Source organism: Calonectris borealis, chromosome 2, assembly GCF_964195595.1.
Source record: "Calonectris borealis chromosome 2, bCalBor7.hap1.2, whole genome shotgun sequence".
In the NCBI taxonomy this organism is placed as follows: Eukaryota; Metazoa; Chordata; class Aves; order Procellariiformes; family Procellariidae; genus Calonectris; species Calonectris borealis.
This window is the reverse complement of record NC_134313.1, coordinates 20,534,830-20,679,008: the sequence shown is the minus strand read 5'-3', so window position 1 is coordinate 20,679,008 and position 144,179 is coordinate 20,534,830. Positions and strand designations below refer to the sequence as shown.

At 40.5% G+C, this 144,179-nt stretch overlaps 3 protein-coding genes and 1 long non-coding RNA gene across 7 annotated transcripts; 2 read left to right on the top strand and 2 right to left on the bottom strand.

The window, feature by feature from the left end:
* Positions 1-13,095: 13,095 nt before the first annotated feature.
* On the top strand, positions 13,096-26,662 carry TRHR (thyrotropin releasing hormone receptor). The gene is made up of 2 exons (XM_075144576.1): positions 13,096-13,890; positions 26,255-26,662. Exons 1-2 carry the CDS (start codon positions 13,096-13,098, stop codon positions 26,660-26,662), a joined length of 1,203 nt encoding a protein of 400 aa, XP_075000677.1.
* Positions 26,663-54,124: 27,462 nt separating this feature from the next.
* LOC142079824 (uncharacterized) lies at positions 54,125-72,032 on the bottom strand. The gene is made up of 3 exons (XR_012672793.1): positions 72,007-72,032; positions 63,425-63,599; positions 54,125-54,357 (listed from the first exon to the last, which is right to left on the bottom strand). It is a non-coding gene; the product is annotated as an uncharacterized LOC142079824 (long non-coding RNA).
* Positions 72,033-79,643: 7,611 nt separating this feature from the next.
* Positions 79,644-137,326, bottom strand: NUDCD1 (NudC domain containing 1). 3 transcript variants are annotated; one of them, XR_012672274.1, is made up of 11 exons: positions 137,118-137,326; positions 128,052-128,206; positions 118,049-118,234; positions 114,901-115,084; positions 110,899-111,084; positions 108,106-108,313; positions 100,261-100,405; positions 97,892-98,017; positions 86,515-86,674; positions 85,579-86,077; positions 79,644-82,748 (listed from the first exon to the last, which is right to left on the bottom strand). XR_012672274.1 is itself a non-coding variant. In XM_075141262.1 (10 exons), exons 1-10 carry the CDS (start codon positions 137,233-137,235, stop codon positions 82,456-82,458), a joined length of 1,761 nt encoding a protein of 586 aa, XP_074997363.1. In that variant the 5' UTR covers positions 137,236-137,325; the 3' UTR covers positions 79,644-82,455. The 3 variants fall into 3 exon arrangements, 2 of the variants coding, with proteins under 2 accessions (XP_074997363.1, XP_074997364.1); XM_075141262.1 differs by lacking the exon at positions 85,579-86,077 and having other exon boundaries at positions 137,118-137,325; XM_075141263.1 differs by lacking the exons at positions 85,579-86,077; positions 137,118-137,326 and adding an exon at positions 134,692-134,713.
* A 136-nt stretch (positions 137,327-137,462) lies between these two features.
* ENY2 (ENY2 transcription and export complex 2 subunit) lies at positions 137,463-143,277 on the top strand. Of its 2 annotated transcripts, none has more exons than XM_075141268.1 (5): positions 137,463-137,566; positions 137,977-138,070; positions 139,933-140,003; positions 141,979-142,053; positions 143,017-143,277. In XM_075141268.1, exons 2-5 carry the CDS (start codon positions 138,003-138,005, stop codon positions 143,091-143,093), a joined length of 291 nt encoding a protein of 96 aa, XP_074997369.1. In that variant the 5' UTR covers positions 137,463-137,566; positions 137,977-138,002; the 3' UTR covers positions 143,094-143,277. The 2 variants fall into 2 exon arrangements, with proteins under 2 accessions (XP_074997369.1, XP_074997370.1); XM_075141269.1 differs by having other exon boundaries at positions 137,504-137,566; positions 137,936-138,070.
* The last annotated feature ends 902 nt before the right edge of the window (positions 143,278-144,179 follow it).

Here is a 144,179-nt window from a genome sequence, read left to right as displayed (position 1 = left end):
GTCTGTATCCCCTCATGACCTCCTTCATAGTACATACACACTACGCAAGTGCAAAGCAGCATCAGAGAGACAGAGTCTATGGTTCCCTGTTCAGATCTGTTGGTATTTATGGAGAGTTGATTTTAGCCTGCGGTGTTAACATAAAGTTTTCTGGTAAAAACTCATTACTAACACACAAGAATGGACTCTGGCAGTTCACCTGGAAGATAAAACCAAAAGATAACAAGAGACAAATGAAGAGCAGCTCCACAGTACTCTTAAATCTACATACACTATAAAATTACTGGAGTGGCTGCTGGGGACTGCAGTGCTGCTCATTCGTTTCAGTGACTGAGCTCTGGTTCATGCAGCCCTACTTCACTTTCTGTCCAATTTAAAATGTTTTATTGCCTTGTACTTATCTTCTCCGTTAATAGGTTAAGAGGAAGCTACATCTGAGCCAACAGCCCACTGTGCTACTGATCACTTTGGAAAAAAAAGGTAAACCTCCACAGGGGGTGATAGGCTGAAGCTAAACCTCCACAGGGGGTGATAGGCTGAAGACAACTCAGCAGGTATTTTTTGCCCACTGTTTTCACTGCCTTAAGCTTTGCAACTGAATGGGTAACAACCCCCTGTGCCTGTTAAGCTTCGACCATGTCACGTCGGGGGGGAAGATGACAGACCTCTCCCTTCCCCTCTCTGTCCTATTGTTCTGAGAGCAGCCGGCGCAGAGGAAGCAGGTTTCCGGCTTGATGCACACAGATGTGAACCCGTCTTCGACAATGAAGCCTATGATCCTCCCATGAGATGGTTATGAAAAATGTCCACAGAATGTCACAGGCCTTTAGAGCTAGGGGCAAGGGGGAAAACTGCAGGGAAAGGTGTGTGTTGTACCATACACAGTCATAGAGGGGTTTATGGAGGAAGGATGAGAGGAGGGAGCAGAGGGAAAGAACTGTGTATGCTAGAAAATTGTCTTTCAAACCATGCTATCCATTAACAAAAATATGTTTTTACAGTCTGGTAAAATAATGCTTCAGCTCTTAATTATTTGTTCCATAATAATGCATATAAATACATCTAATACATCTGAAAAATGTGGTCTTGCATATCTCCTAATGAAGATACTTACTTTGGTTAAAGGATATTAATATAGCTGTGGTGTTATACAGTGAATTAAAGCTACTTTCCGGTATTAGCTACATACTCACTGTTCATTCACAAATTATAATAGAAATGAATGAATCTCAAAAGGAGCAAACTTACCACTTTTTGCACCTCTGCATTCTAAGCAATAAAAGGATAAAGGAAAACAAAATCAAATCTCCAGGAAGGAAACAACATTTGTTCAGCTTTATCTCACAAGTTTACCACTTGAGTAGATTTTATTTGATTCAAACCTAGTCGCTCATGTCTAATTAATAACATAAGTGATTTGTTCCTCTGATTGTCTGTTATCACTGTGGGTTTTTTAATTAGCTGTTTCACATGCATAAGTCACTGCATTGTCCTTAAGATTGCATGTCTCATTGTATTTATGAAATCTACACTTACAAAATCAAGTGAGCCGTTCTCTGAACAGCAGAAATAAAGTAGCTGGTTCTTTGCAGAAATGCATCTTTTAGTTAAATTCTCTGGTGTCTAACAAGGTACAAATTCTGATCCAAGTTTCTCCCCTATGTTATGGTATGTATAATGATGCTCTCCTGCTTGGGTTTTCTGATACCCTTGTTCAAAACTTATTCTGTTCCAGACACTTCTGTTACCTCAGGTCTCTGTCCTTTATGTACCCACTTGTTTTAATATCTGTCAGTCTTAATGTATTTGAGCCTGCTAACCTTTCTATCAAAAGTATTTGAAGTTCATTAAATCTTGTAAGAATTACTTAGGTTGAACAAGCAAACAGATGAAGAGGCACAAGCTTCACTCCTTTCTCATACCAGAATGAAAATGAGTGGGCTAGATTCTGAACTGGTCTAATTTGGTACAAGCCCAAGAGAAGGCAAAATAAAGCATCATAGTGTCATTTCTTGCTGCTTTTGCAATGGACTTGCCCTAATTCTAGCAACAACCACTCTTCGGCTCTGCTCTACTGCATCTCCAAATCTACTGTTTGTTCTACTTATTAAATATAGATGAGTCAGTGATTTTGTGATTTACTGTTTGCGTTGAAGAGCAAACACGCTCAGAGAGATTAACCGAAGTGAAATCAAGACAGTTGTTTTCAAAACTTTTATGAAGCTCAGAAGTTATGAAAAAAATAGATTTCCATTTTCAACGATGGAACGTGACTTTTTTTGAATTATTAGAAATACTTTAACATTTTGAAATGACAAAATACAACTGCTAATTTTTTTCTTCCCAGCAAAGGAAGAAAACGGTCCTTACTTTACTAGGACCAAAACAAATTTGAAAGTTGTTTCAGTCATCCTGGCTGTATTTGTTTCTACACAAAACGTTTTTGGAGATCCCTTCACTCAGCTATAGCAGCAGCTCTGTGCCCTTCCAGCAATGCCTCCATCATTACCCAGTGTCATGTGCAAGAAGTCATGGTATAAACCAATTTTCCACTGCCTTTGCATAACAGAGCATACCACGTGAAACCAAGGACGTAGAACAGCGTATTGTTTTCATATGCTTATACTAACAGCTTTCGGTCTGCTCCATGTTGCAGCTGAACAGCCAGACATCCACAACCGACCATCTCAGGTGACTGCCAGAAGTCTCTTCAGCAGGTTTTTTGCCATGGTCTGGTAAAGACACCACTGGGATCACAAACTCCCATCTTTCACGTGGGTCTCTTCTACAGTGTTTACAGCGATCAATAGCAAATAGCAGAGCACGCCTCGTTAGTCAAACACCAGATGCTTAATTTTTTTTGGTATAACTCAGGTTTTCACTGCTAGTTAGGAAGAAGTTACCAAGCTTTACATCAATTAGACATCTGGCCCCATAAGCCTCAAAGCAATCTCATGTTCTGCCTCCATACTTGGGCAGCTGATGGACTGTGCTTCAGCCGGACCCAGGCTGCTGCCACACCGAGAGCTGCTCTCTCAGATGCTCTTTTTCTAGTGCCTTTTTCTAAGATTTTGTTGAGCTATTTATTTAGCAAGGAATAAAGTGCTTAGCTGCCAATTGCTTTGCAAGACCAAATGAGTCAACCTCCTTCCCAACTACTATATTAGCATTTTGATCCCACTGAGCATCTCATTACGGATGTGCCAAATTGCCTGATGGTAATCAAGATACTCAGGTGAGATGAGTAATTTCCACAGCAAGGAAGAATTTGCTTTAAATGTTATCAAAATATAGTATCTTAATGAGTGATTTAATAGCCTTGTGTTGCATTTCTTCTGAGCATAAGGAGCTGGTAGCATGCTGAATTATGACAAGTCATTCTACTATAAACAAAGTTAAATGAATATCCTGAAATTCTGTCTGATTATTCATTACTTTATCCTCTAGAATAATAGACTAGCAACTATAGTTTCTTTATGACAAAACTCTATGCAGAGTCATGGTAGAATTAGTATTTATTCTCCTCACTTGAGGTTCTCTGGATACACAAAGCAGATAGATAGAAAATTGTTTTTACATAGACACTAGGAAGTTCTGACCTTGAAGTAAAACCACAAGATTTCTGCTTTGATCTTTCAGGCAGTTATTGTATTTTTTTTTGTTTCAAATATTGGATTTCTTTTATAGGCAATTAATTTTAATGCCTATAACATACATGTGTGCTTATAGAATCTAAATGTTATACAATGAGATTCCAGCATAATTTAAAAATAATTTGATTTTTACTAAGAATTTGGGAGTATGGTCTACTTTTTGCCCAAAACCACAAAAGGCTTTCCATTGTGTTTTTCAAATATGGGCAACAATTTTAATCCAAAGTACATATGTGAAATAAAGCTGACTTTGACAGTATACATTTTCTTTGAAATTATGTATTATCAAACAGCATTGATGATAAATGTTTTTTAAAGGATGAAAAGACGTAATATAAGCCAGCAGAATGCCAAGCTTCTGCAGTGTTACTTTGAGATGAAAGCTCAAGAAAGCCTATGCACGACAAGTAGGGGCTTCTGTTGTTTTAAGTGATGCTGACAACTCCCTTAGCAGAGGAGAATGTCCGGCAGCTGACTCCAACCCTAGATGTTCCCATTCTTTATCCCCCACTGCTCCAGCATTTTCACAAGGTACCTTTTATTTCAGACATGGGGCAAAATTTTAAATACAACTTTACAAACTTTTTTACTCTTAAAAGTGAGGTGGCCTATATTCAGGGGGGAATTGAATTAACACTATTATAAAATCTCAGTACTTCAGGGAAGGAAGAACAGTGATTATTTTTAAAGGGTGAAACAAAAGCCAAAGTTTTCTCTATTACATATATACTACCTTCTAAAACAGTCAGCTTCTTCACCTTCCTACCTGCAAGAACTGATAAATAGTGTTGCAGAAAAACCTACACATAATGAGATGCTGTATACAAGGCATCTGCTTCCAGGGATACAATATAGGGAAAGACTTTCAAGAAAAAAATCTGCATCATTAGTAATCAATGTGATTGACCTTGGAGTGATTCAGCATAACTAAACTTTTAAAATTCAGGGGTTAGGTCATTCAGCTGGGGTACAGAAACAATGGTGCATGACTCCATTTGGTTAGTCACAAGGAGCACAAACTGTGTGCGTGGCTCGGCACGGCTGTCTATCATCTACAGCCTTTTCAATTCATGTCATCTTTTTGGTTCTTACATGATGAAGTTGTATTTGACAGAAGCTCAGAGTTGGGATTTCTCATAGGGCCATGTGGGTGCTAAGGAGAGGGAAATAACTTTGCCTTCACTTGGTATCTATGAGCTTGTTAGTACTCAGCTCAATGCTCAGTACCCCCATGTAGGGGAGCTTAGGGATAAAGTATTGCTCCCGTTTGTTTGCACCATTTCCGTGTGCAAGATTTATAAAGAAAATAGAGAAAAATCATAAAATAGACCAGAGTTTTCACACATGGTTTGCAAACTGTGCATAGATGTGCTGGACTGTTCCTTCCGATTCAGCTGTCAAAGGTACTGGGCCTCCGTCTTTAGGTATCTGTGTTTAGGACAAGAGGTTTGCCCAGAAATTCTGGACTCAGTTGCTGTGGATGAGGAATCTCCAATGCTTGACTTAACTTCGAGTAATGCTAGCCCAATTGCCTAGCTACTCTCTGTGCTCAAGTAGAATTTTAGTAAATTGACTCATCCTTTTCCTTTCAGCACTTGCCATAATGACTTGAAACATTTACCTAATCAGGTATAACAATGATTAGCTTGCAGCCAAGCCATGATTTCTGACTCGGTGCTTCCACCTGTACCACATCACTTGCATCCCTGGGCCAGTTATGTATCTGCTATATGCCCATCAGGCAGCTGGGATTGACCCAAGAATTTATTGCAGTGATGTGCATTTGGAATAAATCATCCCAAGAATCACTAGTATTCTCTCCTGGTTAATGCAGTGGTTTGGGGATCAGTAAATATCCTTCGTCCTAAGTCTGGATGTTCCCGCTGACTTCTACTGTGGGTTGAGTGTGGATACCTAATCTCCTTGTTTCTCTCCCCAGGGAGGTGTAAGGATGAGCTATCACTTGCATAACTTTCCAAAGATAAAATGCTCCATAAGGCATTTGCCACACCATTACACCTTACCGCTGCTGTGAGAAGTGCTGCTGGATCTTGAGCTCAGGCAGAACGTGGAGACAGGAGTGGTGTACTGGGGCAGCATCCTTTGAGCTTCTCTCCAAATCAGGAGCTTTGGTGTGATGCCTGGAAATGCCTCGCCAATGCTCTGCTGGCAAACACACAGAGAGAGAGGAAAGACAGATAAATACATAGATACTTAATTCTTGGTTGTTTCTTTCAATTCCCTTTCTGATATGCCTAACACAAGTCTTCCAGTTTCTCTCCCAATTGCTCTGTGTTTCTTTTTTAAAATTCATATTTGCAGCCTCTTGTTTTTCTTCAGTGATGTTCTTTCTGTCACCATCTTATCATTGGTTTTCTCCCTCAATTCCTTTGGTGTTTTTCTTCTACCATAAGTCTTTGTCATGCTCTGCTGAAAGCACAAAATAAAAAAGAACCCCTTTTTTTTTTTTTTCCTCTGTTTGCTTCAAAACTGACAAGTGTTCTTTTCTTTATTTTTCCTTCTGGGACTTTTTATTGCCAAATGCATATGTCTTTAGTTTCTATTTTTGACTTTTCTCACCCTTTTCTTGAAATGCGTGAGTTAAAATTTAAACCCACCCTGTAGTTATTCACTGTTGCTTTGTGAGAGGGGGGCAGGTACTGTCGGTTTTCCTGCTTTGTATCCTGATTCTCAGGTGCACATGAGTACATAGAAAGGAAAATGGAACTTAATTTTACAAGCAGATAAGGCATTATTCCAAACATAATCATTATGATATACCTGCTTGGGTCTTAAAACGATAATCCAACTACTCCACGTGAATACCAAGTTTACTGATTTCTGAAGGGACTATTAAAATAAGAAAAGCAGCTGCTTATCTATATAACAATAAGCTCTGAATGCATGTTCCGGTGAGTTTAAATTTCATTGATGGCTGCAAACCAAATCTCAGTTGTAATAAAAGAAATGAAACCCCAAAGAACATGATATTGCACAATTAGAGTGCTTTGTCTACAATATTTGACATGTGCACATTTTAGACATCGTAAGTCATGCCTTGTTCTTAGTGTGGCTCATTATCGTCCAATTAACCCCTTTAACAAATGCTCCAGACTGAAAATATTATTCTTGCTTAAAGATGCTTGTCTTGACAGCTGTGCAAAGGATTTGTTGAAATGTAGTATGAGACAATGATTCCAATGTAAAAATAGTAAAATCCAAACTAATAAGCAACTTTCATGTTCTCTTTATACATCATTAAAGTATGAAAGAGAATGATCATCTGTACATAAAATACTTGGGATCATATCTTACTTGCAGAAATATCCCTTTGTTTTAGTGGTCAATACTATTTTGTAGTGCTCAGGTCAACTGAATGCTAAAGCCAAAGGTACAGGTGTCATTTAGTAATGCCAGAACCCATTCAGTATGCTGAGCCTACATAGCTAATAGCTCCTTTAAGTGCACCTGGCAAATATGAGTATATTAGTGAAATTCTTGGCATCCTCTTTAGTCTAAAATAGTATTAAATGACCATTGGAGCTTGCAACATTTATTTCCATGCAAAGCACAACTGAATGAATTTATAGACATGTTATCCATCAGCTTTAATATTTTTCCTGGTGAAAAATGTTGATCTATACAGTACTCAGTATATTAAAGATATTAGAAGGAAATATTTTCTGTTACATCTTAAGGTATGGTCCTTTATATAATTAATGTCCCACGGCGGGTATTCTTTTTTTCCTTTTCACTCTCATAAAATGACAGTCTCTTTATGTTTCTAGTGCACTTGTTATTGGGAATCACAATATCATTTTGATACCTATTGTCTCTTTTTCTTTGCAGATAAGAAACACTTTATAAAATAGGAAAACAGGCAGGTTCAGATCTTTAGACTGTTCAAATGAACATAGCCCTATTAAAATTAAGTGGTGGATGATCTCTGCTCTAAGTTTTCTCCTAGAGCTGAGTGGCCAGTATTCAAGTAAGTGGCAGAAGTACTTTTGGTTGTTTTGGTGACTGCTTTCTTAGACAGCAAGTCTTTTAATGACCGTACCCAGACAAGAGGCTTGGGCTGGAAAAGGCAGGATAACAAATGTGATCTACAAAAAATCAATTATTCTTGATTATAAACTTTATTTGTAACTTGCATTCAACATCACTGGGCACAGAGCTTTGCATGAAAATCTGGAGAACACTAATCCCTTAAGTGTGGTGAATTTACCATACCGCGACTCTTTCCTCTGCTACTCTTCTGCACCTGCTCTGGTTTATATCTGTGCCACTGAAATGTAGATGCCCATCCCACCGCGCTGCGGCAGAGCAGAGAGCTCAGTAGAGGTCCTGTGGTCCTTGTCAGAGAGTTGTCCAACCTTCCATTTTTGGATGCCTTCCACTTACTGGGAAAGGGACTGAATTTCTCAAGACTGAAATTCCCAGCACAGGGAACCTCAGTTTTTAGAGTACATGCCCATAATTTGCCAAGGTTGGCAGAGTTTAGGCATTTCTCCTTGCTTTGAGCAGTGAGTTACAAATGTTATGACTGGACTTTTCACCAGATACCGGGGACCTTTTTCCATTACGGGAGTCTTGAGGGTAGTTCTGTCTTTCCCAGCATTCGCCCGAGGATCTTCCAAATCCCATTGAAAATCTGAGACTCTCTGTCTCGCTTTTCTTCTTTAGGAAGGCACGAGGCAAACAAACACAGGCATGCCCATGGATTACAGTCATGGAATCAGAGGGCACCCAGCCCATCCTACTGCTCCCAGGTAGATTCAGCCTATGACAGATGGCTTTTTATTTATCCCTAATGCTGAAGCCTCTAGCTTCCCCAGGCAGTCTATTCCAAAGCCTCTTTACTGGTAAATTACACAATCTTTATTGGTAAAATGTTTTTCTTACCTGAATCTTCCCTGTTACTGTTTCAGATGGTTGTGGAAAACAGATTATTCATTTTTATTTTGCAGCCTCAATCTTCTCTTCTGAAGGGCGGATGACCTAGATTTGTTCGTTATTTTCTCACAGGTCCTGCTGTCATAGATCTTTCCTCTAGCTCTTCTCTGAGTTTATCCGCATCGCAGAAGGTGCGTCCCAAAACTGGACACAGCCGAGTGAGGGATGAGTTCATATATCATGTTGAATATGCTCCTGCTGATATGCTCCAGATGAAAGTTTGATTTCGCTACAGCTTCTCGTTAGCCCTTTGTACTGATGGATGTATGGCTTGGGACCAAATGAGCTGCTTCTACAGAATTGTTCTCCTACCAGTTTTTCCACACTGAATTTGTGTACCTGCTTGTGTTTGTCCCTATGGAACTGTGCCCCCTCTTTCTTCAGATCACTTTTCTGTGATGATTTTGACTTAGCTGATTGATAGTGTCTTAAGAGGTAAAGTCCAAGTGAATGCAGATAATTCAGTAAATCAAAAAACTTCATGAAAGCAGTCTTCCCCACCTATTCTTTTGCGTGATCTCTACCCTTATTCTGGAAAAGTTTCTTCTGCTTCATCAGGTTCTTGTAACAGTTTCTCCCTGCCTGAGTTGATAGAAATTAGTGAAGAAAAGAGTAGACCTCCAGTCTCCTTTGCCACATGATCCCAGATCTGTCTCAACAGATCACAGTATCCAGTGACCTTGTTGACAGGCAATAGATAAACCAAATTTCCCATGTGAGCCAACTGATTGCTTAAATCCACTTTTCTTACTTTTTGTGACAATTGTTTTTTCAGAACAATTAAGTTAAAAATTCCTTATTACTTGCCTTGATCTAACAGCCAACACCAGTCCAACATGAAGATTAAGAGAAAAAAAAGGTGATACAAAAGAACTCACCTTTGAAACAGGATTTGCACTCTCATGCAGATTAAAATCCCCTAAATCAAATAGAATTTGTTAGATACACCTAAGAATCCCCAAGTCATCATAAGTCCTAAATCACTTAGGCACTTTTAGAAAACCCACCCAGGATTTTAGCAGTACTTCAGTGGAGGTATTCTTTGGTGACAGGCAGCAAAAAAATTAGTTAGAAAGAAAGATTATTGCCTTGGATAATGAGATTTATCTCACAGAAAAGGTGTTTGGTCCCCTCACGATCTTTACTCGTAAAAGGCTTTTCCAGGTGCAGATTTGTCCCACAAACCAAACGCTTTGCCACAGGCTCGCTACATTAGCACAAAAACACAGCTGTGTGGTGCAGCAGATGTAGGAGAATAAATTCTGGTTGACCGCAGTTACTATGATATTTAACCATGGCAGGTGTAAATCCAAACGCATTTGGAGCTGATCATGCCAGTAGCTAGTTACCAACTTCAAAAGCCAGCCTTTGGATGGTACTGAAGTTACATCACCGGTGGTGGCTTTTGTTCTCTACAGACTGCAGCCTTGGAGACATTTGTACAGCAGTAAGTGCTCGGCGCTCCCTCAGAGGTGCACACGGAGTGAAGAATCCAAGTTACTTATGATTTTTTACGAACCCTGAGTACAGACAAGTAATAGAGTATGAAATTGCCATTTTTGCAGAGCTGTTTTTCAGAAGAGAAAAGGCCAGCTGGGGAAGTGATTTGAGTTAGAGAAACAGAATTAAGAATAATTTATAGCTAGTGGGGTAAAGTGTTTCTAGTGATTCATTGTTCCATCTCAGCGTGTGCTTAACGTTATGAGACAGTTTGTTATGGGTTTATTGTGCCTCAGATGAGCAGAGATGCATTTTAATTGAGACAAATGGGAAAAAAATTGGACACGAATATTGTTGGCTAAGCGGTATACATCACAGGGTGTATCAACATGATGCCTCCCCATCTTCCTCCTACTCAAAGGTTTGTACCAACAGAAATATATTAGCAAAAGATAGCACATTTCAGGGTCTTGTTTCCCTACCCATTGTTGTGGACTTGCTAACTGCACCTGTACTCATTTGTTCATGTAATGTCAGTTGATGCCTGGACCAACAGGTATGTGTATAAAATGGACTAACAGACAGGCATTAAAAGTTTCACCGTGATCTCTGGCCCATCTGCTCTCAAAATTTCGCTGGCACAGCTGCTGGGTTTGCATGTATTAATGTTGAACTGTTTTTGAAACTAGCCAGCGTATTTTGCAGGTTGCATTAACACAGCATTAACTGGGAGAAAAAGCTGGTCTTTTACTGAGTCGCAGGTTCAGTATCTGATGTCTGACTGATGATCTTGTTAAAATGATAATTTAAATGTATCAGGCAATGTGCATCACATGATGTTTGTGCCAAACCCAGGACACCAGATACTTTAATTACTTAGAACATATATTTGAAATTCCTTCTGCAATTACTGGAGATTTTACAGAAATCTTGTGGGTTGGGGAAGAACTGTATGGAAAGAAAAGGGAAGTGCTCTATAGAGAATGTTGATCAATACTGTCAAAATCCTCTAGATATACTTCTCTATAGCCGTGCAGTGACAACTCTATACTTTTTTCTTTACCAGAAAGCAACACTTGGCAAAAATCCATAAAAAGTGAATGACTGGCTGAGACAAGATTGTCTATCCCATCTCCAGTATAGACTAGCAGCAGATGCAACAGAATAACCAGGCAAGCATCAGATAATACATTTCTTTCACATCTTCTAGACTTCCCATATTCACTTCAGAGTCATGTGGGCTTTTAAATATACTCCAGCTTCTCTGCATCCCATGTCCTCAGCTGTTACTTCTGGTACTACAAACAGTTATGTGCTCTCAGATGCACTAGTTCCTCAGCCCCATCTCAGACCATCCACGTCACCTACATAAGCTAGCAGAGTACTTGGAAACACGAGGAACAAGACTTCATGGTGGGACAGTGTGGCAGAAAGGCATCAGTCACCCCTGAAAGAGAAATCAGCCTATGGAGGTGCTGAAAACTTCCAATTCAGCTGAAGTCACTGAGGGTTAAGGGGTTTATCCAGGCTGTCAACTCAGTTTCCTGGTTTGAACTCTAGTTCAATGCCCTGCTGGGTTTGATCTCCCTGCTGGGTCCCTGATTACTGCCACCAAATCTGTGCGAGTTCACTCCTGGGCTCCCTCCTGGTGTGTTTTATGCTGTGGGGTTGAGTATCTGGGGCTACACCCACTATGGCCACATAACTTTAAAAGCATAGATTGCTAACAGGGAATCTGTCCAGTTTGAAGGATAAAATGTTGTGGAGTGTGAAGGGGGCTGGGAAGAATCCTTTTTCTGACACCCAGGCATCACACTAGCGCTGGCCTTCTTCCTCTTTCAGCTGTGTCCAGAATAACGGGATCTGCAGATCATACGGAACAGAATCTCAGTGAGACCCATGATGTGATTCTGTTGATGTACCGTTGTTCAAGTAACCATCAGCGCATCTCAAAGCGGTTGTTTCCACCAGTCTTTGATTTGTCTGTGGTTTTACACAACCTGACTGAACAAGGAGGAGTTTATTCAACCAGACAAGACTCTTCATTGAGGAAACGGTGGTGGATTGGTAACGCTCTGTGTGCCTGTGTGTGCACGCGTGTGTGACTGATTTCATTAAGAAGCAATTTGTGCTCTGATGATTTTATTGTTGCTGTGCTACAATCCGGAAAAGAGCTGAAAGGGCTCAGGAGTGATGACAGTAATAGCAATACAGGTTTTGAAGAGGATTGTCTGTAGAGTAAAGTAAAGTAAAGAAACCCATTTTTTCCTGCTCTTTTCAAAAGTTGGGGTACCTTTCTTTCTGTCAGCTCTGAAGGGACTCTTACAGCTCCCTGCAAAGCAGGAGGCAAGTGTAAATTACCATCACTTTCACAAGGACAGGGATTCAGGGAAGTCAGAATTTTAGAAATCGGTGTGTTTTTGTTGCCAGTCAATCTCCCCTTTGTTTGCCAGGGTCAATGAATATGATCGATATGCGAGAGAGCCGTCTGAGAGCAGAGAGGGAAAGCAGCGTGAAGCAGAAAACCTGTGGGGCTTTACAGATCACTCTCCTTTCACCTCCCGCTGCTGTCTCCACCCTCGGTGCGTTGTGACTCCTCCTGGAAGGTGGCGATGCTGGAGTCTGCCTGGACTGGATCAGCTCAGTCCCGTGCAGTGCTTTAGCCAGCTGGCAGTGCAGGAGGGCTCTGCTTTCCCTGCCACCACCTCCTGCTCCTCCTCTGCTGGGGGGAAAGCTCCCATCTCCACATGCTGTGTTTTCATGAATGCCTCGAACCAGCTATGAGAAAACAGCTTTTTAACCTGTGCGAATGATCTGGAATCTCAGAGGGATTAACCTGTCTGGTAAGTGCATTTACAAAGACTGGAAGTCCAGGAGCTTTTGGGTGAGTGGAGGACAGTACAGGAATGGGACTGTGACTATATGGAGAACGTGCTCTGGGGCTACGGCTCACACACGCTCTGCTCCACTCACCCTTTTGTAGGGGACCATGGAGAACATGTGCTGAGACCGAGTGCTGGGCAGAAGCAGCAGTGGGCTGGTGAAGATGGAGAATGGTACAGGAGATGACCAGAACCAAACTGGGCTGCCACTATCAAGCCAGGAGATCGTTACAGCTGAATACCAAGTGGTTACCATTGTCTTGGTCCTCCTGATCTGCGGACTGGGCATTGTGGGCAACATCATGGTGGTTTTGGTGGTCCTCAGAACCAAACACATGAGAACTCCCACTAACTGCTATCTGGTGAGTCTGGCTGTGGCAGATCTCATGGTGCTTGTGGCTGCCGGACTACCTAATATCACAGAAAGCCTGTATAGATCCTGGGTGTATGGCTACGTGGGGTGTCTCTGCATCACTTATCTCCAGTACCTAGGGATCAACGCTTCTTCTTTTTCCATCACTGCCTTCACCATTGAGAGATACATTGCCATTTGCCACCCAATCAAAGCTCAATTCCTATGCACTTTTTCAAGAGCCAAAAAGATCATTATTTTTGTCTGGGCTTTCACCTCCATATACTGTATGCTCTGGTTTTTCTTGCTAGACCTTAATACAGTAGTCTATAAAGACACTACTGCTGTGTCCTGTGGCTACAAGGTGTCCAGGAGCTATTACTCTCCTATCTACATGATGGACTTTGGTATATTTTATGTTGTGCCAATGGTATTGGCGACTGTCCTCTATGGCCTGATTGCTAGAATACTATTCCTGAACCCCATCCCTTCGGACCCAACAGGAAACTCTAAGACACAGAGGAATGACATGGATCACCAAAGCAAGCCTGTGAATTCCAAGATGACTAACAGGAATTTCAATAGCACTATTGCTTCTAGAAGGCAGGTAGGAACAGCAGTTTGAAATGGCTTTCTGAAACCTAAAATCTGCTTATTTTAGAGATCACTAGTCTAAGCCTGTGGAAGGGGGTAAAACATATTCTCCCTTTTTGCTAAGTAGTTAAGCTGAAATTCTGTGATACGTATACACGTATATATAAATATGTATTTTTTCTTGCCTATTCATTATTACCTACTGCTAGGACTGGAAAACAAACAGTATTTTATTTACTATATCAAAAAGCAAATAGGAAGTATCAATAAAGAATGAAACATTTTTAACTATAATTTCTTTATATTACAGCTTGTTAGTAATCCTGCCAAATATACAAAGTGACTCTTGAGCTATTTTTGAGATCTGAAGAGAAGGAAGTAACCTGGGAGTTTAGGAGACTTGAGGTTTTGTCCCAGCTAAGGCACTGTGTCACTCTGCAAACACAGTCAAGTTGTGACCTTTCCTGTCTCTAATTCTCCTGTGAAAAGCCTACGTAAGCAAGTCTGTATATAAAAGTGCTTTGTAAATGCTAAGTATCTTTGTAACTCTGTCTCTCATAAAATATTTTTATGTATTGATGGCTCAAAATTGAGGCATAGGTTTGACTACTTCTTTTTATACTGTTAAACATGTATGCTGCAATGTGTAATTATACAAGTAGAATATAGTTAGTAGATTAATTTATGGCTATTTTCAATAAACTGTACTGCCTCATACTCACACAGCATGAGCAGGTAGCACAGTGGGGTGCAGTGCTGAGAAATGCAGGGCGCATCACTTGGCAGCTGGCTCTCGGGAGCAGGCTCCGGCTGGGTCAGGCAGCTTGATGCGAGCGTGGGGAAGCGATGCTCCGTGCTGAGCGACTTGGCTCACAGCCCTCGGCAGCCGCTGCAAGGCACCTCAGAGGGTCGCTTTGCCAAGTGGGATCCTTCACCCTCCCTGCACTGAACAGTTCCCTCAGAAAACAAAGCTGAGCTGTGCACCTTTTCAAACAAGCTGAGTGCCCCCATTGGGTGATGGGTTGAACTTTATATTCTTCTTATTTTATGTAGATTGCTACTGTTTAATGAGAGGGACCATTTTCCCTTATTACAGAGATGGCACTCACCTCAAAAGTTAACTGAGCTGCCTGCTAGAGCACCGAGCGCTTGCAGAGCACTAGAGCCATGCTTCGAAATGCACAATGGAAACATGTGGATTAGGATATATTTAATTATGTGTCTCCAATTATAGTAAATAGTCAGATTAGAAGTGTTTGATTTTGTTTTTCATTGTCCATTAATTAGTAGAAGAAGAAGATAATATGCTTTTCAAGTTCTCAATATCCCTTTAGTATACATGCTTGATTATGTGTGCTTAGCATGACTTGAAAAATAGACAGATCTTTTACATTGAGCATTACTGAATGTGGATACTGCTTTATTATGAAACCAAAAAGTGAGGATTATAATGTGATGTCTTTTATGTCTTGTATAGACAGCAAAACTTTTTCTCAATGCCCAAATAACCTGATGGTTTGAAGTAGCATCGTTATGAGTAAAGCTAGCGTTTGTGTATAGTATAACGTAGGAAGTAAAGCAAGGATAGTGTGGCATCATTAGTAATATTTTTTATATAATAGTAGCATGCAAAATATAGCGAGTGGTGTAAAATGGGAAAATACAAGTCCACATTCAAAAAATCTGAAATCTCAACAGCTAGTGAGACACACAGGTGAAAATTTCCTGCTGCGCTGGCAAAGGCATGTATAGCTGACAGTACAGTTTGGCCTCATAATGAGTTCTGCTGTCATGTAAAACTGTCTATATGCCTTCTCAGAATTGTGCTTGCCCTACAGTGATGGAGTTGCGTATGATGTCCAGCATGTGATCTGTAGAAAAAGTGACTGAAAATATGATGCACGGTTCCTACTTCTGTAGCATTTCTCATGTTTATCCAAGAACACTTCTACAAAATGAAATCCGTGCATTTTCCTGTGGTGGGTTGGCTCTGGCTGGCAGCCAAACACCCACCCAGCTGCTTGCTTATTCCCTCCCACAGCAGGATAGGGAAGAAAAATGGGAAGAACAGGAACAAGAAAGCTCATGGGTCAAGATAAAGACAAGGAGATCACTTACCAGTTGCTGTCATGGGCAATGCAGACTTGACTTGGGGAAAATTAACTTCATTTACTGATGATTTGTTGCCCCTTTTTGTAGCCATAAGTTACACTCAGTCCCTTCCACGAGGCAATCGGCAGCGAGTTGCTGTCAGATTGCAGAGGTTTCTCCTCTGACACTCCTTCCTTCTCACTCTTTTCCTCTGTTTCAGTGTGGGTCCTCCATGGGCTGCAGTCCCTTCAGGGGGTGCCTGCTTTGCTAAGGAATGCCTCCTCCTCCTCTGACTTTGGTGTTCCCTCTGCTGTTTCTCACTCATTTGTTCCCTTCTCCTTTCTCTTTCTCTCTTTTCATTTTTTTTGCCATTTCTTAAATATGTTTTCACAGAGGCACCACCAGCTTGGTGGGCTGTGTAATGGGCTCAGCTGTGTCCTGTGGTGGGTCTGTTGGAGCTGGATGGAACTGTCTGTGCCCAGCACAGGGTAGCCCCAGGCTTCTTCTCAGAGAGGCCACCCCTGCAACCTCCTCACTGTCAGAGCCTGGACATGGACATACAGTACAGTTCTGTTGAGTGATTAAGTATTATTATTATTAACCTATTATGAGCTGACATTTATATAATATACCAGAATGAAACAGTAAGTTAGATGATAGGTTTCCTCAACCTTCATGAAGGTTTAACTCAGGAATTTCATAACCATTTTTGACCATGATTAATCCAACATGACAGCATGTGAATTGATTTACCCACTTAGTATGACCTAATTGCTTGACTAATCTGGATTTAGCTTGACCCAGACTGCCAGGTCATACCATTTTCTTTAATTTTCTTGAGACTTCCAATTACCTCATCTATGTTCTGAAAGCCTTCTTTTGTTAAAAATGGTCAAAACTTGTTTTTTACCTGATTAAGAAAGTTTTTTTGTCCTCTACCTTGTCATACAATGGCTGTGTTTTAGTTGAAGAGCACTATCTGAAGCTGTTTCCAACTAATGGATGAAATAGATTCCATCGTCCTGTTGTTTTTTAGACTTTTTTTTTTAACCTATATTATTGTGTTAGCATATAGCTATCTGTACTGTCAGCTTTGTGTTTCTATATCAGCTTCCAAGAATTAGTCTTCTATATACAGTCAATACTTTCTACTGGGAGTTATATAGTTACACAATTTCAATTGTCTTCTTCAAGAATGGAAGTACTTAGATTTCTGGTATGAGAGCTAGCCCAGAATTAGAAGCTGACAGACTGAAAATGTGAAAAGCAACTTGGAAACCATCCTGGATTCAACATCTAGGATGCTTCCTTGCACCTGGCACTGATGGAGAGAGCAGGGCAAGAGAGGAACAACCCTGATATGGCATCTAGAATAGCTCTATGCTCAGGGAGGAAGCAAATATAGTATAAAATAACAATTTCCTCACAACTGTGGAGGACAGCTACCTGAGCTGAGGCAAGGTGGTGTGAGAAGCTCAGTAGTGAGATAAACAGGAGGGATGGAGATTGTTACTGCCGAAGGAGAATAGATGGACCATGTTCAGTTTCATTAGAACAGACCTCTATTCTCTTCAGTCTCTGACATAAACAGATATAACGCCAGCACTGAAGGGGAAAAAAATGGTCAGGTTGCCAGAGAACTTTTGTTTTTGAAACATAATGGCAATTTAGAGCATTCTATGATTTAGAAAGAAGGCCTGGAATATATCTTAGAGTGGTGAGTCAAGCCTATTTTAACATATTTTTCATGTGAGATCCTAGGGATGAGCTCAGAATGAAGCTATAGTAGGTCTCCAATGAACGAAAATCAACTCTTCCAGGTGGAAAGTGGTCCTCTGTTTACTCGTTACATTCCCTGCCTTCACCCTCCCACCCACACGATTTAAAAATCACTGAACTATGTAGTTCTAGGAAATATTTATTTTGTTACAATGTTTGGAAAGCTAACAGGGACAAAATCTCTTTACCAAAGGATCAATACCCCCATATCAACAACCACCAACGGACAAAGTACTCTTCAGGGCCCCCTGAAGTTTTCATTCAAAGCACTGCAAGACAAAACTGAAAAGGGAAGACAAGCAAAAAAGTAACAGGTATAAAAAATCAGTCCTTTTTTTTAAATGTTGAAAGAGAGGCACAAAATAAGCTTTCTTTTCTCATAAAGTATCTCCATTTCCAACACATTTTTGTTTCACTGAACAACATCTGTTACCACTGATATTTGACAACTACTGAAATTATGAGTTAGTTGTTTGCACTGCAAACTAGAGTTCTATCACGGAAAGGAGCACCAATACATACCCATAGGATGTGTCAAACTCCGTTCTTACATCCGATTCTGAAGGGCTAAATCAATCCCACTTGTGCAATATTTATTCTGTTTTACAGAACTGTAGTGGATAGCAGGATTGATAGATGTATTTTAAAGGTTTTCAAAAAGAAAACTAGTTTTATTTGACAGTCAGGCAAATATGGGAATCCATTTTCAATTCACTTTGTGTTTTCCATCAGGCTCCCAGTGTCCCATTTCTCAAAAAACAAAGGGACTGAAGATGGTTTTGGTGTAGCTTTTTGTTTAACAGGCTTTAAAGTGCAGTGAATAGACTGTGACAAGAGGGTCAATCAGAAACACATGATGGTGGAAGAGCAGACAGGAGCTGGTTTCGAATACTTCATTTTTTACTTCAGAAAAGAGCATGATTGCAAAAGTGCTTTAGCAATAGAAACCCTCACTCCCCTGAAGACTTTTTTTCCAAGTTTGAAGAAAACTGGTCTAGATATGTCTCAGTTACATCTAACCATGCCTGGAATAGTTGAAGTATGTCTGACATCTCTTTCTTCGTTACTTTTTCCCTCCCAAGCTGTGGGAAAGGTGAAAAAGATTGTGAGACTATTAAGAAAAGTATCACATATGCTTGCCCTCCTTTCATTCTTGTCTAGGTGTCTCCATGTGGACACTGAGATAGGGGCTGATACTGGGCTTGACAGACTTTTGGCCTGACCTAGTATGGACACTTGTATGTTTTTGTGGGAAGTGATTAGCAGTTCCAGTATTGGCTGTTCCGTGGATCCAAAGGATCATGAGCCAACAAGGGACTTTGTCCCAGATCCCTCAGGACCTTAGATTAAAAAAAATTCCCTCCAATACTTTGTTATAATTTCACAAAGTTGCTGAGGCTGGCAGGCATCTCTGGAGATCACCCAGTCCAACTCCAGTGGTAGTACCACTTTCAGCAGTGCTGTGGTAGGCTGAAGACATCTGGCTTGTTAGCCTGCTAGGTAGCTGTTCTTCTGCCACTTTGTTTTAGTGTCTTTATTGCAGTTGCAAAGGCAGATGCAACAGTTAGATCTCTCATTTTTCGGGCATGCATATGATTGCATTAGCCTACCAATTTGTGTCTTTTCTATTCCAAAATGGCCTGTTATTGGTACTTGCAAACCATCCACATTGTTAAATCTTCCAGAAAACACATTCACTGACTGTATCCTAATCAAAATGAATAGCAATTGAGCAAACATTAACTGCAGTTACAGGCATTTATCGCACATAAATAGTAATGTGTTCATAAACTCAATCTGGAAAAAATACCAATGCCTGTACCAAAAGTTTGACCAGATTGTCCATTACCAAATTCAATATAATCAGCTCATTGCCTCTATCAAGCAGTTCATGTTCAACTTACATTCTCACACATTACAGCTTCAACAGCTTCAACATGCATGAAATTCAAGCTAATAATTCTTTAGTCTTTACTTATAGTCTTCCTTTCTGTATCTTTACACCATAAAGTACCATAAGTATCAAAATAAATCTCAAAACTTCTTTTTCTTTGCTTTTTCATCTACATCACCACCACAATTCCACTTGCTTCTAAACAGTTTTTGCTTGCAGAAATAAAAGAAATAATGGTTCCTATTTGAACTTTGGAAGGTTTAGCTACTTTATAGTCACTGTTTAGGACAATAAATTCAGAGCAGATGTGTAACCTGTGATGGTAAAAGTTGAAGGTTGATCACAGTTTCCCCTTTTGTCCATTTTAGGCATTCTATTCCCAAGTCTTTTATTAAAAAGACAAGAGGGAAAAAAAGGTTTCATTTCATGAGTAGAAAATGTGTTGTTCAAAGTATTCAGAGCAGATTTCACAATAAAACAAAGGTTCACCAACAAGTTACACCAACCAACATTAAATGTTTCTTTACACCATATGGTACAGGAGAGAAAAGATATTTCTGCCTTTTTTTTTCCTGTGGGTGCTTAATTTTGCTAACAGTGCTTCTTTTTTTCTAGTAGCACAGGTACTAGGATCTATCAGCATTTCTAAAACATTAATGCTTTTTCTTCTGAAGATTTGAATCATTTGTTCTGCTCAGAAGCAAGAAAATGTCCTGAAGACCCAGGCATTGCGGGAAGTAAGAAGAGAGTGAGAGAACTTAAAACTGAAGGACAGAAAAGGGATTTGCCTGTCACACAGGAAAACTTTGAAAATGTGGGGAAAATGAAATCCTTTTTTTCTAAGAGTACCTGTTCTGTGAGCTACCTTGGCAAGCAGCTCATTACCTTTTAAAAGAGAGAGAGGCCCGGGGATGCAGATGGGAAGACAAGGAGCCCACACATTGCCTGGCTGATGTGCTCATGGAATCACAACCAGAGCTGTGTGCTTCCTTTTCGTTTTCTCGTATGCTCCTCATTTGTCCGGTCCCTCAGATTACTCCTGGTTCTAGCTGTGTTGATCTCCCTCACACTTCCATTTTATGCCACCTAGCTCAGCCAACAGGCCTCAGATTTTTTTCTTGTCCATCTCTAGTATGAACACTGAATTACATATTTGCAGGTAGATTCATACTTCCCCCAAAGGAATGCCTAGTTTCCTCGGGTAACAAGGAGACAGTGAAAAATAAATACAGCCTTAGATAGCAAACGTGTTTTGTTTATACTTGGGATGGGATCCAACTCACTTAACGTTATGCGTCTCTCACAAAGTTAGTTGCTTAGTCCAATCAAATAATCTAAGGTCCCTCCACAGTCAATTAAAAAAGGTCAGTTACCTTCTAGAGAAAGTCCTCTTTTAGGCATTGATGCAGTGCATGATCACCTGCGTCCTAGAGAAACCCCTCTGTTCTCTCACAGCAGAGCAAGCACAGATTCAAGGGTTTGAGAGCAGCCCTGCTGAGAAGGACTTGGGGGTACTGGTGGAAGAAAAGCTGGACATGAGCCAGCAATGTGCGCTCGCAACCCAGGAGGCCAACCGTATCCTGGGCTGCATCAAAAGAAGCGTGGCCAGCAGGTGGAGGGAGGTGATTCTGCCCCTCCACTCTGCTCTGCTGAGACCCCACCTGCAGTACTGCGTCCAGTTCTGGAGCCCTCAGCACAAGACAGACATGGACCTGTTGGAGCGGGTCCAGAGGAGGGCCATGAACATGATCACGGGGATGGAACGCCTCTCCTGTGAAGAAAGGCTGACAGAGTTGGGATTGTTAGCCTGGAGAAGAGAAGGCTTTGGAAAGACCGTATTGCAGCCTTTCAGTACTTAAAGGGGGCTTATAAGAAAGATGGTGGCAAACTTTTTAGCAGGGCGTGTTGCGACAGGACAAAGGGGAATGGTTTTAAACTAAAAGAGGGTAGATTCAGACTAGATATAAGGAAGAAATGTTTTACGATGAGGGTGGTGAAACACTGGAACACGTTGCCCAGAGAGGTGGTAGATGCCCCTCCCTTGGAAACATCCACGGTCAGGTTGGACGTGGCTCTGAGCAACCTGATCTAGTTGAAGATGTCCCTGCTCATTGCAAGGGTGTTGGACTAGATGAGTTTTAAAGGTCCCTTCCAACCCAAACTATTCTATGATTCTATGATTCTATGATTCCAGTTTGCAATGCAAGATGAGTTTTGCATGGCTTACATGAAATCCTCAATCATATCGCTTAGTTTCACTTGCAGTCTTATCATATCAAGACCTTAATCCTTTTATTTGTTTAATCCTCCTTCTCATTGTACAACTTCTTTTGGATTATAAAATCATGGACTGTCATACACGATCTCTGTGCATTGCGATGAACACCACCAAACACAAGAGAGATACTATTACATGCCTTTAAAACACCAGAGTGACTCTATGGCACAGTAACTTAGTAAATATGACTATGACTTTTACCTATCAATGTAAGAAAGATTAATATTCAAAGGAGAAGGAAGCAACTACCAAACTGTTAGTACCATGGTAATGAAAATGTCTCATAAAAGCACTTTCTTAGAATGACAAGGTTTTGGAGCAGGAAAGAAAAGAAGAATACCAACTGAGAATTAAAATATTGGGAATCTATTTAGTAAAAATAATTTTAAATATTTTTCAGAACATTCTCAGAAACCAAAAGATAGGGCTTCAAGAGTGGTTGCATGCAGCCAGGAACAAATTCAATCTCAAGCACTTCGCTATTATTCAAAGTACACTTGAAATTTGGATTAAAATGGATTTGCTCAAAGCCTTTGAATCATGTTTTCAATCTCCTTAACTAGGAATAATTTGTACTCTGAGTATAGTGCACATCCACAAGAAAAGAGCAAGCATTGTATGCTTGCCTCCATCGGAGTAATGAATGAGGATCCTAGTGCCTCTGCTTTCACGGAGTTTTGGTGTACAGTAACAGGTAATAAAAAGCAGGTTCTTAAAAAGGTTCATCCTCTCAGCACTCCACTGACACCAAATAATTAGCCCCCGCAAATTATGTTTAGTTATGTTCCATATGAAGTGATTTGGAAAATGATATGGCAGTTTACTTAAACAAAGTGGACCAAACTTTCCTCTAAGCTATTTCTGTGCAGCCCCATCAATCCCAGTAAAGATTTTTGGGCAGCTTTGGCCTAAATAATGTGTTTAGAAGCTGGGTTCATTTGTAAAGGCAAATTCAGGTGTGAAAAAGGTCCAGGGCATGCTTGCAGCACCTTTGGGGCAGAAGCCCTGAGGGGTGCCTCAGCCTGCAGTGGGGTGACAAGCCTTCTGGTCACACTGGGAACAAAGCGCGAGGTGCCAGAACACCTTCTAGGAGCTGCTGTCATTTGCACAAAGGTCATGCTCTGAAGTGGATGGGCATGAAAACTCACCGCCTCCAGAACCAGCTTAGGGAGCATTTACCAACGAGCAAATAGCTATCTGAACTAAGGGCCTCGCAGTTGGTCTCAGAGACACAACCACTACCAGTCAGATGGACCAAGCAACTGAATTTCTGCCTGGCAATACAGGGTTTGTGCCAAATTTGTGATTTTTGGCAGCTTTGGAAGGACGTGCACTGAGCCAGTTTAAAATTATGGTGAATTCTTCTCATTAGCTTGCACTGACTGAACCACCCAGAGGTGCCACCAACGCGGTGCCATCCATGGCCACATGCTTCTGCCTCTTCTCTTGCACTGACTGTAGACTCTGTGGTAGTGCATGGGTACATGAGTTGGATCATTACCCTGAGCAAACTGAAAACCAGCTCTACAGAGAAGTGCTTAGTTTTCGGTTGGACCAGCAGTCTGACCCAACCCGCACCTTCATTGTTGGGGCCAGCACAAGGAGGGAAGTGAAAACAGGATTGCTTTTTTAGCTGCAGTCACAGATTACTTGGGCTTCAGTTTATGTCAAGACCAGAAAATGATGGAGTCTGAGTGTTGCTGACAAGACAATGTCTTACCTGGCATAAAGCCTGACAGTGCAAAGCTAACCTCTTGTCATTTTTAAACACATTCAAACCTGCGGACTGAATTGATCTCAGCTCAGGGCGCTTTGTGCTGTAACCATGATATTTTTTATCATGGTGCTAATAGCCAGTTCTAATATATTGTCAAATCACAGCCTCAGTAAGCTGAACATGACAGCAGTATAAGCTAGTGGTGTTAGAAGGAAAATGCACATCAAGCTGCCAGTATACATAAATTCAGCTAATAGTTTGCACACTACATACATATATGTCTTTAAGGCATATAGGACCCAGTCACTTGAAGAGTTACAGCCTTTTTTTCATTGCTGTAAAGTATTAATTGTGTGACTCTAAAATATCCCCTTCCTGACAGTAAGATCAATTTATTCCTAGCTCAACCCAGGATTCAAACTGACAGCTGCACCATTGTAAGTGATTCTCTGAACAATTGTTCTGTAAAGACATACTCAGAAGAAATGTAAATTGCCAATCATCAGTAGATATGATAACAGAGTCCCCCGCTGAGCTTCTGGTAGCAAAGTACTTTGATGCCTGTGTAGACTATTACCCCCTCGCCCTCTGAATGCCTGAGCAGATGCAACACATCTGTTAGTTGGGCTCAGTTCCATTGTTAATCCAAGCTCCACAAATGGTTACTTTCTTCCTTTAAATGTGGATTATTTTCCATGGGGAATGATTATTCTCAGTTGAATGGGTTTGCTCAGTTTGGAGGCACAGGCTGGAGCTGAGCTGCAGGGAGGCGAGACAGCAGGCGAGGAGTCCTGAGTCTTCCTCAGCCAGAGCGGGTCAGCACGGGGTCACCTCACTCCTTGCAGCCATGTTCACAGGACTGGTCCTTTCAGAAGTGGTTCAGAGATATGGGAAAATCATCCTTACCCGAGACATTCACATTTGCATTTTGCTCTATTACGATGATTGTTTGTTCACAGCAAAAAGAAAAGCGGTCTAGAAGTCATAAGGAAATATATCAGTCAAGTGACAAAAAAGGAAATAATATTTCTTGGTGTCATTTTTCACTTCTACTGAACACAGCTCTAGGGAAATAAAAAGTGAGGCTGAAGGGAGGAGATTATAAGATAAAATTGTAACCTTTGAATATGTACATTTAAAGATACATAGATAAAGTTACATCAATTTGTAGAGTAACTTTGCTCTTCATTCCATTCCTTATCATAACATCTGTAACAAAAACAAGTTGGGTTATATATATTGACACATATCTTCTAGATAGCTAGAAGAAAATACATCCCTTAGGCAACGAGATTGCAGGCTTTCTATATAATGAGCTATCTGATCACAAGACAAGAGAATTATATACTTTCTTATAACTTCAAACTAAAAAACACACCTAAAATTAGCATGTATATATGAGTGATTTTAGTGGAGTTATATGTCTGTCCCCCTGGAATCAATTGAAATTCTTATCAATCTACACCTATTCTTTCTGCAAGCAATGAAATTATAACTCATACAGCCAGAATGTATCCTGTGGTTACAGGAGTTGCTGTTTCATTGAAGTATAACTTCAGGTACCCAGAAAGAAGGAATAAAGCGAAAGTGAAAAGAAGTTCTTTAAACTAATCTGTCAATAGGCAACAACAGTTTTATGTCAAGAAGAAAGGCAAATAGTAAAAAAACCCACAATCAAAAGAAGCAGTTGTAGCTTACCAAAATCAGTGCCAATGTTTTCCAGTTCATGCACACACAGTTAACCAAGTCATCTCCTGACTTACATCAGGCTATCCCACTGTCACATCTCACTGTACTTTCTACCTTGTTTATTAACATCTTTCAAACTTTCTTTAATGTAGAGACCAGGGAATACCATATACTAGAATTAAATTATTTACAGAAGAAAGACTCCTTTTACAGTGGTTTTTTTTTTAAATTTTTTAATTATTTCTTGTTCACTTCATTTCAGCTATCCTGGGTATCCCCAAAGGCTGTTTTTTTCCTTTATTCAAAACAAATTTACAAATTTCTTATAAGAATCAAATTTTATTGATAATCCCTTTCTTTCCTGGCTCTGTAAACTTTAGTTGATATTTCAGAGTAAACATCAAATAATGAAGATCTAATTAAATATTGAGGATTTGAGGAATAGGAATAAATCTAATTTTTTTTTTTTTTTACATTACTTTTGGCTTTTGGAAATTCTTTTAGGGTGGTTGTTAGAGCAGATAATCTAAATAGGCTTCAGGTTCAATTACTCTACAGTCTATATTAGGCTAAAGGAGGAGAGCTAATGTGGTTGGAAAAAATGGCTTTAGACGCCTTCTTTTCCATTTGAATCAACACCTCCTTCCAGCTTGAGAAACTGCAAATTCTCAGGTCTATAACAGTTAGCTTACTGGGATGTCACCTGGAAAGAGTAATTTAACAAAAGCTAGGAGGAATTTGGAGCCAGTTTTTTTTTTCTTCTTCTTACTGTAGAAAACCTTTCTGAATCAAATATTGATCAGAAATTCCCAGCTGAAGAATCTGTCCGTAGTTTTGCTTTGGCCCTAGAGATGTAGGAATGCACATGTTCCTTCCAAGATGAGTAATAACCTTCTGCCCCTCTTCTGTCTACCTATGTATTCCCCCAGGTTACCAAGATGTTGGCCGTGGTGGTAGTCCTATTTGCATTTCTATGGATGCCCTACCGTACGCTGGTGGTGGTCAATTCCTTTCTCTCAAGCCCCTTCCAAGAAAACTGGTTCCTGCTATTTTGCAGAATCTGTATTTATTTAAATAGTGCCATCAATCCTGTAATTTACAATCTCATGTCCCAGAAATTCAGAGCAGCCTTCAGGAAACTCTGCAACTGCCAGCAGAAACGGGACAAGAAACCTGACAACTACAGCGTGGCCCTAAATTATAATGTCATCAAAGAGTCTGATCACTTCAGCACTGAACTAGAAGATATTACCATCACCAATACCCATCTGTCCTCTGCAAAATTGCCCGTTGGTGATACGTGTTTGTCATCTGAGGTAACAGCTAATATATTTTAATGCTTGGTGTATAGTCCTCATGAACCAGAGCATGTTCACGTGGATGGGGCTGTGATGGGATAGCGTTCAGCTGGGGCAGCACAGTGAAGGACCAGGCAAGGCTGGCAGTGACAGATGATGCACCACCAAAAGGGCAAGGTCACTGCATGGTGGGGAGGGAGAACTGCCCGGCTCTGGAAAGTGATCCTCTCAAAGTACCTTGTGCCCAGCCTGACGTGACTGGGAAGGTCTGGGGTATGGGGAATGATGCGGAGAAACACGTAGGTTAAGCCTTACTCCCTGAGGAGTAGAGGGCAATGGTGGAGCATCAGAGAGTGGTGCTCAGGCACGACGCCTCACGCACGTGTCTGAGGAGGGTGGGCATTGGTGTCTGAGCTCAGTGATTCCTCCTGGGCTGTGCTCTGGCGACTGCAGCAGGACAATGGGGCATTTTCTTGTGCCTCACCCCCTGGCTCCAACTTGGGGTTAGCTAGCCCAGTGCAACCACACGGCTGGAGTGAAGAGAAGGCATGGATCTCCCCCACACCAGCACTCTGGTCCTGAGAGTGCTGAAAGCCACATCAATTTCCATGCTACCTGCATCCCTGTATGTAGCACAACTTTCTAACCCAGCTATCTTCTACATGATGATGCATATTACTGTTTTCACAATGATTTTTTACATAATACTACCTAAATGTTGTTCTTAAGCCTGTATACCTTCGATCTTACAATATAGATGATCCACAGAGAGACTTAGTTTTTCATTTCCTTTTGAGATTATATGAAAATGAAAAATATTTCTTTCTCAGTTTGCTTCTTCTCTCCTAACTTTCAGGCCTGAAGCCCACCTTGTTCTGAGTATGTAGTCATATAAAACCTTTGGAGGCTCTGTTCCCACCAACCTGTATGAAATGTAATGACATTTCTGCTCATGGAATTGCAAGAATTACCATATATCTCTACACACCTGTCTGCATCCTGCAAGAAAAAGCAGCCTCTTGGGGAGTGAAAAGAATATACTACTGAGTCTAACCGAATGAAGCACTTAACACAATAAAACTTTAAGCTTCAGTGGAATACCCAAATCCTTCATCTCATGTGTTGGCCAAAGAGTGGTCTGCGCTCTCAGAAAGAGCAAGGCTGCCCAGGACATCTCCACAGACGCAGAGCGGGGCAGTGGATGATGTTCCCAGCGAAGGTGAGAGCGGAGGAGAGAAGCTGTTCTCCTGCATGGCTGCTGCGTGTCCCAAGAGCACTGGCACCACACTGGGCAGTGCCACTGGGGCCTGTCCGACAGCAGCCAGAAGTGCTGCCGATTACAGTAATTATCTGACATTGACTCCCTCATCCCACAGCACTGCAAATCTAATTGCAGGCACCATAACACGCTTTAACAAGCAGATATCTGATGGCAAAGAGCATGAAATCTTTTTTTTTTTTTTTTTACTTTGAACAGCATGAAATAGGAAGACCATTCAATGAATTCACAGCAGGGAATAAACAAATTAAAAAGTCATTAGGAAGCTTTAAAAAAAAAATTTTTTTTCAGCAAGCTAGTTTATAGATGTACTACTTTAAATGTAAGTCTCAGCTAATACTGAATCCTGTCTGCACTTGACAGATATTGAAAATTATTGGACAGGCTTTTACTAGTTAATTTTATCTTGGTTTAATAGGGACCTATAGCTTCAATATAGATAATGTCTAGGGAAAAGAGGAAAATTTAGTGAAAAAAGCCACTTTTTTTCATTTTTTGTCTCAAAGGTTATCCATTAGAATACTTCAGGACATAAAAAAGTGTTTTGAAAGACTGGCTGTATATTTGGCTGGAAAGAGAAAATACTGTGAAGACATTGTTACCTTTTCTTAATTTTTTGAGTTCATTCTAATGTTTCCTTTACATGATGACCTTTAGCCTTGGTCTTGATAATGTGGAACCAGAGACAAAACCAGAGACAAAAATTTATGTTATAATAGATCAGTTTCTAGGCTGTACTGCTTGCTGAGGTACTGCTTGTACCGATCTCCACAGCTCATCCCTGTTCCCTGCGAGACGTCACCACGGCTTCTCATTTGCCAGCATAGCCTCCTGCATGCTCTTCCTGCATGGCTGGTGACAAGCAGCCTGGGGCCACAATCTCCCCGATCCCCAGCTGCAGTCTGAACTCAGCGTATCACTTTGGCTTTGCTCTAGACCATCTCGAGTTCTTGCTAGATTTACATTTCCCATTCCTGTGCAGCAGTAACAGAAACTCGGGAAGATGCTTGCATGTTCTTGTTTGTTATGAAAGTTCTGCACAGCTTTTGTACATGACATTTTAAAAGCTGTATAAAACCTAATTGTTCTGGTAAAAATCCTACCCAGTGTGGGATAAAAGAGGTACCCTCACTAGCACTGTAAGGCTTTCCTATCCAGTTTTCCTTCGCACATGCAGCCGCTTCCCCAATTCAAACCACTTTCACTTATATTCAGCCATGTCTGCAAACTTAAAGAGAACTGAAAATATCCCAGTAGCTCTTAGATTTAAATTTCAATGCAAACCCATGTCTGCTGCATCCAAAAGCCTGCATTTGATGTTCTCTGCACGGCAAGGAGGAAGGGAACAGTCTGTATCCTGCTCAGTCTGCATCCTTGCTTTAATGTCTGTTGTAACGTTGCAGAGCTCCACAGGTACTTTCTAGCTCGGCAGAGTGATGGCAGGGCATGGAAGGACCAGCAGCTGGAGGTTTTTAACCAGCAGTACAGACATGACAAACTTACTCCAGAAAGCCCTTTCTATCTTGTATTTCCATCAGCACTTGGCCTTTTCATTTTGGCAAGCAGAGGGAGCAAGACGATGGGGGTATCCTGCTTCTTAAGACTTTTACCTCAAATTATGGGGATTCAGTTTTAAACCAGGCAGAACAACATACCATAGGCAGGCTGTACACTGGAGCCTCTCCTCTGAAGCACAGGCGCTGGCAGAGCTTTGGCGGGAGCAGAGCCAGCAGCTGAACCCATGCAGGCTGTGTTGCAATGTTTTCTAGATCCTCTGCATGGGGGCCCACACAACTGGAAAGAGGATGTCCAGACTCTTTGCTGCTTTTAAAATAATAAAGAAAAAAATAAAGTGACAGAGTAAGTCACATGGCAGCCAAGTAGGCAACAGATGACCAAAGTTCAAGAGTCAAAAGAGAAGAATACCAATGTTATTCTAGAGGGAGTACCTTGCAATTGTATCTCATAAATACAATACTATAGTAGTGACATACACTTTGAACGAACTCTTCCTTTGTAGAGCTTGATATGAAATTACAGTTCTATGGCATTTTATACTCACACTTGCTTAAAGCTACAGTTTGCCACCATAAGGAGAAGTCAAGGAGAGGTACCACAACCTGTATAACGTTTCATAGAATCATAAAATAGTTTGGGTTGGAAGGGACCTTTAAAGGTCGTCTAGCCATGGGCTGGAACATCTTCAACTAGATCAAGTTGCTCAGAGCCATGTCCAACCTGACCGTGGATGTTTCCAAGGGATGGGGCATCTACCACCTCTCTGGGCAACCTGTTCCAGTGTTTCACCACCCTCATCGTAAAACATTTCTTCCTTATATCTAGTCTGAATCTACCCTCTTTTAGTTTAAAACCATTCCCCTTTGTCCTGTCACAACAGGCCCTGCTAAAATGTTTGTCCCCATCTTTCTTATAAGCCCCCTTTAAGTACTGAAAGGCTGCAATATGGTCTCCCCAAAGCCTTCTCTTCTCCAGGCTGAACAATCCCAACTCTCTCAACCTTTCTTCATAGGAGAGGCATTCCATCCCCCTGATCTTTTTTGTGGCCCTCCTCTGGACCCGCTCCAACAGGTCCATGTCTTTCTTGTGCTGAGGGCTCCAAAGCTGGACGCAGTACTTCAGGTGGGGTCTCACCAGAGCAAAGGGGCAGAATCACCTCCCTGCACCTGCCGGCCATGGTCTTTTGATGCAGTCCACGATACGGTTGGCCTTCTGCGCTGCGAGCGCACATTGCTGGCTCATGTCCAGCTTTTCTTCCACCAGTACCCTCAAGTCCTTCTCTGCAGAGCTGCTCTCAATCCCTTCATCCCCCAGTCTGTATTGATAACCAGGGGTTGCCCCGATCCAGGTGCAGGACCTTGCCCTTGGCCTTGTTGAACCTCATGAGGTTCAAATCACTTCTCGAGCTTGTCCATGTCCCTCTGGATGGCATCCTGTCCCTCAGACATGTCAACCACACCACTCAGCTTGGTGTCATCTGCAAACTTGCTGAGCGTGCACTTGATCCCACTGTCTATGTCATTGATGAAGATATTAAACAGTCACAATTCGGACCCCTGGGGGACACCACTTGTCACCGATCTTCATCTGGACATTGAGCCCGTTGACCACTACCCTCTGGATGCGACCATCCAACCAACTCTTACAGATTGACAGTATCAGAAGTAAATTCTCTCCTTTATTTGCCTTTTTGCTCAAAAAGCAACTTTCTGATTTCTCAGCCTCTGTCTCCTTAGTTTTTTTTTTTCAGATGCTCAGGTGAGGTATTTAAGCGCATATTCTTAGTGAGGTTTCATCAAGGGCTAAAATCTGGGTAGGTGATTTTGTATGCACCATCACTTGGAATAACAAATGAAAAGGAATGATTTCATGCTGACATTTATTTGCGCAAACAGAAATGATTATGCATGTAAAATTGTGTGCACAAATGCAATATATAAAAATGCAGATTTAAGTTAAGGTGTGATTTTAACTCATAATTTGCTGTGACTATGTCTTTATAGATATTATTTGTGAAATCCATTCTAATTTTATACTAATTCCTACAGCTAACACTACGAAACTTTGCTAGATATCATGCTAATGTGGTTTTAGATCTATTTCTGTGTTTGCCCTTCTGCTTATAACAGCAAACAACCTTTCTTCTTGTACATAGTTATTATATATTAGATATGTGGGCATGTCTTTATTTAAAAATGTGTGTGAATTTAAGTTTATTAATAACACAGCAAACTTTTTTGCTGGAAGTGGAAGTGACTAGATGTCAACTACTGACTGTAGTAATATAACTATTCATCTTTATATACTTATTTTGTGGATAACAAATTCCTCTGCAACATTTAGTTTGAAAGGATTGTCTGAATGGTAGCAATACTGAAACCCATGTCTGTACCATCATTTAATGGCTTTGATGTAAGAGATTGTATTCTTATTGCATTTTTATTTGGAACTTTACCCAGCATGTAGCAGAAGAGATGCTGCTGTAGTATCTCACTTTTGGAGCTACACTGCTTCCAGTGTGAAATACTGAGACGTTGGAAGCTTCAACGTTGGTAAATTGTGCAGTTGAGAAAGATTAGGTGTATTTAAAACACACTTTGGTTCAAATTAGTGCATGACCTTTTTGAGGTCGGAGTTAAGAATATATCAAAGCAGCTCCTATGTATTGTGGAGAGGTTTATGACGCTCCTGTGGAAATGAATGCACAAGTCAAATGATAAAGCTCTCACTAACTTCCCTTCAAAAAGCAGTTATTCAACACAACTGACTGAAGAATTGATCCTACTTCAGTAGGGAAGTTACAGCTCAGATTAGTGAATGCTCAGATCCGTCACTTGGCCTTTGCAAGTAGACAAATATTTCTTGGTTGTTTTTTAAAAAGCTATTCTAAAAAAAACCCCAGATCTGAGTATTTTAACTGAGAAAAAACCATATTATTTCAAGAATATGCAAAGTTAAATTGTTCTTTCAACAATGCTGCATATGCTTATTTATTTCTCTACTATCGTATGAATTCTACTGTGTACAGTTGTTTTATTTGTTACAAACTGCAGTGAAATTTCAAAATGATGTTTCAGTATTTTGTTATCTCTTCTTCAGACAGAATTGTTCCTTTGCTGTTTTGTTCTTTTCAATAAGAGATTGTTTTCTCCTGATTCTTTCATTACTACTGGAATACAGTGATACAGCAAATGCCAGTGAATTGTTTCAGCCAAAGTGATTAGGACTCCAGAATTCCTTAATTTGGGAGCTGAATCCTGGAAATTTAAATTCACACAAACTATTCAAGAGCAGTTGGTTTAGAAGGAATTTCTTTTTTACCTACCCAGAGTAATTCTGATGTTATTCTGTCACTGCATGTGGTTTGTAAATTTGTTTATTAATATGATTGTGAACTTGTTCAGAGAAATGTACTGCTGACAAATGTAGTCCTTTTAAAAATGAAGAATGATTTTTTTTCAAAAGACGCATTTTTTTAATTCTTTGATGCATGCCACTGTGGAGATGAATTTGTCATGGATTTTTGTTGCTACTCTAATAAAATGTCAAGCAAGGTAATTATACTGCAACTTCAATTTTTTAACAAGCACCTGAATACTGTGCTGGTTTTGGCTGGGATAGAGTTAATTTTCTTCATAGTAGCTAGTATGGGGCTATGTTTTGGATTTGTGCTGGAAACAGTGTTGATAATATAGGGCTGTTTTCATTACTGCTGAGCAGTGCTTACATAGAGTCAAAGCCTTTTCTGCTTCTCATCCCACCCCACCAGTGAGTAGGCTGGGAGTGCACAAGAGGCGACACAGCTGGGACAGCTGACCCCAACTGATCAAAGGGATATTCCATACCATATGATGTCACACTCAGCATATAAAGCTGGGGGAAGAAGAAGGAAGGGGGGGATGTTCAGAGTGATGGCGTTTGTCTTCCCAACTAACCGTTATGCGTGATGGAGCCCTGCTTTCCTGGAGATGGCTGAACACCTGCCTGCCGATGGGAAGTAGTGAATGAATTCCTTGTTTTGCTTTGCTTGCATGCATGGTTTTTGCTTTACCTATTAAACTGTCTTTATCTCAACCCACAAGTTTTCTCACTTTTACCCTTCTGATTCTCTTCCCCATCCCACCGGGAGGGAGTAAGCGAGCAGCTGTGTGGGGCTTAGTTGCCGGCTGGGGTTAAACCATGACAAATACATACCTTTTGCCTTGCTGTCCTTGGTAATGGGCAGATAATGTAACAAGATCCTTTGTCATCTGTAGGGGAATGAGCACCCCAAAAAAGCAATGTTTGTTTCCTGAAGGAAGAGCAGTTTGCCAGTAGTCTAGCAGTTACAGTGCTTAAATAGGAAGGGGTTCATGTGAATCCTTGTCACTTCTACAAGGATGATTTATGCATTTTGCATTGGACATTAAACAAAAAAAAAGGAGAAAAAAATCATCTTGGGGAAGCAAGTGGAGCAAGGCTGGCCAGAGGCAGCTTCTGGCAAATGGGTGCCAGATACGGTTTTAGCCATCACTTCTACCTAATCAGACTGAATCTCTTTCTGAAAGTAAAGTTTTAGAAGACTGAACTATCTGGAAGCACTGTCTGAAACAATAATAACAGAACAACGTTTAGAAATATTTGAAAATACTTATTGGTTGTCTCTGCTTTGTTTCCATCTAATGGAGTGCACCAACCCAGCTAGTGGTGCCAGCTGGTACCGAACAGGGTGGCAAAATCTCAGTCAAGAGGGCTGTGGCACGATTTGTATGGCTTGTTTTATGCGTGCTATCCACTCCATACAGGCAATTTTTCTTGATGATCACTGAACTGAGAAATGAATGCCTTCACAAAATGATGATGTTGCTCTAGTTTACATGATTCTGGGGATTTTTTTGTGAAATTTGCCATACATGCACTTTTATTGATGATTTGATGTATAGAGCTAAGCAGGGAGGAAAAAGGCATTGGTACATTTTGTTAGTATTGAAGGCATAATGATTTGTGCTACTTCAGAAGATTCAAGCTCCCATCTATTGCCACTTTTGGACATAAAACTATTAAATATTTTTTCTGAGAGCTGCTTCAGTTTTATTTCAGTATTAGATGTTGCCACAATATTGAGTAAGAGGGAAATAGCACAATATTTGATATCATAGCTTGCTTTTGTATGCTTTTTTGTCAAAAGAATAAGCCTACATGGCTCTGAGACTTCTAAGAAGTCATTGAGATGGACTCATCTGGGTAGAGGAATAACACCTGAGAGGGGATCATTCCCTCATGCTAAAAACAAGTGCTTGAAAAGATAAAGAACTAGTGAAGCACTCTCTGTAGTGCACTGCATGCCAATGCACCACGGTGAAGGGCTGTAAGGAAACAGGAGTGACCACACACACCCCCCCTTGTCAGACTGTGGCTGCAAAGGTTCATGATACTGAAGCTATTACTGTTTGCACAGATGGAAGGAGGCTAAAAGTGCCAGCACTGAAGATTCTGAGACCAGTGGTGTTGCTCCCAAATTTTCTGAAATAGAAAACACTGCTATCAAGCATTATTTGCAATTGTCAGCAATTATCTCTCTTCAAATCTGCAATTATTGCATGTATTTTCATGAACATGGTGGGATTTTTGAGCTTTCAGTTTAAAGCTAGTATTCAAGAAAGAACAAGAAATTGAAACCTTGCTTGCAATGTTTTATAACAACTGGATAAATCTCCCGAGAGATAATCAGATGGATCTTAACAGGCTGATGACAGGCCAGCTAGCCAGCTGGATTTTGTCATGACTTAATAAAAGCATATGAAGGGGAGGAATAGACCTCTACAAAAAGAAATAAATTTAAAAATTAAAATTAAAAACCAACCAACCAACCAAACAAACAAACTCCAAAAAACAAAACAAAAAACCCACCCCAAACAAACCACGACAGCTTTAAGAAAAGGGATGTGCTTTGGCCATATGCTGTATTAGTCATACGATGAGTCTCATCTGAAAAAAAAAATGTTGGTAAGACCTTACAGAGCTTATGGATTGTGCAAGAAGCTGGAAAGATTTCAATAAACTTGAAATCTCTTTCAAGAAATTGGCACAGGTGCAAGAATGCAGCTTCAGGTCACAAGATCCAACACTGGTGAAAAACTTGAATAGCCCATCACCAAGTTGTGCTCATCAAATACTTGGTTGAAAGAAAAACCCAAATGCTATAATAACCCCTGCCCAAACAGGTATAGAAATAAGTTTTGAAATATATCTATATATACTGTAGGCAAGTCTCTTCTGCCACCTCAAAGTCATTGATATGACTTTCTCAAATAATCTCCTGAGAAGGCAGTTATTTTTTTTTCAGACCAGAGGAGTCAATGAGCATGGATGGACTTGTAAAGGATACAGAGATGTCCAAACTGTAAATCTGCTCTAACCAAACTCACCTTCTGAGTAAGACTGCAGCGAGAAAAATAGTTTCAGTAAAGGTTGGCTTGACATATTAATCTGGGATGAGCAAATGTAGAGACCCAGACATAGACTTAGAGCTGGACTGCGGAGACTGGCATATACTCTACAGGAGCAATTCATTTTACCCAAAGACAGATGTCTAAGCGAAGTAAACTTCACCCTACAATAGGCAATTTTTCTGGATTGACCATAAAGATGAAGTGAATCCCTAATGCATTACATATGCCCTGTATAGCTGATGGTACACCATGGTGGGTTGACCCCAGCCAGCAGCTAGGCCTCCCCAGAGCTGCTCGCTCACTCCCCCCTACAACCCCAGCAGGATGGGGGAGAGAATATGAAGAGCAAAAGCACGAAAACTTGCAGGTTGAGATAAAGACAATTTAATAGGTGAAGGAAAGAGGAGGGAAAAACTAAGTGATGAAAAGGCAGTCATTCCCCATCTCCCACAAGCAGACCAATACCCAGCCAGCCTCCAAGCAATAGACAAAACCCTCAACCTCTTCTCTATCACTAGTCTTTATTGCTGGGCATGATGTTATATGGTATGGGATATCCCTTTGCCCAATTTGGGTCAGTTCTCCTAGCTGTGTCCCCTCCTAACCTCTTGCCCACCCCTGGCCTACTTTCTGTGAGGACAGAGCTGGAAAAAGAGGAAGCCTCGATGCTGTGGGAACACTGCTCAGCAACAACCAAAACATTGCTGTTACTAACACTGTTTTAGCCACATATGCAAAACACAGCACCATATGGGCTCCTATGGAGAAGGTTAACTCCACCCCAGCCAGACCCAGCTCATGCATTTAAGTAGTTATTATTTCTTAGTAATGCCTAACATATTAAGAAATTCTTTTGGTAAGTAGACATGTTTAGTGCTATGGTAGAAAACCAGATTTAGCACCAGATGAGAAGGTGTCATCATTCAGAAGGTGGCCACCCCTGCCAAGCTCCTGGGCAGCAAGTCCGCTGTGGGTGAACAGGGCCTGTGCAGAGGCATGTCTCCAGGGAAATTTGCTGTTTCTAGTAGAACCAGCAGCAGAAATTTCTGACATTGATTCACTGGAAGTAAACAACACCTGGGGGGATATTTCCCAAAGGAGCAACTACCAGATGCAAGCTGAGGAGTCCTGTGCAGTTTTATTCAGAGTAGCTGAGGAGGGGAAGAAACTCCACCAGGAAAATGTTAAAACATCCCCTAGAATCACACTCGTTTGGGGCCTGTCTGGTCCACCAGCCACACCAGAGGGATGTTGGGCTCCCTGGGTCCAGCAGTGTCCAGTAACAGAGGCCAGGCCATGTCCTGGCTGCATCCCTGTGTGAAGCCTCGGGGCTCTCAGATGGTCCTGCTCGGCGGTGGCCAGCCTTGCACCCCTCTGGGCTCAACTGACCTGCTGGGGCTGGGCCATGTGGCCTCATGGTGCATTGAAACCCCTCCACCACTGCACCCACCTTCAGCTAGGTGAGTCTTTGTTTCTAGCTATCTTTTCACCTCTCCAGCCATCACTCCTATTTAAGTCCTTTAGACTTAGAATTAGGTATGTGTCTATGTGCATACAGGATAGCTCCTCAATCACCACCTCTTCTTTGCTGTTCTTGTCCAAAAGGACAAATAGCTAAATATTGTTAAATATGTATTAATTAATAATTAATTATTATTAACAATACCTAACAGTAATTAAGGGTCTTTCCTGCTTCATTAGGGTCTTAAAAATATGTTACAAATTGTACATAGAAAAATAAATGAGCTGAACTAAAATGAAATAACCCAATAGAAGTTATAAATTAGACACTATGCTAACGTTGTAACAGTTTTGTTAGAGTTAGTGCTGAGACCTGGTTTATTTTGGGGTGACTGTTTTAGCTATTCTAAAATCTAGCCTGCCCACCTGGCATGCCTTGGGCACTGGTAGGGTTCATGGCAGCGCAGAACACTGTTAAGTGTTGTTTTTCAAATCACTCGAGGAGGTACATCCTGAAATAACGAAAAACTCTCTGGGGAGAAAAGACCTGTTTCTTTTAAAGTCTGACAGGTTCTGCCAATGCTCCTGTTCACCTTGCATGCCATCCACTGTCCCTCTAGAGAAGGAGAGCTTGGAACAGGATGTAAAAATCACGGTGTAATTCTAATCCTCCTAGACCAAAATAGGTTGCAATGCACATCAGCAGACTGAGAAGCTGAAGGAGTTTTTGGCCCACTTGCTTTCAAACCAGCTGAGTTGCTCACGGGGAGAAGGAGTAACCAGCAAAACTGGATTACATGTAGCAAGAATCCATTTAGGAATTATCTTTGATGGAAGATGGGGAAAAGAAGAATTTTGGCCACATTTTGTTTTGTCACATAATTAGTGTTTGTTTGTTTTGCAAAGTTGTCATATCAGAAGCATAAAATTCAGAAAGTACTCAAGATTTTTTAAAAAGAACATATGCAGAATATTTGTGGGCTGGCATGCTACAGGTGGAGGAGTGGGGATAAAGGAAAAGTAAGAAAAGGTTGTTCTCCTGACGGAGTTCATCGCTTCATTTTGCCGTTCACGCTTCCTCTTGCTCTCGCTGCATTCACCTTCTCTGAACTACTGCCACTTCGCTGAGCGCGTGGCTCATTTTCAGCCAACATTTCCAAGCACAGAGGGCATTTCACCTTTTCTCTTCTACATAATATTTCCAGGGGCATGTAAACTGGAGCAGTTAACAGCGTGCTGTGCCAGAATTTCATTGCAAACTCTGAGCATGGAAAACATCCAGGGAACAAAAGAGTACCCAAAATGCTTTGAGAGAAATGTTTGCTTCTGCATCTGTTCAGTGTAAATTTCTTCAGGGGATTTTTTTTTTACCAAGCATGTATCACGCTAAATCATTGATTTCTACGTAAAAGTAAATAATTGTTAGCTGCATTCCACAGATGCAAAATCTCTTCCTAGCCCAAACTGTGTCCCAGCCATGGGACCTTGGGTGTTGTCCCACCTAAGTCCCTATGTCAGTGCTGGTAGGAGGTGAAGGGGGTGGGATACGGGGAGAAGACAGAAGGCTGCAATCCTCAAAGAGCTCTGTTAGCCCTCCCTAGCTCTCTCACTTCAGCTCTCCCTATGAGCACCCAGAGCTCACTCTGCCACTCCAACAGAAGCGAGTTTTGCAGCCACCAGTCCTGAGGACAAAGCTGGTTGCTTGAACTTTCAGCCTTGGGGGGCCTGGGAGAAGGGCATTCAATGTGCCTGGGCTTCAAGAGGCTTTGAGAAGGGGATTTTACTTACAGGGTGTTTTAGAGGCAGGAACACAGTGATACTGTTGTCATTCTGATGGGTAAATCCACTAGGCTGGAAATAAAATTGATGCAAAAATAACCTCTGATCCCCTTATCACGATGAGTTCTGCAATACATTTGTTACCTTTCCCTGGGAAAACCACTTAAACCCTGTCTCAGATCACCTGGAAAACTGGAGTTAATAGTCAGCTTGCAGGGGGCGTTCTGAGAAACATAGCACAACATTCAGTTCATCGGGTTTTTCCATAGATTTTCTCCTTTTGTGTACAAACAGGTCATGCACTGGTTCCATAAGAGACTCCAAAGCACAAATGGTGCTTTATCTGTTTGTTGATTTCTTTGCTCCTAGTACAGTTCTGCTGCTCTGCTGGAATTGGCCAGTGTTAGGAAAACACTGCTGGAAGGAACATCTGGGAGGCCGTCAGTACAAACAAAGGCAAGTAAAGAATATCAACAGCAATTACCTTCATTCACAGTCACTAAATCTACCATGAAAACAAAAGAATGTATGATGAGAAGAACTTCAATTATCTCCATTAAAACATGAGCAGCGCTTCAAAAAGAGAGATGAAGTTCTAGGTGCCAAATATTATAAGAATACGGCCTGGCTGTTCTCTTTGACTTCATTTGTACTTGTCAAATGCATTTTAGTTTGGTTTTAATGTAATTTGAAAAGTCAGTCACAAATGCTATTGTGACTTTTAAATAATTCGTGGGGTGATAAGAGCAGATTCAAGCTCATTCAGAGACAACACTTGCAGACAGCAAAAGATATACAATTTATCACCACTAACATGGAAGCGGTGAATTAGGCATTTGTAATTAAGATACCAACATAACAAAGAAAACAGGGAACAAAAGGGAAAGAGAAGGAAGCATCATCCTTTTGAACTAAATCACAGAATCATAGAATGGTTTGGGTTGGAAGGGACCTTAAAGACCATCTAGTTCCAACCCCCCTGCCATGGGCAGGGACACCTTTCACTAGAGCAGGTTGCTCAAAGCCCCATCCAACCTGGCCTTGAACACTTCCAGGGATGGAGCATCCACAACTTCTCTGGGCAGCCTGTACCAGTGCCTCACCACCCTCATAGTGAAGAATTTCTTCCTTATATCTAATCTAAATCTATCCTCTTTCAGTTTAAAGCCATTACCCTTCGATCTGCTGGCCATGTTTCTTCTCATGCAGTCCAGGGTATGGTTGGCTTTCTGGGCTGCAAGCGCACATTGCCGGCTGATGTTGAGCTTCTCATCAACCAACACCCCCAAGTCCTTCTCCTCAGGGCTGCTCTCAATCCATTCTCTGCCCAGCCTGTATTTGTGCTTGGGATTGCCCTGACTCATGTGCAGGACCTTGCACTTGGCCTTGTTGGACTTCATGAGACCTGCACGGGCCCACCTCTCAAGCTTGTCAAGGTTCCTCTGGATGGCATCCCTTCTCTCCAGCATGTCGACCGCACCACACAGCTTGGTGTCATTGGCAAACTTGCTGAGGGTGCTCTCAATCCCACTGTCCATGTCACCTACAAAGATGCTAAACAGCGTCGGTCCCAATACCAACCCCTGAGGAATGCCACTCATCACTGGTCTCCACTTGGACATTGAGACGTTGACCTCAACTCTTTGAGTGCGACCATCCAGCCAATCCCTTATCCACTGAGTGGTCCATCCATCAAATCCATGTCTCTCCAATTTAGAGACAAGGATGTCGTGTGGGACGGTGTCAAATACTTTGCACAAGTCCAGGTAGATGACGTCAGTTCCTCTTCCCTTATCCACCAACGCTGTAATCCCATCGTAGAAGGCCACCAAATTTGTCAGGCACAATTTGCCCTCAGTGAAGCCATGTTGGCTGTCACCAATCACCTCCTTATTTTTCATGTGCCCTAGCAGAGCTTCCAGGATGATCTGTTCCATGATCTTGCCGGGCACAGAGGTGAGATTGACTGGCCTGTAGTTCCCCGGGTCTTCCTTTTTTCCCTTTTTAAAAATGGGGGTTATGTTTCCCCTTTTCCAGTCAGTGGGGACTTCACTGGACTGCCACGACTTCTCAAATATGATGGATAGTGGCTTAGCAACATCATCTGCCAGTTCCCTCAGGACCCACGGATGCATCTCATCAGGTCCCATGGACTTGTGCACCTTCAGGTTCCTTGGATGGTCTCGAACCTGGTCTTCTCATACAGTAGGCAGTTCTTCATTCTCCCAGTCCCTCCCTTTGCCTTTTGTGATTTGGGTGGTGTGGCATTTGCCGGTGAAGACTGAGGCAAAAAAGTCATTGAGTATCTCCGCCTTCTCCATATCCTGGGTAACCAGGTCTCCCATTTCCTTCTGGAGAGGGCTCACATTTTCCCTAGTCTTCCTTTTATCCCCAACGAACCTATAGAAGCTTTTCTTGTTTCCCTTGACGTCCCTGGCCAGATTTAATTCTATCAGGGCTTTAGCTCTCCTAACCTGATCCCTGGCTGCTCAGACAATTTCTCTGTATTCTTCCCAGGCCACCTGTCCTTGCTTCCACCCTCTGTAGGCTTCCTTTTTGTGTTTGAGTTTGTCCAGGAGCCCCTTGTTCATCCATGCAGGCCTCCTGGTGTTTTTGCCTGACTTCCTCTTTGTTGGGTTGCATCGCTCCTGAGCTTGGAGGAGGTGATCCTTGAATATTAACCAGCTTTCTTGGGCCCCTCTTCCCTCCAGGGCTTTGTCCCATGGCACTCTACCAAGCAGATCCCTGAAGAGGCCAAAGTCTGCTCTCCTGAAGTCCAGGGTAGTGAGCTTGCTGTGTGCCCTCCTTGGTACCCTAAGGATCCTGCCCTTAAGCTTTACATTCTCCACCAGCCCCTCCTTGTTGGTGAGAACAAGGTCCAGCATAACACCTCTCCTCGTTGGGTCCTCTATCACTTGCAGAAGAAAGTTATCATGAACTCATTCCAGGAACCTCCTGGATTGCTTAGGCCCTGCTGTGTTGTCCCTCCAACACAGGGATTGATGAAAACACTACCTGTGTTCCAGAGTCCCTTATCGCCGCTCCCAGGGCTCTGTAATCCTTCTTGATACTCCTCAGACTGCTCCTGGCTGTGTGACTGGCACCCACGTGGAACAACAGCAGCGGATAACAGTCAGTGGACTGTACAAGGCTTGGTAGTCTCTCGGAGACATCCCTGATACGAGCCCCCGGTGAGCAGCACACCTCTCTAGGGGCTGCGTCAGGCCAGCAAATGGTGCCTCCGCACCTCTCAGAAGAGAGTCGCCTACTACGATCACCCGTCGCCTTTTCTTAGTTGCACTGGTTGTTATATGGGGGCAGGTCGGGCTGCCTTACTCAGCTCCAGCGTCTCTCCTGCTGTGATGGGTCTTCCCTCTTCAGTCTGCAGAGCGGTGAAGTGGTTCTGCAAAGGCACCTCAGGCTTCAGGGCAAGTCTCTTCCTCCTGCTGGTCCTTGCCCTTGCAGCCGTCCATTCTTCTGTGTTATTGGCCCCTCTCCCTTCTGCGTGTGCTGGTGGGGGAGGTTTTGGCTGTTTGGCCGTGGGCTGTGGGTCCACTGCAGACTGCGCTTGGAACCAGCTCTCCAACTCCTCCTCCGCCTCCCTGGCCTTACGCAGCCTTTTCGCCGCCCCCTGCGGCTCAGCCCCCTGCTGCAGCGGGTCCTCCCCCCGGGCACAGCTGCTGCGGGCAGGTCTGCCGCCTGTCCCTGCCGCAGGGGAGAGGTCTAGGCCCTTCCCGCAGGCCTCAGCCTGCACCGCAGCCTCGGCCTTCAGCAGCTCCATCTGCGTGGAGGCAGCGGCCACCGCTGGGGTAGGTGGTGCAGACCCCCCAGCCGGAGCTGCAGCCTTTGCTCTCAGACGAGTGCCCACCATTCTGCCTTGAGGGTCAGGCAGGATGGGTGCCCTTGACCTGTGCCCATGGTCACAGAACGGTGCCCGGCTGCTGGGTTATGTGTACCTCAGGTCTCCCACTCGGCCAGCGGAACGCGCCTCCTTCGAAGAGGCACCCTCCCCGCGCGCCCTCCCGCGCACATGGACGCCCTGGCTGACGCGCCAGGCCCTGTTTGCCCAACATGTTGGCAGCGCTCCTGGTCACCAGCGCCCCCTGGGGCTGCCTTTTGTGGGAGCTGGGGGTGGCCGCCATTACTCCTGGCCCTGCCCAGGCCTCCTCAGCCTCTCTCATGCGAGCTGCCAGCTCCCAGCAGGTCTCTGCATTCCGCCGGGGCTTCCCCGCCTTAGGAAACCCCCTGTGCGCTGCGATCCCTCACTCCGCTCCCGAACGCGCCTGCACCGGAGCTGATGGCAAATATCTGCAGTATTTGTTCTGGCTAAGTCCAGCGTAAGTTAACATGTTTTCTTCTGAAATGCACTGACAGCGAGAAATGGAAGGAAAACTATTGTCCAAACCTTAGTTTGATTTTTTTTTTGATGACTGATAATAATTCAACAGCTGTTACAAACCACACGAAACAGAAATGTAAAAAATGTTCCTTCTTCTGGGCCAGCATCTGCCGTCCACAGACTTTCTGAGCAATCATCTACATCAGGAATATTTGCAGAGAAATATTCTTAGGCTTTGAGCGTATCCCAGTTATAACTTCCTATACGAAAAGCTCGATTTCCAGTGCTGCTACAGTTGTTTCTCTATCCTGTAACAGAACTGTTCAGTCTCTGTGAATTATTTTGTGGGCTTGCTCTGCGATTTCAAGTAACCACATTCTTTATTCTTACCAGCTTCTCCGGGGAATGAATGGTGTTCAGACGCTTACCAGAGAGCGTAAGACAATCATGCTCCTAAATTGGGAATTTCAGGAACTTCTCACCTCAAGGATGAGAGCATGACCCAGTCTAGACTCTGCATAAATGCCAGGGCCTCAATGCTGAGTGCAACCATACTCCAAATAATAATTGGAGTATAATAAATAATATAAAGTAATAAATAATGAAATCTGGTGGAAGCATCTGTACTCCTGTTTCCAACAAAGAGACTTTCTGAAATACTTTCCATGCCATGGAGGAATATTATCCTTTTCTGCTGACAAAACAAAGTTGTGCTAAATAACGATTTGATGGAAAGCTAAGTGTAATTAGCACTTCATTTTTTTGCTACAATGAGGTTCATTAAAAAGTCTGAATTCCTTTCACACTTACTGTATACCATTACATTACAATCTTATAATAAACTGAATGTGCACACAACCATGAAATTAGAGGAAATTTAAATTTAAAAGGAGTTTAAATTTAATGAGTTTAAATTTATAATTTAATTAAAATGTCCTTTAAAATCTAAAACTAATTTCAAATTTAAAAGAAAATTTTAATTCAACTTAAAACCAGCATGTGCTTCTATTTAGAAAGAAAGATTCCTGATACCGTCACTACTGGCCACTGCTGAAGATAGGGTGATGCCCAGCACCCGGACATACGCAGCACTCAGCACTGTCCTGCTTCCGGCTGGGACAGAGTTAACTTTCTTCCCATAGCTTGGGGGGTTGAACAGGCAAAACAACTGTGACCGAATATGGCAACTCTCGAATTAGTGTTATTTCAGGAAAGAAAAGCTTAATATTGAAACATTTAAAAGCAAATATAAGATTTCTTTTTAAGATTAAAGAAATCAGAAAGACCTCATTTAGACTGCTATTCTTGATTGTGTGCATACATATACACACATATATATATTTATACACACATACAAATATATGTGTATATCTACTACAGCTTAATATGAAACTGTATCTTCCTCTCAAATAGGTCTGCTACATTGTTACTGGATCCCTGTGGACATGTAACTACCATGGTAAAATCCAAGGATTTTCAGATATTTTTGGACTGGGAAATGGAGAACAAATCCTTCTCAAGACTGCGAGAAAACCGGAGGGAAAGAGCAAGAGTACATTTAATTCCCAGACACACCGTTAGTTGTTCAGTGGCAAAATCAATTCATGTAGAGATTCAGTATAAAAGAAATTAAATATTACTTTTTTTTTTTTGGCAATGAGCTGTCAAAATATCACAAAGACATTTAGATATAAAGAAAGAGAAGAAACAGAAGATTCCACCACAGTCTCACTTCTTGTAGAAAAGTAACAATTTGTCCTATATAAGAGGAAACAGCACCAAAAATCTTTTCGTTTATGGCATGCTTCTCTGATAGACACCAGAAGGAACAGAGAATGATTAGTTATAAGTCATAAAGTCATTTGTTAAAGTCATAAAGGAAGAGTTTGCACAAATTCTGTTATGAAGTGTAATGAAGACAAGAAAAACATCTTTTTGATTTGTAGCTTATTTATAAGTTCATTTTATGAACAAGCTACATTGAAAATTTTGATTGACTTGATGGGAAACAATGTGGAATCTTTCTTCATTAGAGGAAGACAATTTCTAGGTAGGCGTCCAGCAAAGTTAGTGGTTAATAATTCATAGCAGAATTGGATTAAATCTGAAATTGCAATAAGCAGCCCAATCAACCCAACAGCTAATTTATGTTGTACTGAACTAGAAGGAGACCAAAGCACCGTAAAAATGAACCCTTCTGGAAATTTAGTTTTTTCTTGCAAAATATTACATCAGATAGTGTAAAATTAATAGGATAATTAAATACATGGGTCTTTGGAGGCAATTCCCCTGTGAACTTTGATCCAGCAGAGCCACCAATACCTGTTGAAGCCTCAGGCTGACTTGGCCCTCATGCTCATCACGTGGTGACAGCACAGACATGCAAGCACGTCCTGGTCTCAGATGAGGGTGCTGGGCTGCTGATGGGGAGGGAGCGCTCAGCAGTGTGGGGCAGGGCACCGGTGCCCGGCAGAGCACTGGCCCCAGACGGGGTCCCGAGGGCCTCGGCATCCTTCAGCCACATTGGGTCCCAAGTCTTAGCCTGCACTTCGCTGAGTTTCCCTCCTGAAATACATGCGCATACACTCACCATCGGATGTTGTTTCCAAAAGCAATACTGTGGTACAATGCAACACAAAACACTCCACACAAATGCACTAGGGCAGCTCTGACCTACACAGATTAAACGTGCCCGATGGAGCTTTTCTCTTTCGCACAGCACTCAGTTTCCCCTGCCCTTGGGGCTCTCGGGCTCATGCTAGCATCTGGAGTCTCTTTCAATGCTTGAATTTCAGAGAGGGGAAAATTAAGGGAAAACAAAGCTGCATCTGTGCTGACAGATCTGTACCCTGAGTGCATGGTATTCCATCAGACAGTGAGATATTTCTGCTCTGCACACATTTCTGATCCAAAGGGGCAGAGGAGAAAAGTTCTCGGTCTGCCAAGGCCAAAGCATGGGGCAAACAGACATAATACAAGAAACTGTGGAAAATAATAACAATCTCATATGATATATTTCTATTGAGTGTTGGGTAGACAAATGCTCCTTCTCATTGTTAACAACCATTTATACCTGATAGCTTGGATATTTCCAAATAGGGAATCATGAAAATAAGATTATAATAAGAGATTTTTACCCAAAAGCTTCACTTGACTCATAGCTTCCAATGAAAAAACAAGTACAGAAACCAGGCTGAGTTGTAAATAAGTGTCATCCATCCAACAGGGATCATTTGTGAGATGGGGGATCTCCCTGTCTGTGATGGGCATACCCTGAGTTTATATCAATTTCAGAACATAGTGATGCAGGTCTTCTGCCAGCTCCACAGCAGAAAGAGGTCCTGTAATAATAAGACAAATCTCTTCTGTCCACAAACAGGTTTCTCTTTCAAGTTCTGGACAATAACTATATGAAAGAAAACAAATAACATGAGACACCTCCCAGTGTCTGCAGGAGCTGCAGGCAGCAATTCGGGATAACAGATTGGTCTCATATGCCACTGATTTATATTTGAAATATAGCAAAGCACATTTAGAAGGAAATTATGGAAATATTTATGGTTTCCTGAAAGGGCAGGCTGTACTGTGTTTGGACATTGTCATTCAGGAGGACAATGAGCAGAAATTGCGAAGGGCCAGTGAGTTATTCAGCACATAAGAAGCATGTTTAGAAATGAAACGGGAAAAGATGGCTCTGTTGTGTAGAAGCCTCTTCAAAAATTGACTCTTTATAATGTAAACATGAAATTTTTCAATGTAATACTGGAGCCTACCCTGTTTATGCAGAACAACAATTAAAAGAGCGAGCAACACTGCGAAAGCATACAATGGACATGTGGAAGAGGCAGATGGCAATGTCTCTATTGCAGTGAGAACGGGTTAGTCTCATTTTTAAGAGGTCATGTCTAGTAACAAGTTGCACATCAAAGAAACTTCAAAAGCTGTTACTGTTACGCTAGAATAGGATGAGACAAGATGCTTGAAAGAGACTGCTGTGTCTGATGTACTAAAAACATAAGGGAGCATGGAGTGAGCTCAGATAGTAAGATTGTATTTTTCAAAATTACAAACTCTAGTTTAATTTCCCCAGTGATATAACATTCTGGAGTGTCAGACTGAAGTTCAATGCACTACTTCTTATTTCGGCTTCTTAAATTAAATATTTTGGTGTTAAGGAAAGCTGTTCTGCAGGCGATAATTGCATGTAGTGAATAGTAGTGAATTAAGCGGCAGCTTGGCACGGGCACTGTTCTGCCGCCATCGACACTCTTAAGCTGTTGTACAGTCTCTGGAGCACACCTAGCCCCATGGCAAGTGCCAGGCTCACAGGCAAAGGGCAGGAGCACTTTGGGTGCTGCCACCCTCTTTGCGAGGGTAAGAGAATTTATACAGCGCGGACACGGACCATGCGGTGCCTGTTGGATCTGAAGCTAGCAAGCAGATGGCGGTCTAGTTTGAGTGTTAGCATAGGTACAGCCACTCTACCTCATGGGAACTAAATGACTTTACTATCTTTTATTTATCAATAGACTCCTCTTCTCCAAAGGTAGTAATTCACCTTTCTACCCAATCTCTGTAATGAAGTTAAACTCATAGCAATTGTTCTCAGCCTGCAGTTTGGTCCTTCACATCCAGATCTGAAATTGGACTTGCATACTAGAAAGTCTGTTTGCTTTCTTGAATGATTGTAGATGGTCTAATAAAAGATATTACTTCTCCCTAAAAAAAAATCATTCTGCTATTATAAACAAGAAGAAAATAAACTTTACTATATCGATTAAATTTTTCATAGAATAAGTGTTTTATACTGTTTGCAGATTGTGCAGTTCACCAGAAGTTAATAGGACAAAAGAAATGAGCAGTACAATACAAAGAAAGAAGACCAACTGAACATGGTTAAAAAACCACTATAGAAGGGGTAAACATCACCTAATTATTCCAGTAGCTAATTATAGCTTGAAACAAGCATATGCTTGGTGACATCTATGTGCTTAAAAGCTTTGCAGAACAACATTGGCTAATGAATTAGAACATTCTTTTTAAATAAGCAACAACTCTGTAGACCAAGGTAGTTATCAATCACAATAATGGTAAGAAATCAGCTTGTGCAGAAATCCCCCAGCCTGCCACTCCGGTGAGATGAATCCCCTTCTCTTTGCATCCTGTAGGTCAAGCTCACAACTCCAGTTGCTGCCTCCGGCACAAAAAGCCTACCACCGTTGTCCTGTTTTCTGCCGAGCACAACTTTTCTTCAGAGCACAACTCCACTCTGACCATGCCCATCAGCTCTCCAGACTGCAACCTCTGCCTGAGACCCCTCATGGCACAGGGGGCCATCACCACCGCCTACACGGAGACAGCGCCTTTGCAGAGAACGTGTCCCCCTTCCTCCCAATCCCCCATGCCGGTTGCCATGAGTACGCTGCAGTGTACCTAGATAAAAGAGGGGTTGTGATGCCACTAGAAATTATAGCACCATTCTGTTGCAGCATACATGCACAGCCTTTATCATACCAGGGCAGCCCTCCCATCTCTCTCTCCATTGCACTTCTCTCCCCTGTCTCTCTCCATTGCCTCTCTTATATCTTCCTTCCCGCAACGATCACATCTGCTCACAATTCCCTTCACCTGTTTCTGTTCTTAAATCAGCTGGTACTCATTAGGCCACCTCTTAATTCTTCTCCACATCTCCCCCTTTTTTGTTTATGATTTTGTAGCATTGCCAAAGTCCTATCCGAAACTCCTGATTCCAGAATTCTTCTGAATTCCTGGCTGAACGGGGAGCTCTGGCTGGGACTCAGGAAAAAAAGGGGAGTTATCACTTGTGGAAGAAGGGGCAGGCAACTCAGGAAGAGTACAGGGATCTCGTTAGGTCGTACAGAGAGGAAATTAGAAAGGCAAAAGCCCAGCTAGAACTCAACCTGGCTACTGTCGTGAGAGACAACAAAAAATGCTTTTATAAGTATGTTAATGACAAAAGGAGAGCCAAGGAGAATCTCCATCCTCTATTGGATGCGGGGGGGGGGAACGTTGCCACCAAGGATGAGGAAAAGGCTGAGGTACTCAACGCCTTCTTTGCCTCAGTCTTTAGTAGTCAGAGTGGTTATCCTCAGGGTACTCAGCCCCCTGAGCTGGAAGACAAGGATGATGAGCAGGATAAACCCCCCATAATTCAAGAGGATGAAGTTAATGACCTGCTATGCCACCTGGACGTTCACAAGTCTATGGGGTCGGATGGGATCCACCCGAGGGTACTGAGGGAGCTGGCGGAGGAGCTTGCGGAGCCGCTCTCCATCATTTACCAGCAGTCCTGGTTAACTGGAGAAGTCCCGGACGACTGGAGGCTCGCCAATGTGACACCGATCTATAAGAAGGGTTGGAAGGAGGATCCGGGGAACTACAGGCTGGTCAGCCTGACCTCGGTGCCGGGGAAGATCATGGAGCGGTTGGTTTTGAGGGTGCTCAAGAGCCATGTGCAGGACAACCAGGGGATCAGGCCCAGCCAGCACAGGTTCATGGAAGGCAGGTCCTGCTTGACCAACCTGATCTCCTTCTATGACCAGGTGACCCGCCTAGTGGATGAGGGAAAGGCTGTGGATGTGGTCTACCTGGACTTCAGTAAAGCCTTTGACACTGTCTCCCACAGCATTCTCCTGGAGAAGCTGGCGGCTCACGGCCTAGACAGGTGCACTCTTTGCTGGGTAAAAAACTGGCTGGACGGCCGAGCCCAGAGAGTTGTGGTCAACGGAGTTAAATCCAGTTGGTGGCCAGTCATGAGCGGTGTTCCCCAGGGCTCAGTACTGGGGCCGGTCTTGTTCAATATCTTTATCAATGATCTGGATGAGAGGATTGAGTGCTCCCTCAGTAAGTTTGCAGATGACACCAAGCTGGGCGGGAGTGTTGATCTGCTGGAGGGTAGGAAGGCTCTGCAGAGGGACCTGGACAGGCTGGATCGATGGGCCGAGGCCAACTGTATGAGGTTCAACAAGGCCAAGTGCCGGGTCCTGCACTTCGGCCACAACAACCCCATGCAATGCTTCAGGCTTGGGGAAGAGTGGCTGGAAAGCTGCCCAGAGGAAGAGGACCTGGGGGTGCTGATTGACAGCCAGATGAACATGAGCCGGCAGTGTGCCCAGGTGGCCAAGAAGGCCAATAGCATCCTGGCCTGTATCAGGAATAGTGTGGCCAGCAGGAGTAGGGAGGTGATCGTGCCCCTGTACTCGGCACTGGTGAGGCCGCACCTCGAATACTGTGTTCAGTTTTGGGCCCCTCACTACAAGAAGGACATGGAGGTGCTGGAGCGTGTCCAGAGGAGGGCAACGAAGCTGGTGAAGGGTCTGGAGCACAAGCCTTATGAGGAGTGGCTGAGGGAACTGGGGTTGTTTAGTCTGGAGAAGAGGAGGCTGAGGGGAGACCTCATCACACTCTACAACTACCTGAAAGGAGGTTGTAGCGAGGTGGGTGTTGGTCTCTTCTGCCAAGTAACTAGCGATAGGACAAGAGGAAATGGCCTCAAGTTGCGCCAAGGGAGGTTTAGATTGGACATTAGGAGAAATTTCTTTACTGAAAGAGTGGTCAGGCCTTGGAACAGGCTGCCCAGGGAAGTGGTGGAGTCACCATCCCTGGAAGTATTTAAAAGATGTGTAGATGAGGCCCTTAAGAACATGGTTTAGTGGGCATGGTGGTGTTGGGTTGATGGTTGGACTCGATGATCTTAGAGGTCTTTTCCAACCTGTATGATTCTATGATTCTCCACATCACCCCCTTTTTTGTTCTCAATTGCCAAATTGTTCATTATGTTCACTAGAACAAGCTCATATTCAAATGAAACCTGTGACCCATATTCTTTTATTGATTTGCATACCTCCTTAATCACCTCATACGGTAGACAAAGTTAACATTTCTAATTCTTTTTCCTATTCTCCATAACCCATATTCTTTTATTGATTTGTATACCTCCTTACACAAACTTAACATTTCTAATTCTTTTTCCTATTCTCCATCACACAGTTCACTTTCCTCTAGAACATCACTGATATGTGTGTGTGTGGGTACAAATCCCTGCAGCAGATCTTCTTGGGGGGGGAGGGTGGGAACAAATGGTGCTTTAGCCTCTATCGCTGCAAAACTTCATCCACCGTTGGCGCAAGTTCAAATAAACCTTTCTTATCTTTTGATTTTCCCTCCAGAATTGCTGCCATTACATTCACTAGAACAAGTTCATCTTTAGCCTATGTTGCTGTAAAGCTTCATCCACCGTTGGCGCAAGTTCAAATGAATCTTTCTTATGTTTTGATTTTCCCTCCAGAATTGCTGAATCAGCCACGTTTTGCAACACCTGCTCTGCAGGACACAACTTCTGCAGAGCTGTATACACACAATATTCCTTCTAGAACTTCTAATTGCAAAGTTTTCCTCTTCTGCAGTTCTTCTACTGAGATGCCGACTGCCCCATGACTAATGTATAAAGTTCATATAACTTCCCCGCGGCTGCTCACCTCTGTATCTGTTTCCTTTTTCTTTTATCCTATTTCCTTTCAACGGCTTTTTTCCTCTTTCTTTTCAACAGCTTCTATCCCGTTTCCTTTCAACGGCTTTTTTCCTCTTTCTTTTCAACAGCTTTTGCAGTTCAGCAGGGCTCACCACTGGATATTTCTATTTTCTTTCTCCAAGACCTTCTTTCTTCAGGTTTTCTTCTTTCAGTCCCTGTTCGGGTACCAATTGTTACGGCATACGTGCACAGCCTTTATCATACCAGAGCAGCCCTCCCATCTCTCTCTCCATTGCACCTCTCTCCCCTGTCTCTCTCCATTGCCTCTCTTATACCTTCCTTCCGGCAACGATCACGTCTGCTCACAATTCCCTTCACCTGTTTCTGTTCTTAAATCAGCTGGTACTCATTAGGCCACCTCTGAATTCTTCTCCACACCATTCATGAGAAGCCTATCACCTATCACAAACAATAGATGAGAGAGAGAAAACTTCATCTTATGTTAAAATGTAAGACTAAATCTGAAATAAGGGCTTACTTTCTGCTCTTGTCCCAGTAATAAGACATTGCAGACTTTTCAAGCCTGATGGCATCTTAGTCCTAAACACTAATCTCATCCTGGGGACAACTATCACAACAAGAGAAGACACTGGATGAATTCTCTCTTCCCACTTAATAAAAGCTCTCAGAAGTCAGATTTTTCTGATTATGTTTTTAGCAAAAAAGCTGGACTTCTGTCAGTATTTCAGAAATCTAATCTCTAATTCTGTGCCAGAAGCAGCAAGTCTACATGAATGTGTTAGATACACAGTGGGAAATAAAAGACTGCATCGAAAAATACCTCAAATGGGAAATAAGTTCTTTTAATTCCTTCTATTTCAGTATTCAAAAGACACTCTTTGAAGTGATATCCCTCAGTAAACCCAAGTGAACAGACTGCATATGTAGGAGAGCTGCCATCAGCAAGGCAGCTAAATGCAAATTCATAATGTATATCTTGTAAGGCTAACCACTAAAACTTATGTTTATTAACAGTGGGTTTAATCCACATACATTGACATCCATAAGAGAAATGAACAACAAGTAACCTCTGAGCTCTGCAGCAGGGATTCAATCTCCAGACTTCGAAGTGAAGATGTTTTTCTCTTTAGTCTGTTGTCAGAAGGATTTTTTTTCCCCCAAAGGATGCTATCTAATGCATCCTTTCCCTTTTGCTTTAGGCCATTTATTATTCCCTAACTGTGCTGTTCAAGTTACAAATCCCATTTCATGGTTTGGGGGCTGGGAGGGAGTTGGAGTTTGATTTCTGACATCGGTTGGCTCCCTTAGTTCACGAAGATAAAATAGTGAAACTCTTAAAGAACATAAAAACTAGTACAAGCCCTCACAAGCCAAGTGTCCCTTCTGCTCTCCAGAACATCGCTCCCTTGTGAAGCTGCTGTTTTAAGAGACTGATTTTGTACAAGGCTTACACTTGGCAGGTAGATGTCTGTGGTAAATCGTATGCCTCATTTTCGTGAAAGATATAACCTTCTTGATTTTGGCATCAATAAGGACATTGCAGGGGCAGTATCCCACAGCGTGTGCTCTCTGCCACTATGGTTGTAAGTCAGTGAGTCTTTATGGGAACCCTCCATGCAAAAACTGTCTTTGAAGATTGATTTCCATGAGTGCCACTTATCTCTCTGCTGTTTTATGTTCCAGTTATCACAGTCACTGGGCAGCTCCTGGTCTTTACGGCACTTATTGCCACAGCACAAGCAGAGAGAGGCTGAGGCTGAGCCTGTGGTGAAGGCACACAACACATTTATAACCAGACACGCAGGCAGCTTGCTGCATCCACCCTCGACCCCAGTTTGGAGCTGCCAGCACAAGGAGGGCTGCAGTGGCCGGACTGCCCATGTCCCTCGGCCCCACGCCGCAGAGCAGGGACTGCCTCCAAAGCATTGCCGCAGGTCACCGGGGTGGGGGAAGTGGAGGGAGCCCTGTCTGTCAAAGATATGGAAGAAATCAACTTCACAGAGGGTTTTCCTGATGTCGGATGAGGCAGTTGTATTTGCACACAAATTCTTCTTCCAGTTAAAGTTTTCAGTCTTCTTAGTGCCTTTGGATTACATCCAACAAAAAAATTTCTCCCAGTTTGTACATTCATTTTCTAATGAAAGTTTCTAATACTTAAAAAGTATTTATTTAAGTCCTAGGTTTTATTTCACTTCTTTTCTTGAGTTGTTTATTTCCCAATAATGTGGCTGGAACAGGCTAAGGTATGAATTGCAAAGCGTATGGCTAATCAACAGGTGCCTTGCATTAATGGGGATTGTGTCTTTATGAGGTTTGAGTACTTAAAGTTTGCAAAGCTCCTTTGGGAGAGGAGTAATAGAAGTGCTGATCATTGGTACGGTTATTCTTGCTGCTTATTTTCCCCAGGTAGCAAGTCTGTAAAAGAGAGACAAATATTGGGAGGGAGAGTGGGGAATTTTCTCTCTGATTAAATTATAAACCACTGTAAAGGTTAAAGTGATGTGTTACTGTGTCGTCTTTCACAGAATGACTAAGGGATTTAAAACATAAAATGTAATTTTTGTGACATGAAGAGAGAATGTCACATGAATCATTCCCTGCCAGCATGACTAGGAGCTGTACCAATCTAATCCATCATTGCTACAACCTTCAGAATGTCATTTTTCATAGTCTTTCACTTGATTAAATTAATTGAAAATTAATTGAAATTAATTGAAAACTAGAGGCATGTTTTACTGATCAGGAATGGAAGGGCAAGGCAAAACCACCTTCTGCTTCTACATCTGTTACCATCAATTTCACCAATAAATAGAAATAGAACAAAAATTGGTTTGAGATTTTCTGAGCTTCAGAACTTGGTTGAAAGATACAGTATTAATTACTTATGCATAGAGTAATTATTCCTACAGTTGATCCAGCTGGTAGTACGAATGAAAGAAAGCAGCGGAAGGTTTGTGTGGCATAGCATTTGTCTTTCAGGATGAGTAGTTTCAGAAATGCAAAGTGCTGGAGCAAGGGAAACAACAAGATTGCACTGCATTATGTCTCCTTTAATAATGCCACATGAAAACAGAAGATAAAGCTTGATATGAAATATTTTTTAATCTGAATTTTATATCAAGAACACAGTTCAGAACTTACAAACTTACTCTGAGAAAACAAGAGTCTCTGGACCTAGCTCCCCAAGGCCTTAAAGATACCAGAGTCCATCACAAGATGCGCCACTTCCAGCTCCCTTTCCCTCCCTTCAGCTGCCACTGCTTCTTTAGTAGCTCAGCCTGAGGACTGGTCAAGGAGCGTCTCTGATTATAGGCAGGCTCTTTCACAACAGATAAACAGCAGATGTGTTCTGAGCAAACAACTGGATAGTGAAGAAATTGCTTTCTTCAAGTAATAATACCTTTTTAGCATCTCAAAAATGTAGAATAGCAAAATAAACTGAAAATTTAGAGTTGTTATTACCATCTGCAATGCTAGATCCTGTACTTGCCTTCACGCGCCGTGCAGTGGTGAATTTTCCCGGACAACTAAATGGATGTAGCTAGGGAGTAAGCATTAGACCTGGCAGTAGGTGGTTTTAGGCTCAGGATCTAAAAGCATTACTCAACTACTAGAGAATAACTCCCAGTGAGTAATAAAATAAAGACAATACTACATTAGTGGGGAAAGCCATCAAGTACTTGCAGTAGTTCTGTGCTTTGCAACAATACTGAGGAAGGGGCTACTGTATGCTTCATACTACACTTTGTTTGCTAATTACACCTCGGTCACATTGAGAAAAAGGTGTTTTATTTCGGATGTGATTCTATGTGGTGGTTTCAATGCACAGGGAAAGCTGTTGTGGGTAAAGACCTGTGAGTCACCTCCTGGTACTGCAAGCCCTGAGGACGCAATAAAGCTGTAACAAGTTTTACATATTATGCATTAAATTAATTCAGTTAATCTTTCTTTCCTGTCCCCCCTCAAGGTACTTGAACTTTTCCCAGCTCTGGTGATCTACAGTCATCTACAGGTGATGAGCATGTTGCAGTACATGGAGCCATGCAGCAGAGACACTGAAGTGCCATGTGGCTATGAGGCTCGCCTTCCAGCAAGGAGGCTCTCAGAGAAGCTATGCCACCAAAGACACAGCCTAATGGTGTGGACCTTACTCCTGATGGAGACTCAGGTGGGGCATCCTGTGACCCACCTGCATGTTTCCGCTGGACTAGGGGCCCGGCATGTGGAGCTGCATAGATTTCCCTGCTGTATCCCAGGATGGAGAAGCTGAGAGGTCCAAGCCGGCCCAACAGAACTTGATGAAGAAGGACTGAGTTCTGGAAATTGCAAAGCACTTCTGCAGTTTAATAAATTTAAAATTAGAGGAGGTGGAAGCTGTCAACTACATCAGCAGCTTCCCAGTGGTAGAGGACCATACCCTGTTGGTAACATAGAGAGCTAACAAGGAGTCCCAGACACATCTCAATTTCTCTCTGACACATGAGGCTCGATAGAAGAAAAAATAAACCTTGACTTTTCTAGTTTTGAGGAGCACATTCGTTAATTATAAAGGCATCAGTGTTTATCTGATTTTTCAGACAGAAAGAATCAGCAGCTTCAAAGTGCAAACTCCTGCCCTTCTTTTCACTTGGTGAAAATTAAGATGCCAATGATAATACTGATAAATGTCAGCATTGTCAATTAATTTGATAATCCTCTAAGTACATAAGAAATGAGAGGAAACATCTTATTATGGAGAGTCAAACTATCCACTCTGAATGAGTGACAGCTCATGTGCATGGGATACTATTAATGAGTAGTCTTGCTGAAGGGGATTTGGGCTGGTTTTGTTTCTTTGTAAATCAGATCAACTTTCAGAAGCTGGGAAGATGCTAGGTTTGATAACTGCAACTGGCACTGACCCAAGAGCAAATTAAGTTTATCATAAAAGAGTGTGACAATGATGTGATCTTGACTGCACAGTTGTTGAAGGCATACCCTATGACATGTTCAAAGGAATCATAAATCTCACGCAATCATTGCCAACAATAATTGATTATGTTTCTTCAGTGGATTGTTTCATGTATGTCTAGATGAGAGGTTGATATTTATGCTCAAAACTCTGGGGACAGTTGCTTAGAAAAAGCAAGTCTTTCCTAAATTCATAACATAACTGAAGATTCGGAGCAAACTGAAGATTGCTTTAAGTTTGAAACTAATTTTTCAAGCATTTAATGTACTCTCTTGAGACTTGATCCAACCTCTTTGTTTGGTACAAAGGCCAGACTTTCCACATATTTCTGGGTCTGTAAGTGAAAGTCCTGCCTGAAGTTCTCATTACCTCTCTCCATATGTGTTCAGAAAGCTCTGCTATGATTTCAAGGTCAGTGAAGTACGGGTACAGATGAGAAGTTGTTCACCTGTAATTTAGGTAGGCTGAAGATAACATTCAACAAGATTGCCACACTTCCTTCTAGATGCAGAAAACTCTCAGTAAGGAGAGCAAGGAATGATTTGACTATGGGAAACACTAAATAATTTGAAAGAATCGTTCAGGTCAAAGCCAAATCTTAAGATTTAATAGACAGAACTACCCTACTTGTAACAGGAGGGATAGTAACTAGGCAGGTGTAACAACCATTTTCTTAATGAAGGCAGTGTTTAAAGTAGTATTCTGGCAATTAATGTCAATAGGCTCAAAAAAAGATTTCATCCCCAATGTCTAGCTGTTTATCAGTTATTTATTTGTTTACTTTCCTGTCCTTTCCTTTTTTCATGATCACAATTTTCTTTATCTTATACTTCATGCCTTTTTTTTTGTCCTAGAGTAAAATGCTTTTTAATCATATAATATTATGGTATTTAATTCAATATAATTATAACCTGCAGCATCCTCAATTTGTCATCCCCTTAGTAGCCTCACCTTGGATGAAAGTGCAGATTCAAAAAAAAAAGTCTCACTGACCCTAAGGGGAGACACTGAACTCCCTGAGCAAGAAGGCATGTTGTATGTTGCTGTAGGTAGAAGAGAAGGGTACTGTAGAAAGGTGACTAGTACAAAGCAGGGAAGGTACCTGCTTCATTTACAGTATTTGCAAAGGGAACACAAGGTGATGTGAGAGATTCCTAACTGCTCCTGAGCAGTCATGGAGCTCAAGAGATCACATCCCCCATCCTCCCACAGAAAAGCAGAGGCCTGTGTTCATTAGGGAGAATCCAACCTGTATTTGAAACAAAAATCTCTTTAAATCTGAAATTTAAAGTCTCTTAACGTGGGCAGGTCTCAGCAGCACTGAATGCCAACTAGAATTTCTGGTGTCATTTCTAGAACTTTTAGAAATATGATGCAGTTGCCTATGACAAATTCAACTTCAACAGATGAATCTCCTACAGCAAAAGCTGCTGTAGCTTTCTCTACAGTAGAGTCAATATATTTAATTCTCCATGGTGTAGCATCAAAGGTCTCTCTAGAAGAGGAAATAAGCCTTCATCTCTGTCATTTTCAAATCAAAGTTTTGCCTTAATTTTACTGCAAAATATCATCTTTCTGTATTAGAACTAGAAACTCTTCCTAACTGGATGAGTAATCAAAGCTGCAAAATGCTTATGCTTGGGTGGCTAATCAGAGCTGCAGACTGTCTCGTTGCTTAGAGCTAGACAGGCTTTCACGTTCAGCTGTATAATTAAAATTGAATGTTTTCCTGTAGAAAATGAGATACTCAGGGCCTAATTTGCAAAATATTTAAGTATTAGCAGGTTGAAGTCTCTGTCAAACTAGAGAGGAAGAAATAAAAAGCCCCATAAGTATCTAGGCTTTGAATTAGGTTTTGTTTTCCCCCATCAGAAGTTTAGTTTTTCAAAGTAATCAAAGTTGGGGGAAGACGTCTCTTAAACAGTGATGGTGCTCTGCAGAGATTCCATCTGTTTCAGCCAGGAAAGATTAAAAATAAATCCATACAATCGCGTGCACCTGTTTCAGTCACAGGAAATAGCAGAGTAATGGAGGACTTGGTAATTTTTATCACTAGTGCCTGGTACTTGTGAAGTGCTTTTCAATTCTGGGTCTTTTGCAAGTACTAATTTATCATTGGAATACTCTTTGGAGGCAGGTATTAAGGTTATGCTATAGGCAGGGCTCTAAAAGTGGCTTCTTTTTAGAGTCTGAGCATATATGACTCCAGAGCGATCTCCCTCTGATTCTCACACTCGTGGAGTTCGCAGTCCTGGGGGATGGATCAGACGAAGAGTAAAGTCAGGACACTGAATTTTAGGAAAGCAAAATTCCAAGACAGGAACTGGGGGAGCAAAGTCCCTCCCACTGTCAGAGCAGATCAGGTTCATGACTACCTGAGGAACCTGAACATACATAAGTCTATGGGACCTGACAAGATGCATCCCAGAGTCCTGAGGGAATTGGCTGATGTAGTTGCCAAGCTACTCTTCATAATATTTGAAAAGTGATAGCAGTCAGCTGAAGTCCCCGGTGACTGGAAAAAGGGAAACATTGCACACATTTTTAAAAAGTGTAGAAAAGAGGAGCTACCGACCTGTCAGCCTCACCTCTGTGCCTGGGAAGATCATGGAACAGATCCTCCTAGAACCTGTGCTAAGGCACATGGAGGACAGGGAGGAGATTCGAGACAGCCAGCATGGCTTCACCAAGGGCGAGTCCTGCCTGACCAACCTGGTGGCCTTCTATGATGGAGTGACTACATCAGTGGACAAGGGAAGAGCTATGGATGTCGTCTATCTAGACTTCTGAAAGGCCTTTGACATGCTCCCCCACAACATCCTTCTTTCTAAATTGGAGAGATACAGATTTGATGGGTGGACTGTCCGATGGATGAGGAATTGGTTGGATGGTCGCAGAGGTCAACAGCTCAATGTCCAGATGGAGATCGGTGACGAGTGGTGTCCCGCAGGGGTCTATATTGGGACTGGTACTGTATAATATCTTCATCAGTGACACAGACAGTGGGATCAAGTGCACCTTCGGCAAGTTTGCAGATGACACCAAGCTGAGTGGTGCTTGACACGCCTGAGGGATGGGGTGCCATCCAGAGGGACTTGGACAAGCTCAAGAAGTGGGCCCATGTGAACCTCATGAGGTTCAACAAGGCCAAGTGTGAGGTCCTGCACGTGGGTCGGGGCAACTCCCAGGATCAATACAGGCTGAGGGATGAAGGGATTGAGAGCAGCCCTGCTGAGAAGGACTTGGGGGTACTGGTGGACAAAAAGCTGGACGTGAGCCAACAATGTGCGCTCGCAGCCCAGAAAGCCAACTGTATCCTGGGCTGCATCAAAAGAAGCGTGGCCAGCAAGTTGAGGGAGGTGATTCTGCCCCTCTACTCTGCTTTGCTGAGACCCCACCTGAAGTACTGTGTCCAGCTCTGGAGCCCTCAGCACAAGAAACACATGGACCTGTTGGAGCAGGTTCAGAGGAGGGCCACGAAGACGATCAGAGGGCTGGAACACCTCTCCTATGAAGAAAGGCTGAGAGAGTTGGAGTTGTTCAGCCTGGAAAGAGGAGGCTTCGGGGACACTTTATTGTGGTCTTTCAATACTTAAGGGGGCTTAAAAGAAAGATGGGGATGGGCTTTTTAGCAGGGCCTGTAGCGCTAGGACAAGATGGAATGGTTTTAAACGAAAAGAGGGTAGGTTTAGCCTAGATATAAGGAAGAATTTTTTTCCCATGAGGGTGGTGAAACACTGGAACAGGTTGCCAGAGAGGTGGTAGATGCCCCATCCCTGGAAACATTCAAGGTCAGGTTGGATGTGGCTCTGAGCAACCTGATCTAGTTGAAGATGTCCCTGCTTATTGCAGGGGGGTTGGACTAGATGGCCTTTTGTCCTGGTTTTGGCTGGGATGGAGTTGATTTTCTTCCTATTAACTGGTATAGTGCTGTGTTTTGGATGTAGTGTGAGAATAATGTTGATGACACGCTGATGTTTTGGTTGTTGCTAGGTATTGTTTACGCTAGTCAAGGACTTTTCATCTTCCCATGTCCTGCCAGATGTGCAGGGGGCTGGGAGGGAGTGTGGCCAGGGTGGCTGGCCCAGCTGGCCAATAGGCTATTCCATACCATATGACGTCATGCTCAGCATATAAGGCTGGGTGAAGAAGAAGGAGGGGGGATGTTCGGAGTGATGGCGTGTGTCTTCCCAAGTAACCGTTACGCGTGATGGAGCCCTGCTTTCCTGGCGATGGCTGAACACCTGCCTGCCGATGGGAAGTGGTGAATGAATTCCTTGTTTTGCTTTGCTTGCGTGCGCGGCTTTTGCTTTCCCTATTAAACTGTCTTTATCTCAACCCACGAGTTTTTCTCACTTTTACCCTTCTGATTCTCTCCCCCATCCCACCCGGCAGGGGGGGTAAGCGAGCGGCTGCGTGGTATTTGGCTGCTGCCAGGTTAAACCACGACACCTTTAAAAGCCCCTTCCAACCCAAACCATTCTATGATTCTATGATTCTATATCCTCAACAGCCGGCTAAGGAATTACATTCTAGAAGAAACAACATAATATAATACAAAATTAATTGAAAAGCATCTTCTCTAGTGAGTAACCTTCAGTGTCTCAGTGACATTAGGAATGCCTCAGCTAAAACACTGTGTCTGCTTTTGGATGCTGAACTTTAAGAAAGATGTAGACAAACTAAGAACCCAAAGTAGATTGTTAGCAATGACTAGAGCTTAAAAACCAGGGACCTGTAAGGAGACGTCGATGGATTTGAGATGTGGTGTAGAAAAGGTTAGATTGAAAGATGACAAGATAATTATGTTCCTACCTACAGGGATCTGATCCCAGTCTGTGGGGTGCTAGCATCAGAGGATGCTTAACATGACAAAAATTATCCTCATTTGCATTAGAGATGTTTTAAGTGAGCTGTTTTGGAGCATAATTTTCAAGTTGGCAAAACACTGGAACAGGCCAGCACAGAGGATTTTAAATCTCCCGCACCAGAGATCAAATATGCATCTGCAGGAGACTGTATATATACACAAGAGTAGCTATATTCAGTCTTATAGTATTGGGATTTTCAGCTGTAGGCTTACTCTGATACCCTGTGGCATGAGCTCTAGAGAATTTATTAAAATAGACCAAGAGAAGGCTTGAGGGAAGGCTGCGAGGGAAGGCTATTTGCATTTACATTTTTTTTCCCAGCCATTTTTGTTCCTTCACATGTGGCACCACGCAACCCTACTTGTCTTGGGAATCCATCTAGCTGTAATGCACTTTTGTGTCTACATTATTAAGCGCTATGATGTAACAGGAGCTCCTAAGGACCTGATGTTCATATTGCATGAGAGCTTCCTTTGGACTAGCTCTAGTCTGGTCCCATGGACTGAATGCCCAATAGCAGTTCAAGCACATCACATGAGCTCCTGTAGCACGGATGTGCTACCGATCGAAAGAAACCAATTTTGCCCTTTCCTGCAGTAAATGGGGATAACCAAGAGATTAACTTCAGAAAACCCAAAACATTAATGTAGTTGCACATTTGTTAACTCAGGCTGGCTCTAGTCTGTGGATCTCTGTGCTGTACAGACACCAGTAAAGATTCATGAGATCTGCAAGGTTTGAAACTGCTCCATGTTGGATTGATGCACATATTTGGCATGCACATATTTGACATTAAGGTTATTCCCCAAGTCACTTTCATTAATACTATGACCATAAGTATGACCACAATAGCTCAGCTAAAAGTAGAAGTCGTTTTTGCTTGGCTGGAGACCAGAATTTACCAACTATAACCATAGAGGAGTGCCCTTATATTTCTCCTCAGTTGATAACATTGCTTTCAAAGAAGACAAAGCATCCTAAAGACAGAAAAAAAATTAAACTACTAATAAATCTGGCAAGATCAGATTTATTCTTTTGGGTTCAAAATGCCCAAATGTTTACATTGGTAAACAAGTATTTGAACTCTTCAGACAGAAAATAAATATAAATTAAATATCAATTAATTTTCAGTTACATTTCAGTTACGCTGTAAAAAGAGAAAACCACAGGTAATTAACTCAAATATAGATGTTAACTCAGGTGCTTTAAAAACCAAAGGGAGTCGCTAAAAGAGTTTTAGTTTGGATCAGAATTTCCCTTAGAGGTAAATCTCCCAATTGTCTTCACAATGTTTTGCATCCTGGAGGTTTTGGACCATGCAATCTAGATCCCTTTTGGATAAAACTAACCTGGAAACTGTGCTCCAATAGCCCTCCTAATTAACTGCAAGCACTACTGGGCTGACCCAAGGCTGCCAAGAATGCTAGTGTAAAATAAAATAATAAATAAATGAATGTGCATTTGTTTATTTATTGATTTATTTATTTAGGTCCAAATGGGTCTTTTTTCCTTCAATACCAAAAGAACCACACACATTAGCAGAAAGAATCCTAAAATAGCACTTCTGAACATCTAATTTAGATCTATCTAATCTGCACAAAGTTTTATTGTTTCAGTTCGTGTCTTAACACGAAGTGCACTCTACGAAGTCCTTTATTACCTGAGTCACATTCATCTGCTTGGTTCATCACATCCCAAGTATTCTGCCTGCTGGGGTGCTCATTGAAATGTGTTGCTGATAGAAGATGCAGAAGGAGAAAAGCACAGCTGGTGTCCTGTTAACTGAGCAGCTGCATCTAGATGAAAGCACCTTTGAAGCACAGCACAACAGGAACCTGTCAAACAGATGATGTCCATTACATTTGGAACATTGGGAGTTTGGGGCTCAAATGTTATCACACTGCATAAGCAAAATGTTGGGATGATGTTGGATGACACTGCTGCTGGATCAGCCAATATCTAGTGTAATATAGCATTAACATAAAATTTATTATTGCAAATATACTCTGACCTTGTAATGTAGTTTATAACAGTATCTTTGTTGTAAATAATGTTTTTCTCACCCTCAGCAGTCACGCATAACAGGAAATTAAACAATATTAGCTCCTGGTACTTCTCTGCCTATTTGCCTGTTAATTGAACAATAAACCATAGATGCTTGCAGTTTTGTCTTCAAGTCTGCACCTGAGGTGTTCTCCACTAACTACCACTGCCACATGCTTAAAATATGATGAGCTTGAGGGTAAAGAAAAAAAAGGAAAAAGCAAGAAAATAATTGGTAACATCATGGAAGGCTCCAACCAGAAGTTGATGTCATTTATCCAAGAGGTAGGCAAAAGTATAGACAAGCTTCAAATCTGGGCTGGTAAAAAGGTTGTAAGGAGGTCTATAACTAGGAAACGTGTGTAAGAGAAGATGTGCATGTTCAAACAAGAAGCCCATACCAGAATAGGGTAAAGATGGGTAGGAATGGGTAGAGTTGGACAGCATTCTCCATCATTCCTTTCATTCCTTCTACCACACCCTCCTATGAACTCTTCTCTTTCTGTCTCTATTTTCCTCTATTTTTCCATTCTCTGGAAAACTTCTATCACTGTGAAAATATCAGGCTGCTGCATGGATCCCTTGCTTTCCAATGCTGGAAACAAATCTTTCCAACGTGGAGGCAAGAATTATCACCTCTGGTCTTCCAGCACTTCGAGTAATACCTTAGGGTTCTTCACAAGGCTCTCAAGAGGAAAGACAGGTCACCGTTGTTTTGTGGTAAGCCAAAAGCTCCAAGTATATCAAACTGTTTTCACTATTTAGAAATTAAAGTTTGTTGTTGGCTTTTTCTTTTATAGGTATGTGGGGTTTATATAATTTTTGTTCCATTTTCACCTATGTGTAAATATTTAGGGAAATTCTCTTCTCTGCAATTTTAAAAAATCACAAATATTTATGAATTTTCTCAAATAAACCCCACATTTAGGTAATGTTGTCGTCATTTAGGTAAGAAGTTGTTGTCTTCCTCTGGCCCACAGGCAAATTCTCTGGCATGTATTTTACAAATACAGAAATCCCTGGAGGAATACCAAAACCATTGTGGTGATTGTACTTCCATACACCTACACACTCTTATTCAGTGCCCTGCAGGAAAAGTCCTGTGCTATCCCTGATATTTCCCACAAAGAGAAATCATCTACATCATTAAAATACTAAGAAGTCACTAAAAATAGTGGAAGTAACCACAGTGCATTTATTAGTACTGCCATTTCTCTGCCAGTGGACCACTCTCCGTTATATTAAAAATTAATATAGTATACAGAATATACTGCAAATTCAACTTATAAATAAAAAACATTGTTCCAACAACAATACTCTTGCTGTGCTTCTGTGCACCTTAAGACATGGGAAGTGATTTATAAGAATGCGAGAAGGCATATGTCCAAAACCATAGGCTTTTCCTCAAAGCAGAAGGCAAGGGATCTGTGATAGCATGCTCTCGTCAACTGCTCAAACAGTTAGCAACTGGCAGGGGTTTTAAAGAATTCTGAAAGTTTGTGAACTTTAACCCTTCTCAGTGATTCTCCATCTCTTGCTGTCACTGATGATCTCCACAACACAGCCTGCAGGCTTCATTTAAGCAGGTATCATTCAGTTACCTTAAGCTTCCCAGTTAGCATCCATCAACAGCTCCTCATACTCCTAACACAGCACCCTATTTTCGTGTTTCATCTAGAACAGTGATAACTGGGTGGACTCTGTATGATCACTGTGGAGTTTGTTTTATGTCCTTCATGAATTTCTACAGGAAATTGCACTTTCATAGTGCACAGACAACTTAACTGTAAGCAGTACAGTTTTCAAAATGAAGCATTTGTTATGCATGCTTTGTCAACTTCTATGACCATTATTTCTAAGAAGCAGCAGAATTACTCAAGGTGGTAACCACCAAGGTGGCTTGTATCTCTCCAGGCCATCCCAGTACCTCACTAGAGAGCCACTCTCCTACTCTTAGAAAAAAATTTCCTGAAAACCATAGTAGCGTGCACTTTTCCAGACTCTGTGGTAAATACAACAGGACAGTCAATCAGCAGGGCCCTGTAGAGCAGATGGGGTAGGGATTCTCTAGGTACTCCTATGCATTGAAGCCATCAATAAACTCCCAAGGACTGATGAACCTTGAATACCTATCGTTGTTTAAAAGGTATCTGAGAGAAACCCTTCGTTGGTCTCCAGGAGAATGCCACTTGACACCCTGAAGTTGGATTCAGTCATCCCAGATCTGCAACATAGTCAGCGGCCGGGTGCTGGCTCCCTGGGGTCCACTGGCTCAGGAGGCGGAGGGCTGGGGCGGCCAGCCTGGGCTCCCCGAGTTTCTCCCAGTGAGCAGGGCACTGCAGGAGGGGCAAGATCTGCCCCTGAGAGCAGGCTTACAGCAGCAGCACTAGCACCACGTGCGTACCGATTTCGTTACTGCATTCCTTCACGGGTCAGAATAAACGCACGGGACTGATCTGAGGTTAGCATTTCAAGCCACAGTGCAAGTTTTGTTTGTCATGGTGACCAGCCTTGTACTGGTGTCGTGGTTTAACCTGGCAGGCAGCCAAATACCACGCAGCCGCTCACTCACTCCCCCCGCCCCCCCCAGTGGGACGGGGAGAGAATCGGAAGGGTAAGAGTGAGAAAAACTCGTGGGTTGAGATGAGGACAGTTTAATAGAACAGAAAAAGGGAAAATAATAATGATAATGACAAAATATACAAAATGAGTGATGCACAATGCAATTGCTCACCACCCGCGCTGACCGATAACCAAGTAGCGATCGGTACTTCCTGGATCACGCCTACCCTTCATATACTAAGCATGACGTCACATGGTATGGAATACCCCATTAGCCAGCTGGGCTGGCTGTCCTGATTATGTTCCCTCCCATCTTGTGTACCTAGCTCAGTCAGTAGGCACGGGAGCTGTCCTTGGACTAGGAGGGCACTTAGCAGCAACTGAAAACATCAGTGTGTTATCAACATTCTCCTCATACTAAATCCAAAACACAGCACTAGGAAGAAATTTAACCCTATCCCAGCCGAAGCCGGGACAACTGGGCAGGGGGGAAATAGCCCTGAACATTTTCCTGTCATCTCTGGACAAGTTAAGACAGCTTGGTGAGTTGCAACTGACTCTTTATGAATTGTAAGGGACTCTTGTGCATTTGAGACCCAAAACAGGTTCGCCAGGCAGGGCGGAGATGTATGGGGAAGGGGATCTCCAGGAAAGCCCAGATTTAAAGCAGTTTGGTGCACCATCCAAGACCTGAAAGCAGACAATATCCAGGACTGAAGCTACAGAAAACAGGTGTGAGCAGCAGGGAAGGAAAAAAAATAAAAAAACAAACCACCAACAGGCAACTGGGTCAGGATCTGAAAAGGCAGAGGTTTAATTAATTTCAGACCTAGATAATTAGCGAGTTTTTAGCCATTATAATTTAGAGTGTAATTTGTGATACCTTCCTGTCATCATCACTGAAAGAGAGCCTGAACAAACCCACTCTCTCACTCAGTAGATAAAGACAAGCTATCTAAACAAACAAGGAGTGCTTGGGCGCTTCAGCACGCATTCTCTCTTCATTACGTTTAGCCAAGCACTAATCAAAGCAGAGGTACTCCTGTTTTCTAGTCCTTATCTAGTTTGAAAATCCTCTTGCATTTCAGATATGCCAGCATATACGGGGGGGGACAGAGTTACATCTATATGACAGTGCTTCTGCCCATGGAAGTTATTTCCCTTTTTGCACTCAGTGTTGCAGAGCACACGTGCGTCCCTGCCCGGCTGCATTCGCTCCCGTATGTCTGCCAACATATGGGCACGGAAGGTGTGTTTCATGCAGGGAGATCCACCTCCCAGGCTAGTCTGGGCCTCAGAATATCTCATCAAATATTGAGTTTCTAAGATTTCCACATTACAGGCTGATATTCAATGCCAGTTATAGCTAATCTGCATCATCATCCTTTTCAAAACTCTCCTCCAGTATAAATCCATATTGTTCAACAGCCCGGTATCCTTTCCATCCTCATGCACTGTGACACTGTCTCTGCAATTCAGTCACACTCAGGACTGGGCACAGACTGTGCCCCTTTGGTTTTAAGGATCAAAGATTTCTCTCATAGACAATGAATGGCTAGCGTGCAGCACGCTAGGTATAGTCTTTGTGTCACTGAGCACACCACAGAAAACACGTCAATTTTCTTTTGGGGATGAAAAGATGAAAAAAGGAGAGAGAGACTATAAACCAGGTTGCCGAGATCCATCTTTTTTGATGTAGCAAGAGAAAAAACTGCCAACTTGAGCCTTTCCAAGAGTCACAGAAAGAGGGCTAATAGGTGTTATTCCTACAGATGTGATACTTCTAGGATGTAAAAGATCTCCTCTCTTTTGTGCTTCTTCTCAGGTTCGGATTGATCTTTTTTTCCTTCTTCCCTCAGGTCCTTCTAGTACCCTGCCACAGGTGCAAAGCTCCCCAGGCAGACAAAGCTATTTGGATGAATACTGACCTAAAAGCGAGCTCTCGTGAGTTGGTTTGCTGCCAGTAAAGGCACAAGAAAACCACAAAAATTATGTCTCAGTTTTGACTGCCTTCAATATTTTGTTTTGCTCTAGCAGCAGAAAAGGAAAATTCTCTCCTACCAGAGGATTATCCCTCTGAATGAATCCACACCTGCCGGTCTCTGGGAGAGGGTGTCAGAGGGCAGGACGGAGCTGGGAGGGAAGTCTCTGGCTCCGCAGCAAACAGCAGCAGGGACGGGTCAGATCCATGCATGGAGCCCAACACACTGAAGAGGAGAACTTTCCAGAAGAACTGCATTTTCAGCTTTCAAACTGAATGCAAAAAAGTTTTAAAAGCACTATTGAACTCATCTCACAGCAAACCTTAGCTGAGAGCTTCCAGGGCTTTCTAGGAGAACACCACCATGTCTGTTCAGCTACTTAACTGAGGTGCGATCATAAAGAAATACCTAAATCCAAATCCCAAAAGGAGAGCCAGATGGGATGGAGGGTCTCCAGCCCCCATTCATGGCATAAATTTTAATACCTCTTCAGTTACAGTGGAGTTGGGTATTCTCCACATGAACAACAGCTTCACAAAGAAATGTTTAATACTGTAAATGAAATGCCTTTTTAAATGCAATTTACTGAGAAAGCAAACCACTAATTTACTTCTCATGGTGTTTGTCAAACAGCCCTTCCTCTTTCTTTCGTATATGGCTGCAGTAATGAGCTCCAGGGCTCATCTGTTGATGGTGCTGGCCTATAGCCAGTTCCTCAGCTCTCCTTTTGCCTTATCCTAGAAGGACTAAATCTGACTATAAATGAGTAAATCTGAATTCTTTCCAGGAAGAAGAAATCTTAGCAGGCGCAAAGTGCCGTAATCTGGCACAAAACCCTGTGCCAGGTCTGCCTGAGCCAGCATACGTCAGGGAAAAGGCAACTCATACCTCCGTTTCTCCAGCTGATTCACCAGCACCTAGGCATTGCTCATCTCAGCCAACACCAGAGCAGCCTGAAAACCAGCAAACTTTAGCGTTTCCCCTCGGGATGATTTTGTAATCCTGTGTCAAAAGTATCTGAGCTCAAGAGAAAATCCAGCATGAGATATGGCTGAACAGGTGTACGGCTCCTTTTCTCCCTTCTCTCCACCCATGCCACCAGAGAAAACTTGTCGTGGTTCCACATACCTGTGCTTAAAACCTAAAAACAAAAGAAGAAAAAAGCAAACCCTGCCAAGTAAGACACCAATTTCTTATTTATTAGCAAGCACCATAAATAAGTGGCTGTGCATAAATAGGAACTAATAAATCCTCTAGTTTAAACAGCCAATTGGCAAAACTAGAATGTAGTGTAAAGCTGTAATTCATCCTATATATTAATCCTACATATTAATCAATAAGTGGTAGCTAAGTCATTTCTTTGTATAGAGCTAACAGTACAGAGACACGGATCCCAAACAGCTGATGATGTGAAGGCCTGAACTTGCCAATATTTACTTTCTGGCATGCAAGTGAAAACCAGACAAACCCCCTAGCAGCAAAAAGAAGTGAGATCCACATGGAGAGTATGAATTAATCAAGTAGTTGATGATTTATGTCATATCCTTACCAGAAACAGCTTTCTCCACATATTGGATCTTGACCTATGTTTTCATGCTGCTAACCTGAAGATTTCTAATGGATTTTGAGTCTTTACAGTTTGTTGTGGAGATCACTGGGTTATAAAGTTCCTGGGCTTCAGTGTCAACAAGGCAGTTCAAAAAATTAAGCTGGCTGTTAATGTCATGAGCAGAAAAATTAAGGTTGAGGTCTTCACAGCAGCAACAAAGAACCTCTTTTAGCATCCTTACTCCCATTTAAATCTTTATTGACTGCCAAAGCTCCTTGAATTTTGAGGGCATTACATCTTAATTGTGTCTTTTTTTCCCCCGACTTGCTGCAGTCCCTGTTTGATGATTTACAAGAAGTGGCTGCCTTTGAGGTGGAGCCAGACACATCCCTCTCTCTTGATTACAGTAAAATTCAGAACTCGGTATAGAGCCATGCTGTGACACTCAGCCTGACTAGTAACTCCTCAGCTGGCAATGCTCGTTACCAAGCAGCTGGAATGACAGAAAAAAAAAAAAGCAAGCAAGCAGCTGTCTGCTGGCCAGCCCTTAACCAGGAGATGGCCAGGGTGGCCACAGAGTATGTTTTTGCAGACAGGACAACTAAGAACTCGATGCAAAGAATACAGTAGAGAGGGAAATCATGATGGATACGTGCAGCCGTTTCATCTGCAGATAAACGCATTCCACATCCCCTCCCCAAGAGAGAAAACAAAAAATTAAAATTCCACATGATGTACATGTGTAAAAAAGTGCTTGTGAACACAAGTTATAGACAATCACATCAGCAATGGGGTGGAGCAATGGGTTCGGACTAGAACCCATTCTTCACATGGATGTCTTCTGCTTTTTCAGGTCTGTAGGGTACTGGAGGTACTAGACAGTACCTCAACCAACAGGATTTGCCTTAGTAAACATGGACTTGTTCTTGAAACCAGTGCTGGTCTTGAGCATCAGAGATGTTTAGGGAAATTCTCTGCAATATGACCAAAAGAAGGTGTATCACAACTATCTGAAGCCGTAGACACTTAGGAACTTGAAGTACATGAGTGTATAGCCTTTATCCACTAAATTAAGCTATTCTTTCCTGGCCTGGAGCAGAGGGGGAAGGGAAATAATATATATTAGTATATACAATCAGTGTGTGTTCAGTAACAAGAGCAAGCAGACCCAGCAGGCTGCTACTAATACACAAGTTAATCTAGATTTCAAACCAGATGGACATCTCCATGACCTCACTTAGGCAACAGGCTTTCTAAGTTTATAGCATGGTCACAGTTCTGGCTTGCAATTGGAGATTTTCTGGAGACCAGGACATTTTAATTTATAGTAAAACCAGAACAAAATTTTACATAGAAAGCCAGATTCTATAAAGCTGGTACAATAAAAATGAGTAAGCTTGAAAAAAGCGTTGACAATTTCTGCATCAGAGAATGATGTTTCAACAACAATACAGAAGGAAATGAAAGGAAAATAAATGGGTAACTATGACAAGAATCATGGAGAAAGGAAAGAAAGAGGAAAGAGCACTGAAAGAGAAGATAACTCTAAATTGCTCTTTAACATAGGTTCCTTGTGGTAAGAGCCGAGACAAATTCCAATGACTCCAGCAACACCCCAACGGGGCAAGACCACTCATCATCTGGAAGGGCATGCTCCTGGACACGTTGTATGTTAGGGCTGCCAAGGTAACAGGATGAAAAGGCATGATCAGGGTTGGAAGGGCAATGTGTGTAAAATCTAACAACTGGCAGCTCCCACAGCACATGAGAGAAAGCCTTCCACTGACGGCACCAGAACTGGTGTGGGGTGTTACACAGAGGCACAGCTGCTTAACTGCATCTTTTTCTCATTAAGAAGTCAGCATTCATGCCTCTGGCAAAGCTTTTCTCCTTCCTGCCGCTGCAAAGAGCACCTACAGTTTAACCCTCAGCCTTTGGCTCCCTTCCCGCATGTTCTCGGAGTACAGTTGCATCGGTGGCTCTGTTGGGGTTGTCCACTGGGGGCAAGATTCTGGCCACTGTTCTTCAAGTGAAAACATTTCCTCCTAGAAGATAAAAATAAGAGTTATAGAAAAAAATCCAACAAACCAGTATAAAAATGCTCACCGATTTAATGTTCTGGTGCCCAGTTTGAACGCAAACACAGCAAACTTAGATGCAGTAACAGGAGGAGAAGAGCCATTCCAGAGCTTCACAGAAAACGGGAAACAGGTTAAAAAAAAGTTGCGGAACACGTGGATAAAATATGTGTTTCTTTCTTAAAATCCTCCTGCACTTTAAGTTAAATCAGCTGTAAGTTATAAAATATAAGCTATATAAAACCAAAGCAATTGAAAATACAAACTTCTTGTCAGCATATTGTTGTGTTGAAATACAGAGTTTTCTCCGCAGAGGGATCAAGGAACCGCATTGCCACGGATTCGCAGCGGCCAGGGTTATTCCTTTGTTAGAAAAGAAACAGACGGCTGCTCAGGCAGGACATTTTCAGTTGCTTCACGCGGGTTTACTTTCTTGATGGGGGCTGTTGATAGAGCCAACGCAGGCTGAGTTTTGCTTTCAGAGGTACGATAGGAGCTGCTTGGCAGGAGGTGGCTCTGTGTTTGCTTTCAGGCTGGGTGCCAGCCCCGCCAGAGCCCTCGGGCTGTCCCTCTGCCTCAGCCCTGCAAGGCAGCCTGGGGTCAGGACGACCCCGCAGCACACCCACCCCCCCCTCCCCCCCCGCACATTCCGCTAGACCAGCACCGGGCCTCCCACACCACCTGTGGGAAATAATTTCACTGATATCTCATCAATACGCTTACTAAAGCTGTTTGGGTTACCGGAGACAGTGAATGCTGCTGGTTGTCAGTTAATTTTATTTAACTAAAATCTGATCGTATTTCCTTATAAGTTTAGCGATACTACTGTCACATGAATATGATGTGATTTTCAATATTCCTTCAGAGTAAATCTAAATAAACAATGCGATGCACTATTACCATTTACGATGTGTGTTTCTAGGAAAGCACAATATTAAGAAGTCCAATTCATGTGGGTTAGGGCAAGCAGGCCTGGCAAAGTCTCGGCTGAAGTGAAAACAGCACACCACCGCACAGTTTTGCTGGGTCATTTATGTTCTGTTGCGGAGATAGCTGGAATATTTTTCATACAGCTCCCACCCCGGAGCTGTACCAAACAATTCTAACATTTTCCCCCAGGGAGAACATTAGCCCCAACAGCAGTCAACCACATCCCTCAGAAGGTGTCTGGAGAGGATAACTGGCCACGGGATTTTAGGGAAAGCGGCCACCACAGAGCGCGTTAGGCAGAAGAAAGAATCAAGTTTTCAATCTACTTTTTTTCTAGCTCAAAGAGAAAAAGAAAAAAAAAAGATGCTAGAAGAATGCCCAAATCCCATCTAAATGATCTTCTGACATGCCCCTGTTGCTATGGTTGGGTGTCCTGAAGAGAGAGCTCCAAACGTAGAATCATAGAATCATAGAATCATTAAGGTTGGAAAAGACCTCTAAGATCATTGAGTCCAACCGTCAACCCAACACCACCATGCCCACTACACCATGAACACCATCCACACTTTGAACTTACCTTTGAGCATAGCTCCCAGTGCATTTCTTTTCTGATAAAAGTTTGTTCTTTCTGCCAAAGAAAAGACAGAGAGGAAAGGGAAGAATCTTGTATAAAACCTTTCTCGCTTTTATAAAGGGAGAAAGCACGTATTTTGAAGTTCATGAGTAAGAGTGATGGCTCTAAAGGAATCTTTGAATAACTCTGCTTTGGTAATTAAAGAAGTTATCGTTGATGTTAATAGAATATCTTTAGAGTCTAAGAAAAAAACTATAAACATCAGGAAACAGATGCCTTCTAACTCACTACAGGGCAGCACCAACATATAAAAATAAATAAGCTCCTTTTAATCATATTTGTATTTCAATCTTAGTAGAAGTCCAGACTTTTTTCCTTTTTTCTTTTTGAAGTCCTTTTTAAGGGCTGCTTCTCTGAAGCCAGGATACTGGCTTGTTTGTTTGTCTTTCAAATGTTTGTTTATTGATTCAGCTAGTTTCCTGAAGCACCAGCATGTGAACACCTGAACCCCAGTAGGCTCGTATCTATCAATGCTTAGAGTTACTAGTTTCCCTAACCAGTACAGCCATTTGAAACCCACTGCCATACGGCTCGCTTCTCTCCTCATCTTCTGTGCACATTTTCATACATAGCAACACATATGATACTCAATTTATTTAAAATATACCCTCGGCTTTCTCTGAATGTTTTTCTCAGTTGGCAGCAATCATATATCCTGTTTCTCCTCAAGTATTTTAATGGGAAAAATTCAAAACAGCTTGAAAACACCACCTTCCTTGACCTGGCTTTTGAAGAGCCTCTCTGAACTTTGGTTCTGTGCTGTCATCACAGGAACTCTAACCCACGCCACAGCTCAAGGCAGGAAAGTTTCCTCCATTAAAATAAAGAAGGAAGAGGGAGCTGGCCCAGAGAAGACATGAAAGCAGCACGGTTTAGCCATGGCTCAGAAACATGTACTGTCTCCCAGGAGCCCTTAGGACCAGACCTGCTCATTACCTATCACGCATCCCTTAAACTCCTCTTCTAACAACTCCTCAATCCCATCCTCATTATAATTTAGTCTGCCTGCCCCCCTCTGCTCCTGGAAACATGTTTAGAGTTTATGCGTACGTGGATGGGGAAATCGTCCAGCAAGCAGTGCCACGACCCTCTCGGGGCTGTTCAAGCTTGGAGACCCACACCCACCCAGGCGGGCCCCCCAGGAGGGCTCAGTTTTGCCATAAACCAGACAAGGCAAGGACTGCAGCGCAAGGCACAGGGGACTGGTGGTTGAGGACTGTGGTTTTAACCCAGCACGTGAGAGTTTCCCCTAACTGAATGGCAGAGACACCATGAGCTGAGCGTGACCTGGCAGATGAGAAGGAAAGCTGGAGCTGTGCCGTTTACAAAGCCAGCACCCCAAAGCTGAGGGCCTGGGGCTGCAGACAGCAGCGAGGGTACGTGCAAGGCAGCGCTGCCTGTTTGCTCATAACAAAGCAATTGTGCAGCTAAAAGCAGCCGCTTCAGGGACAGGAGAGATGGACAGATTGAGCTTTGGCCTGACCGCTTTATTACATATTTTGTATTTCAAACCCAACCACACACATACCTTGCATTTCAGAGGAAAGTCCTGTGCATATGGGCACAGCTGGACATCACTGGTATTCTGAAGCTCAAAATACATTATTGTTTTAATTTCACACAGTCAGAATCTCTGCAGAGCTGTAGGCAGCATGGGCTGGGTTCTTAGGGACTGTGACTTCAATAGCCAGACAGTTAGTGACCCAGATGCCAGAAAGTTCAGGAATTGGGATCATTACTTGAGGTAATCTTGGCTTTAGTTAAAAAAAGAGGACGTGATTCACATGGAAACTGCAAGTTGCTTCTTCCTAGTCTATAATCTTGCTTAGGAGTAATGGGAGCTGCTAAGTTCAAGAAACATCCAGAAGTAGTAGGATTTGAGCAGCTGCGCTCCCTTTGCATTGGCTGGTTGCTTTTAACAGGATGCTTTCCAAGCACCATGAAGTACTCACTAGTCCTCTCTGGCCTTGTTGACTTTGACCACTGCCAGTACTTCAGAGGGAAAGCTCCACTTTCTCAGTCAGTAGCACTGAAGAGTTGCAAAGCAAACTACTTTTTATCGGTTTCAAGAAATTTAATTCACATGATAAAGATTGAGTAACCAACTGAAAATGAAATACTAATGAGAAGTGCTAATTATCTCCAGTTCTGAATTAATGTTCTCTTATGTTCACCTACAGGTACGTGAATAATTCCACTAGAAAATCTGAGTTGTGGGAATTCTTTACTTATAAATATTAATCAACTCAAAGTTGAAAACACACAAACAATTTGTCATGGCATAAATCGCATTTGATATAGAAATACATCTCCAAGAGCCTACTTTGTGCTCTGTCTTTGCAAAGTAGATACTGCAGTCAGTTAGCAAGTTAACTTATTTCTGCTATCATAGAAAATAGAGTTTTATGACCTCAGATAACTGAGTAAGAGCACTAAAATCTGCATAGACACATCAGACATGTTCCCACAGTGAAATGTTGTGCTAACTAGCCCAAGACCTTGCAGTTTGTTTGGGCACCCGAGACCTTCCAGTATGTTGAATTACATGGAGCTCAGAAACTGCGGCCATGTAAACAGACACAGTGAACCTATTAAAAATAAGCTGACTTCACTTTTTCCCCTCTTCCTGATGGAATAGCGAGCAGTTCAAGCAACTCGCACGCTAATTTTTCTGTGAAACACAGACTGAGTCAGTGACAGATACATTTATGTCCCCACAGCATTAAGACCATGTTCAAACTTTGAGGATATTGCATTTGTTTTTTAAAGAACAAGACAAAGATTTCTAAGAACAGAGAGAAAAAGGTTATTGATGTACTTCCCAGAAAAAACAGTGAAACAACAATAAAGCAGCCTGAGTTTTAGGGTTTTTTTGGTTTCATGCGAAAAGGCAGATTTTATCACAGATGACACACTGGATCCAAAGAGGTTCGTAACTGCGCTGGTAACAGCAGCCAATACTTTTTTATTTAAATATCTTGTTAGCTATTATACAAGTGGATTTTTCAGACAGCAGCGAGCACCTGAAGCTACATCATGCAAGAAATGGCACAAAAGGAGTAACGCCGATCACACCAGCATCCAGGCAGTTTTGCCGATGACTTACCCTTGCCAAATGCATATAAAATGGGAAAAGAGGAAGTCTTGATCACACACGTTCTCTTTCTGATCGATCCAACTGCTTTGAATGGAGTATCGCATATATTTCTAGGAGATTTTAAAAGGTAACCTGCGTATATTTTATCTTGTCTAAGCAAGCTTATTCTGCACAGGTTCCCGTGTTTTCACTCTTTAGAATCTGACATTGCAACTCAGGAAAATTTCTTCACAGCACCAGTTTTTATTTCCGTTTAGATGGTAATCAGCTCTTAATCAAATCAAGAGCCAGTGTTCCTGGTCTCTTTATGACTATACGTATCCATCTTGTAGCTCATGCCCATATTTTAGATTCCCCATGTGCAAGTCTAATTCAGTTACTCAGGAAATTCCAACAAATTGTTCAACCTTAAATTACCATAAGGTACTCTATATTTATTAGAGGGGACACATAGAACAGGGAGAATGAGGAGCTTCAAAGAGAAAAATCATTAAAGGCCAATCAGTAGCAATTTCAGTGATAAAGTGACTGAATTAGTATTCAGTGGATCTTATTTCTTTTCCCACTAAACCCTACTTGTTTTGGTAAAAATAAATGCTTATTACTCCTGCATCATTTCTTCTAACTTGAGGCATCTGCTCAACACTTGGTCTCTGAGCTGTTTAAGTTTGGGTATAATGCAATACTGAGATATCATATACTTAATCCTCAGCAGAGGAAAAACTCCACAGGATTCGTAACTGATGTTACGAAGCAGTTATCATGACATTACAACACATTTATGCCAGACTCACAGGTATTTGCATTTTGATGTGGGACAACATGCGCAGGAAAACTCATCACAAAACCAGTAGAAAAGGAAAACCAAAAATATAATACACATTCCAAAGGGCCTTTGAATTAATAATCAAGATTTCTTCACATTCAAGAACTTATTCCCTAGTGTATATCCACGTTTTAGCATACAGCAAAATATTTCTACTTAAGGCCAGACTGCTGGCTTCACAACAGACAGACTCATGAACAGCCAATACATTTCTGGAAAAGCTTCAGGTTAATGAAGAATCTATGCTTTGCTGTCAGTAATGTTAAAAGATTCTCCTCTCCAGAATCCACCGCATCTTCCCCAATACTTTAAAGCAGTATGAATACACACGTGTGTGCATATATAGGTGTAGCTGAAAATACAAACGTATATACACACACAGCTCTTGCATATTCAGAACGCAAGTAATGCATTAACAAAAGCTAGTGGATAATGTATATTCATCGTAGCATAATAAAAGTGACACTAAAATGATTCATTTTTAAAATCTGAGTTTCTTGCATTGTCCTTGACAATTCCTTGCAAATGCCAATTTAATTCGATTGCAAAAACACACTGGAATTGTTTATAAAGGATATTTTGCCTAGAGCATTAGATCAGTAAAGATTATGATATTTTCCAGGTCTACATCTGAACTTATTAATTATCTCTATTGTCACATTTTAATCAATACCCAGCTATCACATCATGGTAGACATCTTTGTTAAAAGAAAGTAATTTTTCAGAAGTAGCTTAAACCTTTTTTAAAGGAAAAAAATTACGCCAGCAGATACTTCTCCAAGCAAAATAGTACTAAACCTTGATTTTGAAATTATTGCAATAGTCTTGACCAAGACTTGGTTGATATTTGTTTTTTCTACCTCAGAGACTGCAGCTAAGTTATCTTTTGACCTTGCTGATCTTATCCATAGCACAAATGCAGATGACTTGTATGGGGAGGAAGGGAAACAAATTTCACCAGATTTCCAGAAAGCTGTGGCTTTCTGGAATGGCACATGGGACTGGCTGCACAAAATTCTAAACCTAACTGCAGAAGCAGTTTGCAAAAGCAATCCTACTAGTCTAGAGTGCAGTTGTTAGTATTTGAAGCAGCTCATATTTGGGTATGCAAGACCACATTCCTTTTGGGATAAGGGGAGTAAGTTTCTTAGTTCAATTCAGTTACGTGTATCTGCCCTACCCAGCAAGAAGATGAAATAACACATGAAAAATCTAGGACCACTGATTCCATTATCAGAGAGGTGACCATGCACATTTTATTCTCCCACAGAATGAGGAAAACCTTGAAATGAGAATCAGAAGCTGACGTTTGCCACTGTGATTACAGCAATTTAATTCATAAGCAAGTAGTGATACGTAAGTTTGGGATATTAAGGTTAACAGTTTAACTCAAAAAAACCAAACCTATCTAAAGTATTTTATGTGGCAGAATTAGACAGCAATAATTCAAGTAAAAATTGTTACTACATGCTAATGTGTGATTGACTGCAGGCTTCAAGTTACTCTAATCTGTGTAACGAGAATAGAAAATATAAATTGACAGAAGGCTAGGAAATTCAGAAGTTATAGTAGTAATAATGTCCATTATTGAAACAAAGCACAGCAAACTGAAATGAAATATAAGCTTCAACCTTATCTGTTACTCTCACAGGGTCTGCCATTTCACTAATGAAGAACCACTTTTTGACACAGGACATACGTACAGATAAAACCCTTCCTCTCCTCCTTCACTCTCCTGCAAAAAAGCACCCTGGGTCGAGGTAGGGGGAGAGGAAGGATGTGCAGATCTCTCTCCTTCCATCTAGAAGGGTTTGTCCAGATCATTTGGATCTTGTACACACAAAGACACAGGATCAGGGGATGCAATGTGCACTTTAACACAAGACCACACGTGAATACATATCAACCCCCTCCAGTAACTACCTCTGTAAATTTTTATGTTGGCAGATAAAAAAAACTGTACAGGGGTTTTCACAGAAATGAACAAGGAGTGCAATAGTGCACGTCTTGGCAACAGATGTGACCTTGCAGTGCAGACACACATCAGAACTTCACCCTAACAGAAAACTCCTTAACATAACAAGGCTTATTTTAAGGAATTTCTTGATTCTATTTTTCTATTTTGTTTCAGTAGCATAGGAAAGATGCGCATTTGAAATGAACAGAAATCCTTTAAAATAATTTAAAAACCCCTTTATTAATAAATTTAACATTTTTTCCAGTTATTTAATCTTGTAGAAGAACACAGGATACATTCCAAATATGCAGCCAAGGAAAACACTGAAAAAGAGTACCAGAAATAAATACTGCAAGTCTGTAATAGCCAAATATTTCCTCAGAAATTCTGTAAACAGATTGTGATTGGGACCTCTTAGGAAGTACTGTGTCTTAAAATGTAAGATTTCAAGAAATAAAATCCTAGAAAAATTGAAGTATGGTTCTCAGAAAACCACCTCTTTTAAATATCCACATTCTATACTTTGTATAAGCCTACATTAATATGCTAAACAAATAAGCCTTAAAATTAAATTAACACAGAAATGGAAATGCTGATAGTAAGTGCCTCCCTATGGCTTGCAGCCATTTAATTATAGTAGCTTGCTGTGCAAACAGCATGCAAGGTTCCTCAAGACCACAAATCTTTTAAATAATACAATCCTTAACTCTCACAGAAAGCAAAATAAAAGAGAGACTATCTGACGTATCCTTTCTGAGAACACCATGATTGCAAATAGATGAGAAACATGGATAAAGGGATGAACCTCTTCCCCATGTTCAGTTGTTCCCAGGAGCAAACAGGAACTCCCTTGAAACAGACACACGTTTGGGCAGAATGTGAGTTTTAGTCATTACATATTACAATACAGCCTCTGAAGATGTAACCATTTTACTGGACTTTTTTCCCTCTGTTGCAGGAGACAGCAGAAGTATGTTTCCAGATGTCTAACCCACAGCAAGGAGAATTTGACAAAGAACAGCTGCAATTCTCATCTATATTGAAGCTTCCTGCAATAGACCTGTGGTGACAAAAGCATGTTGCCTATGAATCCTTCACTCCCTCTTCATTCCTCCATTCCCCAAACATCACAACGTGTTCTTAACTCTGTGTTCCCCATGATTAAATGTCAGGTTACTAAGTAATATTCATCTAAAACTCAAAGCACTTACTTTATGCTGCAAAATAATCAACTACATAAAATCCTTTCTAAAGGACCTCTGCATGAATTCTACCACCTTGTTTGACATTATTGCCCAACAATGAAAATTCAGATGCAAACCAGTCATGGAACAGTAATACATTCACTGAGCCTTTTTAAAAAAGCATTTTCAAGACAGTTTTAAAAAAATAGAATGAGAAGGGAAGGTTTGCAAATCAAGTCTGTTTTAACTTACCCAGGTAAGAGTAAGGAAAAACTTTTCAATATTGGGCATACAATATAATACTGCTGTAAGGAAGAAGAAAATCAGGTTCCTTGAAAAGCTACTGAATTTGGAGGGTTTTTTCCAAGCCACAACTGCTTGTCTCCCTCTTAAATTCTCAGTATACTATTTAATCATTTCACCGATACAAGTCTGGAGAATTTACAGGGAAGTCAAAACAATCACAACTAAGAAACTGTCAGTCCATAAAAAAGGAACACTTACCTTCCTCTCAATAGATTCTTACAGAGGTCTGAAATAATACTGGAAGAGATGCAAACTATTAGGCCACTTGTATTTTTGTCTGTCTCAGTAATTTGCGTCTGTCTCAGTACTTTGGTACCACAGACCACAGCAGCTTTCCTGCCAGTACACAATATACTGATTAGGCATTCTTTGCTATGGAGTTGTAAGCAAACCAAGAAAAAACAACAACCCAGGGTGCAACTGCCACAACTGACCCTTTTTGGGTTTAACTGTATTGACAATGTCAATTTAAAAAAAGAAACAAAAATCTCCAGATACAACTTTTCAACAAAATTAACCATGCCAGTTTGTTAAACAGAAGCATCCTCATGCCCTGCGTACTCTTACATTGCATATACCACATTTGGACTTGTGCATCACCGACAGAATGATTAACTAATAACACAGTATTTACAATGATATCTGAGGCAGAAGCAGCACTTCTGAGTTTCCCATCTCAGGTTACAATACAGGTGCTTTTTCTGTTAGCCATTTTCTAATTGTAAATTAGTCACTCAAGATGAAGTACAATGTCAAGTGGAAATGACACAACTGAGAGAATAACTAGATCTTGACTAATACCATTCAATATGTAATCACTGGCTACATATTCACCCTTATTTTCTTTAAGAAAAAGCTACTAAAAGCTAAGTCTCTTAAAATGTGAACAGGTTTCACTGCAAGCATGAGTAAGTCCCAAATCAATAATCTAAAATCTGCATATACAATGAAATTATTCCATTTGAATTAATTACCTATATAAGAAACACAATACTCCATTCACTCCATTCACATTTCACTCAATACTACTGAATATTGAAAAATTAAATCATTTTTTTGGCCAATAGTATTTGAATTTGGCATTTTTTTTCTTTACGATACACACTTCTTTACTTTGCACATCATATGCTTATAACTCAAGGCTTTATTTTCTTTATCTGACTACTACTTTCATAAGTAAACAGTGGCATTTAAAAACAGAAGTGAATGCTCAAAACTCAGAAGTATAGCAAACACAGTCATTTGGAAAAAACAATGCATAAATCTATTCACCTATGCAATAGTAGCCTCTGACGATTGCTTTGAGAAAGCTGTTAGCACAGAAGACATTTTCCCATAGCTCTGAGAAAGCTTACTTCAGTGACAGTAAAGTTGAAAAACTGTCTCACTATCTCACAGACAAATTATAATGAAAAATTTTGATTCCCCTGTAAAATATCTCCTTTTTAAACTTCAGCAAATTGTACTGAACTTCTCAGATCATTTACCATTGCCAGTTCTTTAACAAATGGTTACACAAACTACAGCAGAATATACTGAATAATTAATTTCCAGAGTTCACCTTTATTAAAAACAAGGTTTTTGTTGTGAGAACAAATAATCTCTCACTTGTAGCTTGAAAGCCTAAGATAGGATCATTGGCTTCCAGGGTTGCTACGAGCTGCTTAGCAACCTGTCCTACTTGTCTTCCTTCCTTCCTGTTGTAGAGAACTGTGGACAGAGGAGTCGGCTGACGATAGATGAAAACTCGTCGCAAGCACTCACAAAGAGCAGCGTAGGAGTAATCTGGAGCACAAGTCATGAACTTCTTGTCTTGCTTTGATGCTTGGACATAACCTGCATAGCCCAAAAAGAAGTAGAAGGGAGAAGTAATATATTGGTTTCAACAGCACTCTAACTGGCTAAGACAAAAATCAACCTTAGCTTAAAAAATAATATGCAATTAGTAACAAAAAAGAAAGAAAAAGATATATGTTGTTATTAAATAAGCCAATAGTTTCTGGAGATATGCGTTAACCAATTTAATACCAATATTACATCTTCCTATACATCTTCCTAACTGGCGTCTTTGATGCGCACATATGTACAGCTAGATAGTGTTCCCACCTCACAAGTTCTTCCATTTTCTCAGCAGGATCATAAAGCATGGATACACATCTTGGCCCAATATTAGCAGTCTAAGCAAAAGAACCCTCTCTCTCTCCTCATCCCCCAGTTTGTAGTTACATTTACAATTTAAGATTTCCGAGTCTACCTAACCTTGAACAGACACTTAAAACTTGTCTTCTATTTAGAACTGACGGAAAAAACCATGAGTTACTTTTCAACACACTGTAATATTTGTTAATATTCACTTCCTTTTCCTTTTCCATTACAGAACTCGGTTAGTAAACAGACTTATTTCAGACTGATTTCCTTTCACACTTTTGTAGAGAGACTTGAGACACAATCTTTGCAAAGTGATCCGCCATCTTTCTGAAATGTTATTTGCTTCATTTCCATTGAACAATGCATGGCAATGGTTATCACTGAAAGACAGAACCTAGAAAGACAGCATGCTAGAGTTTACTTTTTTTGCTTCTCCCTCTTTCCTTATTATCATAGGATAGAGGTCAAAGTACTTGCACTGGGGCTGGCTAGGATAGGGTTAGTTTTCTTCACAGGAGACCATAAGGTGCTGTGTTTTGAATTTGTGACTAAACCAGTGTTGATACCACGTGATTTTTTGGCTATTGCTGAGCAGTGCTTGCACACTGTTATGACTTTCTATCTTTCCAGCTCTGCCCACTCCCCAAGTAGGTTGGGGATGCACAAGAAGTTGGGAGGGGACACAACCAGGACAGCTGACCCCAACTGACCCAAGAGCTCAACCCACAAGCTTTCTTGCTTTTGTTCTTCCTTCTCTCTCCCCTATCCCACTGGGGGCAGGGAGGGGGAATGGAGAGACAGCAAGTAGCTGTGCGGTGCTTCGGTGTCCACGAGGGCTAACCCACAACAGTACCATCACAATTTAACAGTGCATTTTCATGCCTTGAGGGTGTTTTGGTTGTTTTGGGTTTTTTTAAAATGTTAACCCTAAGGCTTCTAAATTTACAAATGCTTGCTACTGTCCTCAAAACATGATCTCTGTTCAAATCCAGCTTGACAGTTTTCACCACAAAACAATTAGTAAATATATAACTAGACTATCAATTGACATGATTGCTGTACTGGGAAATATTAGGACAGCCAGAAGAACTTTCCGAGTGTAAGTTAATTAATTTAATTCATATATTTAAACATTGGCACTAACAATAAAAGCAGGATTTAAGTATAGGCTTGCAGGTAAAAGAAGCTTTTGAGCCAGGGGACTTGTATTTAAATGGGATTTCCCAGAAAGAAAATCATAGCCTCTTTATTTTTTTTAAAAGACAAATCTAAAAAATGTCACTGTCCTCTATTTTTCTATGTATCTGTTATAGATACAACCCTGTTAGATACAACCCTGTTAGGAGCAGGGGATTTATACAGCAAGACTAATGAGTAGTCAGTGAAAGATACAGGCTTCTTCAGTAAACTGTGGTAAGAATGGGCAAGATCACGCAACTGCTCCTTCAACCAGCAGCAAATCATTAGACATTAGCAGCCACCAATTCCTTTTTTTCAACAGAAAGTTGTTAGGACAGATATATAGAACAAAAAACTTGGTCCCTTCAGTTTCCCTTTGGTTCCTTCCTTAGGTTTCAGTCCAAGACTTGAACTGAAAAATACTAATTTTTCAGTCATCATCTTTGTATAGCTTGTTAAAAACTAATTCCAAAAGTTCAAGCAGAGGAAGAAGGAAATAGGGCTACTATCATTGCTTTGGTCAATATAATGAATACTGTAGGTTTTGGAAAACTAGCTGTTTAATCTAGAAAATACTCATTTTTACTACTAGCTCTTGCAAAGTACTTCTAAATTTGGTTGTAGATAAACATCACCTCTGGCACATAAAAGGTGAACTAGATTAGTACAGAAGTGTAAACTTCAATATAATACTGTAAAATGATAGTACAATAAGGAGAAAGTAGAGGAACAATGTTGGTTTTTATCACCTTAGGTACAAAAAGCTCCAAAATATCATAATTTCCTTCCTGTTATTTTCAAAACAATAGAAACACATTCTTAAAACAGTACTACAAAGTCAGCATAGAAACTTGAAACTAATAGTAATTTGAAAATACATCTTAATCCTTATCATCCGCTTGTTTCCCAGCATAATGAAATTTGAAATGAGTAAACAAAGAAGAAATTGTGAAATTAATCTCTTTTGTTACAGGATTTGTTAAGATGCTTACAGCTTAGTTGGATCTCAAGTTAAAATAACAGGCTATTAAAAAAATCATTCATATTACAAAACTCAATAAATTGCAAAAACTCAGAACAAAACCATTTATGTGTTATAGTAACCTATGTGAACTCTGTAGAACAGCTAACATCTTCCTTTTCATTTTGGACCCAGACTGAGAGTGGTGTGGTCAACAAATGTATTTGGGGAGGGAGGGAATAAATTGTCACACTCATGGCATTATTAAAGGAATGGGTCTAGAGAACACTTAGAGAACATGAAGACTGTAGTTGTCACAGCAGAAGTAAATTCTGGACTAGATTAATTTTCATGAAAACTGATTTATCTGTTTCTTACTTGACAGGTACAATACTGGGCTATGTGGACCATCCTATTTGATCTGATAATGGCAATTCTTACTCTTCCATCCATGTTTTTCAAAGTACTTTCTGCTTCTTTAGGATTCTGCTTCCAACAGTGAGTAACAACAAATTCTTAGTCCTCATTGCAAGAACACAGCAATAACTAATGTTTCTTCACAATCACATTTTCTACTTTTCTGGCAGTCTGTAATTTCAGAACAGTCAGGGATTTCTTGAGCCAGAGCTGGCACAGTCATGCTCTTGATTGATTGATTTTTCCTGTCATGATGATTTTTTTTTTTTTTTCAAATTAATGAAAACTTTCCGTGTCCACAACGTTTTGCAGTAGAGGGTTTCATAGCTTAAATGCGCATATGTGAAGTATTTCTTTTAGCTTCTTTTGAACCTACTATGTACCAGCATCATTTGATGCTCGTAGCTCTTATAACAGAAGAAACAGTGAACAATCATGTCCAATTCTTCAGACTTGTCACCTGGGACAACGAGATAGGAAAAATCTAAAGGTCACTTATTAAAACATCTTACCATAAGCATATACACACTTAGACATGTCATAGTGAACTGCAGCTGTTCCCCTGATGATTTCTGTGTGAGTGTTAAGGTGCGGATTGTGCTTTTAAGTCTTTAACTTGAGTTCACTTATCCAAGGAGCTCTTCTTTTTACTGTGTAGTACTGTGCTTGCATCCTGTATATGCTCTGAAAAGGCTTATTTTTCTCCCAAGGCATAAATATTTTATTTCTTATGCTTTAATATTTCTAAAATTAAGCTAGCCAATGCTGCTATCAACAGAATTATAGTACCTTTCAATTCAAATTTAATCAAGTGAAATATCAACAGGAGCCATATTAAGAGTATTCAGGTAGAAGAGTCTCAGATAGAGGAGTGTGACATAGAAATTAATTTCCTACCTAAAGCATTAAAAGTTGCAATGTGTTCCCACATGTTCTCCGGTTGGTCAGAGTGGGGCTGCCAGAGAAGAGCATCAACATCATGCCTCAGGCAGAAGCATGGCATTTCTCTGGGATCCACAACAACTGAGAAAAGATACTGGTTGCTTCCAAGATTAATCTGAAAACAAAACACAGAAACACAAAATACTGATTCAAAGCATAAATAGCAGATTCCGTCACACATACTGCCAAAGTTAGATGTTCACATTTATTAGTTGACAAAATGTTTGAATACATTATGCTGCATCCAACTGATCAACAGCTCAATACACTACAGGTAACTAATAAATCTCAAGCAGATGCAATTAAGTTTCTTGTGATAGTATTTAAGGAAACATTATGTCCACTACACAAGCAAATGGGAATGTGTTTTGTGTAGAGATGGTTTTCTAGGATAGAGGATACTAACCTACAACTACTGATGTAAGGAAAAAATTCCTTCTAAGTAATCACATCTGGTTTTCTGCAGTGCCAACAGGGAAGGAAATACTGTCCCTCTGCAGTAAAAGTTGGTAAGCACTGGAACAAGGATTAGTTAGAATACTAAAATTATGAAATGTCAACAATTTTTTATTTACTCAAACTACTAAATTTCAGATTAGCACACTCTTCCATCAAATACGTCTAGATCACCAAAAACATTCAATAACTACTTCCAATTACCAGGAATGACCCAATTATGTAAGAAAGACAAGACAGGCATATCCTGCTACCTGAATAGACAACAGCAAGAATAAACAATAAAACAACACATATTTTGAGTTTTCTGTGTAAACCCTTCTAAAGGAACTTACACTTTTAATGTAGCACTATGATTAGCAAATGCTCAAAGAAGAAAGAACAATCTGTTCCCTTAAGGTCTATCAAGAAAGAACACTTAGGAATTCCAGTTTGTACTCAGAGCTGATCTACATTGTTCATGTTACCAGATGAACAAATAAATTTGAATTATTTTTTATATCCAGAAGCTATGTCTGCAATGGTAACATGCAGGATTATACCGTAATACATGGTACAATATATTACTCCTCAATGAGCATTTCAGATGCTGACATTTGTTGACTAATAGTTCTCAAACAGTTGTCACAGCACTCTTTTTATTACATGTATTGTGGCAACAACTATGAATTGCAAGCCTTTTATGCTGTCATTGTACAAATGTCACAGGATGGGGTCTCTGTCCTGAAGACCTTAATTTAATCTTCATAAGATCCAGTGGACAGAAACAACAGCTATTGAGACCCAGAAATTTGTTTACTCGAGGTTATACAGTCTATGGCAGAACTAATACAATTATTTCAGCTGATTAAGTTCAAGTCTAATGGCTCAACTTCAAAACAGCCTTCGGGGGACCCTTCCTGAAGCGGCGAAACAGCGGCAAAAACCGCGAAGGCAACAGCGCAGGGAGCGAGAGGGTGCCCCAGCCCCCCTCCCCCGAGCCGGAGGAGCGAGCTCCTGACGAGCGGCAGCTCTGACTCAGCGTGGGCGGGGCCAGGAGGGACAGCGGCCAAACCCCCTCAGGTACAAGAGCAGCCCCCAGGGAGCGCGAGCGACCCGGAGGGCGGGCAAACAGGGCGTGGCGCGGCAGTTTGCGCGGCAGTTCGCGCCGGCAGGGCGCAGCCCCCCTCCAGGCTCCAGAGGCGAGCTCAACTCGTGGTCGTCGCCCTCCCAGAAGAGGACCTGGCCATGGTATCCACTCGGCCGAAAGCCATCGCCAGGACAAACGTGGCGACCCAGACGGAGCCCCTATGCAAACAAACATCTGTCCAGGCCTCCGGCTGCAGGGAGTGCCTGAGGCTGTCCCTTGTACAGGAGGGCAGCAGAGATGACGCCTGTGTGCGCTGCGACCAGGTGGAAGATCTGCTCAGCCTGGTGGCAGAGCTGAAGGAGGAAGTCGAGAGGCTAAGGAGCATCAGGGAGTGCGAGAGGGAGATAGATTGGTGGAGCCGCACCCTGCCGTCCCTGAGGCAAGGGCAGCACACGGAGGCTCCGCAAGAAGCGGAGGAACCCCTGCCCTCTTGCTGCCAGGTAGAAGGAGGAGACCCAGGCGATGGAGGGGAATGGACACAGGTCCCTGCTCGGGGTGCCAGGCGAACCCCCGGCTGGCCTTCCTCACCTCAACCTTCCCAGCTGCCCCTACACAACAGATATGGGGCTCTGGAACTTGAGGGCCAGACGAACGAGGATGCAGATGAAGGCCCATCCAGGGGGTTGCCCGAGGCGAGGCAGCCAGCCCCACACATTACGACTGCCTCCGCTAAGAAAAAAAGGAGGGTAATTGTCATTGGTGATTCCCTTCTGAGGGGGACGGAGGGCCCAATTTGTCGGCCAGAGCCATCCCACAGGGAAGTCTGCTGCCTCCCTGGGGCCTGGGTGAAGGACATTACTAGGAAGCTCCCTAGTCTCGTGCAGGTCTCCGATTACTGCCCGCTACTGGTTATACAGGCTGGCAGTGAGGAGGTTGCAGAGAGAAGTCCCGAAGGGATCAAAAGGGACTTCAGGGCACTGGGGCGACTGGTGGGAGGATCGGGAGCACAGGTAGTGTTTTCCTCGATCCCTTTAGTGGCAGGGCGGAACACCGAAAGGAACAGGAAAACTCATCGGATCAACACGTGGCTCAGGGGCTGGTGCCATCGGCAGAATTTTGGCTTCTTTGACCACGGGGAGGTTTACACGGCACCGGGCCTGTGGCGACGGACGGAGTTCAGCTGTCTCACAGGGGGAAAAGGATTCTCGCGTATGAGTTGGCCGGGCTCATCGAGAGGGCTTTAAACTAGATTCGAAGGGGGAAGGGGATAAAACCAGGCTCACTAGAGAAGAGCCTAGGGGCGGCACGCCAATGTCGGGGGAGAAATCGGCAGCCCAGCTCAAGTGCATCTATACCAATGCACGCAGCATGGGCGGCAAACAGGAGAAGCTGGAAGCCATTGTGCAGCAGGGTAGCTATGACTTAGTCGCCATCACGGAAACATGGTGGGATGAGTCGCACGATTGGAGTGCTGCAATGGATGGCTATAAGCTCTTCAGAAGGGACAGGCGAGGAAGGAGAGGCGGTGGAGTAGCCCTGTATGTTAGGGAGTGCTTTGACTGTCTAGAGCTCAATGGTAGTGATGACGAGGTCGAATGCTTGTGGGTAAGGATGAGGGGGAAGGCCAACAAGGCAGATATCCTGCTGGGAGTCTGTTATAGACCACCTAGCCAGGACGAGGCAGATGAAATATTCTACCAGAGGCTCGCAGAAGTCTCCCAGTCGCTAGCCCTTGTTCTCGTGGGGGACTTCAACTTTCCGGACATCTGCTGGAAATACCACACGGCAGAGAGGAAACAGTCGAGGAGGTTCCTGGAGTGTGTGGAGGATAACTTCCTGACGCAGCTGGTAAGCGAGCCCACCAGGGGAGATGCCTCTCTTGACCTGCTGTTCACGAACAGAGAAGGGCTGGTGGGAGATGTGGTGGTCGGAGGCCGGCTTGGGCTTAGCGACCATGAAATGGTAGAATTCTTGATACTTGGTGAAGTAAGGAGGGGGGCCAGCAAAACCGCTACCATGGACTTCCGGCGGGCGGACTTTGGCCTGCTCAGGACACTGGTCGAGAGGGTCCCTTGGGAGACAGTCCTGAAGGGCAAAGGGGTCCAGGAAGGCTGGACGTTCTTCAAGAAGGAAGTCTTAAAGGCGCAGGAGTGGGCTGTCCCCATGTGCCGCAAGAACGGGCGGGGAAGGCAACCGGCCTGGCTGAACGGGGAGCTCTGGCTGGGACTCAGGAAAAAAAGGAGAGTTTATCACTTGTGGAAGAAGGGGCAGGCAACTCAGGAAGAGTACAGGGATTGCGTTAGGTCGTGCAGAGAGGAAATTAGAAAGGCAAAAGCCCGGCTAGAACTCAACCTGGCCACTGTCGTGAGAGACAACAAAAAATGCTTTTATAAGTATATTAATGACAAAAGGAGAGCCAAGGAGAATCTCCATCCTCTATTGGATGCGGGGGGGGGAACGTTGCCACCAAGGATGAGGAAAAGGCTGAGGTACTCAACGCCTTCTTTGCCTCAGTCTTTAGTAGTCAGAGTGGTTATCCTCAGGGTACTCAGCCCCCTGAGCTGGAAGACAAGGACGATGAGCAGGATAAACCCCCCATAATTCAAGAGGATGAAGTTAATGACCTGCTATGCCACCTGGACGTTCACAAGTCTATGGGGTCGGATGGGATCCACCCGAGGGTACTGAGGGAGCTGGCGGAGGAGCTTGCGGAGCCGCTCTCCATCATTTACCAGCAGTCCTGGTTAACTGGAGAAGTTCCAGACGACTGGAGGCTTGCCAATGTGACGCCCATCTATAAGAAGGGTTGGAAGGAGGATCCGGGGAACTACAGGCCGGTCAGCCTGACCTCGGTGCCGGGGAAGATCATGGAGCGGTTGGTTTTGAGGGTGCTGACAAGCCATGTCCGGGACAACCAGGGGATCAGGCCCAGCCAGCACAGGTTCATGGAAGGCAGGTCCTGCTTGACCAACCTGATCTCCTTCTATGACCAGGTGACCCGCCTAGTGGATGAGGGAAAGGCTGTGGATGTGGTCTACTTGGACTTCAGTAAAGCCTTTGACACTGTCTCCCACAGCATTCTCCTAGAGAAGCTGGCGGCTCACGGCCTAGACAGGTGCACTCTTCGCTGGGTAAAAAACTGGCTGGACGGCTGAGCCCAGAGAGTTGTGGTGAACGGAGTTAAATCCAGTTGGCGGCTGGTCACGAGCAGTGTTCCCCAGGGCTCAGTACTGGGGCCGGTCCTGTTCAATATCTTTATCAACGATCTGGACGAGGGGATCGAGTGCTCCCTCAGTAAGTTTGCAGATGACACCAAGTTGGGTGGGAGTGTTGATCTGCTCGAGGGTAGGAAGGCTCTGCAGAGGGACCTGGACAGGTTGGATCGATGGGCCGAGGCCAACTGTATGAGGTTCAACAAGGCCAAGTGCCTGGTCCTGCACTTCGGCCGCAACAACCCCAGGCAACGCTACAGGCTTGGGGAAGAGTGGCTGGAAAGCTGCCCAGAGGAAAAGGACCTGGGGGTGCTGATTGACAGCCGGCTGAACATGAGCCGGCAGTGTGCTCAGGTGGCCAAGAAGGCCAACGGCATCCTGGCCTGTATCAGAAATAGTGTGGCCAGCAGGAGTAGGGAGGTGATCGTGCCCCTGTACTCGGCACTGGTGAGGCCGCACCTCGAATCCTGTGTTCAGTTTTGGGCCCCTCACTACAAGAAGGACATGGAGGTGCTGGAGCGTGTCCAGAGGAGGGCAACGAAGCTGGTGAAGGGCCTGGAGCACAAGCCTTATGAGGAGCGGCTGAGGGAACTGGGGTTGTTTAGCCTGGAGAAGAGGAGGCTGAGGGGAGACCTCATCGCGCTCTACAACTACCTGAAAGGAGGTTATAGCGAGGTGGGTGTTGGTCTCTTCTGCCAAGTAACTAGTGATAGGACAAGAGGAAATGGCCTCAAGTTGCACCAAGGGAGGTTTAGATTGGACATTAGGAGAAATTTCTTTACTGAAAGAGTGGTCAGGCCTTGGAACAGGCTGCCCAGGGAAGTGGTTGAGTCACCATCCCTGGAGGTATTTAAAAGACGTGTAGATGAGGCCCTTAGGGACATGGTGTAGTGGGCATGGTGTGTTGGGTTGACGGTTGGACACGATGATCTTAGAGGTCTTTTCCAACCTCTATGATTCTATGATTACTATGCCCATTCAACAGGCATACAAATTCTTCAGTTGTATTAAAACTACAAAAGAGGTGAAATAATCCTCAGTCTCCATTAGGGCCAGATGCAATCATGAAATGAGGGTTACTAATTTTCTAAGCAACTAAGAGGCAAAGAAACACTAATAAAGATAACTTCAAGAGCTCCACTAATAAGGTGCCTTAAGGAGAACAAAGCAGAAAACAGGAGGCAGGTATTGTATTGGTGCAATGTGCTGAGCAAAACAGAAAGTATGAAGTCCTAGTCCCTCAAACTTCTTAATATCTGAGAAAGGTAAGAAGTCAGCAGAGGTCAGGCAGATGACACCGACAGAAGTGAGTGGAACAGACCTTTAAGGAGCATAGGAAAGATAGGCAGAATGAATGAGAAACAACTTGAGAAAGGGAACGAGTTGAGACTTCTCATACATTCAGCTCAAGACTCACTCCATGAGCCCCTATTGCATGCTCGCAGTGGCATCTGCTTCTCTGCGAAAAAGTGAATCATGGGGATTGTGCATCAGACACACTGGTGTGATGACACTCCACAGGGTCATGGACAGTCAGTTACAGTATGATTTGACCAGAAGAACCTGCTACAAGGCCCAGCCTCCTCAGCTGTGTGTCATCAATGTGACCTCTGTTCTGCTGCTGAACAGCTAGCCTCCCCAAAAGTCACCATTATTACTTCTACTTAATTCCCCCATCTCCCAGGTAAGAAAAGCAAGTTGTTCTGGAGCACCAGAAGGAAATGAAGCTTGGCTTCCTACAGCCTGGAATTACATTTCCCTAAGCTTTTCTTCCCCAGAACTCCTTGTAGATTTCATCTCTTCTTGTTTTTAAGCCCTTTCCTCCCATAATCCCTACTTGCTTTGTTAAGTATGAGGTAGCATAGTCTATGACTAATCCTGAGCTTTCGCTGTGCTTACAGGCCAAACAGCTGCTGCTTTTTAAACTGTATATGGACTGAGTTACTTTGGCTGGCTGCCAGACACCCACCCAGCCACTCTTTCACTCCCCCTCCACAACAGGACAGAGGGAGAGAATAAGATGGAAACTGAAGGCACATCCACCTGTTCTGGTGTGGGGTCCTCCACAGGATGCTGCATGGATATCTGCTCCACCGTGGTCCTCCATGAGCTGTAGGGGGACAACCTGCCTCACTGTGGTCTTTTCCACAGGCTGCAGGGGAATCTCTGCTCTGGCACCTGGAGCACTTCCTCCCCGTCCTTTCTTCTCTGACCTTGGTGTTTGCAGGGCTGTTTCTCTCACATTTTTCTCACTCCTCCCTCTCACTGCTGCTGCACAGCATTTTTTACCCTTTCTTAAATATGTTTTCCCTGAGGAGCCACCAGAATCCCTGATGGGTTCAGGTGTGTCCTACAGGGGGTTCATTGGAGCTGTTTGGAACCAGCTGTGTCTGGCACAGGGCAGCCCCCCTCTTCTATGCAGAGGCCACCCCTGCAGCCCCACAGCTGCCAACACCTGGGTATGAATACCCAATACAGCTCTACAATGTATAGAGCACGTATAGGTGTCTCCCCTTTCCTATTGTTGTACCTCAACTGACAGAAGTTAAGCATCTTTGAGATGGGATAACAGACACAGCACTCTTCTCATCCACAGCTCACTTCATTATGCATCAGTCCTTGAGCTAAGGGAGAGGGTCAAACTCTGAGGAACCAACCCTTATGATTTGAACCGAGGAAGTAGTTTCAGAGAGAATCAAAAAACTGCACAAATGTTTACGACACTACAGTAAAATCCCAACTTTAGCACAAAAGTAGCTTTGAAGTCACCAGCAATCACCATTTTCAGCCAAAGATACAACAGTATATAAATTAAATTATTTACACATGACAAGAAGTAAGCCTTACAGCACACAGCACTGAGTAATTTGTAGATGTCTTTCAACAGCAGCTACAGATATTTTCAAGAGTCAAGCACTTAGTATTTTGTAAATCCCTTATCTAGTAAAGCACACATCAAAATTCTTTTAGAAGTACCATGTCAGAAATGTGATAGTTTTACAAACATCAAGGTTTTGGTTTTAATAAACATCTGTAGTTGAGTAAAAAAAACCCAAAACATCCAACATGCAATTTAAATCTACATGTGTCCTAACAATAATGTTATTACATATATGATAAGTACAAGTGTCATGTTACTTAGCTATTATTAATTTTTACACCACAAACAGTTTTGAACAGACTAAAGCAATTAAAGTTTTTTCCCAGGTTTCAGTAAGTTTGTAGAATATGTAGAGAAGTATTTTAAATATGCAGCACCTCAGCAAAGTAATTCTGAACTTTGATTACTTTTTTCCCCCAGAATTAGTTTACAGTGTTTTTAAAAACCCAATAAATGTTATTTAAGCTGGATTAGTCGCCTATTTTATATGCAACAGAGATACAAATCAATTTGACAGACAGCCCAAATGCAAAAAAAAGTTTTGTGAGTGTTGGTAGAACATGAGAAACTCAACTGCAATAAAAAACCATTCAAACCTGAAGCAGTTATTCAGACAAACCATCCAGAACCAGAAAAACTCTTAAGGAAGACCTTGCCTCTTCTGTTGTCTATCACCACTAGAGCACCTCCACTCCAACGAACATGCACAAATACAGGACATGCCTCCCACACTCCCACAGCTCAGATGTAAGCATGATGTATTTCACAGAATGATATGTAGTTTTAGTTAACAGAGGTTATTCTGGCACCTATTGAAAAGGCAGACTCATGCTTCTATATAGGCATACAAGCAAGGGAAGAGTGATCTTATATGTCAGCTAGTAAAAAATGAACAGAAGTTCTTCTGTTGTGTTTCCATCATCCACACATCAACCAGAAAAGTCTCCTGCCACAAATCAACTGCTCTCTGAAATTATCTACTGCAATTAGCTATTCAAAGATCTAGGTTTAAGTAGTCCATTTCCTATTTTCTCTTTGCTCCACAAACCACTGCAAATACTTTTTTCTTTTGCACCTTAAAACAAGCAGCGTCTCTTCCCTTAAGCCATCCCAATTTTGCTAAGTATTGGGATGCCTGCGTTTCCCCACTGCAAGCGCACAGCACCGCTTTGTATTTCAGGCATCTTTCAGCATTTTTACAACTACTCATTTTTGTGCATTTTGTCATACATGCCTGCAACTGGTTTTAACAGAATGCGTAATACAGAACTCAAGCATATGGTAGTATACATATTAATCTACATAACACAGAAGGCAAACTTTATGTTGTAAATGCTACTGCAAGCAGTTCCAAAAACAAGGTAGTGTTTTTAGGTAGCCCACACTTCATCTGACAAAGCCCCTCCCCTCCAAGCAAAAAAATGTTGCCCCTCACGCATCTCTAGTTTCTGATGGCTTGGCAACACAACACACTGGAGTTCAGGCCACCGTTAATCTATCTTACAGAATTGGTATCAATAAAGCAAATATTTCTCTATAGGAGAAACTGAATAACTGCATTTGAGCTAGAGGAGACAGACATCATTTTGACACACAAGAACAGGCCAATATAGCAATATATTTGACAGAGACTGCTGGCTGTCAAACCTTGTTATTTCAGCTGGATCATTGCCATTGAAATGCACCAGAAAATGTTAAGAAAAATAGAATCAAATCTCTTTACAGAACAGATATCATTACATCATCAATGTTTTATATCCTTAAATTGTAACTCAAGGTGGGAAATGTTCCTATATAAATATTTCATGGTCTTAAATTCTCTAAGATTCTGGATACACGTTTCACAAAGTTCTCTCCAACTTAAGAGCAAAAAGACATATACAACTGCATACTACTGATGATGGTTTACTACAATGGTCAAAAGCTGTATCAGCCACGCTTCTGAAGGAAGCTGCATTGCTGGAAAAAAAAAACCACAAACAACCACCCAAACAATTTGAAAGAAGAACTAAATCAAAGTGAAAATATATTCCTGTATGGTGAAAAATCTACTGAAATACTCACATTCCTATGTCCTCCAACAAGGAGGAGAAACACAAAATCACATAATTGAGGTTGGAAGGAGCTTCTGGAGATATTCTAGTCCAAACCTCCCTGCTCAAAGCAGGGTCAGCTAGAGCAGGTTATACATGCATGAAAATTTCCTACCCACAGTAATTGTCCTTTGACCATAATGCTTTAAACACCTTAGCCTTTGGATTACTTTTATGCCACCCATTTTTAAGAGCTCTTTACAAACACCCTGGAGTTCAAACTTGCTCCACAATGTCTTGCTGCCTGCTATAAAGCAGTATACGTCAGATCTGCCTTTCTTGATCCCATGATACCACGTTCCTCCTGGTCAATGAAGTGTCTCTGGGGCACAAACTTCTTATCCTTCAGGGCAAGAAGCAGTAGTTTAGGCTAAGTTATTCAGAACTTTATCCAGTCTGGTCTTGAAAACCTCAAGGACAGAGGCTGCACAACCTTACTAGGCAACCCAATCCATGCTACAATCATGGTGTAAAAGTTTTTCCTTCCATCCAGTTTGAACCTCTTGTTTATACTTATGCCTGCTGTCTCTTGTTCTCTTACCACACATCACTAAACAGCTAAAATCCATTTGAACCAAGTTGCTATAAAATGTCCTACCAATTACAGATTTTATCTTCTGACAAATGTTACCTATCACACTGTATCCACAAAACTTTTTTGGTGAGGCATGCTAGCCTTTAAAATTAATCTTTTTTTCTTTGGCAGCACAGATGCATGTACAGGTATATATACAAATATATATACACATACAGACATATACATATGTCTGCCAAAGGAAAAAAGATTTTTAAAAAAAGAACAAACAAAGATCTGTAAGACACAGACTTAAGACTTCTAGAGCTTTTCTGAGGAAACGGGAAATTACAAACTGATTCAAAATCTTATCCTGTAACTATGACATTTTCTGTACGAAACAGGTTATCCTATATGTACTTTGCATGACACAAGGTAGTGATGAGGTGCAATACCAATGTTTATTACAAGCTTAGTAAAGACATTTCGAAAAAAAACCCAAACCCCAAAAAACTCCAAGATGACAACTTAATCTGTGATGCTTTCATAGGATCATTTTGTTTCCCGCTTTAGCCAATGGACCAGATCAAGTTCTAACTTACTGTTAGTCAAGGTTGCTTACAACCCAGATCAAGCCTCCTATTGAAGCATTTTGCTTACAATCTGTTATTTCTAATGTGATTGATAAACAAGTATCATAAAGTGATCTATGCTCCAGCTCCTTAGTAAAAAGGGTCAACTTTCTACCACGTTATCTGAAAAGTTACTGAGAAAAATGCAAGCTAAGGAATCTAGAAGAATTTTATGCCACTAAAAAAGACCCCTTTCTTATCATTATTCTGACATAACTTTGCTTTTTCAATTGGCTTACTTGTGAAAGTATACATATTTTTAAAATTAGAATAAAAGGAGCCTTGTTTTTATATTAAAGAACATTGAAGAACACATATGGGTTGATAATTTCTGTTGCTACTGTGATTTTACATTATGGAAGAAATTTATGTGGTTTCAAGAGTTTGCACAGATTTTTGTTCTGATAATAGAATTCAACTTGCATATTAAAAAAATGTTTAAAAATATTTATGTGTAATAATTTGCAGCACTTACCACATGAGTGACTTCCAAAGTATCACCATCAAATCTGCACAAGCTTGCGCTATCTTCAAGAAAAGCATCACATTCTTCTAATTCTTGAGCATTACAAGGTGGGTTTTCTTTTTCAGGGTTTGGATTCTGAAATAAAGAGACAACAAACTACGCTGAAAATCTGAGCTACTGAATATATATACATAAATCCCTCTTCATAACAAAAAAAGTTCAACAGAACAGGAAGAATCATTTGCATATCCTTACATACTTAAAGATCAAGCTATTATGTACTTATTCAAAATGAATAGAACCATTTCTGTTGTGGAGGATAGCATGAGTGGTAGGTACAACAAAACCCCTTTCAGTTTAAGGAAAGGTACATAAGCCACTAAAACATGGACAATAAATTCCTTTCTGTAAGTAGCAAAAGTATACAATTCTGAAAACCTACGCAGGTTTAGTAAATTTACATCAGCATAAGCTTCTTTCAGATTGCCATCGAAAATGCTATTAAAAATGGATTAATTCATTTTATAAGTAGCTTTAAATACATGCCTCTTTTTAGGTTTGCTAGTAATTTAAAATTAATAATGTTGTTATGCGTATTTTTCAATGCACTCAAAACAAGAAAAAAGCACGTGTATTTTTTCACATCCCACAAGTCAAAGAAAGGAAAAACCGTCACTTTTAGTAGTAACTCAAGAGCAAGATATAACACTACTGCATACAGAAACAGCTTACTTCTGCTACTGACATATTCCTTGGATTATTTGCAAAACTATGTTACCTATGTTACCAAGCTATGTTACCTCTGTGATATATTTAAAGAACTAATTTCGTGATAACAGAAAGGGACCTTTATTCAACAGAAGGCAAAACCATACACTTCCTCGTTAAGTATGAATTAATGTTGCTTCTTGCACAGAAGAGACACCATCTTGACAACTAATATAAGCTGAAAGCTGAGGCCAAACAGAATGTGTAAGGAAAGATTAGACAGAGCACTGGCTCAATTCATCTGACAGGGAGGAGTTCTTGAGTTCCTGTGCTCATTTCTTCATCCATTGCAGCTGATTATTAAGAACTTTTATTTTGGTTCAGTCCACGAAGTTTTTTTAATTGCTAAGACAATTTAAGTTCAAAGAAAACAAACATGAAGAGATAACAAAGAAATGTCCTTAAATGACAGGAACCAGGAGAATTATGTGTCATATACTGCAGGCTAATGCACAAGACTTAAAACAGGGTATCTGTCTCTTTAGAGGCTAGACTTTGGGGTTCACCTCTCCTCTACCAAGCATTCTTGATGGCCTCTGGTCTACTGTTTCATCGGGTGGCTTTTTAAAAAACCTTCCAGTTAAACATCATTACCATAAGCAATTGAGATGACCAAAAAGAATCCATATCTTTATTATACACGTGTAACTAAAGTTGCAGTATAACCAAATACGTAACATTTATTTAAATGAAGTTACCTAAGAAAGATTTTTTTTTTTTAACATGATCATTATTCCACACAAGCTGAAAAGTTGTGACAAAAAAAAAAAACCATCACTTTAAGCTCAGTATAACTTACAAAAGTAAAGAAACTTGAAGTTCCCAATAAATCTATGGTCAAAAGATGTACTACAATATCTTGTCCACAACTAGTGGGGGAGAGAGGAGGGAAATCAATTTAAGCACTAAACAGAATTTATTTTAGTAACACTTTTCAGCCTTATTAAAAAAGTAATAATCCAAAACTAATATATCAAGACCCACAGGGAATCACACTTCACAAGTTTTAGATGAGATGCCATTTTCTAATTAAACTAAAAGAGGAATTATCAAGCAAACAGCAGTTAAAAACTACATTTTATTTTGTTTTAAGTAGACTTCCTATAAAACAATAATGCCAGAAAGTTCATGAGTCATGCTTATGCTTTCCTAAACTTTCCTTTTAAAAATGTTATTTACACTCACAGTCTATAAGTCAAGTACAGCATCCCTAAGAAGACAGTATTAAAGTGTTGCTAACCTATTGATAAACAAGAAACGGACATCCTTCAAAACTACTTAAATCAACTGCTTTAAAACAAACTGCCACATCGTAAGTGGTGGGAACAAAATTTATTTTCAATGCTAAATCAGACTTCTGTTTTGGTGCACAGACGCTACCATGTAAGCTAAATTCAGTCCCCCATGAAGATGATATTACTGTTCAAAGTATATTCACAACTCTAGTGCCATTAGTTTGTTAACAGTTTCAGTTATAAATGAATGTAGAGTTAGGATTCTGAATGGTAAATGACCTGATGAGCTATGTCAATGAAGTGCAAATTAGGATATCAATAAAAGACAACACGCAAATCTACAAGAATTTAAATGTTTTACTTTCAACTCCTTACCATTACTTCAGAGGTAAGATGCATCAGGCTTTCGGTTATTTCAGAGCATTGGGAAGAGTCTAAAATGAATTCCCCTCTTGTGTCACCAACTATTAGCTCTGGCCACCGGGGTCCCTCATTTTTCTTAATTAGAGAAATTTCCAAACTAAAATGCAAATAGAAGACAAAGAGAAGTATATGAAAACACTGCATTCATTTCTCAGATTAGTCAAAAAGCTCTAAATGGAAATTTGAGCACTTCTCCTCTCCAAACTTAATTAATAACGAAAATCACATAATAGAAAACATTAGCATTCAATTTATAAAAGAAACTATTCTAATGGAAAATATTCTAAAGAAAAACAGACCAAGGATATGTAATTTCTAAAAGCCTAAGAACAAAGAGAATGTATTCATGTAAGTGTCCTCAGAGTTTTCAATGTAAATGCAGCTTCCCCTGAAGCAGTCTTATTATAGTATTTCAAATACCGTAGGAGATCACCTGTAAAGAAATCTATTCAAAGAGTGACAGAATTTTACTACAGAGGTTTATCTGAAATCTAAGAAGTACTTAATAGGGCTACTTAAGTGTGCGCTACCTTTATATAACATCTAGGACAAAAATATTTGTTTATAGACCTCAGAAATACTAAAACAGTTAATTATCTACATTGTATATCTAAAATCATATCTCACAAGAGATATGATTTCTGTAACCTGTAAAAAAAAAACCCACCGAACTTAAGAGAACTTGGTATAACCATTAGGAATAACTAACTAAATAAATAGAAAACAAGAGACTTAGCCTGATGCACCAACACAGCAATTCCAGTCAATTACTGTGTTAGACCAACACATGAATATAACCATAAAACAAGAGTTAGTTTTATTATATTCATTTCTTAGATACACTTATAGGGTCTACAATGACAGTCTTTTACCCAACAGAACAGGAAAACCTTGTAAGTTACTAACTACTGCATCATAGCAATAACTATTCGGTGAACTCTGAATCAGTTTCTGAAGCAATTACATTGGTATTAGAAATAGCATACTTTTACAGAAGATATTTAGAGCAAGTTTTAGACTTTTAATCAACAGATTTAAAATGGTACTGCAGTACCAACATTAATAACCGAGTGTAACTTATTACATTGAAATGTGTAATTACTATTTCCCATGAAAATAGAAGCCTGAGATTCATGCAATATTGCTCACTTGATTGGATAATAAAAAAATTTAGTTACTCAGCTGAATTATTTTTCACTATGATATCTAATAATCAACAACTGAAAATCACATTTTAGTATATAATATTAGTATAATCTATATACAAATATTAGTCCCTTTATTTAATTATTTTGGAGAATAACTATCTTTTACAGTTAACCTTTTGGGAAAAAGCCAACATTTTTGATAAGGGAAACCAAGGGAAAATCATAGAATATCTCAAGTTGGAAGGGACCCATAAGGATCATGGGATCTGCTCTTCGCAGGACTACCTAAAACTAAACCACATGATTATCAAAAGAAATTGTAAAAATTTTAACTGGGAATGTCTTGCAGAAAATGTCACGCTAGTTTTTTTATTATAACCAAATCTCACAAGGTATATACACCTATATACTTCACATAGAAGTTCAAACAATGCATTACTGAAAAATATTGACATCAAGCTTGTCCAAGCACCCAGAAGTCAGTATTATCTCTACCATATCTTTTTTCACTTTGTATTTTAAACTATTATAATGGCAAGAATAACTACTGCCATATGTATTACATACAAAGCAATATGCAAAACTATCATAAGATACAATATCTCAAATGTATAACGCTCTGCTCCCCAATTTCCACACTTGGAGAATGTAGTGAAAATGTATGTATTTAAAAGTTCTAATTTGAAACTGGAATGACTCCCCCCCCCCTTTTTTTCTACTTGAAACTCAGACTTCATGGTGTCAGAAAGCTTTGGTTAACATAAAGTCTATTTTTCACTGAGTCTTCTCAAAAACCCTCTTTAGATGGCCATATTTTCCATAACATTATGGTTGGGAACATTACTGTGCCATTGAAATAAATCTGTATTCTCCCTACTTACTGCATGCTCGTTCAGGTTTATAGGATTAAAGTTTGTGCATCTCAAAACCTCAGAGGAAACTAAATTGGAAACTCTGCAGGAGAAACTCTGCAGGAAACTTTGTGGACCAAAAATGCCTAATGGAAACCCAAGGACAGATCCAAACTACACAAAAAGTTCCAGTTTTTTTTTCATATCAATAAGCTTCACATATACAGAAATAACTTCTTGAACGGGGACTCAGACAGAAAACTGAAGCGCATACACTCTCATAAAATAGGTATTAGATACTGAAAAGTGAAGGGATCAATAAAACCACCTGCCCTGCTATAAGACTCTACCTGGTAAAAAATAAAGTGCCATTTTCCTATTGTACAATTACCTTTATTACAATATATTGCATTCAGAATAACTAAACTGTAAAACCAGTAATAAATCTACAGCAAAAAGGGAAAAAAACCCACCAAAGGAGCACTGATTATAAAACAAAGGCAAGACAGACTCAAAGATTCTTTTACGAAGTTATAACACCGAAATTCAAATCTTGAATTGCTGGAGTCAACAACAAGATTTCCAAGAAACATGCATGGTCAAAGGGATAAGTTTTCTTCAGAAGAAATCACTACCTACAGCACAATCATATTTTATTGCCAGATGCACAGCAAGAACCATTTCTACACCACCAGATTAGCAGAAATTTCTTTCAACACCTGTACATTTTTGCTCAGAGCAAGTATTTGGTGACTGTTAATCAAAGAAAGCTCAAAAAATAAAAAAAGTCAATAACTAAGAACTCAAAGTTTTTAATTAGTAAGTTTAGTTTATGGAAATGCAAAAGGGACTGTAAAGCAAGTAGCAAATACTTGCTGGTATTTATATTTTTCAGAACCCATAGTGCTTCAAAGTAAAACTATACTGGATATTAATGATTGGTATTAGAAAACAAGAGGCCAAGCAGAGAACAACAGAAGACATTTCAAAATGCTTTGGAAATGGACACAACTAATGCATTCCCTCCACCCTTGTCCCATGTCTGGCCATTAATACATTAAGAACTTTAAGGCAGAGTTTTTCTTAACCAAAGAAATTCTTGATCCTTAAATCTAGTAAATAGATTTAAGCGTTTCTGTTGCACTCATGTACTGGCTTTGGCTGGGATAGAGTTAATTTTCTTCATAGTACCTGGTGTGATGCTATGTTTTAGATTTGGTTTTGATTTGGATAAAAGACTAATATGCTTAGTGATATAGGCAAGTTTATATTTTGCTAGATTTATGTCCTTTATCACAGAGCATTTGCAAAACTTTCCCAGTTAGAAAAATTAATTTTTATCTTATTTAAAGGAAATACCTCTATTTCCATAGAAACAACTCCTTTCTTGTATTTTTTCACATGATGACACCATATACGGAAATTACTCTTTAAGCAACCATTTAACCAAACTACTTGTTTCAAGAAATAGTGGCTCATTACTTTATCCTAGGAGAGAGCAAAAGCAGTAAATGTCCAATTGTGTATAATATACTGACAGACCTTGTTGCTTTTCTTATACTTGTTGGAAGATCCAAGACAAATTCCATCATGAACCACATCCAAACAATGACACTTGAAACACAGTTTTACTTACTGACTCATTTCCTTGCATTCCCCCTCCCCCATCAGCCTGCACCCTTCTTCCTCACCCTTTACCTTATGTTTAAATAATTCCTTTGGTTCAGGACTTAGCCTATGGTTCTGCATTTACAGAATGATCAACACAAGGCGCTTCCAGCCTGCAACCAGTGTTACATGTCACAGAGCTTGTGACAGACTAAACCGCAAGAGGTGGAATGTGACTCACTGAACAAACCCCTACAATGGAAGACAGCTGGTGGGGATGGGCAAGGCGATGTGAGCACTAAGCTCCGGGAATAACGCAAAGAAGCTGACCTTACCTCAACACAAAGAGTGGCCTTTGTTTTAGATAAACAGCTATCAACAGTTGAGTGGATCAACTGGTTGAGTAAATGTTTCTCCTTGAGTTCATTAAAAGAGTGTGAATATCTGCCTGAGTTAGCCAGACCAGCATGGGGGGAGGGAATATGTGGCTCAGCCCAGGCAGAGTATAAAAACTAGACAACTAACAAAAGAATTTGGAAGAGAGCAATGGGCTGGAGCTGGCTTCAACCCATGTATTCTTTCCCGGCAAGTGGGGATGCTCAGTGCTGTGACAGTGAGCATATTATAGAGACTGCTAATGGGAATCACGTTGGTATTGTGACTAAACCGTGTATTGCAATTGCCATATTTTGGTAAGTATAACTTGCATTTGTACTGAGTTTTCAGTGTATTTTGTATCACTCTGCTAAATCAGAAATCCCGTGTAACATCAGCTGTCTTCAACTAAGTAAATTTGATCATTACACCCTTCATGCGTGGAATATCTAAAAGAACCCGGTCAGGGAGTATTGGACTCTGACAGAGCAACACATAACAGCTGCAGCTCATAGTCTTATTTTCAGCACAAATACCTTCTATATCCAAATATATTCTATATCTTAAAAGGGAGTACCAGAGGAAGCCAGTTAAAAAAAGATTAATTTTTCATCCTGTAGCCCACTACTGCAAATATGGCCTCTAACAAGTTTAAGAAAAAAAAAATTAAACCTCACAAATTTAATACCGTAAAAGACACTGGAAAACACCTAATTTAAGTTTGTTCTTGTTTAAGTATGGACATTCCTACTATTCTGAACTCCTTTTGTGATTATGCATTAATTATAATAGCTGTGATATTAACTAAGGCTACAATAACTACCAAATGTATAGATGGCTAGCACTGGTTAGAATACTTTACCTGTAGCGAAGAAATATTTGGGTGCCTAGATTCACAGATATGACAAAGAAAATACTTGAAGAACCTGGACGACTATCTTGCAATAAGACTATATATATCAATATCTGATAGCTGTGGACTTACGCACAAATCCCTACTTGAACATTTAAGAGACTAATATGAGACTTCTAAATAATGAAACACACCTCTAGGTTAAATAAACAATGCGCTGAGTTACAGAATGTAAAATGTATGCACTTTCCAAAGTTCAGAAGTATGATCACAAAGCTCTTAAAGCAAAAAATGTTTAGTCCATTCCAGACTTTAAAACCCACCTCCCTCAGGCAGACAAACAGAAACCCACCAGTGCAATTGACAAGAGAAGCTATAAAAATTCCAAGTTACTTTTACAGGTAATATGGGCTTAGGGTAGAAGGAAGAACAAGATCATTAAAGTGTGGATCAACTACTTCTTTTTCGTAATGCACATACTGCATTTCATTCATCACGACTTAAGTCTTACTTTGAACCACTTAGATAGTGCTTCAGTTCTAGCTGTTCTGACCAGGTAGCACAAGGGGAAGTACAACTGCCAAAGATGAGCAAAGACTTTCAATCCCTCTCGTAAGTGGAAGGATCAAGAGGAGTATGTTCAGCAGTATTTAAGCATTCAACAGCTCCCTCAGTTCATGTCCTACAAGGTAGGACAAAATGGTGCATATGAGTGTTCACTGCACCTGTTAACTGCAACAAAGAAAGCAGCTTATAATACAAGCTTTTAGCTTCAAGTCTCAAACAGAAAACTCAGAAGGCTACATTTCCAAATATATAGGGATTTCACTCTCCCTTTTACATGTGCAGAAGCACATGCGGAAATAAACCTGAATACTTATGTCACCTTCCACGTATGAAACATTTTTATTGATGCAAATGCAAATGTTGTAGACAATTTGCACCTACAAAAAACCCTAAAACAATGGTTGAACACGTCTTGTCACTGACATCAGATTAGGGCTCTGAAGAGCCCACCGGAGGCTCTACTGAAGATATAGAATCTAAGTACAAAGCAAAATTAGATGTCCAGAATTAGGTTGCAGTTCTCTACCAGAGGACCAAAATTCTAGAACTAACAGGTTTTGAAATTAAAAAAAAAAGTAAATTTGACTATGGTTTAGAGAGTTCTGAATACTTTTTTTTTCCTCCTCTCCATTCTTTGGTGTTTTTATTTCAGAAAGAAAGAGACAACTAAAATTTACTTCTCAAATAAAACCATGAACATTTCTATTTGAGGTCTACAGCGCATGTTAAGTTCACACAGATTAATTTTATATCATGTACATAATGTACAATTGTCCTGGTTTGGGCTGGGATAGAGTTATTTTTCTTCCTAGTAGTTGGTATAGTGCTGTGTTCTGGATTTAGTATGAGAAGAATGCTGATAACACACTGATGTTTTAGTTGTTGCTAAGTAGTGCTTACTCTAATCAAGGACTTTTCAGCTTCCCATGCTCTGCCAGGTGCACAAGAAGCTGGGAGGGAGCATAGTCAGGACAGCTGACCCAAATGACCAAAGGGATATTCCATACCATATGATGTCATGCTCAGTATATAAAGCTGGGCGAAGAAGAAAAAGGGGGCTGTTCGAAGTGATGGCGTTTGTCTTCCCAAGTAACCTTTATGTGTGATGGAGCCCTGCTTTCCTGGAGGTGGCTGAACACCTGCCAACCGATGGGAAGTAGTGAATGAATTCCTTGTTTTGCTTTGCTTGCGTGCATGGCTTTTGCTTTACCTATTAAACTGTCTTTATCTCAACCCACGAGTTTTCTCCCTTTTACCCTTCTGATTCTCTCCCCCATCCCACCAGGGGGGAGTGAGCGAGCGGCTGTGTGGGGCTTAGTTGCCGGCTGGGGTTAAACCATGACAACAATGGATTAAGAAAATATAATAAGGAATTTATAAGTCAAACCTGAAGAACTTCTGTTATATTATTACCAAAAAAGCTTCTGTTTGTGAAAAGCAGAAGTAGAAGAGAAATTATTAACACAAACAACAGGGTAAAAGTCAGGCTAATCAATCCTAAAATTTAGTGAAAAAAAAATTGTTGAACCAATTAAGTTTACTTTGCTTACAAAGCTATTTTTAACATTTTGATAGCTGGGTTTTTTCCTGGCTATTTGGAAGAAATAAAGTTTTCTTCAGTACTTCAAAATATTACTGAATTTACTTACTGAATTTATCACCGAAGTTTTATAACTATATGATACACTGTTTTTATGAAAATTATTTAACAGTTTACCTATTCCCTTTTCCACTGTGATCAACTAGAATTGAATGGACAAGATTATTCCCAAAGATAATAAAAAAAACAGGTAGTCATACAGACAGGTAGTCATACAGACATGCATCTGTTAATCTCCAGTAGCTCATATCACCAAATACTGTTTTAGAAAGGCAACGGACAACATTAAAACAGGACATTGACTCTGGCTGCCAATAAACACAGGCAAAGCATGTGAAAATAGTGTGAGTAGGTTAACATTATGAGCATCAATGTAGCCTAATATTGCAAAGAACTCTGCTTCACAGCTCAGTAGCAGAAACTCTTAATTTCCTGGTCTGGTACAGGTATAGCTGTCCGTACAGACAGTTATACATAATGCCTTTTTTTTCTGAAACAAAAGAATTTATTATTTTGGAAAAGCTGTTCTATGTTGTTGTGGAAAATAGCTGGTCATGTAGGTTATAAGCAAGTAACTGTAAGAGGAGGGGATTACTTTCACAATTAACTAAAGAATCAGTATTATGAGACAGCATTGCAAAAGCCAGTGAACTATTTTCAGCAGAGGAGATAGATTCTTACAAGGAGGGATGCAGGGCGCAGCATTAAATGAGTCCATTCCCAGAAGTCAGAGATACGGTATACACTTTGAAATCAACTCCTATCAATAGGAAGATTAAAAACCATATACAACACCTTTTGTTCTCTCTAATTATCCATGTGCAGCTTTCGTGGTCCACAGATGAATAGAGTTTTCCTTCCATCAAAGGAGGCTGGTCTTTCAGCGTAACACATATGTTATCAGGAGAAAAGCGTACTTTTATGTCGTCCTTGGTAATGCCTTGAGGAATGTGAACTGTTATTGTCACATCATCTTCAGTCTGCTGCCAGTAGTAGAGAGGGTCTACAATTGGAAACATGCAGAAAAATACAAACTAGATTACAAATGCTGTCCTGGATTCCACAACACGCAATGCTGGGAGATATGGAATAGACATTGTGGAAGAGTGGAAATTAACTTTCACTCTGAACAATTTACATAAAATATATTCTGATTATGAAATAAAGAAACATTTTTTTAGCAATCAAGTTCATTTGTGTACCTCGTCTGGAGAGCAATTTATACTCATGTCTATACTCAAATATACTGATAGAGTTATACAATGGGCATTAACTATTACTCTAAGTTTATTGTAGCATAAAAAATTGATAACCAAAATGTACTTAAATACACTGAAACATTAATGATTAATAATTTGGTTGAAGAGATATCAGGTGCAGTGGTACTGACAAGCTATTGCATGCTCAGAAGTACATGCCATTCAGAGATGTGAACATTTTTTTCTTACCTGTTTTGCCAGAAGCTATGCTGACTATTCAAGAGAAATGATTTTAGAAGACCAAATAGTCTTCATCTGCCTCAGTTGATTGAGATGAAATAAAACTGCCTGCCCAGAGGTAATTCTTGACTTTTGCTCCTGGGTCTAGAATCTGCCTGATGTCTATCTTGATTATTAAACTGCTAAAAGTGGCCTTTTAAGAGAAATCTTTATACAAAAGGAAGGCTATGACAGCATGATTGGGTAGTGCACAGTTGGTCACAGAAAACACAAATACGGATGCATTCATTTTCTGAAGAGCAATCTTGTACATGTTACCTTCCTATTTAGAGGAAAAGTAAAGTATGGATAGACCCTTTGGAAGCTCTCAAGTTGTCACGACACAATACGAGATTCAGTTGATCTAAGCTTCATGTCAGCAACTGTGACTCTGGAAGGGCTCTTACACTGTTGTCCGTTACCACAGGTTTCCTGTTTGCAATAGACCAGTCACAGGTGCTACAAATATACTTCTCAGAAACTATTAATATCTGAGATATGACAGCCTTCAAAATTCTAAACTTTGACACAGATTGTATCTGATGGTAAAAGTCTTAATTTATAAGAAAACGGAATGACACCAAAAAAGTAGCTTAGGCTTCCCCTCTCCCTGGTCTTCAAGACAGCCTTCCCATAAGCTGTCAAAAATGTGCAGAGGAGACTATGAAAGAACAAATTAAAAACCAAAATACCGATGTGCAACATAACTGCCTTAATATTTCTTTATCTGTTTTGTAAAATCCTATAAAAATTAGAGTTCTATTGCTGGCACATCTTGTTTCCTTATCTGATTCTATTACGCCTGCAATTTTATATAACCATGCAACTAAAATTCTAGCCTACATTAGGTTTAGCAGAAGACAAATTCTCTCTTAAAGAGGTATTAGACTTCCCTCTAAACTAGGAGTTCAGGTGTCAGTACTTTCTCTACCATTTTGTGCCATGAGAAGTTTTCTAAAGGTACTGCTGCACACAGTACTCCACACATTACAGATTTCTGGGCTTTGGCAACACCATATGCACATACGTGCATGAAATGAGCTATCCTAAGAGCCATATAGTGCTCTTTACTGTGTTTCTTTAATCACACCTAGCACACAACTCAAGAAGCTCTTAAAACATTGAACTAGCTAATTCAGGTGACAATTATGGCGCTCAGCGCACTGAACTCCTTCTTTGCCTCAAGATTTATAGGTACAGACTATTCCTAATACAATTACATGTACAACATGACAGTTATCACAGTGTATAACATTAATACATTCCAGAAAATTGATCTTTTTGTATTGTTTCCCAAACAGATTTTTGCACTATTGACAAAGATTGTGCTACTATCATTCAGTTAGGATCGGTTCATTAACCAATGTCTCATATTCAGAAGCAAAAATAAAACTTGAAACAATAAAATATAACTACATAAACATACATATTACAGAGCTCAATGATATTTAAGATAAAACAACTTTATTAATAGGTTTTCACATACCTAATTTTGTTTTGATCTCAAAGGAAAAAAAGTATGGATGCCTTTTGTTGAAGTTTATTATTTTTTCTGAACTGCTTTCCCACTGGAGAAAAGATAATCTCTTACAGGATTCTCATTCTTTAAAAATAAAAACTTTTGGTTTCCTTTTTTTTTTAAATTTAGAAAGGCAGGAGTAAATTACATATCAGAGAGCTTTATGATGAACAACTATTTGGGGGAGTCAATGGATGCCACGCTGCCCTCTCTCATCTAGGAAGACTGGCTTCTTAATTTGAGTACTTCAGCCAGATGTCTAAATTTAGGTGCTAACTTAGCAATCCAATTGCTAGCAAATACTTAGTATAGTTCTGTTTGCAAAATACCTTTTTCCTTAGGACAACAAAATTCTTTAAGCGTCTCCTATCCAAAAAAGCTTATCATAGAGGTTTATGCACAATACAACTTCCGAGGGTGAAAACAAACAAAAAAAGCCAATCTGTCCTTAAAAAAAAAGAAAAAAATCTGGAAGATAAATATTAAAACAAGCATTTACTGCTAGAATTTCCAAACAGATGCTAAACTGACAAGCTATTTTCTAAGCCAAAAGAGAGAGTAGCCTATCATAATCTGCCAGATAAATCTTACCTTTCTTTTCATTTGTTGCTTTTGCATCATCATTTTCTTCTAATTTGTCTTCTTCATCTTGCATAAATTTGAATGGTTTGTAGGAAACAATCATTAGACCATCCCCACTCGGCTCTATTGCTGCATAATGGGGGACTGATTTTCCTTGTAAAACTCTCCTTTTAAAGATTTCATATCTATGATCACCTATAAAATAAATAATAAAAAAAAAATCTTAGTGTAATATTTTTCTAGAAGACAAATTATTATATGAGAATCTCATTACAATTAAAAATACTAAGCAGCCCTACCAGTATTACAGTACCATAGTTTAAAAAGAAATTTCTCAGAATTCTGTTTTCCAATGAGTTTGTAAAAAATGTAGACCTTAAAATTAATCTAACGTTGCCCTTTTTTCTTATGATGGCTTTACTGATCACAGCTAGCCCAGCAATTCACAAAACCACTCACAGACTCTCTACAAACAAGTTTTCCAAATACTTTTTGCACTGCTGTAAAAACTTGAGAAGCAATGAAACAGCTAGTGGTAACACTTTATTCATAATGAAAAATGCCCACCTTCCTCAACTTTTGTAAAACACTGCTCTTTAAAAGGGAGGTCCCAGAGGTTAACTACTGGTGTCAAGGACCATGCCACTCCTACTGTGCTCCCAAACACATGAGAACTGATTACTCAAAAGCACCAGTAAGGTGACAGGTTTAGGACCTAAGGTTTAGGTTTGTTCTTTTTCCAGTAGGATCTTACTGCCCACAGAGTCCTCAGTAATTGATCAACTTCTGAGTAATAACAGATTGTACAAATGGATTTTTAGCAAAAAACTAACAACTTGATAAAATTCTCACAAGTGAGAAAGTTATCCATGGGAATTGTTTAGTTTTTCACATTTATGCTTCATCTCTTCATTAAAAGAAATCCCTGTACTTGTAACTACAACTTTACTTGAAAGAAACTGGGAAATCATTAGCAGAGACATTAGACAAGACCAGACTGTGATGGTAAAGATCATCTCTACCATTCTAGTACTCCAAAATGTGTTCCAGTTTGACCTCAACATTAAGCTTAGAGAAACATCAAAGTCATAGGAGAACACAGATAATAATGGATAAGTAGGTATAATTTAGGTCCTCTCAGTTGGTTATCTTGTTTGCTAAGCAAGAAGTGGAGTAAAGAGTAATAACCAGACTATAATGTAAATCTGGTACTTAGTGGTGTTAACTAAAGCCCCCTCCCTTTTCCTAAAAAGTTTGGTCGGGGCAGGGAGGGGGTATTAATTGAAGAGATTCAACCATTCTAGTTAGAGACAGAGCAAGAGATCTACACAATCAGAAGACTCCAGGCAACAGGGTAGCCTTCTTTAAAAATTAACAAATTACCTTGGCTTAGATATATGACCACAAAGAGCATGTCTTTGTTGTAGTGGGAAGTTAGCCACTCATTGAATGAGCTGTTATTTAACTGACCAAATTTAACTGTGCACTGAAACATATCAAATTTGTTTCACATCTCTCTTACAGCATTTGCTCACTTATTAAAAGGCTCTACAATCTCACAACTTGTCATTGTGTGACCAAACCTTTTGTAGAGTATTTTCAGTCCTCAACACTTTTAATTTTTTTAAGTCAGTCTTTATGATCTTTTCGGTAAGTTTATCCTACATGACTTTTCTTACAAAGTAGGTCAGAAGAAAGCTAAGCATGTAAAATTTTCTAAGTCTAATAAAGCAGCATGGTGGTTCTTCATTTCAAGCTTTTACAGTGAAAATTCCTAAAACATCAATTAACTCTCACAGTTGTTGGTGACAAGAGACATAACTATGTTTTAAAGTTTTGCTTTGACGAAGCAAAGATTTTGATAATTTGAGAAATGGCTTGTTGATTAACTACTTATTTTTACTACAATCTGATTTGATAAACTGCTGTCATGGTTTAATCCCAGCCAGCAACTAAACACCACGCAGCCGTTTGCTCACCCCCCTCCTCCAGTAGGATGGAGGAGAGAATCGAGAGGGCACAAGTAAGAAAACTCACTGAGATAAAAACAGTTTAATAACTGAAATAAACCAAAGTAGAACAGTAATAATAACAATGATAAAATGACAATAATAGAGTATACAAAGCAGGTGATGCACAATGCAATTGCTCACTGCCAACCCATGCCTAGCCTGTCCCAAGCTGCCCTCCCCCCTCCCCCAGTTTTTATACTGAGCATGACGTCACATGGTATGGAATACCCCATTGGCCAGCTGGGTCAACCGCCCTGGCAATGCTCCCCCCACATAGCTTCCTGTGCACCTGGCAGAGCATGGGAGGCCGAAAAGTCCCTTGTGCAAGCACCACCCAACAACAACCAAAACATCAATGGGCCATCAACACTCCTCTCATACCAAACCCAAAACACAGCACCCCCTAGCCACCAGAAAGTTAACTCTGTCCCAGCCAAAACCAGGGCAACCGCACCCACAACCCAAGAAAAGTTAAGCATAGCAATTGCCTATTGATGAAAGAGGATGTAAAGTATTTTAATCTTTTATCTTCGAGACTGGTTCATACATCACTCTGATTTGCAAGATGTTTATTTAAAAGAAATCAAAACTTATTTCTCTCTTCTTAATTAAAGTTTGCTTTGAATCTTGTTATTTACATCTCTGCTGACTGTAATTACAAAAATTTGGTCTGTTCCTTGGAAATGCTCGAGAACTGGCAAGATTTTCTGAAAGATTTTTAAATCCACTTTTATGGAAAAAGTTTCATTCCATGAACATTTATTTGAAGTTATAAAAAACACACTGTAAAAAAGAATTTGTTTATGAAAATATACAGTTTGTTAAATATAATAAGAGTTTGCGTTAGTGCTCTCTTTAAGCAATGATCTTCAGTTCTAGGCTGGCAGTATTACTGATTTAATTTTTCTTACAAGATATAACCAGTAATGATCAGAGGTTTCTTTCTCTTGTTGAGCTGGCCACAAAAGGGTAAGGCAATCTCCCGTGGCTTTCTGGCTCTCTTAAAAATATTTCCATCACCCAAGGTTTCGACAGCAGACAATGTGAATAAAGCCACTCATTCTCCTATCCATACCATATACGTAGGAGACCGAGGAACATTTGGATAGTAACATCGCAGTATGCAATCAACTGCTTTAGTTCAAGTAGTTAAAGAACTTGTTTCTATCAGTATCAAAATTATACTTTTGGAAGATAATGAATGAGACCATATCACAGTCTTCCCAAAAAGGTAAGTTAATTTAATCCACACATCTTTAAATCAGACGCTGAAGCATGGAGTCTTATATCCTTTATGGAAATCCTGATATTTAACGTAAGTATATATGGTCATATTGAACAGATAAATTACCCTTTGCCAAACTTTATTAGGATAATACATTAATTAATAGGTATTAATACACTAACTAATATGTTTTTAATGTGTTCGTCTAAAATTAACTGAATAACTTCATAGTCTTTTATTGTAGGAAAACCTGGAATATTCAGTCTTTACTTTCTATGCTACAGTTGTTATATTTATCTCATACTAATTCCAATCCCACGACACTGTTAATTGGAAGCTAAAAAAACAACAAAAAACCCAAAATATAACCAAACAAAAATCTATATCTAGCTGTACAACATTTTGAAAAGTATAACAGACATTAGTTAGAAATAGTTCTATATAACCTCGATTTTATAAGATCAAGCTAAACGGGAATTGCATTTCATAACGTCACAAAGTAAACTCCTATTTTATTTTCTAATTACATTAACCATACACATATAAAATTTTACTTCTTCCTGTCTTCCAAATGTTTGTCAGAATTTAACTCTACAACCAATAACTTGATCTCAAAATGTAAGAAAAAATTATCTATGTAAAATCCAAGCTGAAGTTTTGGGGAAAGGAAATAGCAGAACCTGAGGAACAATCAACTTCTAAGACAAAAGAATAAAAGCATGCTTTTTTTTTTTTAAACATTACTCACCCGTAATATAAATGTAAAACACTTACCCTCTTTGCTTATCTCTGCAATTGTAACCCATTCCAAGGTAATATGAAATCCACTTCCTTTTGTATCCAATTCATCTTTTTCTACCCTAAGCAGCAGCACAGCTACTGAATGCATATCAGATTTTACAAATGAAACACTGTGTGCTATAATAAATGGACTTCCTAGTTCTTCATTAAACACAATCTAGAAGACAAAATTGCAGTAAAAATTCAGTCAGTTAAAACTGGAGTTCTTCTCTTTCTCAGAAAGCAGTGAAAGGCTTCACTGAATGTCAAATCAGTTAAATTTTGCTTCCCACAAACCTCTCTGCCAATATGAATCCATGAATGTCATAAATTTCTGGTTCCTCCCTCCTTGGCTATTAAGCCACTGTTTTGAAATGCTTTTAATTGTTATTGTTTATATTATAAAATCACTGTAAGGGCCCATTACACAAAGCACAAAGATCCACAAAACCGTCTGCAACCTTTTACTACTACAATAAGTAGAGGTACAACAACTGATGAACAGAACAGGATCCATAAACACAGCACATCAACTGGGGAAAATAGTCTCATGCTCAAGATGAAAATGTAGGCATTTCACCAAGGCGCTCACTACTTCTCTACACACCTCAACATCCTGAAAAATCTTTTTAGACCTTGACATGTGCAAACAAGAAGATAAAAAGGTCCAGTGCATTGCTGCCAGTGTTTAATCATCAACCAGTACTGAGGGTTTTTTTTTATTTGGCTACTATCTTTAAAAAGAAATTCAATTTTCCTTCTCTATAAATTTTTATGAAGTGGAGTAAGAAACAAAAACCTATAACTAAATTAAGGAGTATAATATTTATGTTTAGGAGAAGCTAGGGTTAGACATTTTTGAATTTTTATGTATACGGTTTGGAAAAGCCCATCCATATTACTGTCATATTGAAAGGCTGTCGTGGTTTAACCCCAGCCGGCAACTAAGCACCACACAGCTGCTCGCTCACTCCCCCCCAGTGGGATGGGGGAGAGAATTGGAAGAGTAAAAGTGAGAAGACTCATGGGTTGGATAAAGACAGTTTAATAGGTAAAGCAAGCTGCACATGCAAGCAACGCAAAACAAGGAATTCATTCACTCCTTCCCATGGGCAGGCAGGTATTCAGCCATCTCCAGGAAAGCAGGGCTCCACCACACGTAACAGTTAGTTGGGAAAACAAATGCCATCACTCTGAACGTCCCCCCCTTCCTTCTTCTTCCCCCACTTTTATATGCTGAGTGTGACGTCATATGGTATGGAATATCCCTTTGATCAGTTGGGGTCAGCTGTCCCAGCTGTGTCCCCTCCCACTTTCTTGTGCACCCCCAGCCTACTCGCTGGTGGGGTGGTGCAAGAAGCCGAAAAGGCCTTGACTCTATGTAAACACTGCTCAGCAGTAACTAAAACATCCCTGTATTATCAACACTGTTTCCAGCAGAAATCCAAATCATAGCCCCATACTAGCTACTATGAAGAAAATTAACTCTATCCCAGCCAAAACCAGCACAAAGGCTAATAAGTACCACTGCAAACTTGAAATAATTTCATACAGAAGGACTGCACGTCTTGTAGCTTGAGACATGGAGCAGCTGGTACCTATAGCTGGAAGTTTTAATTCTAGAAACTATGTATTTCAGCTTTCCTCAAAAACGTACTCATTCAGCAAAAACCCCATGAAGACAAAACCAAAATGAATCCAAACAGCAGAGAAGAAGAAAAAATAAAACATTCTTTATTTGCTAGAACATTAACATATGAAACTGAAAGAATAAATGACAAGGAATTCAAGCTGCAGTGGCTGAATGAGTCTAGGCTCAATCCAGCTGTTGTTACTGAAACCTGGTAAGGTGTGAGGATTTATGGGGTTGGGATGTTATCATCACTGTAAACCACTGGGTGCTCCAAATACTCAAAAAGTGAATTAAAATGGTGACAGAACCTCAACATATAAATCTCATGTTTTTGTTACACTGACAAGTCCAATGTAACTTATTTATGCATCAACATTCTCACACAGAACAGAATAAAAACCAGTTGGTATTTATTACCAACCATCTAAAGAACAGGATGACCAATTTCCTAGTTACTGAACTCTCAAAAGATGTAGGCGAAGGAGCTAATCAATCTTCCACTTCAGGACATATACCTAAGTTCCTGCCAATACTAAAACTTCCTTGATGGCTTAGGAAACTGCCCTGTAATAAAGAAAATAGACGCAAAATGTGGGAGCTTTATACCAAATTCATCTTTCATGAATAAAGAGAAACCAACCACAGACCACGAGACTCAGTAGCTCAGGTAGAAATGTAACTTAATTATATTTGTTGTGTCCAGGCAGGATAACCAATACCATTATTAGTGCAGTAAGATCACTTCTACATGGATACAAAAATGCTCCTTATCAAGACTCTTTTTAATCACGAGAAACATAAAAATATACTTCAGTTACAACCAAGAATTTTAAGTAAAAATATTAGGCACCAATCATTTTCCAGAGCTAAGTGCACAGTATGAAGATTTTCCCTACCAGAGAGGTGGAAATAATATTGCTTATATTATACCTGCTCTGCAGGTAACCCTCGGGGTTACTTATCAAAGCTTTTTAATCAGCAGTTTTGTTTAAGTTTTATTCTAGTCTTTGTGGATGCATTTTTAAGATGAGGTAAATTAAATGGTGAGTATCTCAAGCACAATTACATCTGCACAGACAAACATCACACAAACCAGAAATCTCCTAACTTAAAAATGAAAGTAGCTTTTAGCTTGGTTGACAATAACTTCAGACCCTTTAAAAAATATATATGTTATTCCACAGGCCAGTTGAAATAGCAAACCATAAAAGATGAGGGGTGGAAATCCTAGACAGATACATATGAATAGGGAAGGGAAAAGGGAAACGTTTTTTAGAAAAAGTTCTGCTAGACGAGCACTTAGCCACCTATTTAGAAACACTCACTTTTACTTAGACAGATTATTCTTCAGTCAAAAGGTTGTTCCCTTTCAAACACTCAGTGATACAGAGTTATGATTTAAAGCTTAATTCTTCACAACATTACATATGTGCAATTCTCGTAAGAAATGCAAGAATAAGAATTATTTGGTAGTTGTACAATTCTTAAATATGTTATTGCACGACTTACCTCCCACTTTTCACATGCACTGTTTCCACGCTTGCCTGATTTAATTAAATACAGTCTTCCTGTACCATCAGAAAGGGTAACCCATGTGGAAGATGAGAAGTGTATTGAGGCACAAAGGCGATTATCATAAGCTGTCAAGTCTGTAGGTAGCCTGAAAACTTCTCTTGGCTTTTGTAGAGCAGTGTCCTGTAAGCAAACAGTCACACACTAAGACTTCATGAAGTATTTATCAATTTCAGTAAATATTACAGACAAATTAAGAATAACAAATCTCAGCAGCAATTCATTAGTTTCTCTGTGCAGTTGAGGATATTTGGAAAAAAGTGGGTAGGAAGCATCATTTCCACACATGTGGAAAAGGTGGTAGAATTTCATCATCGCATTGGTTTCTATTTACTGAAAACATGAGTGTTCTATGATTGATATTTCAGCAATCAGTTCTTCTTCCTTCCATTTTACAGCACTAATTACATTTTGAATTAAAAAAAGGCTTTCCACTTCCCCCCGCCCCTAGAATTCCCATATAATTAATCACTTACCTCAAATAATTCTAGTCCCAGTAAAAATGTGGAGACTTTAAAAGAAATGAAAGCCACAGAATTGTACTCAAACTAGTTCATAAAAAATCACTTCTAAATTAAAAAGAATTTTAGCCTATTCTTTTACACAACTGGTATGCTCAAGGTGATATATCACTTCTCAGCCTTCCTAGAGTGGTTATTTTATTCAGTAAGTTAGAGAAGTAACAATTTTGATTAGCTAGCAATGAAAAGGTGTACTAATTCATATCATATTTGCAAATAACTTTTCCATCACATTATGATTATACTACGCATCAGGATAAATTTATTTAGCATACTGTATCAGTGGCACACTGCAAGCTTTTTTGTTTTTAAGCCAAACTACAAGCATAGATAGTTTTTGAGTATGAATAAACAGAGACACTATAGTGAACAAAGTGCACAGATGATACAATTCTCCAGTGAACAATAAAGATATATGGATTTTTTAAAAATTATACATATCACTAAATTAAAAAACAAAACAAAATGGGAAAATCCAGTATTTCCTGCTATATAAACTCTACACAAATCAGCCTGACTGAATAATATTGCAAAATGAATGTTATATTACCAATTTCATCTATATTTCTAGTAATTGTTCTCAGAACTCCTGCTTTAGTTCAGTGTTGCCTTCTTCATTTCCTGCTAATTCTAACAGAAGAAACTGCTTTGGTGCCATAAATTGGATTTCCAACTGTTGACATTAAGTACAAAGGCACATCTTCCAGGATATCTTTTAGGGATTATCCTTTATCTTGTACTTTCACTTTTACATACAGCCCTTTCTTTGCTGAATAAGGCTTTGTAACTCTCTGCTCTTTATTTGGGTTGCAGAATGCCAGCAATACCACTGCCTGCTTAGGACTATGATTTACCTCCCTTTCGTGAGTTGAAGTAACCTCTGAATATCCAAGAGGCTTGCTAGAAAAAGAACCTGACCAAATCTTTGATTTGAAAAGAACTTGGCATCACAGTTTAAAAAACGGTCAGGACATGCTTTATCAGCAATACAGCTTGATCAGCTACTTACTAAGCAGATCAGGCTGCAGCATTAAGAGCACAAACAAAATATTCTTACAGAAAAACACAGGATGCAGACTGGAGATTCAGCAATATCACAGTCACATCTCTACTTTATAATCTTTCAAATAAATGAAATAGAACTTAATTGCTTGAAGTTTTTCAGCTGAACTAAGTAGTTGCTAAATAAAACGGCCTGGCAGTCTGTCACAAGTGGGGTCCCCCACTTGATACCAGGGCCCCATGCTGTTCAACATTGTCATAAATTACCTGGATGATGGGATTGAAAGCACCCTCACCACATTTGCTGATGACACTAAACTAGGTGATGAGATAGACACATCACAAGGGAGAGCCATCTTGCACAGAGACCCAGATAGCCTGGAAGAGTGGGGTAGCAAGAACATTGTGAAGTTAAACAAAGACAAGTGCAAAGTCCTGCACCTGGGACGGAATAACCAAAGAGCCCAGTACTGGCTAGAATCTATGTGGCATGGGAGAGATTTGCTGAAAGGCACCTGGGGGTCCTGGTGGAAAACAAGCTGAACATGAGTCAGCAGTGCACCGCTGCAACAACAAACGCAAATCGGACCCCGGGCTGCATCTGCAGGAGCATTACTAGCAGATAGAGACATGATCATTCCACTCTACTCATCGCTTGTCAGGCCGCACCTGGAGTGCGCTGTCCAGTTCTGGTCCCCACAACTGAAAAAAGACATGGTCAGACTGGAAAGGGTCCAAAGGAAGACCATGAAGATGATCAAAGGGCTGGAGAACTTGCCCTATGGGGGAAGACTGAAGGAGTTAGGTCTTGTCTCCCTGGAGAAGATTCACACATCACAATATTCCAGTACTTAAAGGACAGCTACAAAGAGGATGGAGGCTCTCTCTTCACAAGAAGTCACATAGAGAAGACAAGGGGCAATGGGTAAAAGTTGCACCAGGAGAGGTTTCATTTCAACATAAGAGAATTTTTATACTGGAACAACCTCCCCAGGGACATGTTAGGGTCCCCATCACTGGAGGTTTTCAAGACGCAATTGGACAGGGTGCTAGATAATCTCATCTAGGTTCCTTTTCCCATGGAAAGTTGGACCATATGATCTTTCGAGGTCCCTTCCAACCTGGGCTGTTCTATGATTCTAAAACAAATGGTGGGCACTAACAATATAATCACAAAAAAAAAAAAATTCACCACCTTGCCCCTTGTATTGATTCACAGACTTCAGGATCTGATGAGGTCTCCAAAAAGGTCCTCCAGTAATAACAAACAAAACCAATTCCTGTTGTTTCTGTTCTGTATCTTAAAGAAACATTTCTCATGAAGTTATGGTCCTTTCCCTTCATCTCTCAGACAGTTTTATATATATCATAAATAAAACAAAACTAAACGCAACAGGTTTCATAGATATTTGACAGGCCAGTGTACCTACACATATTTGAACAAATAAACAATCATCTCTGGAAAAAAAGGTGCCTGACTGGCCTTTACATTTCCCTTTTTAAACCCAATCTATCTTCTTAATCCAACAACAAATAGACTATGTTGAGAAAATAACTAATGGTCATAGACCCAATTAAACTATTTTCGGTTTTATTTTACTAGGCTCATTTACAGTCAGTTGATCTACAATTGTTTTAGAAGCTCCACAAATCAGAAAACTCTGCTTAACAATAAGGAAATTCTTCCCTTGTTACTAAAAATTAGCATTAGTGTCACTAAAATGAAAAGATATTTAAGTAGAAATACATTTTTAAAAACAGAAAAACAGGAATTTGAAAGAAAAACATTACAGGAACAGCTTTGAAGATATTTACAAGTATGTATAAGGAAGCACAAACAAACAGAAGCATTTTTTTGTACTGAAAACTGGGGGAGGAACACGTATTTATTTATTCTGTGCTACACAAAATGCACTCTCTTACTACAGTAAGGGTGGGCATGAGACTAAGAAACAGCAGTGAAAAAGTATCAGATTAAAACAGTGTCTGTTTTAAAACAGATAGTTTTAAACAGATGCTTTTCACAGCAGTGAAAAAGTATCAGATTAAAACAGGCCCTGGAATTTCAGACACATTATGCTATTTTTTAAGCATCTCCTGTCCCTCTATCTTCACTCAAGCAATAGATAGCTTGGGGGGATTGAAATCATCTATATACATATCTACTTCTAGTAAAAGAAACTCGTTCTGATCTATGAAATAAGGCAGTCAAAAATACACATACAAAGCACCATCTTTAAAAGAGTTCTTTGCACTCGTGCACGTGTATGCAATACAGAAAGAGCACATTTGTGCATGCAAAGCATACCATGGCCTTATTTGTTGAGAATCCTGTGTTTAAGGATATTTCAAATCCTTCATATTTTCCAGATGTTATTAAAATCAGATGTGCATTTAGAACATGTTCGAAGGTAAGCAAGATAAATTGGATTTAGGTAAGTACCATTTTAATAAGCAACAGCGAAAAAACCCAGATGACACACAGATAGCCTGCTTGCCTTTTGGGCCTACTTGAATTCGTATCAGAGATTACTGTGTACTACAAAAAGGCACAAGGACTATTATGAAACCTGCAATGGAAAAGATGCAAATTTGATTTTTAATTATTGGAAACATTCAGGGTCACTTTGTAGATTCAGTTGCATCACTATGCCCCTTGAACTATTCCACTAACTTATAACACATTCAGAGGGGAGAATGAAAGAATTAAAAAACAAACAAACAAACAAAAAAAATCCCAAAACAAAACCCCAAACAAACCCACCACTTAAACAAAACAAACAAAAATCCCACAAACACTAGATACAAATAATTTTGGCTTCCTCATCTTTTACTTAATTTTAAGGTTTCACTGAAAGGCAGTATTTTCTACAATAAAAGTGATCCATTGTAACTAGCAAGTTGCGTGACTACTGTGCCTGGCGGGGGGCGGGAATCAAAATCCCACGCATCTTATCATGGAAAGAAGAAACATCAGCCCTGTTAAGAGTGATATACAGGGCTATACTATGTAACATTACAGAAGACCATACTTTTGTCAGCCTTCAAGTGAATCTTAACAGTAAGCTTCAAATAGTTTTGGATGTAATTTTTTTAAAAAAACCAACACTATCAGCTATCAAGCATTTCATCTTCTAAAGCCCACATCAGATTTATTATTACCGAGCAGGAATGTCAGGACTCAATACATCAACTGAAAAAAGTGAAAAATAATCTGCATTACACATTACAAAGCCTCTCAATGGGCAAGAAAGGAAATGCTCTTATTCACAACCTTTCTGTTCACTAATTTAACTTTAGGCTTTTATTAGAACAGTCTCTAATCTCAGTCTGACAATGAAAAGGATGGACTAACTTGAAGCTGAAACAAAACCTGTCCTCAAAACCCTTCTGTGTCAGATTTGCTTTTTGACATACTGTTTCTCTGTTCACCAGCCGGTTAACAGGGGTTAATAATAACTCCCTACTTCAGAAGTATAAGGGATGCTGAGATACTGTAGTCATGTTTTATACTAGTAAGAACTGGCTAAAACAACCATAGTAATTTTAACAGAAGTCAGATTTACTCGCTGTAATTAGGTTTAAATGACAGCAACACAGTTTCTTTAAGAAAAAAATAGACACATTTCTCATCAGACCCAGTTCTTCATCTCCCTTCACTTCTCTACAAAGAGTCTTCCTTTGTGTAACTATTTGTCACTCCTAAGTCTCTCTCTCATCTCTTCCACTGGCCTTTAATTCTAGCTCTGCCCATTTCTATACTTCTTGACAGCATACTCCACTTCCTTTTGGCCTTTGTCATTCTGTCAGTCTATTCCAGATTTCATCTGGGTGCCTTCATTACAACAACCCCTTTCCTTTCAGCAGCTCATTTGCCTCACCTGCTTGATTTTGAGCCTTTTAAGCAGCCAGGTTTCAAATTTGTGTAGAAATTCTGAGCAAACAGTTCCTCCACAGGCAAAGTCAGGCAGACCAAGCCAGGGTATACCCTAGTTGCTCAGGATAAGGAGCCAGTGTGCAGGTAGAAGTAGTAAAATGTAAAATGCAAGTTTAAAAATCTCCTCTGTTCCTGCTCCCCTACACCAGGCTCCACTTAAGTAAGCGTGTCTTACGTTACATAGTTAAGTAATGAAATTTTACTTAGGTTCTTTGGCATGCCTGTAAGATTTATATTTTTTAAGTTGTATTAAGAAATTGTATTGTTCCAAAGTCACAAACAGTTTGTCATATTGTATAAACAAGCGATATTTCATAAGAGATTTAAAATAAGAATGAATTTTCCAAGGAAAAGACAGAGAATGAGAAAAAAAAAAACATACCAAAAGAGAAAGGAAAAAATAAAAGCTTTAAGTTATACGGCAATTTCCACAAAGGAGCCGTAACAAATACAAAACTTTGTTTTTATGAAAAATCAAAATATCTAGGCATTGGACACATCTCTTTGAGCAAAAATGTCCACATCCAGCATTCTGAATAATGAAGAGCCAAGTATTTAAAACCCTGATACAGAAGTCTAAAAGATTTTGTTGTTCTTCACTTTACCTTCTTCCTTATTCTGACTTGTTTCAAACAGAATTCTCACATTGTTTCTGGTGCCACTAACAGTGGTTCTGAATTTAAGTTAACTGAAAGTTATGGAAACAGCATTCCACAGCTAATTCTTACTGGAATTCAGAAAGATGAAAATATAGATGCCATTAAGGATTTTAATTAAGTGTGAGAAAAGTTACAGTTGCCACAATTTCTCAATTCCATTATTTGAATAAAAAAAGAAACAAAGTCGGCTTTGCAAGAAGAGCTGAGGGCCGAGAAATCAAGTCCAAGTGTTTAACTGCTGGAGGAGAAAACTTTGAATTACTTTCCAGCTATATTCCAGTATTACAAACATCAAGCAATTAAAAAAGGTAAGTCAGATGCAAAAAATCCCACAACCCCAAAAAATCCAACTCAGCAATCCTGTCACTACACTACCCATTGGGTCTTTAAAACAAAGTATCGATGCTGGCTTATTGAATGAAAGAAATCCAGTATCTGTAATAGAAGAATGTTAAAGCTTTTATACGGTATTTCCAATCAAGTTAGGGTAACAACTTTCTCAGCCTGAGAAAAAAACACTTGAATACCCATCCATCGACTTAGAAAAACTGCTCATGTTGATCACTCTTCTTTTTCAATTATGTTTGATTTTGAGCAAGTGGCAAGGTATTATCTATGCTTTTTGCCTTCACAGATGACATCTTTTTAAACACCTAAGTTGCAGGGATAATTCATGATTTATGGATAACTAACACATCACCATACTAGAATCAAAGTTGCAACAGAAATAGGAAGCAGAACTAGTAATAATTAAGTATTAAAAAGCCTATGTGTTCTTTCACTTTGGATTTAGGATAAGCATGTTAACCTAAGCATGTTTCATCTTCTGTTTTAAAGACGACTGACATTAATTTTAATTGTGGCTGTTGCTAACTTGTAAGCTATATTTGGCTGAAAACAACATTATTTGTAATATACATTTGACTAATATAGGGCCAAGCACATTTGTAATGAGACACCTTGTTGATATTTCTGAATACGCATTCCTTTTTATACATATGCAAACATGTTTCCTTTGCAAAACAGCACTGTATTGCGTATTAGGACACAAGATGGCAGCTATTTATTTCACAGTCCAGTGAAACTAAAACTTGTGACAAGATATTAACCGAGTGCCATTTTCTTGAAGATTCCCAGTCCTAGGGAAGAATATTTATTATTTCAATCTACTGCATATAAAAATGCAAATTACCACCTGTTGTAAACTCCTTTATCTAATTTATCTGCTAAGAAGGAAATTTACACACTTTGGGGCCCCCCAAGGAAAGGAATGTATTGGGTCTCTGTGCTGTGCTGGCAGTGGGGAGCTGCAGGGATGGCCTCTGTGAGGAGGGGCTAGGGCTGCCCCGTGCCGCACAGCCGCTTCCAGCTGGCTCCAATGGACTCGCCACAGGGCACAGCTGAGCCTGTCAGCCAAGATGGTGGTGCGGTGCATAGGTTCGCCTGCAGCCCTTGGAGAAGACCGTGGGGAAGCAGGTTGTCCCCCTGCAGCCCACGGAGGACCACAGTGGGGCAGATATCCACACTGTAGCCCACAGAAAGCCCACGCTGGAGCAAGCTCCTGGCAGGAGCTTTGTGTGGCTTTTTTTCCCCATCATCCTACTCTATTTTTAATTGGCAATAAATTAAATTAATTTCCCCCAAGTTGAGTCTGTTTTGACTGTGACAGTAATTGGTAAGTGATCTTTCTGTTTTTATCTCAACCCACAAGCTTTCTGTTGAGAAGGGGGAGTGAGAGAGCGTCTGGGTGGGTGTCTGGCGGCCAGCCAAGGTTAACCAACCATAAGGAAAAAACACAAAAAATGAGATTGTGACAAGCCACTCTTCACAGAAGGCTTTCCCTGACAAGCTTCTTTCTTTTAGACATTCCTACTGGGAATCCAGATGATCTCAAAAGATTTGGAAGAAGTCCCAGAAGATTATTCTGTCTCAGCAAGAGTGTGCCAAAGGCTCCAACTGCCTATATGTTCTATGAAAAATAAAGGAACTATTTTGCAGCTCCAGCTCTCAGCCTACCCTCCTCTAGAAACCTGTATTTCCTGGAAAATCTAGAACTACCGTTTCAGGATTTCTCTCACCTTAGCCCTGGCCTAGTACTTTCCACTCCCAGAACCTTGCACAGAGTAAGCGACACTCTCTCAAAAATCACACGTTGTCCTGTGTTTTCTTTTGTCCCACAGGGTTACAAGTCAAATTCCTTGGTAGCATGACAATAGATATTTTCCTTTCCAAACCTGAAAATTACATGTAGTCAGTTATAGCAATGAAATAAGTTTAGGTCAGTACTCTGTGGACTGCAGAGCAAAATGTTCTGTGGAGTCCAGAGAGAACAGTATGATGAGACTCCATAAAGTTTAAACATCTCAGCAGTATACAATCACTCTGAATCATTTGATTAACAAAAGGTTAAAGACTTTCTCCTCCACCCAATTCATTTAAAGATTCCTTCTATTTAACACTCGCACAGTCTAATTAATCTTATGTCAACCAACATGATTCCAAAAGTCAGATTACAGTAACTGGAAGAAGCTGTCACACCAAAATATATGAATGAAAGGAGGAACAGGAACAGCTATAGAAAAGAGGAAAGTATTAATATGTGATGCATTTTGTATTTTCTAGAATTGTATTAACCTCATTGCAGAATTCAACTGACTTCTTATATAAAATTAGCATAGTTTTATGTAAAAATCAAACAGCAGCCCTGAATCATTTACTGCCAGAGCAAATCTTATTATGAGAAAGGAGTATCTGCATGTTATTACCTTTCTCAACAAAATATTTTAACCAAATAACTGGTTATGAATGAAGCATCGCTATTTAAATTAGCTAACAACTGCATACAATAGCGGACTTTTTTTTTCCTTCTGTATAGATGAACATTTAAGAAGCTATACTTGATGTGTCAAAAGGATTGAGTTAATCAAAGTCATGAAAACAAAAAATCCTACTATGTGGTGAAAAACTGTAAGCATATATGTATTGCTCAACAGGATACAAGTCAAAACTGTCAGAGATATAATCTTACTCTAAATTATACATTCAAAGCTATGACGACATTGTGATAGCTGCAAAATCACCACCAGTAATGCAGTCCTCTATTCCTTAATGACCAAGCACTACAACTGCATGTACAGAAACACGGTGTCCATAGAGCCACGTCGTTTCCCCTCCAGAATGATGAATGACTTTGTGATGGGAACTAGTGTATCCATGCAGTAAAATGGTTCAAAAGACATAGAAAGTTTGACTACTTAAGAACATCAGTATAAAAGCAGAGAATTGTCATGTTTTTCAGACTTGGTCTAGCTTGCTTACACTCTATTTCAAGTTTGCGCATGACCATCAGCACCTTTTTGCCCCCAATGAGTGATGCCCAGATTAACGTATTAATATATAAAGGGGCTTTCATTTGTAATTCTAACACATACAGCTTCTTTCTCTCCTTGTATCTACAATGACTGGATTTTCAATTAGCAAACAGACAAACATCAAGTAACGTAGGGGAGAAACAGCTCGCAACTAGAAAAGAAGTGTCTACTCTTTTCTTCAGCTTGTCACCACACAGATATCTTCCCCAGAATGGAAGCAGATGCAATACTATTTGAATACTAATGCAATACTATTAATGAAAAGATGTTAGAAACCTCACTTAAAATCCTTTCATCCTTCCTGTTGAACTGCATTTTTGTTAATCTACCTGTCTTCCTGGCAATACCTTCCCCCAGTTTTTGCATTCGAATCCTCCTTGACACATTTTCTATCTTATCTACCTCCTACCTTTTTCAATTCAGTAATTTTTAAAAAAAGTTTATTCTTACCAGAGTCACGGACAGATTCATAACCCTTCCAAACTGATCAACATAGTAGATATTGTCCTGGTACCAGGAATCAAGGTGAAGATAATTATACATGCCGAAAGCACGCATGTGGTCAAGGGTATATTGATCATCACGAAGTTTCACTTCTGCTACAGCTGCAGGGGAAAAAAAAAACTATTTTAACATTTATTTATTTATTTATAATCTAATAAAGTTCAAACTAATAATTTAAAAATAATTCTTCCATCCTTAGTCCATAGGTTTGGTTTATTTGAAGAAAAATACATTAGGTATACATAGTTTAAAATTTCACCATAAACTTGGAAAGCAGGTCATCCACACCGAAGGCCACTGCAATCATTCACTGTGATCATGTAATAACTATTACCATTTATAGTGGCCCATATTGTCTCTTCCCAACATTGTGTTGAGATCCAATTTGTCAATAACCCTCACAAGGTGGAACACACAAGCAACAACTAAGTAAAACATACTTTTAAGTCTGCTTGGGAAGAGCAAGAATCATTCCTGATATGTACGTGGTAGTACAGTAAGGGAAAAAAATTCTGCTCTACAGTAACTCCAAGAAAACAACAGCCAAAAGAAATATCCCACCTAACTACCTGGCTTTCATAGTCCTAAATTCTGAACCAAGCTATATCAACACTTGCAAGGCAAAATATTGAAACAGTACAAAGCAGAATTAGTACATGGTCATTACTAAAGAAACTATGCTCCTAGCACTCCCACCGAGGTTGAAATCTTCAGAAATGTCCAAGATACCATCAAAATTTCAGAGTAAGCTTTTTCTAACTGAAAGAGGCTGCAAAGAATGGGTGTTCACTATAATGGTACCTTCTTCAAGGCAAGAAGCATGTTACTTACAGTCATCCACTTGAGCAAGATTTTTCCAAATAGAAAACCTCTCCCTACTTACCAGTAATCACAATTGGGGTTATCTTTCTAAGACTAAGCGAGTTTTTATTTAAACTAGCTGCAGCTCTTTCTTCCTATTCCATATCTATACAGAGATCAAGCAGAGATCAAGTCCCAACATCTCAAAATACAGAAAATCCTGAAGTTTTAGCAAAGACGTTAGTAGAGGTCTAGTCCATCCTTCTGCAAATAGTCTCGGACAGACTGGAACTCCAGTTTACTCTCCAGTACAGTCATCCCAGGATCCTTAGCTCACCTGAAGGAAGTTTATCTCGAACTTCACACAACAAGCAAACTCCTTGAGAAAGTTATAAGTAAACTCTGTCAGCCCATGATATTAGCCTTCAAACCCAGAGTTTGGGGAAAGCACTTCAAGGCTAATCCTTCTCATAGCAACAGTTATTTTAGTTCCTACTCATTCAGCTTCCACCTTCTTCTCTTTTCTGCTCAGAAACAGAGCGAAGCTATTTCCAGCATTTCGCTTCCATCTACCCCCATAAGAGGGACCATTCACAACTCTGTGCAGCAGTCCTCATCTTAGATTTCTTACACTCTTCTTTAGCATCTACTTAAAACCTACTGAAGAAGCAGTAGTTTATTCTACTCTGACAGAACACCAATTACTGCAAACAGTAGTTCATTTGACAGTGCAATGGGTGCCACTGCATAGCTATCACAATACCATCAATCAGATAGTCACTAGATGGCTCAGAACTGACCCCATTAGAGATACTGGCTATTAACATAAAAGTGGCTATAGGAAACTATGCAAGATTATACTGTCTGATTAATTAAAAAACGCAGTCATACTATACAAAATGCTTGCAAAATGACAGTATAATTAGCAATTAGTCTCCTAATCGCTGTTGATATTTGCAAACCAACAGCATTAATTCCACTCAGCTCAAATCATTATTCATATTCACCACACAGGAGGGATTTCTGTACCTCTGCAATTAATAAATTACTGTTCCCCAAGCCATGGTCCTTCAAAAAAAAGCTAGAATATCAACAAAGGAGTGAGAAGAAAATACACCTGTCATAATGGGACAGACTGTTATCCATTCCAATTTCTACTTTAACTAATTAGAATATTTTACAGTAAATTACACTGTAAAAGATATTAGAAGGATGTGTTGTGAAAACATGTTTTAAAGCTGTTTTTACAATTAAGCTTTATCACAGACATATTTTTCCCAACATGACAAGACATGATGTGAATATTCTGTAAACAATTAAAGACAAACCAAATATAATCTAGTATAATTATTTTCAGTGAAACCAAACACATGTCATCTACTTCCTGTATAGCTACATTAACTGCTCTTCTGAAAGTAGAATACCTATGCGGAAGCATGTAAAGCTTTTTCAGCACAGAAAACCTAAAATTGTCTTATTTTGTAAAGCTTCCTTTGTCCACTTCTTGCCCAACCTCCTAGACATGTTGCTACTATCAAAATTGTAACTAAAACACACAAAAATAGTGAAAATAGTCCAAACTAGATGCTTCCTAAAGCAAATATATAAACTTTCAAAAAAATTCTTGGAACAATAGATTATTGATTAGCTAATTGTAAGGTGATAAGCTTTAGAAAACCTGGAAGAACATGACTAAATTCTCTGTCCGTGAGTTTTTCCGCTTGTAGTCCTAACAAGCCCTGAAAAATAAGGGGTCAGGAATAGGAGATTCAAATTCCTTGCATCATTGCAATGTGCAAGTAACAGTTCATAAACTGAATTCAGAAACTATACAATTTGTAGGCAATTATAAACCAGGAAATCAAACAAATGTGTACTGTACTGTCATGAAACACTTCAAATAAGGTTATCAACTGCTTGCAGAATATATCATGTGTATATACCTCTCTCCTCAATTAATTGAAACCCATTCTGTGAAGAAGTGAAATCTGTGTACAAATGCCATCTGCTATCACATACCATGTGCTCACATAGTTTACAGATTTTACACTAGGAAGAAGTTCATTTTTTCCTTTCTAAAGCCTTCCAGGTTCAAGTCTTCCTGATGGTCCTTGGAAAAATGAGGAGAACACCAACAGAGCTGAGTGCAAAAAAACGAAGGACAAAAGAGAGAAGAAATGAAGACTTTTAAAAAAGTAAATTCAGAAAACAAGAAGTTAATATAAAGGGAAAAGAAGAAATACTTCAATCAGATCATGACCTTATTCAGTCACATAGTTTTGAGGGGTTTTTTTTGGTTGTTTGGCCAGGATTTTTTGCTGATTTTTTGTTGTGGGGTTTTTTGGGTTTTGTTTGATTTGGGGTTGGTGGGGGTTTTTTGGGTTTTGTTTTGGTTTTGATTTTTTTTTTTGGTTTTCTTTTGTTTTGTTTTTTTTTAAAGAGTCACAGACTAATTCACTAGCTTCAACTTTTTGGGTTCAATTAACAAGCAGCAGTTAATGACAGCTATATTCAACAGAATGATACGTGGTCTCCTTCAAGTTTCTGATAAATAAATCTGTACTACTACAGCCCAGGAGCATTGATTCATACTCTGTCACACTAGAAAAGAGAGCAAATATACAGAATGTGTAAATTAAACCTCAGCTTTCAATATTATTTCCCAACAACCCTATTTAAGTGTTATATTTCAGACTAGTACAAAGAAAATTATGCCACTTTTCTAGAATTGTATTTATCTCCAGCTTCATGCTTAAAAAAAAGTAATTTGACTCAAAATATTTCAAAGATAATTACGCAAAGATTTTCACTCACACCACCTTTACCAAAAACCAAAAGCATTAAATACATAAGAATCAACAGAAGAATTAAGATGTCCCTAACCTAACTGGATCTTCTTATAATTATTACTCTGCACTGCAAAAAAAATCTCTTCTGAATAAAGAGCACTATCAAGGGACTTATACTTTAAATGAATAGTGAAGTCTTACATCTGCCATCAAACACTATAAAGCAGAACTGGAAAAAAAAAAAGTAGAGAAATAAGGGTGAGAAACATCCCTTCTCCCCTCCCCCCCCCCCCTTTTTTAGATGTTTTACCGAATACATCAAAACAACTTTATAATACTGGAAAATATGTGAAATAATTATATCAACATATTATTTTGGGGCATCGAATATTATATGCTTGTATGTCATACTTTGTTTTGCAATGCCACCCAGTGGAAGCAATTTAGTATTTCACATACACTTACCTACTAGTGGAAGAGGTTACGCTAATTTATTTTCTAGTATCAGCATTCAAAGATCTTTCTAACCCTGCATTAGTTCTTTTTCTTTTAATATTAACAAATATGTTTTTATTGTTAATGGCAGCATCATCTCATTGCTGTTGTTGAGTAAAAGTACAAGGCTTGTTTATTCCACTGCATGTTAATAGACTAAACGCAAAAATTTACTGTTTAATAAACACATAGCTTGCTGAAAACAAGCACTGGCTGACAGATACCATGTAATGAAGTAATTTGATCAGGCAAAAATACTTATACAGGTGTGAAAAGTAAATGGGATCTACCACGCACTAAACGGAACAAATAAATTGAACAAGATCCAACAACTAGCAAGGCATTTGTGAAAGCATCACGATAGCAATGCCTTGATTTATAAGTTGACTTGTGCCAGCTGCAAGAACCATTTTCTTTAACAATAGTTAGAAGCCATTATCTTTTTCTTTCTCAAGAAATTAAAGTACAACCAAGAACAGATACACATGTGCCTGAGACCTAAATCTAGATTTATGTACTACAGTTGTAAATGTCTGAAAAAGCCCGGGCTCACAGTTTCTTAGTATTTCTCATGCATTACTTTAAAGACTTTTTTCTATATTTAATTTTTCAAATGGAAATGGAAAATGCAAATGGAAATCTCCATAAATGTTTGAAACATATCAGTGCCTTTGGCTCCATAAAAAGACATAAATGCATATTTTCCATGGGCAACTACTTTTCACTGAAGTACAGGAGCTCCACGTTGGAGTGAATGTTTACTATCCCTTTCAGATATTATATCCAAAAGCATACACTACATCATATGTGTCATTACACATATGATGCCAAATACACAAGATAGAGAAGAAAGGCATGAGGGATATCCACATTAGAACAAGTTCCAGGCCTCTGAAAAAAAAAGGAATCAAGTTACATCTGACCAGTGGAAGTCAAGAGTAAGGTTCTCATTCCTTTAAAAATGTCATGCATCTTAAACACTCTCCTTGTTGGAGACAAGGATTTGCCCCACAATCACTGCTTTGGGCTCTGCTGAGATCAGATCAGGGCAGAAGAGATTACAGGAAACAAGACGCTCTTTCCTCCCTCCCAAAGGTTCAGTGATCTAAAAGAAAGGCATTACAAAGCTCAATGCAAAGGAAGCATCTGAAAATAAGTTATGGAAATAAACTAAGGAAAATAATGAGAAAAACAGACAAAGTTTAGGATGAAGAATTAGGAATTAAAGGCATAATAGTGTGGGACTCATTACTAGTTGAAACATGTTACCAGGATGAGAGATGAGAAAAGAGAAATTACTGTGAAAGTTTCGATTAACTAGGACAGATGGGTAGGAGTAAGAAAGAAATAAAAGCAGAACATGCAAATCGGAGTATTTAAAAGGGAACATAAGATATCAGAATTTGACCATTCTTCTTCACTGAGACGATACATTTAAGAAATTCACTAGAAAATTCCCTTCTACCACAGATCTAATAAACAAATAACTGTTTTAAATTTCTTTCTGCTTCAGCTGCACATCTGACCACAGCAAATTCCTGGCAACCACAGTTTGACCGTTAAAGGCAAATTAGAACTGAATACTAAGTTGTCCTGGTTTCGGCTGGGATAGGGTTAAATTTCTTCCTAGTGCTGTGTTTTGGATTTAGTATGAGGAGAATGTTGATAACACACTGATGTTTTCAGTTGTTGCTAAGTGCCCTGCTAGTCCAAGGACAGCTCCCGTGCCTACTGACTGAGCTAGGTACGCAAGATGGGAGGGAACATAATCAGGACAGCCAGCCCAGCTGGCTAATGGGGTATTCCATACCATGTGACGTCATGCTCAGTATATGAACGGTAGGCGTGATCCAGGAAGTACCGATCGCTACTTGGCTATCGGTCAGCACGGGTGGTGAGCAATTGCATTGTGCATCACTCATTTTGTATATTTTATCATTATCATTATTATTTTCCCTTATTTTTCCCTGTTCTATTAAACTGTCTTTATCTCAACCCACGAGTTTTTCTCAACCCACGAGTTTTTCTCACTCTTACCCTTCCGATTCTCTCCCTGTCCCGCTGGGGGTGGGGGGAGTGAGTGAGCGGCTGCGTGGTATTTGGCTGCCTGCTAGGTTAAACCACGACATAAGTTTTACACGATGGTCAGAAAATGAAGCTCATTCTAGCCCACGTGAGCATGACAAGCACCACAAGCTGCCCCGCAATACTATGTGCTGCTATCCGCCTGCTCCAGTAGTAGAAGCCTGCATCAATTCCATGTGTCAATTTTGTTTTGGTCATTTTATTTTATAGCTAGCAGTGAAATTCATAAAAATTGATAAATATAAAAACATAGATGAAAATATTGACAAAGATGATTAATACTCTAATACTTAATACACAAGTTTGTAATAATACTGCATAAATGCTTCAACTACAGCTGAGTAAACACAGTTCTACTTAAGAACGAGTACCTATTTCTATTTATTATCACGTATTCCAAATATCGTAAATCCTACATGCTCATCTTACTGCCATGAAATTTGGGATGCCATACAGGCAGAACTCCAAATCCCAGGTCATTTGACAAGCACTCCTGAAATAGTTTCCTGGAAAACAAACAAAAATTCAAGAGCCTTTGTACATTAATCTTCCAGATACTACTACCACATTTTTGCACACAGTTGTGAATAAAATCACAAATTAGTCATGCTGACAGTGTTCCTAAACATTTGACATTTTTACAGCTATTGTACTTTACTCACTCCTACTTTGAGGAAATAAAATCAAACTCTTTGCTCAGTGACAAATATTAATTTAATAATCCGCAAACTACCAAGTTCTTCATCACACTCCTGAGACTTTTAATCTGCTGACAAATGTGCTGGAAGCCGGAAGTCCTTGGCCTTCTCACACAGTATTAATTTCTTCTCCCGTGCAGTAATTTGAAAAAGCCACAGTCTACACATCATCTGTGGTCTCTACAAGTCACCCCATTATTCCTGCACAACATAAAAGTCAAGTTACGCAAGGACGCCCTCAGTCTAACGCATGTGTAGACCACTGACACCAGGAAATGCAAAGTTCAGGTACAGAACATCTCTGTACTGTGAGGAAACTGCCTTGAAGTAAGCAGAAGAAAACCAAGGAGAGTGACCCAGCTGTATGGCCTAACAGCAGGCTGAAATATGGACAAACAAAACATCTAGAAGACAGATATAAGGCCTGTTTTGGTTTATATTTCAGGTTACTAATTTAAAAAAAAAAAAAAAACCACCACACAAAAAAAAGGCTTTCCACTCTCCAGTGGACCGATATCTATATATACACACGCGCACGCAGAACAGAGTAAGTGACTTGATATTAATGATTTAGTAGGACAGGCAAATATATTGGACTGAAATGCGTCAGGATCTTTGTGCTGTGGGAAATGGAGAAAGAAAAACACAGGCACACATACCCATTTTCTATCACACAAGTTACTATAACTATTACGTAAAATATCTGAACAGACAAGAACTGACTAGATCCATCTCTCCATTAGCAACTCCATCATTCAAATATTTTAATGAAAATCTGTAATCCTCATCTATTTAGAATAGGTGCACAATTGACTATCCAAGAACCACGTAGCTTGTTTGACCATAAGTAGAACATCAAATAAAGGACAAACTAAGAGATCATACCTTTGCTATGCTAATTGTTGCCATCTTTGACATGGCTGTAGTACGCGCCTCACACATATACACTCACTTACATTTGGACAGTCTTTTAAAAGGCGACACCTACATCAATCTTACAGTAAAAATGTCGAACTGTGTAAACAAAAATGTTTCTCTCATTAAATTTTCCAGTTCTATCATAGAAACATATACAGTATCACCTAACTCATTCACTCATCCTTCAATACACAATTCACATACAACTTCCACCTTACTGCTGACAATTCACCATGGGAAACATACTTTTCTGTTCCACTATTAATACAATGTATTCACATAACAGATAACTCTGTAGACAGTTATATTGTTTAGTAAATATACAGAGGCAGAGATCAGTCCACCCAAATTGCATATTACTGTCCTAGCTTTATAAGAAAAGGAAACTAATTCATCTACTTTACAGAAGACCTAAATTTCACAAATCAATAAAGCCAGAATGCTGAGAGATCTCAGGGGACATGACTAAGGTTGCAGGCATGCACCCAACATTGTGTTAATGTTGTTCTCAGTGAATTGAGAACTCGGTGAAATCATCCATTAATGGACTAGTACCTCAAATGCTAATAATGATTAACAGAAAAAGCCGAGCATGGAATGAATAGCCTGAAGACCCACCTCTGAACTGTGGGCAGAGTAAGAAGGAAAAGTGGTCAATTCGCTAAAGTTTGTAGAAGATACTCACTTCATATGTAGTTCTTTAAATCACATGTATTCAATTCAGACACTATCACTTTGAACAACCTCAGCTGGCCACCCGGCCTTACCACGTGTGCACAAGCCAAGGCCAGGTTTAGCACACAGATTTTCTTACCCATTTAGAAACTAAGTTCAAACTCATAGCGGCAGACAGTTGTGAGACGATGATTCGACAACAGACAGAGACCTTGGTCCACCATGAAGCCACATGAGGCTGGGGGGGACAATGACAACATTGCATCCGATTATAAAGAGAAAAATGGAGACGAAACGCCGAGTCTCAAACGCCCGCCGTTCCCGACAGAGGACAGGCGCGCAGGCCTCCAGGTAAGGCTGGCCGGGCTTTCCCCACCTCAGGGCACGCTTGCACCGAGGGCCGCTGGGCCGGGCAGTGCCGCGAGAGGACGGAGGGAAACGCGGACGGCTCCCGTACCCTCCCCCGCTGCCCAAGGGGCCGGCTGGGCCGCAGGGCGAAGGGGAGGTCCGGCGGGCGCGCGCACGCCGCCGAACCCTGCCCCGCTGCTCACCCGCGTCGAGCCCCAGCTGGTAGCAGGCCAGCGGCTCCAGGGACAGCTTGTAGCCCTCGAACTTGGGGTCCAAGAGCAGGCGCTTGGCTTGCAGCGAGCAGTGGGCGGCACCCTCCATGCCGCGGCGCCGGGGAAAACTTCGGGCAGAGGCGGCAACACGGCTGCCCCTCAGGCGACGCGCGGCAGCCGCCGCAGGGCACCACGGGAAGGGCCGCGCTGGCGTCCGGCAGCGGCGGGGCATGCTGGGAGAGGTAGTCCAGGTCCGAGGGCGGCCGTGAGCCCTGGAGCACGCCGGGAGCTGTAGCCTCCGAGCTAGCTGCGCCTTCCCAGACTACATTTCCCGGCGGCCCCGCGCGCGAGGGGAGGGCGGGGCAGGAGGCGGGTCGTGCGTCCGAGAGGGGGAGGTGGCTGCGCCTCCTGCCGCCAGGGACTGGCGGCGCCGCGGCGGGGTGAGCCGGGGCCGGGGCCGGGGCCGGGGCCTGCCAGCGCCTTTCCCCGCGCCCGCTTCCTCGTTCCGGCTGCGGCGGGGGAACCGCTGGGTGGGCCGGGCGGGTGAGGCGCCGGGCGGGTGAGGGACGCCGCGCCGCGGGAAGGCCGCGCCTGGCGAGGGTGGGCCGCGCCCCGCGCAAGCGGCCCGGTGACCTACCGGCCCCCGGCGCTGGGGCGGGCGGGTGAACGGCGTTCCGGTGCTGCGGGGTGCATGCCCGTCACCAGAGCTGGTCACGGACCAGCGTCCGATCATGAACCGCGGGGATGTGTAAATGGGCACGGCGCTGCGTGTAACTCTGTGCAAGTGACTTTTCTTTTTGTGGTGTTAGTGACGCCCGTGTTTGTCAAAACTCCCTTCTGCTCTGTGTAGGTTTGTGAAAAACCTCGATTTCCAAAATGAATAAAGACGCCCAGATGAGAGCAACCATTAACCAAAAGCTAATAGAAACAGGAGAGCGAGAACGGTAAGCAGGCTTCCTCTTCCATGCCAATAAGCGGCTTTAAATATTATCAAACATGAACTAGATGTAAAGATTAAGTAAATTTAACTCTAAATTCTTCAAGTGCCTGCATGTGAAAGTTTTATGTATTATATAAAGCTATATTGAAAAAATATTTTTGCCTTTTGAACAGTTTTGTTTTAGTTTTACACTTGAAAAGAGAAGCTGGGAAAATAAAGGATGCAGTGGTTGGCTTATGAACGCTAAAGCTTTTTCTTATTCTGGTATATTGTGTTGGAAACCTCTTCGTTCATATCTAAATCACCCTTAAATGCAATTTGTTGCAGTTAAGTCTTGTTATTTCCTGATAAAGAGAAGGAGACAAAACTTTTCTTTTTGCTTTTAAGTTTTTCTTGTGTTACTGTCTGTTCTGTTGTTAGGGAAAAAAATATACATATGTGGAACACATAAACCAGCACTTGTGCAAGTCTTTGTAGAGATTCCAACAAAGACAAACAAGTAAATTACGCAGTGTAGCCTGGCAGCTAGTTTTTGGCCTTTTGTTGTCTCTTCAGTCTGTTCTATTTGCATTGTATTTACATATCACTAGCGTGCTTATGACATTTCCCTCCTCATCGTTTCACTATATTTGTAACAGCATGCACCAAAAGCTCTATTTCCCTCATTTTTCAAGGCCTGTGTGAGGAGTCTTCTTCCTCGGTCATCGCATAGCGCTCTACCTAGTGTAACGTTTTGTAGACTGACACGATGGTGTCTGTGCTCTACTTCTTTCCTGGTTGTGACCATCCCCTTGGAGATTGCACAGAGCTTCAGCAGAGCAAGCAATTTCTGGAAATGGTATTGGGACCTATTTTACTCTAATTTAAGAGTAAGAAGAGTTTTGACTGGATGTCAAAAGCTGTATTACAAACAAGCTTTATCAGAGCTCTACTGTGATCAGAGACAGAGCACTCAGATTTCTTGAATGAAGAAGCAGTGAATTTCACCTGTATTGTTACTCTGCTTTTTGTCATCAGTTCATCTGCCCTCCACACAATTCACTGAGTAAAAAGGATTAGACCTATGTAATTCAGCCTCTTGCTGCAATCCTTTCATTCATAAAAACAGAATTTTGCGAGAGTTATTTAGGATGGTACAAAATAAGTAGGCTTGCTAGCTGATGGAATAAAGGATGAAGATATTAAAGCTTCTTTTATCATACCTTACTTTCATTTTCCCTTCTGTTTTTCAGTACTAATTTTCACTTTTTTAGCTAGCTTTCAATATTCTCTTTTGATATATGGAGTAGATGTATCATTGCGGCAGATTGTCACGTGTCTTCTCTGTTTAATGCCTGAGTCCTTCTTGCTTATGCTTATAATTGCTAACCACACTTAGGAAAATACACGATCCCTTTGTCTTCACCCAACATGAGGTAAAGTGTAACTGGGGAGAGAAACCTGCAGTTGAAGACAGTAGTACAGAATTCTCCTTTCAGAAAGGAGGAGGGAAGGTTTTATTTATTTTGAAGGCCTGGTTTCAGGTGAAATATTCTAACTTTGAAAGTTAGCATACATTTGCTAACAGAGTAGACTCGGGCAGTTCAAGTGATTCAAGGGCTTCTGCCTCTTTTCTGTGGCTGCAGCATCAACGCTGCTTGAAGAAATACTGTGAATTAGCTTCTGAGCCGCCGACTCCTCATAGTGCAACATGGTAAACTGAAATTGGTACTCATTCGGGTTAGGATTCACGTACTCTTCAGCCATCTCTGCTGCTGGTCTGGGAGTTCTGCTATGAGTAGTAATAACTTAACTTTCACACTGAAGCATATTTAAGCTGTCAGGAATGTTTGCTGTTCCTAACAAGTTTGTATATTGTCTTAACAGCCTTAAAGAGTTGCTGAGAGCCAAATTAATTGAATGCGGCTGGAAGGATCAGTTGAAGGCACACTGCAAAGGTAACAGTGGTCAAATAACTAACATCCTTTGTAATCAACTGAGGTTCTGGCCAAATAAAAGTCCCAGATGAAAGCTTTACTGCCTAACAGTCAATTTAAATGAGACTTGGGCAAGAGGAAAGTATCCCTGGCAGTTGGTCTTGCATGCAAGAAAGCATCTTGCCATCTTGGCAAAAAAAAAATCTTGAAACTTCTTCTCTGATCTGAAACTTATGAAGCTTCTGAGAAGAGTATTGGAATTGGTTCCCTAAATATTCATGACGATACAGCTTTTTTTTTTGAGAGAGAGATCACTTCCTTACCACAGGAGAATAAAAAAAACAAGATAAAGGAAAATGGAGCAAATACAGTGGTACGCAACTTAGAAACTTTAGAGAACTTTATTGTCTGCATGTGGGAGAGAAAGAAGTGCATTTGTACTCTTTCCGAATACAATTCTTGAAAATAAGGTCATCTACTTAAATGAGAGAAAACAAGCAGATGAGCCTCTAAATACCCAAATCTTTAGTTTTGAGTTAAGTATTTAGTATTACTACAATTTACTGACTTGTAAATTGTATGAAACTGTTATAAATAGTATTTAAGCATCCAGGAATATTACCACATGATGAAATTTCCTTGAAGCAAACAACAAATCCCTTGAGCTTTCGCTTTAATTCTGATTTGGTCTGTTGTGCCCAGCAACTCAATATTCCATTACAAAGTTTTTTTTTGTAGGGCTGAGTGTATTAAATTGTTTTCATAGGTGGATTTGCAGAGAAGGCTGAAATGATTCATGCCTGCAGTTGCCTGGCTGATGCCACTGCCAGAGATTACCCATTTCAATAGTACAGATAGTGAAAGGGATGCTTATCTGCCTTCTCAACTATACACTTTATACTCTGCTATAGTAAAGTTATGTAAAGTTGTTTGATTTACATTAGTATTTTGAACTGTAACTGCAGCTGCTGAGAATGCAAATAGAAGTTCAGTTGTCCCTCTTAAGGGCCTAATAACCTCCAATAGAAAGGACAGAGGAGGATTTTGGGGGTTTGGAGGTTTTGTTGTTGTTTTTGTTGTTGTTTTGCTAGGGTGTGGTGGTTTTTTTTTGTTAGTTCTTGTAGAGCCTCTTGCCATTGTGTATTAAGGCCAATAACTGAGCAATCCAGGATTAATTTCTACAGGGAATTCAGCCAAGAAAAACAGTTTACAAATAGTCCATGTCAGTTCAGAAAACATATTTAGTGTCTTGGGGACAATCAATTCTATGTACTTACATGTAGTTAAAAACGTTCATGTTTAGACAAAATATTTTAGGTTTATGCTACTGAATTGAGGTTTCTTCTCAGCATTGACTTTGCATTTTTCAGTAGTCTTCAAGGCACTATAAGTAGACAATTTGTTTAATTACTGGTATGTAATAATCATACAGTATATCTTAATCATAGTTTTTATTTTGCTGTAGATGTGTACCTTTCTTCCAGATATGCTTTTTTACTTTAGTGAAATACATAGAAACATGTTGTTTAAACCAGTTAGGAAGAGTAGTTAAGTATTTACTGTCTCTGTGCTCTCCCTTGTTGTATGTTCCAAAGTCTTTTTCCAATTGCATCTCTTTCTCACTATTATGCAAGTAATGTGTTTGAAGAGATAAGCAGACCAACTTGTGAACTGCTAGAACACTCCAGTAATATGCACATCTGGCGACGCTCAGATAAGCTTAAACTTGGTAACGTTTGATTTTAAAATATGAGCTGATCAGGATGCATCAGTAGCGACAAGTTCCCATCCTTAAAGCTATGGTATGAATGAGAGGCTAAATCCACTGTACAATGCAGCACAGATACTGAGTTAATAACCTACATTTAGGTCACAAGCTACTTCATCTTCTCTGATGACCTACGCACACAGGTTTTGGCTCTTAATCATTGGCACAGGTTTTGTCTTCTAATGAATGGATTAAAAGACTTAAAATACCTGTCTTGGTCTTCCCCAGATGTTATTAAAGAAAAAGGATTAGAGCACGTCACTGTTGATGATTTGGTAGCAGAAATCACTCCCAAAGGCAGAGGTAAGAAAATGCAAACATGGATGTGGTAGTACATCAATAAACATACTTACCTGTGTTTCTTTAATATTTTGAAAACAGCACTATGAACTTGCTTGTGTTGGATTCAAGGAAAAATGTTAATAGCATCAAGGAAAAATGTTAATAGCTTGATATTAAATACAAATAAAACGTGAATTTGTATTGTGTAACAGCCATTGAAAATCTGTAATGAGCCGTGTGTGTAGACTACTTTTGAAGGTTACATTATTTAGTCATGAGTCTGTATTCATCTTTATAATTGACATAATGGTCCCAAAAAAACTTGGGGTATGAAGCAGAGATGTTTTAAAATTCCAATTCTTGTTAAGATGGAAAACCTGAACTAACAGTACTAGTGTAATGGAAAGTGGGACAGGGAAAGGACATAGCGTACAGATACAGGAAAATGGAATCTCTTAAGGAAATACTACAGTCATCTTTATATAGTTCTTCTTGGACTCACTAGTGGGCTTTGGTGTTAGTGGGAGAAACTTCTTTAAGTCTTAAATAAAAACTTAAATAAAGACTTAAGTCTTAAATAAAAGCCTTCAAAATAACTTGCTGAAGACTCTTACTCTGAGGTCATGGCTGAGATGATTTTTTTTGTCTTAAATTGGTGAGGAAAAAAAGTAGGATAAGCTAGTTTCTGATGATTATATCCTGTTTACTGTTGAATAATCCTTTCCCTCAAACTTTCCAATTTTCTTGACTATGGCAAAGCAAAAAACTACCAATAACAACAGCGTTCTCAAGAGTCTTCAATTTTAGCCTATTTTAAATGGGAGAAATATAGATACACTATATGAAAATCAAGTAGCTTCAGTTACAGGTATTAACAGAATCGCAAGAACAAACAAAGAACAGAAGTAGCTGTTGTAAAGGGTTGGTATTAGCATATTTTCCATTTTGTCTTTTTTACTTCTTGCTTTCTTATTTGTGTTTCAGCCTTGGTACCAGACAGTGTAAAGAAAGAACTCTTGCAAAGAATAAGAACCTTCCTTGCCCAGCATGCCAGTCTTTAACTTTGACGTTCATCTGGGATACAGTGTTTCTGTTTCTGTATTATGTCAATCATGTCAGGATTGGAATGCAGTTTCCATACTTAAGGATGGAAAATCATTAATTTTTTTGTACAATGAGTTGAAGTTTGTTTGCACTGCATTGATTTCTTGAACTTGGTGTTATTTTAATAAAAAATTTTGTGGACTTGTGGTTCTAAGGCTCTCCTCTCTATCAGTGCACTGTGATATGGTGTCACCTATTCCAGTTTTTAATAATCCGTAATTTTTGGTTGTGCAAACTTGCTCAGATTTTTCAAAAAAGAGGCGTGATTAGCAAGTATGTTAACTAGAAATGCAGAAGGAGAAAAAAGTCTGGAAAATGGGATATGACCTGCTACTGAGCATATCCTTTCTAATTTTCCCTAAGTAGCGGGACAGCGTGAAGAAGTTAAGACTACATGACACTGTTGGTGGCATTCATAGAATCAGAATAGTTTGAGTTGGAAGGGACCTTTAAAGGTCATTTAGTCCACTCCTCTCAGTACTACTTTGCTTGAGAGTAAGTGATTTGAAGTCTCTTGACTTGGGTTGCAAATACTGAGTCAGTAATTCATAGGAGGATGGATTCTTCAAACAAAAAAGGCAGTCGTGTCTTCCATCAATAATTCTCTCTTCACATTTACTGTAATTAAAAAGAGTTGCTATTCTGATCCACAACAACTACTGTTTTCTAGCTTTGCCTGTATTACTGGTAATTTTTAATTATGTGGATCTTCAGGGCCTTTTAAAATTTAAGTGTGATACAATAATTTGCCAACGTAAGTCTCTTAAGATGATACATGTTAAATTCTTGCATCTGGAACTGCAACATCAGCCAGGTCTATAAATAGCTGCGAAAATAAAGTTGATGAATAGAGGATCAGGAAGGGGGCTTTGAAGTGAGAAGTTTTAATTTTTGCCAGCTTCAATTTGAGGTAAGTGTCTAATAGACTATGAAGTGGAGGAGAAGCATAAGCAGGAGCTGAATAAGCAATTAGATACTGTTGTGACTCTGCTACTGTGAAAAATTATTTGACTCGACATAAATCTTGATCCTCCTAATTAGAA

Coding starts and splice junctions, on each gene's coding strand:
- NUDCD1 (XM_075141262.1), bottom strand. CDS start 137,235: ATGGAGGGTGCCGCCCACTGCTCGCTGCAAGCCAAGCGCCTGCTCTTG. Junction 118,235..128,051: donor TGAATCTGTCCGTGACTCTG/GTAAGAATAAAC, acceptor GTTTGCTTACAG/GACACTGCTCTACAAAAGCC. Junction 108,314..110,898: donor AGCAACAAATGAAAAGAAAG/GTAAGATTTATC, acceptor TTCCAATTGTAG/ACCCTCTCTACTACTGGCAG.
- ENY2 (XM_075141268.1), top strand. CDS start 138,003: ATGAATAAAGACGCCCAGATGAGAGCAACCATTAACCAAAAGCTAATA. Junction 140,004..141,978: donor GTTGAAGGCACACTGCAAAG/GTAACAGTGGTC, acceptor GGTCTTCCCCAG/ATGTTATTAAAGAAAAAGGA. Junction 142,054..143,016: donor AATCACTCCCAAAGGCAGAG/GTAAGAAAATGC, acceptor TTTGTGTTTCAG/CCTTGGTACCAGACAGTGTA.
- TRHR (XM_075144576.1), top strand. CDS start 13,096: ATGGAGAATGGTACAGGAGATGACCAGAACCAAACTGGGCTGCCACTA. Junction 13,891..26,254: donor CTATTGCTTCTAGAAGGCAG/GTAGGAACAGCA, acceptor GTATTCCCCCAG/GTTACCAAGATGTTGGCCGT.